The sequence below is a fragment of the Dermacentor variabilis genome, chromosome 11 (assembly GCF_050947875.1).
Source record: "Dermacentor variabilis isolate Ectoservices chromosome 11, ASM5094787v1, whole genome shotgun sequence".
Classification (NCBI taxonomy): domain Eukaryota; kingdom Metazoa; phylum Arthropoda; class Arachnida; order Ixodida; family Ixodidae; genus Dermacentor; species Dermacentor variabilis.
In genome coordinates this window covers 41,691,834-41,836,012 of record NC_134578.1, presented here as the reverse complement: position 1 = coordinate 41,836,012, position 144,179 = coordinate 41,691,834, and the positions used below count along the sequence as shown (strand labels likewise).

General features: G+C 45.7%; 1 protein-coding gene and 1 long non-coding RNA gene across 2 annotated transcripts; one reads left to right on the top strand and one right to left on the bottom strand.

The window, feature by feature from the left end:
- Positions 1-55,842: 55,842 nt before the first annotated feature.
- LOC142563547 (uncharacterized) lies at positions 55,843-99,687 on the top strand. The gene is made up of 8 exons (XM_075674120.1): positions 55,843-55,999; positions 60,532-60,695; positions 64,278-64,340; positions 64,765-64,895; positions 77,755-77,810; positions 82,590-82,698; positions 84,199-84,267; positions 98,573-99,687. The coding sequence occupies exons 1-8, from the start codon at positions 55,930-55,932 to the stop codon at positions 98,598-98,600; spliced, it is 690 nt and encodes a 229-aa protein (XP_075530235.1). The 5' UTR covers positions 55,843-55,929; the 3' UTR covers positions 98,601-99,687.
- Positions 99,688-104,480: 4,793 nt separating this feature from the next.
- LOC142564823 (uncharacterized) lies at positions 104,481-118,423 on the bottom strand. Its single transcript, XR_012824686.1, has 3 exons — positions 118,343-118,423; positions 116,535-116,617; positions 104,481-106,390 (listed from the first exon to the last, which is right to left on the bottom strand). It is a non-coding gene; the product is annotated as an uncharacterized LOC142564823 (long non-coding RNA).
- Between the last annotated feature and the right edge of the window lie 25,756 nt (positions 118,424-144,179).

The following is a 144,179-nucleotide window of genomic DNA, read 5'->3' as shown; positions in this document are numbered from 1 at the left end:
AATCCACGATCTATGGTCTTAAGGAAGACGATGGTAATTAGGTCGCAGTTATGATGTAGGTAATTAAGGCTCTCGAACCCACCACCATGGCTGGGAGTTGCACTCACAACCTTTGTTGTGGGTTCCGATTTGGACTGAATTTACAAAAAGCTCTTGTACATTACAAAGATTTTTCATGCAGCCCTTTCCCCTTCATTCAAATATTTGTGTTTCCATATTCAAAGCAGTTTTATTGTTTGTCTAAAATAGAAAATTTAGTTCACCTAACAGAAGTCTTGCGACGCACCGTAAATAAAGGTTTCCTTTATTTAACGTTGTCAATGGACTCGTTGCCTCATTAAGTGCTGCCGACATCGCCCAATCAGAAGTTGTGCCGTCAATTTCTGGTGAACTAGAAATTGAAGACAATAAAGGTCACAAAAACAGCACTTTGTTGAGGTGGTGAAGATGTTTAATAAACAATTTAATAAATAACAATTTTAATAAAGAAAACAAAAACTGCCCAATGTTGCCAAACTGGTTTCCCCTGCGGAGGCTTTTATGCTCTCTTTTACGGTAGACGGTATTGAAAAAATTAAATGTGGTCACGTGAAGCAAAATAACAGCCTAAAATCACAGACACTGTAACCTGTAATGACAGACACTGTAATGTAACCGCTGTTAAGAAGCAATGCGCAGTGAGGGGCTCGAATTTTGGATAAAGAATACAGACACGCCTTATACAAGGAATCCTTTCATCTGGGTTAGTCACAAAAAAAACGGGGCACTTTGTGAGCAGCTACCGAAAACTTACCCTGCGTCTTCTATTGCTCACATTCCCTACCACAACTTACAGGGCTCAGAACTTTGTGGCATAGTAGTGAATGGAAGGTCCCGCAGGATACTTAAGGAGAAACGGTCAGCAACAAAACCTGTCTATTCTCTTGCGCTGAAACAGAAAAATTTCACCAGACAAAGCTAGTAGGTAGGAGAAATATTACAGAGATACGTTCCTTACCAACAGGCCGCGTAAAAAGTGACAACTCCAATTGCTTTAGAATGACACTACACCGCCGTAACATCCGCCCGAGCACTACCCTATTTATTCTTTAAAAATCATCAATATCTTTTTGCCCTTTACCGATTGCACTTGGTTAACAAAGGATCTGAGAGTGCTTCGCTAAACATGTCCTTGTTATGAGGCACGGAGGGAGACAGTTATACCAGAACAGGTAACCTCAATGATTTTCTTGTATAAGAAGAATCATAAGAGTTAGAGCTGATTGGTAAGACATCATATTTATTGTCGGCGCTATGCTGTTAAAGCGCAATTTTTGAGCACGTGTGTGTCAGGTTCTTATTTTGTGTATCTCACCTTGTAGCGCAGTAAAAAAAATAAAAACAATATTGCATATGCAATTTCAACATCTAATAAACCTGGTTACTTTGTTTTGCGCGCTCAGTATTCAGTCGGCTTTCTTTCATACTGGCCGCTGCACGCCTACATCTTCAATAGGATAGGCTCTCTTCGTTAACAAAGAAAAAGGTTCAGAATCTGTTATCTCAATTTTTTACTTAAGTCTGTTTTCTCTATCAGATAATGTTGGAATCTAAAACCGCCGCTTTGAGTGCAATTTCTGCGAAGGGGTTAACATGAAGAATGTGTAAACTGACAATTCTCATTGACAGCTTGCTGCTTTCGTTTTATTGTTTGGGCCTTGGCGTGAGTGGTTTTCTGAAGCGGTTAACAAGTAAAGAACTGCCCTGGTAGACATCGGTTCATGCTGCGGAAATAAGCCACGGCGAAATTTATGCAGGCCATTGAGGTGCTTCGACGCTGGAATCTTTGCGAGATCCCTTGAGATGAAAGAAACGCTCTCATGATTAGCCTGCTAGATTGCAAGCTCAGCATCACAAAGCCATTTATTTGCTTTCTAGCACTGGCCTGCCTGACTGGTTTCCATGCATGACTAAGCTTATCAAATTCCATGAGAAAATCGGCGGACTTCGATGCTCAGGGCCTGGAAGTCAGCATACAAAGAACGCATGCGACGAGTGTGTTCCCAGCGGTGGGATGCTTCATTGACATGTGCACATTTTATGCTGGGCAACTCCTAACACGACCGTTACGAGATTTGGTGAGTCAGCATACCGACTGCAACCTGCGGCGAATGCAGGGACAAGTAGCGACCTTTTCCGCGTCCACATCATTATTGCTCTGCTTGCGTTCTCGTACCCTTGGCACATTAATAACAATGAATTCATCCCGAATTGCCCAAATTACTGTGGTTCTATAGTAATTACACCCTTAGGTATGCTACCCGTAAGGAAGCGTCGGTGACCATCCAAGAAAGAGCTGGGGCTTACATGAACTACCTGCTAATAGATGTCACAGGACAATCAGAGTCCACGATCATGTTCTCGAGAAACTCCAAAAATGTCTCCCGGTAATTGATCGTTGTAGTGGTGAAGGCCACCTCCTCCAAATGATATCTCCTCACTATAAGCAGTACAGCAAATATTTTATGGAACGAACCATTCCTCGATAGGTCACTTGCAAAGCGAGTGCAGTGGGCAAGTCAGAAAGCTCATGATACCTGGCTTGAAGTACGCAATAAAGGTATTCACAGAGATGGCGACAAGACGGGTGTTTACTCGTGAAGCAATACCTTTTTAGAACTTCGTTGCGGTGCCGCTAAAAATAATTCTTTTTTGAGAGAGAAGACAAGAGAATTCATCTGGACTACTCGTAGGCATTGAATTGGGTGACCCAAAGAATCAAGCGATCGGTACCGGGCAGCTTATCTCGTGAGCGTATAGAAACAAGTTCACGTTATTTAGCAGGTGTATCGGTCGGCCACGTTGAATTTGTTTTGTTTCCACATGGCATATTTTTAAAACTTTTATTCAACTGTCGAAATAGTGTGATGTTACACAGAGTTCACTCAGCCTACTGTCTGGTCTATTCTGGCATGCCTCAAGGTTTGGTCCTCGCACCACGACTATTACTAATCTACAATAGTGTGGCGTTATTTTACTTATCTAATTTGCTTGTCGCTGCTGACGAATGCGTAATATTTCTAGAGATAACTAGTCACACTGACAATTTTTGAATTTTTTCTTCGTGAGACAACCACTAGCAAATTCAGTTTGATGCGTCTAGCAAGACGCGTTATACTCAACAAATTTATAATAAGGATAACACAGTTCTTGGTTCTGTTTCCAAATATAAATAACTCGATGTTTCCATCGTATCTGACCTCAACTGGATTATACATATTTCGCTATTGATATGCAATGATTATAAATCAATAACTACCTGAAAGGCCGATTTACCTGGGCCAAACTGTCAATATGATACACTACAAAACACTGTTTCAATATAAATTCGTATACGTGGCATCAGTTTAGAGTACTAGTGACAATATTTCATTTATTTATTAAAAATGTAAGAAAATATTCCCTACACAAATAATAATCTAAACTTCGATAAGAAACTTATAGGCGGTGAAATCAAATATACAGTTCGAATCTTTAGCATCGCGCCGCGAATTCTTCTGCGTCGCCCCCTCTTTTTCAGAATATATTTTATCATCCTGCCTTGCGGAACGAGCAAATTTCACCAACCATTAGGTATAGCCTCTGCTTCATCTCCACCAAAAAGTTGGCATTTCGTCAAGTAAATATTGCTTTATTACTCTGGGGCCACAGCATTTCGTTCCCGCTGCCTCAGCAAGCATTTTCATCCATTTTTTTTCAAATGGTCCAACTGCATTGACCGATGTTTTTGGCATGCCATGCTAAGCGGATTCTGACGCATCGTGACGCCAATCGAGGATACTGACGTTAATTGGGTTGACTAGCTTTCTCAACTGTGCTCATAAGAAAACAGCTAGATGACATTTACTATGGCAATTTTAGCGCTTGAACTTTCAATAGGCATTTTGTGGTTACACTGGAACGCAGGTTATAAGTTGCGACGTGTAAAGCCATGTGAAATCATGCAAAAGCTAACCTTTCTTTTCCGAATGACAGTTTTAGAAAAATTATAATTTTATACCTAAAACACTCTAAAGAGTCAACACACTATCGCTGGTAACGAATCCAAGAGGAGCTTTTGTTAAACATTAGGTTTGTCATAATTTTGTCGTTATGAAAATGGTTAGTGGATAATCTACCTTACTGCACCTAACATCTACACACACAAATTTAAATACATTATTAAGTTAAGAGAGCCATTACACATTGAAATGTTGCAACGTGAAATAAACTTTGATATTTCTCTCTGCGTGCGTGGAAGCCATGCAGTCACTGACAAGATCTGCGCTGTGGCTCTTACCTAGTTGTAGGAATTACGAGTCACTCAAGAAGCGATGCAATTGAACCTAATAGAAAATATCTTTATACAACTGTGTCAGGTAAGCCTTCTTCACAGTAATGCTACCATTGATTATCAGCATGTCTCATCCAATCGCTCGACTTAATTGTGCTCGAGAATTATGTGTCCCGGTGAAGCATCAAACACTGATGGGGGCATCGCTAAGATGCCACCCCTACGTTTTCCACAACGCTAGGTTGTATCAGTGCCGGTGGCGCTTACAGTGGTAGTTCTACTTCACTAACAGTAGGTACAATAGTCCGTTTGCCGTTGAGAAGAAAAGCCTGATGATTAATCCTATAAAGCATTAGCTCTTCCTATCCTACATTTTCTCGACAGGTACTACTCTGGCAATGCCTATATACCTTGGGAACAGACAAAGCTCTTCGAAGAAGTTGTATAGCCCTGGTTGGTGAATGCATTGTCACGCGACATGCACGATTGGCGTTTTATGTGACCGCCGCTTTTAATTGGTCGTTCTTGCGATTCTGTATGTGTGATGGAATGCGTACGAGTGTATGAAAACAATAGTGTAACGACTACTGCATCACAAAGCCTGTATGACGTTGTTGACGGGACGACGTCGGCATCACGAGAGTCGGCTGAGCAAGCTGGATTGACCACAATAGTATGACTATTACAGCATCACGACAATGCTCTGACAGCGGTTGCAGGAGAGACGCTGTCTGCTGAAGACAATGTGGCGACTGCGCAATAATCACTATTGAATGACAATAGGACGATTACAGTTGAATGGCAAAAAAATGTTGGCGTCGATGCAACGACGGACGCTGTATGAAAACGACTCCCTGACAAACATAAGGTGACATGTCTGAAACGAGGGATATAGCGCAACAACAGCGCGACCACAAGCATATCATTCAAATGGGATGAGACTGGCGTGACGATCACATCATCACCAAAGTGGGAACAGATAGCTAAAATGACGATGATAGAATGATGGCGATGCCTTCCCGAGCACGAGAGCGTGTCTAGAGTTTTAAGCTGGCAGACAATTTGGGTCAGTGTGCCCGCGTAAGAGGTTGGAGACGGACTGATACACATTCGGCCTTTCAGTGTTTCATGCAGCAGAGCCAAGATTCTTGCATGGCGAGATGTCAAAGTTTGAAACACCTGCCTTGACAGGTGGCCTTGCTTGCAGGTGCTTACTTAGAAACTACTCTGCAGGTAAAATTGCACGAATTATAATTAGAAAAATAGCTGAATTTGCGAATGTCAACTAGACCACCGTGCACAAGTGGATGTTACAAACCAGTTCAAGGCATGGCGCCACCATCTCGTGCAATACTCTGGCCGAGTGCTCCTTTTGAACTATCCGCTTCCACCGCCCCTGCACAAACGTCCTCTAGCTCCTCTAGCTCGAAATATCTTGATTTGGCGCACTTTTATAGCGATACCTATGAAACTGACACTCCAGGCGCAGCTTTTGCCGTCATCGTCGCCGACCACGTAAGTGTCGCCGTGATGTTCCGTAAAAAGCCCAAAGGTGATAACGCCGTCGCCGCGCGCCGCATGCTGTATGCGCGAGTGAAGGCGTGCGAGCGGAGCCGACGATAGCGGTTCAATCTCGCGGACGTAGGGGAGGAAAGCGGGGAAGCAGCGCGACGTGCCTCGAGCGCGAATCACTTTGGGGAGATAGGGTAGAGGGGCGACGTGCTCTCGCAGCAACTACTTATGTGCAGCCACGCGCTTTCATGCAGGTCGTATTTCGAAAGCGGTCTGTGTTGGGGGCCGAGTCTAGGTGCGCCCACAGCTCGTACTTTTGTGCCTGCTGTGTTCTCGCCGCTCAGATCGCGTTCAAACGACAGACAGGGTAAAGGTAACTTCGCTCGCTGCTGCTGCCGAACTTCCTCACACCAGCGTTTTGAGAGCGAGTGTCTGTGGACATCGAGTGTGATATCTCAATGTTTACCGGTGCGGACTAACACCAACCTTGTTAACTAAGCGAAATATTTCATGATTATGCGATCGGTAAAACTAGTATCCTAACTTCTTATAGCAGCATAATTATTTGCTATCGCAATCGATGCTTCGCTTTTCGCACGATACTTAGACTTTTTAGAGCCACAACGCATATGCAGCGAATTTTCTATCAATGCTACCCCAATAGCTGATCTCTGTACGCTGTTGAAGTCTTAGTGGATGTTGCCGTCGCCTGCGCAGCAATGCTCGCCGGTAGCAAACGGCAGAGCACCGAAGGTAACCTTTGTGCTCTACCCTGTGATTTGTCGAAGAAATCTGTAGCTTCGACAGTGCTGCGCGGCACTACTCAAAGCAGAGTATAGACGTCAAGCGACTCAAGTAGGCAGAGAAGACTAATCGTTAAATTAACGCCAAGCTTGCATTTGCCTACTCTTCTCTGGCTTCCTGTCCATCGCCTTCATAGCGAGTAATCAGGGCCAGTGTAAGCGAGCAAGTTACAGTAAATTTGAACGACATCGGAAATCACATAATAGCTAACTGGGCCAATTTCGAAGGTAATGTAACACAAACTGCGCTGATTGCGAAACAGTACTATGAAAAGTGTTGACTTGCCATGCCATTCCGTACACCAATGGACGACATTTGGGTCTTCAATAGGATTTATAGTGCCAGCCGATTGCGCAGGCAGTACCATCTTAATAGGAGCGACAATTCTATTCGATTGCGGCAGTTCATATATAGCACGGGTATATAGCTACTCCGGCTGCTTCTAGGGGTTGTGCGTTCGTTCTTCGCCAAGTAGACGTACACCAAGACGGAAAGTGCGACAAAGCTTTACATTACACAGCCCTCGGTGACACGACCCATGATAGCGCAGGTAGTGGAGTGAGCGCGATTTATTGATCACGTGTTCGCCAAAAAACTTGAAGTATTAAAGATCCATCGATACGTTTCACACTTTTCTATGCATATACCTTTGCGTCAAAGCTGGCTTTAACAGTCGCAAAACATCGTTTAAGAAAGCAAGTCATTGCTGCATCCCTGTCACATTCCATGGAGCCATGCGAAAGACAAGTAGAAGTTGTCACACGTGTGTCTTTTTGCAGAACGTTTAACTGGAATGAGGCATAGAAGCTTCGCCTATTGCAAACTTAATCTCGTTAGCCAACAAATAGTTGTGTTTTCATACACTTTCATTTCAATTAATTTATGATATATTGTAATTGAATCAGCAAGTACAAGTGGTTTCCCCTATGTTGTTCTTGGCGTCTTTGTTTCTTGCCTTCTTATGAAACGGTTGATAAAACTCGGACACCTGAGTTCCCTTTCTTCCCGTTGATCACATCCACTAAGTAATCTTTACTACAGGCTCTACTAAGCCGTCAATAGGAGAAGTACACCTTCTTGCAAACACTATGAAAATAAAACACATTTATTCAATTACCTAAAGTGACCTTATTTGACGTCGCTCCTGATTAGATCAGGATATATTCCCTATTTAGGAAAACTTACCTTTAATTTTGCAAATTCCCGGCAATGCATTGTTTGTCTTGGCATTTATATTATTACAGCTGTTTGTTTTGCAAATATCACTATCTGTTCAAAACAATGCACGCTGTTATTTTACCCTCTACGCTGGTGAGTATGATCACGAGGGCTCCGTTCGGCCATGGTTGTTCCATTCTGATGGAAGCGCAATTCACAATAGTATAACTTAAAACGACGTCTTGTTGGGCGAGTTGGTCACAATTTATCTTGGGTACTAGGCGCGAACACACACAGAAACAAGAAAGGAGACGGGACAGAGCGCCACTTACAACTGTTTTAATAGGAAGCACACCACACGCTTATATAGCCGTCTTAGACGCAAGGAACAGAATCAGATCAAGATTCATATGGAAGAGTGCTGGTTAAACATTTCTTTTCACGTTTATATATATTGATGGGTCGCTGACGCACATGCTTCCTTTATTTCCGATAAAGAAAGCCTCAATTACTTCCCGAGCTTTTGCATCTTTACGATTTTCTGGAATCCGCGCCTCTTGAACACCAGCTGCCGACTAGAGGACGTGTTGGAAGAGGTCCCATGCAGCTACGCAGTACTGAGTCCGCTTTATCACAACATCAGTGGCTTTCTTGTTGACTGACGCCTAAATTAAACGGCAGACATCCATTATCCTTCCCTTCAGCTTACCTCACGTCGTCGTCTTGATCGTGCAAACACGATCTTCACATAGCCCCAAAGAAAGAAACCGAGTGGAGAGAGGTCATGAGACCCAGGCGGTCAATTCACAGGCCTGTGCCTCCCAATCTATAGCGCTTGAAAAGTCGCATCCAGGTAGTTTTCTGCGTCGCTGCTGCTGTGGCTGGCGCCCCATCTTACTGATACGACAGGCGTTAAAGAAGTGAATGCGGAACTTCACTAAGAAATTATTCGACCACTATTTCAAGTAATTTGTCCACCTAACGCTGTTCACTCAGAGTGTGGTCGAAAAACATGAGACCAAATATAGCACCGTCGTAAATTCCATACCTCACACTATACGACGACTGGCACTGCTGCCGATCCACCCAGTGTGGATTGGATCCCCTCTAATAGTGTGCATTATACAAATTTACCTGGGTGTTTCTGCAAGAATTGGCTTCTTCTGCTCATGTAATGTTGCTGAAAAGGCCCGGTGACTCAGCGGCTTTTGTGAGGAGCCAATTGGAGAAATGTAGACGATTCTACAGGTCCTTATCTTCGAAGCAGTGGCGCTGGTTAATGTGGTACAGGTGAAAGGCCGAGTAATTTAGAATCCTCCAAACTGACGACTTGGGAATCGGTACCTGGGCGGCCACGTCCCGCACGCTAGCATGAGCGTTTGAGGCCACAAATGCTAGAACATCCTTGCGTAGGTTAGGACTCAAAGATGGAGTCCTACGCCGCTGTTTCTTGAATCGGCTGGTTTGTCTCCGGTGTTTATCATTTCTGATGATATTAAGCGCATTTGGCGCCGACTAGTCGGCGCCAAACCTTTATGAATGATACCCATTTGCAGCCTTCCCCTTGTTGCCATTTGCAGCTCCCAAGGCAAGGATCACGTTTAGCTTCAGCTCATCAGAGATTTTAAGACTAGGACGGCTGGAACAAAACACAATGCGGCTTTAAACCTGTGGAATGACGTTTTCAATTTGCTTTTCCGGTGATATATTCTGTGGCAAATAGAAAGGAACCAACCGTGAACTTTATCTAAGACAACATATATCACAGCTTGCTTCCAACACCAACCCCGACATGTTATTTCGGCAAGGGCGTGGCATATAAGGCACTAGCTCGACCATGATGTTTTTTATTTGCTTCCTTTATTTCGTTCTAACTCAGATGGAGCCTGCTCGGGGGCGCTGCTTTATGATGCAGGTAGTAGCGCAGTCATGCGGTATTTCTTATACTTGGAAGAGTTTATCAGTCGGTAAAAAATAGCACGCAGTTAGTACGTCGCTGAATATACTGTATTAGATGTCATTGGGGGTGCCTACAAACTCCTGGTTGATATTTTTTATAATTAGGACAGAACAGCTTACGTTAAGTAAGTAAGTAACAAATTTTATTTCCCATCATATATGTTAGATGGAAGGGCAGATGGAAAAAAGCTGCTCACAGGCAGCTTGAACAACCCAGAGATAATTGCAATTACCTAATTAAATCTAAGTACTGAAAAAAATACTGATAGCTACTCCATTCTACTGGAAACAATAAGCCCTAGGTTTTCTTCTAGTGACACAAAAGCTCTCTTTTTTTAATCTTGGTCCATGATAGTTGGGACACCCTGTATACATATATGACCTCTGCATGCAAGTAGCGAGGTATCCATCCATAATAAATGTAAATTATTAGGAGCGTCTTTTTATGTGTCACTAGTATGGGTTACTGGAAAGAGGAGCAATACTGAGACACATATCTTTCACGAGCATTTCACATGCCGTTGATAACAGAGTCTGCCAAAGCAGTCTCAGAAGTGGACAGTTCCTTTTTCTTTCTTTTTTTCGGGGGGGGGGGGGGTCAAAAAGCACGCACTGCAATTTGTAGCAAAGTAAACATACAGCAACATATTGAATCTCAAGTCGTTGGCCATCGGTACCCTTAGAAGTCATTGTTACTTGGGCACCTCCTTCTCTTTCAAAAATATAATAAACTTGGTTCTGTGCGTATACATATTATATTCTGTATGTGTCTGGTGATTTCAGTGGAAATGTATTATAATGTTCAAGTGACAAAATACGGATGAGGCCGCCACCGCTGGTACTTATATTACACTTGTCCTCCTATTGACAGGATTTTTAGAAATAAAGCGCAAATATGAATTAAAGGTCGTATACGCCCGCCCCAACATTGATGCAGTAACCTATTAGGCACAAAAAAATTTAAGTGATAATGTAGAGGCAACTCCAAAGAAACCTCAAATGATGTACATGACAAAACTCGGGTAATGACACGTTAGCTCTTGGGATGGGAGGAGGGGGGGTCAGGGTGGAAGTTTTATGGGGGAGGGGGGGCGCAGGGGGCTCGAACCCAGAGTGCCCCCGTATTCGGCGTATTTTCCCTTAGTGCGTTTCATATGCTGAACTTTTGATCCACCAAAGCTTCTTTTAATGTCCTGACAGATATTGATGTCGTGGGGTAAGTTACGCAAACGCACGTACTCCACTGCATATTAAATAGGAATGTGGTATAAGTTTAGTGCAGTAATTTGGCACATAATGTTTAAAATTGATACATAGAGAAAGTGTTGCAGTTGCTTCATTGAAACGGGCTAGTCCTCTAAGTCATGTCATCGTCAGGTAATGCCGCCCAAGGAGGTTAAAGAAAAAGTGCTGGAGTGGAGGGAGCGCCTGTCAAGTGAAGCAGCCGCGTCGCCATCTTACGGGGGGCAAAAGCACGCAAGTCCCCGCAGCTTGTATGTTTCGGTTCCTCGTATCTTGGCGTGCCGGGTGCAATGCGGATCCCAAAATGTTCTAGCGTGTTCGGGTGTTTTTAGAAAAGTTGACGGACAGCCAGTTGACATGTTGGCGTTATCATTCTCATCTAACTACGGTTGCAGATTAGCATCGTCTTGCTCGAGAATAAAGAACAGTCTTTTATTTAAGGCTAATGGGAAGCGGACGCTGTCAAAGTTCCGAGACCCTCCAAGCAATGAAGATGCTAAAGCACCGGCAACACTTGGGGCCCTATAACGTAAATCTATTCCAATATGTTTTTATCCGAATCTTCTCACGTCAAATTTGCGAAAACGCCGACGCAAGTACTGGGCGGTGACCCGCAGGGTTGTTTGAACAGACCAATCAAATCCCCTCGTCTTTCATAGCATAGTCTTAATTGAGGGTATACTTATCAAAAAACAATCTCCATCAACATCATCAAACTCACATTCATCATCCCAGCTAGACATAACGTAGAGCGAAGGCCTCACCCAGCGATCTTGAGTTGCCCATGTCTTGTGCGAACTTATCCCATAAAATTCCGGCAAGTTTCCCAATTCCAGCACGCCACGTAAGTTACAGGAGGCCTCAACTGCGCTTCCTTTTTTCTTTCTTGGGGCATGCACTATGTTACTATACTGGAACAGCGAATATGTATACTACGTAAAAGATGTCCTGCAAAACTTCATTCGTCAACAATAATATAACAATAATATCGGCTACCACACCATTTGCAGTGCAATCAACAAAGCTCGCATTTCTGTCGCTTATAACCTCACGTCTACAATTTTACTTCCGCCATACGTTTTGCGCACGTTGCGCCAGTACATGGCGCTTATGCAGGATTCTTATACCAGATATACTCGTACAAGGCCCACCTTCGGGTAAGACCTGCACCCCTAATCACGAGTGCAAAAATTATCGAAAGGTTTCCTCAGCGTCAGCCGCACAAGCGTGTGCTGTAAAATGTAAAAATTTCCTCAAGCAGCTAAGAGATTGCACTTTTTGTCCTGCCAACGGTAGCATTATTATCATCTCCGTATTCCTCTCGAAAGCTTAGAAAGCTCCCACGTGCGCTTATTAACACAAAGACGAAAGCTCGTCTGTGTACGTAGAGCGAATAAAGTTGAAAACTGACTTTGGAAAGCACCTACACAATAAGAATCGGGGCATGAACGCCGCGTGCGGGGAATCTGTACATCGCGGTGACCTGTGACGCACTCTAGCTGGGCGATTATAATTATTATTATTATTATTATTATTATTATTATTATTATTATTATTATTATTATTATTATTATTATTATTATTATTAAACATAATAGAAGGAAATAGGGAAGGGTCAAGCTGAAAACTGCCACCACTACGCCTGTCTGCTCTTTTGAAAGCAGGGGATAGAAAAGGAAGGGAAGAGGAAAGAAGCTGCAAGGTGAAGGTCTCAAAGACTAAAATAAAGCAACGACAAATAATACAATGGCGAAGTAAGAGTAGAACAGACTCACCGGAGCCCACAAAAAAACACGCAGTTTGCACTAATTACAAAAGAATTTTTCAAAATATACATAAACACAAGAAGGGAAAAAATAAATCCGATGAGACCTGGCAATTAGGCGTTGTGAATTCTAAAGAATTAAAGTCCCATTGAACGCAGCTGAGCGGTCATTCCAGTATTGCGCTGCAAGGAATGTTTGCGCATTGGGAGAGTTGACGACGATGGTGGATTTCCCTGCTCGCCTCTTCGCTCGCTTGGCTGCATTCTTCCCCTCCCTTATTTACTCTGCGGTGTGCTGGCGTGGTCGGCCACGTACCGCCACTGCCGAGGTTGTGGTGGCCGACGATGTAGACCCCTCAGACTATTCCTACCGGTAGCTGCTGCCCGAGGCAGAAAGCGCAAGCCAGCGCCAGGAGCGTGCGAGGCGCGCTCGTGAAGTGGCATCGACAACAATGGAAAGTTGGGTGCCGTTTCCTTGCTACATACGCCGCAGACTTTTTCATTGAATGAGCCATCTGCCGCTTTCGCACCAAAGGGATCCATCCGATGGGTAAGTAGAAAACCAACCCATGGTCTCAGTCATCACGACATTTTACTTAAATTCTCGTTAAATGGGATAGAACACCGAGCAACCGTATGAAAACAAGTTTTCCGCTGAGTCAACGCTCGAAGAATACTACGTTAATTGAACTCTCCGCCACATATCGTTTTCTAGGACTACCCGATTATCTACTTTCCCATCATTTTCCATGACCGGGAAAACCAGCCGTCGGACACGGTTCTTTCATTTTAGGGTCATGTGATCGCGTTTATACAGATGCATGGCAAGAGGCGGGGGTAGGGGGCTTGTGGTACATCACGAATGAATGTTGCAATTCCTAACGGTAGTGAGTTACCTAGAAATACAACATGCGTGTCTCTGTGGAGAGCCAGCGCCATCATTTTTCCACGGTTAGACAATGATGGCTAGAGGTATTAAACAACATGAGCAAGTCTCTATAGATATTTTCCGGAAGCATCTTGCAATTTCTCGAATGTAAGTACATGTTCGCAGAATTAATAGTTTAAACAAGCTCATCTGTCGAGTCTTTTTGCTGCGCTAATATTGCAGAGCAGGCAAGTATGATTTACGCGTCAGGTGACGGAATGCATTGCGCCCACTACGATGCGAGTCGTCGTTATACCAGTGTTCGTACTCGCTTTTTCCGTATCGTTTTCTTCGTCATGATGTCATCGTCGAATAGCCACATCCAAAAATTGATATTCACTGTCACCATCGTATGTGTAACTAACTATGCCACCAACCGCCACTGGGATTCAAAATTGAATTGTGGGGTTTTATGCCCCACAACAACGATATCATTATGAGGCACGTCTTAGTAGGGGATTCCGGATAAATTATGATCACTTGGGGTTGCTTAACGTGCACCTAAATGCCACTAGAATTCAAACAGATGCCTCCGCGGTATGTGAGATCCGCAGGTTGACGCATTAGCCGCTGCTTTATTACACGGAACCGACACTTGACAGTTTGTGCAAAAGTTTTCAGCGTGCAGAATAAACGATGCAGTGGGGACCTTTTCCATGCATATCAAATGCCACAAAGAGCATTACTTTAGTCCACGACGACGATGTAATGTCTCTATAAATGTTGATAATAGCGAGAACACGGTCGTGTCAACGGCGAGATTTTCCTGTCGCGGTTACTGAGTTCAGAGCAGAAAGCAGATTCTTTAAATGTTCTAATTTTTTACCTATTGATTTCTCACAGTGGGAAGCACCGTAAAGCTATTCACACTGGTACGGGGCACTGCGTCTAGAAACAATAGTTTGCGTGCATTTCGCCTTATTCGAAGTAGATTCTCTAGAGTAGATTGCGGAATATAGTATGCGTAATTGAATAGTCTGGGTAACGACTATAAGATGAGGCTACAAGAATATTCTTTTTTAAAAACTGCTTTAAGATCACGCAGGTGCTCTTCTTGCGTACGGCTACTGATCAAGATGTCATCAAGGTTGCAAGTCCCTGATGGGGACCTTTGAGCACATAGTCCATATTGCACCAAAATATTGTTGGTACTGAGGCAATTCCGAGCAGTCGATAATTAACTACAAAAATCTCGTCTGGTAATGTGTCGAGTTTTCGTCAAATTCTAGTCGCTGATATTTTCCACTTACGTCAATCTGAGAATTTCTCTCCTTCATCAAGCACCGAAAACAGTTTATCAACTTCAGGGAATGGGTACGTTTCTATGCCCGCTATGGGATTGATGGCTACTACAATTTTCACAAATTCGGATTCATCCATCCCGTTTAATGATTGGTGGAATTGGAGTCGCGTATTCATAGCTGGCCTGTATGGTACAGCACGAAGCGGGACAGGGGACACAGGAAAAACGAGGACGAGCGCTTATTGTCAACTGAAATGTTATTGCCTGATACATACACGAACACAAATTTCAATTGGCAGCAAGCGCTTTTCCTCGTTCCTTCCTGCGTCCCCTGTCTCGTTTCACTCTGTAACACACAGCCTAAAATGAAAAACCAACTAGCCGAAACCATCACCCTTCTAAGCCACCACTGGCAACTCGGAAAATCAGTCCTAACGCTTCTACCTCGGAAATGGTTTTCCACCACGACTTTTGAAGCAAACGGAATAATACTTGGTTTACAAAGTAGTTGTTTCTTGTAATTTGAAAAAAAAAGTTTTTATCTTTTACCTTGAATGGTATCCCACTGATCCTTGAACTCGTATGGGTAACGATCCAGCAGGTTTTGCAGCACGGAACCCTTCCTGCTGGCCGTTTGCACAAGCTGCCGACTCCTAAGGCTGCAGACTTGCACCCAGCCTAGCTTTACTTGCAGCAGCCAGCTCCGTCCAAGAGGGGGCAGAACATCCTGGCGAAGCACGTACAGAGGCAAACGTTGGCACTGACCATTGTACTGAAATTTGGTGAAAGCCATGCTGCACGGCTTCACAGCTTTGTTCGTGTACTGCCGTCAGCACGCATAGCACGAACGCCCCGCAGCGGGGCCTGTACCGCCTCGGACTGACGCCAACGCCACGAAGTGTTCGGCGCTGTTGCCGATATAATGGTATGTTTCCCGCGATTGACGACAGCTACAGTACAGCTCGATTTTCACTGGTTGACTTGTCTTTCGCTTGCGCCTAACCGGTGGGGAGAATGCGTTCATTTTACAGGTTCGTTCCGTCGCGTTTCGCTCGTGGCTACGGTCTCGCTCGCGCGCACAGAAAACACTTTGCGGTTTGCTTATCTCGGCAAAGTGAAATGGCGCGCGACTGCTCGCGCGCCTTTTAAGTTTGGCCTCGAAGCTGGCGCTTGAAGGAAATGATAAAAAGGAAAAGCATATTAAACTCAGATTTACGGCGCTTGTGATAACTGGACAATGAACGAGTCTGCAAATGCGGTGGCGTTGTTTATGCTCTTCTGAATTTATTAATTCTCGGACAGCGCGCATCGGAGTGTTCTCGCAGGTTAGTGCCTGACTACGTCTTTAGTCCACGCTGCACTGGAGATCTAGTGTCGGGGCGTGTAAACTTCGCTTGTCCTGAGCAAGCAGGACGTGTGAATACAATTTAAGCTAAGCTTTTCACGTCTAGCTATTAGCGAAAAGCGCCAAGTGGCATCTTGTCGGATAAGAAACTGACTGTCAGGGCGAACGTGGTTTGGTTTCACGGAACTTAATGTCCGAAGGCGACTGAGGCTAGGGATGCCGTAATGGAGGGCTCCAGATAATTTCGACCACCTGTGGTTCTTCAACGTGCACTGACATCGTGCAGAACACGGGCCTCTAGCATTTCGCCTCTATCAAAATGCGACCGGCCCAACGGGGATCGAGCGCGCGTCTTTCGGGTCAGCCGGGCGAGGCCCATAATTACTGATCTATGGCGGTGGCACCACTCGTTTAGGTTGGTCTATTTGAAGCTTCAAGCGTAGAAGGAACCGCATAGCAAGCCGCTTTTTAACGCAACAGAAATGCTAGACCCATTACGAGAAACTCCGATGGCGTGTGCGTGTCCTCGCGGATAATATTGCTGTGCGAAAAGATATCCTTTTTTTTCTTATAGTCAGAATGCTAGTAAAAAAGATAAATTTGAAATTTTCAGCTGCATTCCAATATTTCATCGTATAGCTGCCGAATAATTACAGCGCCTAAGAATACCTTCATTATACCCGCACTAACAAGGCTGTCTGATGCTATGAGAAAAATGAGCGTTCAACGAACTTATGCATAATAAACGCCAAGAAATAACACAGAATTTTTATGATTGTTTTTATATTTCAGGCAAAAACAAAAGACAATGAAGAAATTCACGAAGGCATCGAACTAAGGGCCCTCGTGCTATTTGACACGAAAAAAATGTCAGACAAAAGCACCTGCAAGAAGTGCAATTTTCTGTTTTGTATACTCATTCAGGAAGGTAAGAAAATTGCGGCGATGTTGTAGGCTGCATTATTCTGCACTAAAGCTTTCTGACAGAAAAGTAGACAGGGATTTATTTTCGCTAGTGCACGACGTCGCTAGGACCAGGTTCGAGAAAGGAGCGTTCACTCTAAGGACATCGGACCTGTTTCGCAACCGCTCATTGCAGGCCTTTACAAGCGTCGTCCTCAAGGAAATGGTCCAAGTCCAGAAAGCTTACCTCCGCTTTCTAACGTGTGACAGCTTTCGGATTATCAGTCACCTTCTCCTCGCCCGGTGATCAGCTCAGTCAGCCTCCTGATTCGTAGTCGCTACCTCGAGCGAGTTTGCACGAACTGTTGCTACAGTGAAGCCAGCCCAGAATGAAGCGCACTGGCGCAAGGTTTCGTGGAAAAGTCCCACTTAGAGCCAGAGGCTTAGCGGGCACATATTGGCCACCTGCGAACCTGCCATCAACGAAAGGACAGCTGCCGACCACAGGCTGGTAGAATAGCTTCTGTGGGTTAGATCAGACCTGCTAGGCGTAGTTTGTAAACCCTTGGTAATGAAATAGTCACTTTGTCAATGTTCCGAAAAATGGCCCCTACAGCTTTACGTTGTATTATCTCTGGGACGCTAATGTTAGTTTTTATATGGATTCCACACACACTACATGCATTATCTATTTTTTATTATATGAGGTACGTATAAGTAATTTCTCTACTGAGAGGGGGTGCAAGCTTGAATTGTCTTCCGAAATACGAGTTAAATAATAAAGGTGGCTATTGCTGCTAAGGTTCCTTGTTAGTCTTATTCGAAGGTATATATATTCTCTCATTTCGTGAGCGCATTGGAGCTTGGCATATAGCCAAACGGCATTTTAATATTTTGTTGGCGTAAAATTGAAAGCATTATTATTAAAGGTCAATTTTATGCTTCCCGGAGAGCACCCGGAAAATAGTTCTGAAGGTCAACGGTAAGCAATATTTTATCCTCGCAGCAAGAAACCTCATTAAACAACACACAGTCGGCAAAAAAATATTGTAAATTGATGAGGGTGAGAAATTATTTTACCTATATCATAAAATATAAAAAATATACGTCCTAGCACACTGCCATGAGGCTCTACGGAGGTTAATAACAGTTCATTAGAGTAGCAATCATCACCTTAAGCGAATTGCTCGCGATTAGTCCTATAAGCAGCCACCCAATTGAAAATATAAGCGAGAAAGCTAATTGATTCAAGTTTAGTGCAAGCTTTCTTAACTTCCAGAAATATAACGTCAATATAACTTGACTTATAAGACGAAAGACATGCGAGTCATCTGTTATACTGCGTCATATCGTAAACCAGCCAAGCAGAATAGCAATAAATCTTGTGCCGGCTTGAACTTCTGGCGGTGTGTGGTCCGAGGGAAGGATGCGATGTTTTCTGTTGGAGTTGAAGTACACTATAGTGACGTATTGAGTGCTAACAGTTCATATGTACACGTGAACCGTCAAAGCGACCAGTTGGGAAGTGGTTTGAGCAAAGGAGTTTGGCTACACAATGAAGTATTGAAATCAAATGATAGATGTTGATGTCCTGTGTCCGGCACCAGTCGAGGTTCTGGAAGAGATACCTGCTAAACAGTTTAAACCGGCGGTACACCTGAAGTTGTGTGGTACCTTAGTCCATAAGACGGTGCTTGTATAAGAAAAAGCCGAAGCGAACGAGACCAGGAGATATAGAAGGGTATAGAAAGGACTTACTCAAGACAGCCAGTAAGCCAGAATGATCGATAGTGGCCAAAATCGCCACTATCATTATTCTCAGGTAACAAACTATGCGGAAGTCGGCGCTCAACGGTGCGGCGTGTGTTTATGCACGTTCTGCGATGTGCTTCTGATGTAATTTTTAAAGTGTAGATAGACGTTTGCTGTTTTACACCTTTAGAGATGGGACACCACATGTTGACGTCTAGAATTTTCCAGTTAGGGGTGTAACATTATCGCCTTTTATTGTGCCTCGCACTCCACAGCTTCCTCCATATTGTGTGCATATGACTACGGAGAAATAAGTTACATTGCGCAGCCGTGATCAGAGAATAATGAAACTCGCCGAATCCTAGAAAAGCCTATCAGCAGTTACGGTACGCGCTAACCATGTCTCTGTACTAATACGTAAATTCATTCCCTCAGCAACGTGAAAAGTTCATCATTTTTATTCACCCGATTCCTTAAACATCTGCTGTGCTATCTCAGAGAGAAAACCATAACTACGCATGGTTCGCTTCATTAAAACGCTGCGTCGAAAAAACACGTGTATGACTTGTACTGCAGTTGTCACTGTGACGTCATTCTATCATGTATGGGTAACCAATCGCAGGACGTTCCACCATGCTAACGGCATCGCAATTTTTGAATTTTAATGTTCCGCCTATAGACGCGTCCTTATCAAGCAAGGACTGCGCTTCACACTTGAAGATTCAGGGGTATTTGACGATTTGCTCACGATGCATCACCTAGGTGTTATTATTATCGGCCCCTTGCTACAAGTGGGATGTGAAGGCGAAGCGAATTCCCGTGACTTCACTCCCTCTACCACACGTAAGCTGTGCCTAATTATTATTGTTGTGTCCGCATTTACTTCTAAGCACGGAGCGAAAATTTGTGACAGTCACGACTTTGATAAAGGCAGTATGGCTTCATGGTTTGTGTTATGATATCTAAAGGGATTTCTGAACTGCAATGATAGACATGTTATGCTAATAAAGCAGCAAATCAACAGCCACGCCGGTGTCAAAGCAAGCCTAAGTATCTCTCACATACCAGTTTTTCCTCTCTAAAGGCGTCTTATAATGCATAACGCACTCTGCTGAAAGTTTAAGAGCGTGAATGTACTTCTTCTATTGAATAATGTGGTATGATTTGACTGCAAGAATTGTATACAGGGTTTTTTTTTGAGCTGCGCCAAATTTATAAAAGCTGCCTATGGCGGGCAGTACAATTCTACTCCTTGAGGCAAATTACTCCATGTTCCAAAAATTGATACTATGAGAAATATGAATGCCTAATCAAATGTTTACCATAGTCGAATCAAGAAAATTTATTAATTAATTGCCGGCACATATTTGAGCATACACTTGTAACGAGTGAGCTTGCAAGGCATCCTGACAAGGAACGTATTCTGAGGATGACACTGGTTTCGAGATATGCGCCATCAAACTTGTCATATAAATGCAATGTTGTTCCACTTACTTAAAAGAACGCTATTTTCTTCATTCAAGGTCGAAAATAACTGGAATGTCGTTAGGTTTTTTTCGCGGTCTTGCAATTAGATATCTAAAAACAGGTGCTCAGAGAATTCATTCACAGTGGAAACCTTGTGCGATCTCACAAGCTATGAATAACGGTTAAATCGGGGATTGTAAGGACGGGACACAGAAAGAATGCACGGAGGACCATCGCCGACAAAGGCTATAATTCGTAGATTGAAATGTGTGCCGTGAAGCAAATAATTAAAAAATGTGATTCTTGCAGTTACGGTAATTATTCAGTTGAGCACTTCGATTTTTCATAGAAGTAATGGCCGGCCCATCTGGAAGAATGGTTGGAAGTGTACTTTCTGTCACAGTCCATTTTTTTATTTGTTGCAGCTAATAAAAATTGCGACAGAACCCATCTCACGACGAATGTCGACGGCAGTGCGTCAACACTGAATCAATATTGAATCAATTAGTGTATCAGTCGTGCGATCTTTGGCTAATGAAGCTTAATCCCAGTAATTGCAAACTCGTTTCGTTTTTGCACCAGCGTAATTCTCTGCTTTTTTCGTACGTAATCTCTAACTCCACTGTTGAACAAGTCTAATACTGTAAGTACGTTGGCGTCACCTTATCCTGCGATCTTTCCTGTCGCGCACATATCACTCAGGTCATATCATCGGGAAACAAATCTCTCAGTTCTTTAAGGCGTCATTTGCGTCACGCCCCACAGGACATAAAACTTCTCGTGTATAAAGCTTTAATGAGATCTAAACTAGAATATGCGGCGTCCATCTGGAGTCCGCACCAGGTATACTTAACGAATTAGAATCCTTGTGAAATCATGCCACAAACATAATTCATTCTTCATGCTCATATGACATAAACATCATCATCATCATCATCAGCCTGGTTAGGCCCACTGCAGAGCAAAGGCCTCTCCCATAGTTCTCCAACTACCCTGGCCATGTACTAATAGTGGTCATGCTGTCCCTCCAAATTTCTTAATCTCATCCGCCCACCTAACTTTCTGCCGCCCCCTGCTACGCTTCCCTTCGCTTGGAATCCACTCTGTAACCCTCAATGACCATCAGTTATCTTCCCTCCTCATTACATGTCCTGTCATGCCCATTGCTTTTTTTTATTTGAACTAAGATGTCATTAACTCGCGTTTGTTCCCTCACCCAATCTGCTCTTTTCTTATCCCTTAACGTTACACCTATCATTCTTCTTTCCATAGCTTGTTGCGTCGTCGTCAATTTGAGTAGAACCCTTTTCGTAAGCCTCCAGGTTTCTGCCCCATATGTGAGTACTGGTAAAACACAACTGTTATATACTTTTCTCTTGAGCGATAATGGCAACCTGATGTTCATGATCTGAGAATGCCTGCCAAAGGCACCCCAGCCCATTCTTATTCGTGTGATTATTTCAGTCTCATAATCCGGATCCGCAGTCACTACCTGTCCTAAGTAGATGTATTCCCTTACAACTTCCAGTGCCTCGCTGCCTATCGTAAACTGCTGTTCACTCTCGAGACCATTAAACATTACTTTAGTTTTCTGAAGATTAATTTTTAGACCCACCCTTCTGCTTTGCCTCTCCAAGTCAGTGAGCATGCATTGCAGTTGGTCCCCTGAGTTACTACGTAAGCCAGTATCATCAGCGAATCGGAAGTTACTAAGGTATTCTCCATTAACTCTTATCCCCAATTCTTACCAATCAAGGTCTCTGAACATCTCCTGTAAACACGCTCTGAATAGCATTGGAGAGATCGTATCTCTCTACCTGACACCTTTCTTTATTGGGATTTTGTTGCTTTCCTTATGGAAGACTACGGTGGCTGTGGAGCCACTATAGATATCTTTCAGGATTTTTACATACGGCTCGTCTACACCCTGATTTCGTAATGCCTCCATGACTGCTTAGGTTCCGACTGAATCAAACGCTTTCTTGTAATCAATGAAAGCTTTATATAAGTGTTGGTTATATTCCGCGCATTTCTCTATCACCTGATTGATAGTGTGAATATGGTCTATTGTTGAGTAGCCTTTACGGAATCCTGCCTGGTCCTTTGGTTGACGAAAGTCTAAGGTGTTCCTGATTCTATTTGCAATTACCTTAGTAGATTATTTTTAGGCAACGGATAGGAAGCTGATCGGTCTATAATTTTTCAAGTCTTTGGCGTCCCCTTTCTTATGGATTAGGATTATGTTAGCGTTCTTCCAAGGTTCCGGTACGCTCAAAGTCATGAGGCATTGCGTTTACAGGGTGGCGAGGTTTTCTAGAACAATCTGCCCACCATCCTTCAACGAATCTGCTGTTACCTGATCCTCCCCAGCGGCCTTCCCCCTTTGCCTATCTCCCAAGGCTTTCTTTACTTCTTCCAGCATATCATCCATCAAACGTGAAATGGGTCTTGCAAATCTTTCTGTGTCTCGCCGCATCTCCGGCCTCCATTTGCTTCACAAGTTTTTCCACAGCTTCCTCAATCGCTCGTCCAACGTAATCCCAGCGACGCGCATATCCTATTGTTCTACCCTTCCGTATCAAATTGCACACTCATGGGCTCGCACAACCACCATCGCTGCCTTAATTTTTCTTCGTACAGCAGTGGACTGGGATGGCCTTCCCCTAGACATTGCAGCCATCACGTGCCCATCAACGTTTGCAGAAAATATCACAGCGCGCTGTTCCACACAATAAGCGTTATTTTTAGACTTCATTTTTTAGCCTACACCTTAGGCGAGACCCCCTAAAGGGGGGTGTTTAAGGTAATAAAGTGAAGTGTAGTGAAGTTACACCACGTATTTCCACCGTCAAAACGAGTTATGGGAGTGTATACTCCATCAGGACTCCTCTTTGGCGCATCGCTAAGAACACTCGCCGCCATCTAACGCCGGCGCCTGAAGCCTGCGCGTGCCCTCCAGAATGCACGGGACGCCGGTGCGCGCGAACGCTAAAAGACGCGTCATGCGTCAACCGCGCTTCTGTTTCCCACTGCGCCATCTAGTTTCGGTGCCGAGAAGTTCGAAGCGTGCGAGCTAGGGCCTGCAAACGCCCACAATTGTTCCCATGCTTGGCCTCAGACGCATTTGCATATACTCAGCCACCCCAAGTAGGCTAAATGTTCAATGAAGAGCGGCACATACCTTACGCATTCATGCCGCAGCTCGCTAACGCGTTAACGTAAAAATCGTTCATTTAAAAGCGGCACTTACCCATCGCATTTGTGGCGAAACCCGCGAAAGCGTTGGATTCTATACAGATATGTGCCGCACTCTCGTTGACTACGGCTAAAGACAGTAGCTTGCCCTGCATGCGGTTTTACTCAATTCACTTAGATTCCCGAAACTAAGTCGCAACGTACCGCATGCGTGACTAAAACGTCTTCAGACTTGCAGTTTAATACCTGTCAGTTATACATATATATAAAAAAAACATTTCTTTCCCTGCCATTAAGAAATGTTGATGCATGGCTCCAGAAACACATAAAAGTTGATTACACGGATTTTGCTACATACTCATTCCACATTATCATGAAACATTTGCGCTTAGCATAACGAGCGCTTGATCATGGGCTGAGACAGAACAGCGTCAAATATTTTTTAAAGCATTTCACAATAAAAATTCCGGCGTCTATGCTGCGGCGATCCTGTCTCGCGTTTCTTTCTGCACACGCTGCACCATCTAGGGGCACTAGCCTAAATACTACGCGTGTCGAGGTTTCACTTCCACGCAGCGAAAGATAATGATAAAGTATAATTTTTCTCATCGTAGATTGCCACATACCCAGTGTCATATACTTAGTTACCAAAGTCGGCATCAAATAGGTTTATTGAAGAGCAGAGCATATCCACTGCCAAGCATCGAGTGCGGCATCCCCAATGGCCCATATCGGCGTCAAAAAATTTCTTTGAAGAGTGGCACACGGGTACAGACTACCATGTACTGAGGGACCCAAGTTGGTCTGACAGTCGCTTTTGAATCCTATTCCATCAGAACAGTAGCGCAATGCGCTGTTATTTTGACCATGGACTACCAGGTCCACGCTAGGGGGAAAATGTTTAGAAACATCAAAGACGGATAGAAAGCCAACCTCCGAAAAGCACGCGACCCGGCCAAAGAATACTACTCACCTAAACACTGAAATAGCTCCTTGCAGAACGTCAACAATATTGATTGTACTGGAGGCGGTCAGTTCCAGCAACTCCTTCATACGGTGCTGCTGTGCATACATTGCTCTTAGAGTGGCACACCACCAATCAAAGTGACCTTTGTACGCACACAAAATCTTGCTGTATTTCCTTTGTAATGCTTTATTTTAAATGCACCAGCGTGACCACGCTAGCGTTTGCTCATTCTATTTGACATGTTGGATGATCAAGCCGTCTCAAAGAGGTAGTTGGTGTTCACACAAGGAAATCCTGCGTGCGACGATGGCTCTGCAAATGAAGAAAAGTAAAGCCAGTTCCACGTAGAGAAAGCCGTCAAAACGGCGAATCTGGTGGTCATTTTATCTTGTTTGAACTCCCGTTTAGAGCGACTTTCATGAAAGTCTTCTGTCTGGTTGTCATCGTTTTTTCTAGGTTTCAGCTTCCGTTCCGGATCGCGCATACACTTCATTTGCGCGAGGTTGTGACTAAACCACAGTGTATCACGCACCTTCCAGCTGCGGCCGCACTTACGGTAGAGGAATTCTCTCTTGAGCCGTCCATCGGCACCCTACATGGGAGGAATTTCTGCGTCAACGCCTCTGCTCGGCCTCCTACTCTCGAAATTGGAGGTTAGCTAGCCTCCATCGGCGCTTGGCTTGCGCTTTCCGTTCTCCATCCTCGGCAGTAGCGGCTTCCCTCCGCTGGCGCTTTGCTTGCGCTTCTCGTTCTTGAAGGGCAGAATTTCCGCGATGTTGGCGCGGCCGCTCTCGTGCGAGATCCCGCCCGCGCTTGCGCCGAACGGAATCCATGGCGCGAAAGGGCGTGCGCCTGCAAAACACCTGCCCCTATACCCCTTTCCTCCCCCCTGCCCCAGCACGTGCTCAAATTAGTCCGATCCTTTATAGGTGCATGTTCTAAGGCATCCTAATCTCGCTTCGAAAGTAAAGAGCTTGCCTTTTAGTTATCATAAATTCTTTCTTTCAAGATTACGTCTTTTTTCCTCCTAACTAGTTACTCAAGGCAGATTTCTTTTCCATTGCCGCCACCCATGAGATTATCTCATGCTTTCTTACTTTCCGCTTCACGTTCTTTGTTGCTCTGTCGCTCACCATACAGGCTGAATACTTGCTGGTAAGCTTACTCGTTCGTTTCCTCCACTGTGAATCAGTGTTTTTTCTGTACAAATGCCCCAACACTCTCCCAGCGCATTTACTTTCTTCCGTATTTCTCAGTCATCATAATCAAATTTACTGTGAGCTTCCCTCGCTTCAGCACTTGTCCAGCCATGTCACGCTGCACAGCTTCATTTGTAGTCTTCCCGTAAGCTTCTCCTGGCAAAATATATTTGCAGCGCCTAATAAAGCATGGGCTGACAAAGCTACGCACTCTTACTATAGTACAACAAAAGCGCGTCATGTTTTTAGCATGATATATGTCAGCACGCAGCCTACGCATTCCATAACTTCATACGCTTGTTTACGACAACGCAGTCAGGAAAAAAAACTCTGAACGACCACCGAGAATAGCAAATGTACATAAGCTTACCCATGCCTTAGCTCCGTAACCTGTCGACAAATAAAAAACCTCCGTTCGTACGTGTTCCCTTAAAATCAATCCCTAACAAAAAAAAAACACGCAGAGTTCTACAATGACGCTGGCAGCCAGGAAGCTTACCCAAAACATGTGAAACGCCTTGCGAGTGCCTCGCTGCGCAACTCGACGGCAAACTATCATGATGGCGAGTGCGCCGAAACACGAAGAAGAGAAAATAGAAAGGGCGCAAAAAATCCCACGTGATGGCGCTCAACCAACTGCGAGATGAAGGCCTTCTCTCCTGCCTCCTCTTATGCTCCTCGCCGGAGCTGCGGCGGCAAGATAAAAGTATGTCGCTATCTTAAGTTTTATTCGGGGGGCTTACAAGCAATGTCACATGCGCACCGCGTAGCGTCGATATATGCGTTATTTGCATTTGCATGTTATTACACCAGGTGGCAAGCAATGTAGCAGATGCACGGATAGCGGTATGAGGTAGTTAGAGAAGGATTATGGAAGCAAAAAGTCGCAGTTTCGCGCGAAAGGCGAAGAAGCATCGATTGCAATAGCAAATTAGCAGACAGCTAGCTATACGAAGTAACGATAGTAGTGTTATCAGACGTATCAACTTGTAAACATGCGCCTACTAACTAAATTAACGAGCATGGGGTCACACGCACACAAGAAAGCAAGAAAAAATCTCACTCGATGACCGCGGAATCTTGCTGCGAAACGCTGCAGTGAGGAAACGCAGCAGCAGCAGCGAGCGAATTGACCTTCGTGCAGCCACTTGCATTAGCAGAACTAAGTGGCGAAAACACAGTGCAGCGTGGACTCTCACATCGCAGATGGCTTCCAAGTCCGGACCGCCCGGACCGCCCGGAGTAGAATGCACCCCAATTCCACAGACTCCGCGCGAAGCGTTGGACTCGACGGAAGGCGGCGCGCATCCTCTACCCTTCCGTTCGTTGCGCGCTCGGGATTGAGCAGCTATCGCCAGCTCACCGTCGCACGCTTTCACTCGCACAAGCAGCGTATGGCCAGCGGCGACAATTTTATTGTACTAGGGCTCTATATAGAACCAGACGGTGACCCCGACGACACAAATGCGCCTGGACTGTGAACTGCTATCGCAATAAAGGTTTAACTAGATGTATACAAAGACGCTAGAAATCATATAGAATGTGTCCTTCATTAAATCAAGCTGCCTAGATGATTGTCCTACAGCCGCGTTTCAAAGGGTATGCAATAAATCACCATCATTATCATTAGCATCATATTGTGCCACTTGCAATGTGATGCTGGTGGCGTAGCGTCTGTACGAGTGGCCCTTGAATTGCAGCTGCACATTTTTACGCCAGGTAGCATGTCATGTAGCAGTTGCATACATAGCGATACAAGGTTGATATAGAACTCTTGTAAAGACAAGGAATATTATGAAAATGTATAAATAATACTGTAATGAAAAACATGTATGGTACACCTGAGAACATCAAGCAGGCTAGGCCGCTGCTCGCAACCGCTTTGTTTAAAATGCGATGCCAATAAATCATCATACTCATTATCGTAGCGTTCCACTTGTCACTCGATGTGACATCCACGCTGCGTTGCTTCGATACTTGCAAACTTGCATTGCAGTTATATTCCACCTGTTGTCCCGACATGAAACAGTTGCATATAGCAGTTGCATGCTGCATGTAGCTGGACGTGGTTAAATAAAGCATGCTAGGCGACTGTGACCACCCTATTTCGAAGCGGATGACAATAAACCATGAACATCATCATCAACAGCATCGTATCGTGCCACGACTCAAGGAATGTGACATGTGCGCCACGTAGTCCGGATACCTCTGATTACTCTTCGAGTACACGTTATGCAGCCTCCTCGTAAAGTACGAACCGCTGCTGCAACCAGCCACCGTCGGGCTCAGCAGACAACTGTGCAGAGAGCAGCGCAAGCTGCACAAGAAGCCTCAGCTCGCCGTCTACGCCGGGGGGACAGTTCGGATTGTTCTTTTGGAAACGGCGCAAAGAAACCTCACCGCGGAGACCATGTAGTGCGTCGTGCCGCAAATGAAGCTCCAATGGAGCTACTCTCCCAGCTTACGTTGTGACGGTGCCGCATGTGCCGCACAGGCCTGTACCATTTTTTATGAAACGATTTCAACGCTGCAGTTGTATTGACGGGAACACTTCAGGATTGCTTGCACGACCTCTCTTCTAATGGCAACTTCTTATGTGCTGAGCATTGCCTCCCACGTGCAGGCCTCATGCCCTCATGATCAAGTAGTAAATTAAAGATAGGCATTTCATATATGTACTACTGAAGTACTTCAAGATTATCATTACTGAATTCTAACTACAATCATATTCCATCATCTCTCACTAAAGAAAGAACGGTGTGAAGGTGGAAGTTCAGAAACATTGCTTCCTATGTGGTGGGGCTGATCGGAATACGTCAGCGTAGAGCTAATCATATATACGTATACGGCAATGTGCGCCCGATGATTTGTGCATAAGTAATATAGGTCGAAGAGAAAGCGACCGTTTTTCGCCGAGCGTCATCATGTAGAATGGCATGCACAGCAAATGTTTTAAACCGGTTAGCTTACCACTACGAACTAGTCTACAATATATGCTGATGCGGCCGACACGTCCTGCCCATACGGCCTAAAATGAAACTTCCTGCGGAAAATTTGAAGCATCCGTAGGCCACAGAAGAATTTCAACTGTCATGAACATCAAAATGAACACTTTATCTCTTGCAGTCATATAGGTTAGAGGTTGACGTGCCGAGAGAGGAAAATTTCTGACAACACTGCGCGTTTAAAGACTCAAGCAGTTAACCGAAAAAAGAACACTGGAACCCAGGTTCTAGAGAAATACAAACAAATTAGCCTGTGGTATATTACCTGTTGCCATGACTTTTTCTATTCCCTTACTTTTCTGTATAAGAGAAGTTCGCAATAAAATCATTCGTTGTTTACAACGGCAAGATTGGTCGCTTTGAGAGATGTATTAAAGTAAATGCAAATAAAAAGACCAGGTGGGGCCCCAGAGAAAGCTTCACATTAACAAGGAAAATGCACATCGACGGGGCTAATGGACACCACTCGAAGAGCATTATTGGAATTGTCATGATAGATTAGCCAAAAGAAGACTACTTACAAGCATGATAACAAGGCCAGTGCTTACATTGCACAGATCGGCATGTGATTTCGTACAATGGGCAGGCCTGTTCCTGAACGACGAATGCGGTGGGCACAACCAATTCTAAATGAAAGCACACTAGACTACTTTGGTTAAATAGATGTAAAATGCATAAATCATTTCTTTTGCTACAGATAGACTGGATGTTAAACATTTCGGAAACCGAGGGATGACATTTTGCTACAAAAAATAACACACGAAGGCTGATGGGTATGATTCCTCCTTCCCAGTCCACGTGCCCCGTAACGCCTGTCGTTAAATGGGTGCCGCACCTCTTCTTCCAGTCACGTGCGTGACGATGGCTAACACTCCCGAGACAATCTCCAATAGGCGTATGCAAATACCTAAGCAACTATACAGGAGGATGGCCACTGTATGCAGCTGAGTGGTAAAGCATCGTACACCTAATGTCGAAGGTGTATGTTCATCTCTTTTCTCCAGACGGTAGTCTTGTCATCAACTTTTATTTGCACTTTCTTTGCTACTCCTATATTTAGGCTTAAGGAAAAAAGCGGTAAACCATTCCTGTGCCTTCTTTAACTTTATTGTGCTGTCTTTACATGATCTTTCCCGAGAAAGAGAAACTGAATATTGTGCCTGTACTTCCAATCATACAAAGCCGTTGTAGATATTTTTAACCTTTTCCAAGCTCACGAACACTTGCAATACACAATAGCCGATTTTATTCACCGCTGTTGGCAGAATCATGTACTTTCATAAACCTTTCAGAAAAAGAGAGTATGTCAGTGTTGTGAGGTAATATTTCCGAAAAAGATCTGATATGGCAACGCTATCACTCATTTCTTAAGCAGGTGCAAAACTCGCTTGCTTGAAGTTCGCAGTCGGCTGAAGAACGACAAATTATAATGCTGTAACTTTTGGAGAATTCCCATAGAGAAGGCAAAAACATATGCTATAGTTTTATAAAATGAGCGAAAGTTGTCTCTTTTAAACACTTTCTCATGAACAGTTTGAACAATTCGTCCGAGAGTCGTTCACTTATTTGGTATCTGCTGAGTCAACACATTATGTTTTCAAAATTACGTTCGCGGCTTGTTAGGAGATGAATGTTGCATTGAAATTATTATGCTCTTAAGGCGGGACGAAAGTATTTAGGCTTGTTAAAATTGGACACGTTCGCAAGTGAAATTATTTGTGCTATTAATTAAGCTTGCCCGAATTGCGCCGGCGGATAATAATGCTTTCTCCTAATGCAAAGGAGCTTAGACTTCTTAAAATATCTGTGGGTCAATTTTACACCAAGAAATGAAATTCCGAATACATTACCCTCCTAAATTCCATCCTCACTACCAGTGCTTCACTTAAGCAATGGCAAAGGTAATGTATTCTAAAATTAGAATCTGCACCGTTTGTGACAAGCATGCTAATAAAGCAGTCTCAACTCGAGCGAGAAATAACAATTTAATCATACGAAAGGCACAAAGATCAACTTTATCAATACTACTGATAGACCAATACTATTGATTATGCCGTTGTCTGTCCGTAGCACGCTAGCAACAGGGGTATTGCGAGAACTGTGCCACGCAGAAGTATGTATACCGAGATATTTATGGAGCTGGGAAATTTTACACTATCTGAATTCATCCAGCGTCCTTCACCTGATTCACCTTCACCTGATTACAGCACGACTGTAATATTGGAGTGTCTTTTTCGCCAATTCCCCAATGAATCCAGTACGTAGTTATAAAGAACTTTGTTTCGCTGCCTAACTATTATAAGTAAGCCAGTTTTGCTTGACCACATGGCTCCCAGTTTCTGAGACATTCATTAACTTGTGATTTAGAGGGAATTGGTACACACAATATGTAATTTACTTCAAATACCTTCGCTGTGTTAGATGGATTTAATGTCTAGTGGCCAGGTTCCAGTAACTTTTTTGTTTGCGAGTAAAATACACTCGTCAACGGTTTTGATCTGCCACATATACTCACTGGCCAATATAACGTAGATTAGCATAGAATACACATGAATGGCACTGGGTACCATAAAACACGTTACAGGATGTCAAGTTGATAGTCGTCACACTATTATCTAATACATGGCACAAGTTCTGACCTTTAGGCAATTGCGCTGTTTACTTGGAGTCTAGACCTAGATCCCCGAAAGTGTACCTAATAGCGGCCCAGAAGCAAACTCGCAGTACATTTAAAAGATTCAATGGAATGGAAGAATACCGAGCTTGTGTTCATAATCTTGCGCAACAAGCCGGCATATACAAATTTCTGTTTATTTTTTTCAAATACAGAAGCTACAATAAGGCGCTGAAGTATCTATGCATTACGCGCATACTTATATTTTTTTTAATTGCTGGTTCTCCCGTAATCCAGAGTGATTGTCAGCATGGAATGGTAAACGGGCAAAGCAGACTGGTTGGAGATAATACTAGCCACTATCATAAAATGGGTATAGTGCACGTTCGCAACGCAAGAACCCAACATACCGCATCACGTCATACTGCGCACTGGTCCATGTGGACGCTACACTGCTAGAAGAAAACTGGCTGAAAGTGGTACGACAGGCAGCGGAAGACGCCACCGAGAAAGAGCGAGCTGCCCAGCTAGAAGGAGAAAAACGCCGGAAGGAGGCACCACAGAGCGTTGCGCCATCTCTCGGTGTGACGCGAAGACCGCGCCACGGAATTCGCGGACCGCTGGCGTTCACAGGAGCACGAGCAACCCTGTGTCATCGCCAAAATGTGAAAGTGAAGTGTATGGTTCACTGTATCTGCCTTTTAAACGTCGCTATTGAAAATGACAGATAAAACTTCCGCGTACTATGAGTTACAGCTGAAGTGATACCCCGATCAAACATTAGGAAGCACTCGGAGGCAATATTTTTTATAACTTGTTTGGGCAGTAACCAGCGTATATAAAGCGGTCCTGTGCAAAGGCTTGGGGACCAGAGAGCAGATTTCATATGTTTTGAGTGAACGCATGGTTGAGCTCGGTTGAGTGCAACGGCTCTTGCTTTTGGCTCATGGTCACCTGAAGCTCGCTTACAGCTGTGCATAACATGGTGTAGCACTGCCAAGCAAGAGCCACAGCATGGACATACAATAAACAACTCTAGGCTGCACTGCCCTAAAGTTGTCTTCTTTTAGCCCTAAAGTCAGTTTCTTGGTTCATAAAGCGCCAGTAAACGCTGCTTATCCGATACTCTCAAGCACAAGCACTTTATGCTTTGGCCGCGCGAAACACAGACACAGAACCAACAGAACGACTACGACAGCCAGACAAACATTTGTGCCGATCCGATGTTCTTGTGCACAAGCGCTTACAGACATAAAAGCCGACGGAGAGCGAAAAGCGTGCCGCTCGCAGGCGGCTGACTCATTGCTCAGTTTCTTCACCATTAATATTTGAATGATGGAAAATGAGCTAAAAATTGATCATGGACTTTAGCGATGAGCCGTACACAGTTTCGAAGGCAAAGTAAAAGCGGAAACCTGAACACAGCTCTGGCCACTCTGCCAAGTTCCCTCGCGAAGTATATTTGCACTTTACTCGAACTAATCACTGATAAATGGCGCTCTCGACTAAGAAGAAAAAGCGGCTTGGAGAATTTGCGTCAGTCAGTGCCCGGACCGAGATGTCAGGAAGTACGTAAGCGAATAATAAATTTAACGATGTTCCTGATATTTCGTACAACATGAATAATGCCTTTTAAAAAACAGAGCAATTCGCTTTTTCCCATGAGCGCCGGATATCGTGCGTCAAAGTGGTGTGGTAAATTGAGTTTCCTACGTCATTAAAACCAAACAAATGCAAGAGACTGTGGCACAACATAACTTGACGCTATAATTAAGAGTTACCACAAGTCCATAATTACGAATAGATACCAAATGGTACAGTTAGCAATGCCAGTATCTTAAACGACACTCTAAACACTGTGCATTATATGCCCCATAGACAAAAATACAGTAGTACCGACACAACCTATCTTGGCGTAGGTATTGAAAAGACATGTTTTCTGAACAATTCTTTCTGAATATAGAGCTTTAACACGTGTACTGAAATATCGTTTTATGAAGTGCGTGAAAGTTTTGTTTGTAACTCCCTTGCGCTATAAAACCACATATTCATTATAAAGTGTTGTTTGCAACTTGGGGTACTGTCTTTATAAAACATATATATATATATATATATATATATATATATATATATATATATATATATATATATATATATATATATATATATATATATATATATATATATATATATATATATATATATATATATATGTGTGTGTGTGTGTGTGTGTGTGTGTGTGTGTGTGTGTGTGTGTGTGTGTGTGTGTGTGTGTGTGTGTGTGTGTGTGTGTGTGTTGCAAAGGAGATTATAAGTAACTGCATTACGTCCATTTTCACCACTGTCTACGGAAAGCAACCTAGCGTTAAAATTAAGGAGGGAAACTGGACCAAATTATTAGTTGTTTCAGTAGCGGCAGTCCTTGATGTACTTTTGAGCATACATGAAAATGAAATTTCCGGGCAGGGTTACCCACCCAATGCGTTTTTAAAGAGATGTGTGAGTGAATGTCAATATACGTGTGCTTCCTATTTAACCGATCACTATCACTGTGCACCTTCCCAAAATATTCAAATATAGCAAAACTACTACCTATACATAGGTCCAAAAATAAGAGCGAACCTTCAAATTATAGACCAATCTCATTAACTTGTGCAGCTGGTAAACTGTTCAAATACATAATCCTCAAGCACTTAACGAATAACCTTGAAGAATACAAAATTTTATCTCTTTTCAACACAGTTTCCACCAGGGTATGTCTACGATAACCCAATTTATCCAACTGGCCCGTGACTGATCCGTAATCATCAATCATCAACACCAAATTGATCTCAGTCTGCTGGATTTTTCTAAAGCTTTTGATAGGCTGTCGCACAAGAAAGTTATTTCGAAAATTGAAAACTAAATTTTGCGTCCCTTTCTGCTGCCTAGTAGAAGAACTTTCTGGTGCGGGCACGGCTTTTGCGCGGTTTTCATCTAGTGTTGCTTTAGCTTGGGTGGTGAAAAACTTGTGTGTTTAGAATAATTTCGGCTTTCCGCGTCGCAAACAAGTAGCTTATCAACGGTTCTTTGGACGTAAGGGTGAATTGAGCAGGGTTTCAGCCAGCTGAATACGATTATTCTTAAGTAAAGGATGAAGCCGTCCACTGAGATGGCAAATGCAACTTTTACTATGCGGGCTGGTCTCTTAACAAACGGTAAATGCTGTTTAGGATACATGCTGCCGTAGCATGTTATTGGCAAGATCGACACGATGGAGTCATTGGAACCGGCGATGGCAACGACCATACACCCAGCTACGTCAGCGAGCAAATACACACATAGGAGGCGTGATCACGGCAAGACAAAGCAGAGGGCATTTTTCTGCAAGTTTAATCACTACCTAGTAGAAATCACCCGATTTTCCGGCAGGTGATTTTAGTTCTCGGAGGCGTCCTTTTTTTTTTTGAAATACGTTTCCGCACTTCACAGTCGTACAAGAAAGTGCGAAACAATATAGGTAATTTATATCTTTTATCCTTTTACGGACGAAAAGAAACACACATTTTTGCCCTGTGCTGTTTTTATTTTTTCAGCCGTGTTTTACGTAGCACAACAAAGTTCATTTATGAACCTCGTTCTGATTTCTTTCGGCGCTTACCGCGTTTTTAGCGTACTTGAGGTGCTTGGACCGAGGGACTTAGAATTTTTCGCGATCTTAACTAGCGGGTTCTGTTATTTCTATTTAGAAACACTGGAGTGGCCTTGCATGGGGCCAGGCCTTGAGTGGGGGCAGGCCTTGCTCGAGTAAATACAGTATATTGAAGCGCTTTTTTTCAAGAATACTGCTTCCTAATATCCTATGTTTTTTTTTTCAGTAGCCGGAGTATAGAGAATATTGCCAAGATGAAGCGCTAACTGTTCTGTTTGATTTTGACTCGTCTAATTCTTTAAGCTAGCTGGTCTGAAATGTCTTACATCTGCACAAATCTTTAGTTTCGCTTACATCTTTATCGGTCTTCTATTTTATCTTTTCCTTTGATTGTCATTATAGCAGTAAAAAAACTTCGGGCGTTACTACACATAATTTTTTTTCATCATGATCATGCATATTTGTGTCTCCTTCAGAAGGACGTGGTTGTCTTGTGCGTTTCATTTATATCTTGATATCTTTAGCTCATTTGCTTGCCGGCCCTAGTAAGCGCTGCGTTTTGGTTCTCTCTCTCTCTCTTTTTGAGAGTGAGACAATAAACAGCCAGGCTATATGAGCTACGATTTGCAATCTTACATTGTCTCTACTTCTGCTGCCTCACGAATAGCTAAACAGCAGTGTTAAGCTAGAGCTAGATGGAGACGGTTATCTTTTGTCACAATATACAAGGGGGATTTCTCTCTGATATATAACTAAGAATTACAGTTTTTGAACAGTTGATATAACGCATAGGAGACAACCGAAACGAAAGTTCCCGGTTATATTCATGGTGCTGCTCAATATGTCATCAGCAGCATGAATAGCCCCAGCTATTTGCTATGATGTTTGTGCCTCCTGTTAGGATAGCTGAACTTACGACTCAAATTATCATACTGGCCTGCTGCTATGTTTCTTATGACCTAGCCCATATTGCATCGCCAATGTAATGCAAGAACCGCGTGTTAAAGGTTCAGATATTTATTCTGATCATGAACTTGCTAGTACTAACTAGCCACAGGTTGAACAGCTTGTTTCATACTACAGGCGGTCACTGCAAGAGCGGCGGTTTCACAGCTTTCACTAGCAGGATACAAGGTGACTTCCGCACCGATTGAGCAAGACAGAATACATGTGTTAAAATGTACTAATAATCAGTGTAGTCGCATTAGTGACGGAGAATCAGTCGTCCAGTCCTGTTAACGTACGGCACGCTAGGGTATCCCAAAAAGTATACAAGAATCTTGCTTTATATGAAGTAGCCCACCATGTGAGGCGTACAATCATCTCCCATGTCCTCGGAATTTTATATCTATCACTTTGTATTAGCTCCCGCGTTTTCCCCTTTTTTATACCGTGTCCCCAAAGCGGTGCTTTTTATTCAAGCTGCGTTCGGGTGAACAGGTCCCGGCTAGAGGAATGTATGTTTGCCTTTTATTGATACAGCAATGACACATACAGCAACGGCAGCCTCAATTTTCTTGCAAAACTTCACGAGATCTGAATTTCTAAACAGGCACACATGAACAGCATTTGCATTTCAACATTCTGCAAAAAACGACAGAGCTTTAAAGGATAATTATTGCATCAGAACTTGTGCGCAATGTCAGACAAAGAGCGTCAAGCAATGACTCTGGATATTTGTACAGAATTGTGGCAATACTTGCACGGTATTTCTATAAATTAAGCTTTCACTCGGTTCCACTGCTTCCGGGATGCAATTGTTCATTGTTATTTCAGCTATAGTGTGCGTCTGACACGCACGCGACAAACATTATTCTGCGCATCTCGTTGGAAGACCTGGGCGTTTTTTTATGCCTGTTCTCATGCGCCGGAAAGAGAGAGAGATGTGCCAAATACTTTGTTCATCTTAACAATATCGCGTGCTGCCCGCACAATCAAGAACGCCCATGAATGAAGAAAACAGGAACCGGGTATACTGCACGATTTTGTGCAACGCTGATGTCTTGAGTTTGATTGCCCTGCGACCGTCTTAACTAGGGTAGGAGCTAAAAAACGAATAGACTGTGCACACGTAAGCGAATGCGTGAGAGTCGTCAGCAAAATGCGCAAAGGCAGTTGGCATTCCGCTCTTTGCACACGGCTCTGCAACACACGTACGAGTAGATATAACCATCTCCGACGGCATCAGCGACTCTGTGGTGCCGAGTGCCACGGCTGATCGTGAACATCCTAAAAGATCTTTGTGCTGAACATTCTTTCTTCTTTGGTGAACCCTTTTTTCTATAAATGAAATGAGACCGAAGCCTTTTATGAAAACGTTCCCAGGAGTTGTGGGTAGAAAGGAAGCCCATGACACGTTGTGCAGCCTGGGAAAGCAAGAACAGAATGGACACTCAATAAACAACTATAGTCTGCACTGCCATCAAGTTACCTTTCAGCTATTTTAGCTATCATCCACAAAGCACGAGTAAACGGTGCTGATGAGATATTTTCCAGCACTAACTATTCATGATGTGGCCCCGCAAAGCACAGACACAGAACTAATACAAGGGTAAAACACAGTGCATTTGTGTTGACCCAGTGTTGTATTTTTTGCGCACAAGCGCTTACAAATATACCGAACCATGGAGGGCGAAAAGGCGTCACAGTCCTGCGACCGACCGTTTGCGCACTTTCTTCACCATTATTCTTCGAATAATAACAAATGAGCTAAAATTTCGCCCTAGATCTGGTCGATGAGGCCTACAGAGTTTCAAAGGAAAAGCAAAAGCGAAAGCCTGAACTTCGCTTTGGCCCCTCTGGCACGTTCCCTGACGGATTATATTAAACTTTACTTGAAATAGCCATTGGTAAATGGCGGGCTCAACTAAGGGCAAAAGGCGGCTTGAGGCATTTGCGCCAGACAATGTGTTGACATCAGATAGCCAGAAAGTAAGTAAGCGAATACTGCACTCAACGAAGATCCTGATATTTTGCACTGCATAAATATTTCCTTAAATAAAATAAAGAAATTCACTTTCCCGCACGAGCACAAGCTGTCGTCTTTCTTCAACTGCTATTATTTTCTTTCGCGGAAACCGTATCGGTTTGTTTTGTAGCAACTGGTACGATTTGGCCGATGTCTCACATTCCCTTTAATTATTACTTCACTCCAGCTTGTAGGTCTCCCCAGAACTATTACGTCAAAGTCTTTGCCTTCGCTTTGCGTTCTTGATATATTTGACTTCGCCCCGCTATCTGCTAGCCGCCTCGTTAGCTCAGGTGGTATAGCGCCTGCACCGGAATGGTTGTGGTCCCGGGTTCATGTCCCATACCAGGACGAATTTTCCTTCAACTGCGAGGCTTTTCTTTCGGGAAATTTGTATGGTTTTCCTTTGTCGCATTTGCTACGATTGGGCTGATGTCTTCTTTTCCCTGTATTAATACCCACGTCCTCTTCAAAATATTCTTGTGACTGATCACTGCCTGCAGCGGGACGCAATTCAAACAAGAACGTTATAATTATCGGAATATCGAGGGCGATATGTGACTTCATTGTCACGAAACTCATTTATCTGGGCAACATCGCTTACGCGCATGCAAAGTTCTGAGGTAAATCTTCGAGTACGCTGAAGGAATCGGGAAAAGCAACGAATAAGAATGGTTGTGACATCATGGACCACTGTTCGAAGGGACTGATTTTAGATAATATTACCTAAAGAATGCCAAACATATTTTGGTTGTCCCCTCAATACCGCCAGAATTTCACAAAGTATATGCGAAGAGTTTCCAATTGAAGAAACTGCTCATCTTTACTGCCGATTTGTGTTGCAAATATATGAGGTCTTCAAAACATTTACGATCTGACATTATATATTACTTGCGTTTTTCACAAGCGCCAGCCTTACGTATCTTTTTTTATATTCTTTTTTATGCCCAATTCGGTTCAGCTTCATTTACTATAAATTTTAGCTCTCCGTTGTTAGGATGGCCTTAACCTGCACATGACGAATCATTATATCATTCATTATATCATTATATCAAAGCATGACGGATCTGCGCCCCGTCGTTGTATGTACTGCAATCTGTGTAATAAGAAATAGCTCACTGATATCCCTTTCAGCCAGTTTTCGGAGGAAAATTTTGCTTTATTGCGGCTGTGAAGTGTAATGAACAGTTTTCAAAGCAGGACTGCAATTTTAATGCGAATAGCATTCTTGGTATTGTAAGACGTTTCCTTTTCGAGTATCCACATAACCGTATTCGTGGACCGATCATGAGGTAGTGCCACAGGAAAATGCGAACCCACATACAGCTATAGTGCAATATGAAATTGCTGGTCAATCTCCAAGGAAGTACAGCCTAAAATTGTGAATCCAACGTGGTTCATTTTATTTTTCCATGAAAAGAAAAAGATCAGTTGACATTTCTCGCAATTCCTTTTAGCCTCAAACAAATGCTCATCGCATACTTGGATAGTAATTGCAGATAAGTTCTGCGTTAATTTGTTTCGGCGTGTTAAAGGGCCGGGCAAGCAATTTTCTGGAACCCGTTTTTTTTTGTGTGCAATGGATAGCTTACTTGTAAGAGTGTCTATTCATGAAGTGGTACTTTCTACTACAATTTTTCAATGTACAGTGAGGATGTGGTCGTTCACTGGAAGCATGCTGAAAACGGTCAAAGGTCAGCGCGATAGCGATTATACGCCGGCATTAGTGGGAGGCAGGCGACAAGCGCAGCCATATCTGTGCGAAAGTATTTTGTTTATCAAGTCAATGCTCCTGCGATTGATGTTTTCCGAATTGTTAATCTAGTTCCCCGATAATGGCTACGTGTTTTCGTGGTTTTCTGTCCAACTGTTTTGGTATATAACCAGTCAAAACGAAACCAATTGGATCGAAAACGAAACGACGCCATTAGGCGTGGTACGCAGTTTAGAGTATTTCCGTAGCCCCACGTGCGTTCTTGATTTCGCTCGAATAGAATAATGCGCGAATGTTTAGTAATATGCCAACTGCAATTTTCAATTTCAGGCAATAATTATGCTACGCCTAAGAACCGCCGACTTACGCACAGTAATCTCATAGAATTCATCCCAAATACTAAGGTTTCACTTCCAGGTTCACCACCACTTACTGATTTTTGAGACGTTCTTTGCTAGTTTAGAATTATAATTCCTACTTAAATCGTGAACAGCGCGGTGGATTCTAGCATCATAAATTATGGCCATTTCCATCAACGTCTCACAAGCGATTCAAGCCATTCCGGTCAGTTGTCAGTTCCTTTAGCAAATATAAAAACAACTGCAAAAAATTAGGAAAGAAAATTCAACCTACGCACCGTGCAGCGATCAAAACAAGCTGTTTATGCCGAAGGAACAACTTCATACAAAATTTAGTTCGGCGAAATTCAAGGCGTCGTTATTCAGTGTAGGGCCACATTTATGCTTTTGGAGTTGTGGCAGACCGATCTAGCTCTTTTTAGATGCCAGCGTTTCGCCGATTTCGCTCATCACTAAAATAGTGGCACAGAACCCACCAACCAAGAAAGTATTAAAGGTCACTGAAGTCAAACATCGCCTTACATTCCGAACAATGAAGGCAGTTCCCCCCAATTTTTTGTTCAGCTTTTATTACTGTGACCGCATTTAAAAGGCTGAAAGTACGTTTGCCGGGTCTGTTGTTTCAGTTGTGCCATTTTTGTCATGCTGCCTCATGCCTGTCGTCATTCCATGGCAGCAAAAAAAAAAAATGCGCACCATCGCTACTTTATACCCAACTGAAGTCTTTGCTACGATGCTCAATTCTCTGATAGAGCAAATTAAATCCACTGTAAACACATGCGAGTAGCGTTGCTATTTACGGAAGCAATACTATTCAATTCATCTTCTAAGCTTAGAAGTTGAAAACAAGCATTTTGCAAACATAGCATCAATTATCACTTAGCCATCCACATATCTAAACGAAACTATGGAAAAGCGATTTCGCTGGTTACTGAGCAGGCAAACAGAAAAATAGACAACTAATGAAGAGCATGGTATTAGAAACAAGGGTGCTAAAACTTATTCACTGGACGTATCAAGTCTCTATAGCTATTTTGATTTCGAAGTTTATACTAATACATATCTCCGCCACATGGTATACTTAGAGTCCGTTCCTATATCTGCTTGTAGGAAATCCTGCATTATATACCATATGTTTTATTTCTGCATGAAAGGATAAAATTGTTGGTCCTTGAAAGAGCAATGACCACAAGTATCACACGTTGCAGGGGGTTTGCATTAGGGCTCTTGCATTTCCCGCAGTATTCTCTGTCGTGTGCCAACAGGTCAACAAGGGGTAGCCACTACAACCGCTGTTAGCTACAATGGAAAACTCTAGGTATAGCACAATCACGAATAGAGGCGTTTCAAGTTCCTGAAAAAGCTAGTGCGTCTGAGTGTGTCCCGTTACCGTGCGCTACAAATCACTCTTGTTCTGTAACCTGCAACGTGTAAGCACAACTGAAAAAGCACGTAGAACGAAACAGTCACACAGAGACAGCGCTGACACTGTGCATCTGTTTCGCCTTCAATCCTCGTTCAGTCACGCTTACACATTCTAGCATGGATTCTATCAAACTAGCCCGCCAACGTGTTTTAACCATATTCCACTGCCGTCTCCCTCGAGGTCAAGATCTCGAAACCTCGAGGTCCTGATGGCCTCGAGTGTTTGGCGGCAAACGAACGACCGCTGTCATCACAAGCAAAAGGTTGGCACACCGCAGCCCACAGTCTTCATACGAGAGAGAACAGTTGATCGTAGAGCCTCGTATTCACTAAGTTGAGCGACATTTTATCAGCTCCCACATTGGTGGCGTTGTGCCTATCGCGTTTTGCTACTAAACCCGAAAGCGCGGCACCGAATCCCAGCTGCAGCCATGGCGGCCGCATTGCAGTGGCTGCGAAACGCAAAAAAAAACGCATGTGTACTGTGCACTTTTGTGCACGTTAAGGAACCCCAGGTGGTAAAAATTAAATTAAATTATGGGGTTTTTCATGCCAAAACCACTTTCTGATTATGAGGCACGCCGTAGTGGAGGACTCCGGAAATTTAGACCACCGGGGGTTCTTCAACGTGCACCTAAATCTAAGTACACGGGTGTTTTCGCATTTCGCCCTCATTGAAAGGCGGCCGCCATGGCCGGGATTCGATCCCGCGACCTCTTGCTCAGCAGCCCAACACCATAGCCACTGAGCAACCACGGCGGTTAGGTGGTAAAAATTGATCCGTAGTCCCTGACTACGGGGTGCGTCGTAATCAAATCATGCGTTTGGCATGTAAACCTACGGAAACATAAATTTTAGTTTTGGTGACTGACGCAATATAAAATGTTGTTCATATTGATAATTGAGCATTTGTTAATCTATACCATTATTAGGTATCGCACAGGAAAGGCTTATTTTAGGTTTCAAAGCTTGTTCCAGGCCGAATGTGCACATATCTCTTTACCGCGTTCAAAAGCAGCAATAGTGGTTACTCTAAAGTTCAAAGCACTGCTAATAAGGCCGCCGTTCTCAGCCAAGTTAGGTTACCGCATGCGATGTTAGCAACGCTCGAACCATGCTTTTACTAGCTGAGCTTCACAGGAGTTCTGTGTGTCCTTCAAAAACGAATTACTAATAGCCTGTCACTTCTTTTCTAGCTATACGCATGAGCATGTGAGACGTTTGCTGGTTAGCTGTCGAAAAAGTGAGCACGACGCTGGCGCTGAAGTGACTAGCATATATAAAGACACTCGTCGTGTTACAGGAGCACGAGGAAAACTAACGTGTCATAACGAACGCTGAGGTCATTCTTCCCATCTGGACAGCTAAGCGCCGGTATTGTAAGGTCACTGTGGAGTTTCCGTTCATTACAATGAACTATCGCTGGAAGAACTAACATTCGTGGTTAAAGCAGAATGAGCACATCTGCATATGTCAGCTGCATATTCTTACATTGTATGTATTCGGTAGTTGAACTTTCTGCCTGAAGTTGCTCTTTCACATTTGATGACCCGTTCTTTTTTTATTTCACGCGTAAATGTCTCGTAACCTTCCTCCACATTAAGTTATTGATACGTTGCAAGAGGCACTGTCTGCTTATATGTCCTCGCTCGTTCATTAGCTTTCGTAACGAGAGTTCTTGATAGAAATTTCGAATTGAAGAGAAGAAAGAAACCATCGAAGCACAACATGTGACGTTTTGCGCATATTATAACTTGTTATCCCTCTGAACTCAGATATTCTTCTTTTTTTACCCACATGTAGGTGCGGTTGCAAAAGATACCAGCAGTAAAAGCATTTAGGATAGTTGTGCAGAAGCGCCTGGAACAAACGTGTGGTTCCTACAAATCACGGTGTGCATCAAACCAAAACTCGCTCATGAGGGATGCAACGTCAAAAAGCCCGCAGCGCTTGTCACTCAAACTACTTGACAACTGGCTGGCAATATGTATTTCTCTCGGTGTGTAAGGAAGTGAAGTTCGATGACTGGGAGGATCAGTGCAGTGGGGGTCAGGGGGGCCAAGGGATAGCTTTTCAGAAAGGCCACAGGCACTACGGAAAATGGAGCAACCAGCGCTACTTCAGATATGCAAGCAGTGAAAATACTCTTAAAATGAATTCAACAAAGTCATCATAATCAGATATGAAAGGAGAGAACGACTAGCACAATCAGTCGCATAAACATGCCTCCAGCAGAAATGTAGCTAGGTGTTCAGGGGACTCAGTGTCAAGTGGGCAAGAGCCAACAGCCACAGTGACATTTAGCGGGAAGGAGTAAAATGAAGAACGGTATAATGCTGGTTGATTCTAGCATTCTGGGTCCTAAATTTCGTGCATTCTCTACATTTGCACTCAAGATCTGGCCACAGCAACCTCTAGGAAAGGGCTGCGAACGTGAGGGAAGCCGTGGCACCCGCTGCACAGGTAGAGGAGTCCGTGGGTGGCAGCAGGACGTGGAGCATTGGGCGTCGTGGGTGAGAAACAGCCTCCGGCTGTCAAGAAGGGAGGCAGGTGCTCTGCGCAAAGAATCCCTGACGTTGTTCATCATGCCACTCGCGGATGTCAGCATGGGAACTAAAAAGAGTAGGTGTGCATATGTTTAACTGTGTCCAGGAAACTATCGGTATAGCCCTCAACAACTACTTAACCGTTCAGTGACGGATCATCAACAGGCTTATCGCCAGCAGCGTACCAGTCAAACGTCTTCCCCGCAGTCTACGCTACCGCAGAGATCAGCCAGGCTTAGGGGACTAGTACGCTTGGAAGACGGTGTGTGATTTCGACGAAGCTTGCCTGGTCACTCTCGGTGTGCCAGCAACCAACGCCACACGCGTCGAAAGCTTACAAAGCGACGAGGGCTTTTCTACGAGTTGTGAAGTCGACTGACCTCAGTGACCGACTGTCGGCGTGGAGGGATGGAGAACCGTTTCTGTTCGCACTGAGAGTACGTTCTTCCCTTGTTCTATATACAAACATGAGTGTTTTCTGTGTACCTTTATTTTCTATTCAGGTGACTAACAATGCAGGTGACTAACTATCATTTCTTTGTTTTCATTCCTTAAACACCTTTCCATGTTTAGGGCCGTCAATCAGACTTGCGCCTGGTGGAACTCCCCACATTTCTTTCCATCTTTTCCTCATCGCCCTGAAAGTCATGTGACATTTCCTACAAAATACGCCGTTTTAAGAGCGACCAGGGGATCTGTAATTTACCTTCATAACTGGTATTACACGATAATTCTAATACAGCCATCACTGTCAATGCACCAGTGATGACTGCTTATGAAGAACTTGTATATGCGTAGGCTCCAAGTAATTTCATGTTTATTCTTCTTGATTCGAAGGCTAGCCGTATTAAGACTAACTGTTGCTGAGTCGTAATCCATAGCATCAACACTTTGAGAGAGAGAGAGAGAGAGAGAGAGAATTTATAAAGGAAAGGCGGCAACGTCAACCAACCAGAGCCTGGTTGGCTCCCATCTTTCACGGGAGAAGGACTTATGTAGAAAAACCATGATAAATTTTAGAGACTTATGCTCACACAAAGACAGGACGTGGAACGAAGAAGGGACACACAAAATAGGCAAACTTCACATGGCTTTTAATGTGACAGCGACATGTATGTAGGCTTCCACAATCAGGAAATAACAGGAAGGCAGGGAAGCAACTAAAAAAAACTGCGTAGTCATATGTGACGCAGAAACCAAAACTTGTCACTGTCATACCGTTTCACCATCCAGAAACCTCACATCCTTATCACTTAGCTACAGACGGGGCACTCACACAACTGTGATCATGCCGAAGAATTTCTCTGGCCACGACTATTTCGCTGCTTAAGCGATTTATGTGTGAAAATAAAATCGTGCATCTGTTAAAGAAGGGATAGCAACCATTGCATGACTTCAAGTTTTTTTTTTTATTGAAACGAATATTAGGAAAGTTTGGCGCCTTTATGGTGGCACCGGCTACTCCTTGTCACTTCGCAAAGAAAACAAATTAGCGTAAAAAGAAAGAATAGCGACACAAAATATGGCACTCATTAGAACACTGGATGAATAAAAAATATACAGCCCAACAGTACATGAGTCGCAAAGTTCTGTGCATTAGTTCAGTCCACGTACGGATATATAAAGTCAGATATTTTTAACAGCCAAAACACACAACACTAGTAATGCACTGCAAGTACAGAACAGAATTATAAATATTGCGTAGTTACCACGGGCCAAGTATCTTTTCAGAATTAATAGTCCACTGTCTAATACCAACAAATTTGATTGCAGTACCCTTCTTTGTGGATCGTATTTCGTGCACTCGAGGAGAAGAGGATGCACATCTTCGTCTGGATGGCCACAAGAACACTGCGCACTAGAGACACTCTTTATCCTGTACGAGAAGTGTTTCGTAAATGCAGTACGAAGGCGAGGGCGGTGTACCAATGTTTCAAATTTCCTATTGTCTCTTAGATTTTCCGGCATTGATAAGATTATACATGGGTCTATAAAGTATCATCAACATCATCATCATCAGCCTGCTTAAGCCCACTGCAGGGCAAAGGCATCTCCCATATTTCTCCAACTACCCCGGTCATGTACAAATTGTGGCCGTGGCGTCCCTGCAAACATCTTAATCTCGTCTACCCACCTAACTTTCTGCCGCCCCCTGCTACGCTTCCTTTCCCTTGTAATCCAGTCCGTAACCTTTAATGACCATCGGTTATCTTCCCTTCTCATTACATGTCTGGGCAATGCCCGCCCCCCATTTCTTTTTATTGATTTCAACTAAGATATCACTAACTCGCATTTGTTCTCTCAAGCAATCTGCTATTTCTTTATCCTTAACGTTACACCCATCATTCTTCTTTCCATATCTCGTTGGGTCATCCTCAATTTAAGTAGAACCCTTTCGTAAGCCTCCAGGTTACTGCCCCGTAGGTGAGTACTGGTAAGACACAGCTATTATACACTTTTCTCTTAAGGGATAAGGGCAACCTGCTGCTCCTGATCTGAGAATGCCTGCCAAACGCACCCCAGCCCATTCTTATTCTTCTGATTATTTCAGTCTCATGATTCGGATCCGCGGTCATATCTGCACTAAGTGGATGTATTCCCTTACCACTTCCAGTGCCTCGCTACCTATCGCAAACTCCTGTTCGCTTCCGAGACTGTTAAACATTACTTTTGTTTTCTGCAGATTAATTTTTAGACCCACCCTTTTGCTTTGCCTCTCCAGGTCAGTCAGCATGCCGTGCAATTGGTCCCCTGAGTTAGTAAGCAAGGCAATATCATCAGCGAATTCAAGTTAATAAGGTATTCTCCATTACCTCTTATCCCCAATTCTTCCCAATCCAGGTCTCTGAATACCTTCTGTAAACACGCTGTGAATAGCATTGGAGAGATCGTATCTCCCTGCCTGACGCCTTTCTTTATTGAGATTTTATTGCTTTCTTTATGCAGGACTACAGTGGCTGTGGAGCCGCTATAGATATATTTCAGTATTTTTACATAGGGCTCGTCTACACCCTGATTCCATACTGCCTCCATGACTGCTGAGGTTTCGACTGAATCAAACGCTTTCTCGTAATCAACGAAAGCTATATATAAGGGTTGGGTATATTCCGCACATTTCTCTATTACTTGATTGATAGTGTGAGTATTGTATATTGTTGAGTAGCCTTTACGGAATCCTGCCTGGTGCTTTGGTTGACGAAAGTCTAAGGTGCTCCTGATTCTATTTGCAATTACCTTAGTCGATGCTTTTTAGGCAACGGATAGTAAGCTGATCGGTCTATAATTTTTCAAGTCTTTGGCGTCCCCTTTCTTATGGATTAGGAATATATTAGCGTTCTTCCAAGATTCGGGTACGCTCGAGGTCATGAGGCATTGCTTATACAGGGTGGCCAGTTTTTCTAGAACAATCTGCCCGCCATCCTTCAACAAATCTCCTGTTACCAGATCCTCCTCAGCTGCCTTCCCCGTTTGCATAGCTCCCAAAGCTTTCTTTACTTCTTCCAGCGTTACTTGTGGGATTTCAAATTCCTCTGGACTATTCTCTGTTCCATAATCGCCGTGGGTGCCACTGGTACTGTATAAATCTCTATAGAAGTCCTCGGGCACTTGAAGTATCTCATACATATTAGTAATTATGTTGCCGGCTTTGTCTCTTAACGCATACATCGGATTCTTGCCAATTCCTAGTTTCTTCTTCACTGCTTTTAGGCTTCCTCCATTCCTGAGAGCATGTACAATTCTATCCATATTATAGTTCCTTATGTCAGCTGTCTTACGCTTGTTGATTAACTTCGAAAGTTCTGCCAGTTCTATTCTAGCTGTAGGGTTAGAGGCTTAAATACGTTGGCGTTTCTTGATGAGATCTTTCGTCTCCTGCGATAACTTACTGGGATCATGTCTAACCAAGTTACCACCGACTCCTGTAGCACACTCCTTAATGATGCCCATAAGATTGTCATAAAGTATAACTCCGAGTTTTTAGTTTGCTGATCACACCAGGTAGTTTTGCTGAGGCGACAAGAAATATGTCTCAGGAGCAGACGAATTTCACTACGCAATCGCGGATGATTGGTTGTCTCCACGTTATTCTGCGCCCGATTCGCAGCTGCGTCCGCTGCAGTATTACCAGGAATACTGAAGTGCCCAGGTACCCACTGGAATGGAATTACGTGGTTCATTGCGCTTGCTTTTGTAAGTTTTTTGAGTGTCTCATACAATAGCAATGTGTTCCAAGAATTTTTCTTATTGCTCTGTAGTAATGTCAGAGCCGCTTGCGAATCGCTAAAGATAACCCATTTTCGCGAATGTTTTTTTTTATGTTATGAAACGCAAAGCACAAAGGGTTTCAAACAGTTGCGCCAAGGTGGAAGATGTATCTCGGGATAATATAAATGTTTGCTCTAGCGCCAAATGTGGAATGACGAATGCTGAAGTCGATGAATTTTTATGACACGAACCATCTGTATAAACGTGGATGTACTGGGGATATAAGGAGTAAATTCGGAAGAGTGCCGGTTGTTGTGCGGCTACTATGAATATGTCTCTCTTAGGTACAATCCCGTCAACCGATAATTCTATTTTAGGACATGTTAACATCCAGGGAGGGCAACAAACATCCACTTTGCATAATTAAAATCTTGGTAATATTCCTTGATGTTTTCGAACAACATCGTGAATTTTGCTTTTGTTTCTTTCAGTAAGCGTGAGGTTTAATGGATGCTCCTCGTGTTGGGTTAAGATGCGATAAATATGTCGGCATGTTTCAACCATTCTTATGACTGGAAATCGTGGGTGACGACCTTCAGCAATTACTAAAGAACTCGAGGTAGCCTGTGGATCCCCAAAACACACTCGCAACCCTCTTGCCAGTAAACGTTGAAGACGTTCCTCAGAAGTTTGCGTTAAATCATGGAGAATAGGTGCCGAGTAAGCAATTTTTTTTTGTTTTATGAGTGCGTTATGGAACTTCTAGTAGTGAAGAGACTGATCCCTCCCATGTTATGTCAGCGAGTCACTGAAGTAAGTTTATTACTGCATTGGTCTGCTTTTCAAGTGCGCGGATGTGTGAAGACCATGTTAGCTGGCGGTCAAGAATGACTCGAAGAAATTTATGCTCTTTCACAAATATCAAAGTTTGCCCATTACGCGTAAGTTGGAAATTATTCAGCTGTCGTCTAGTGAAAAGAAGTACGGCTGTCTTTGCGTATGAAAGACTCATGCCTCTTTCTTTTAAAAAGATGTCGATACTATCAAGATCCTCTGGCGGCGTTGTTTGAATTTCTTGTATATGAGATCTAGAGGCCCATATGCAGATATCTGCGTACAGAGAGTACTGTAGACCAGACGGGTGGTTTCGTGGCAAGGCTGCCATGATACAGTTGAATAAAAACGAACTGCGCTGCGGAAAGCCCTGCGTGATCCTGTGATAATTACTCTCTCCTTCTACTGTTTCCATAAATATTTTTCTATCTTTCAAGAAATTTGATACCCATCGCAGCGTTCTACCGTGTCGTCCAAGTTCTAACATACCAACAAGGATGTGTATGTGACTTACAGAGTCGAATGCTCTTTGAATGTCTAAAAATACTGTTACTGCCACATTTCCACATCTTCGTTCATATTCGACGCATGCGGCAATGTCTAATACTGAATCCATTGTACACAGATTTTGTCGAAAGCCAGTCATGTAGTTGGAAAACACATTTGTCTGTTCACACCACCATTGCAGTCGACGATCTATGATCTTCTCCATTAGTTTGGAAAAACAGGTTGTGAGACTGACGGGTCGGTAGAAGTCAAGACAAAGGGGAGTCTTTCCTGGTTTTAGTACTGGAATTACCCGGGATAATTTCCATGAATCTGGAAGAGCCTCTCTTATCCAGATAGCATTAAATATCTCCAAAAGAGCCATTGTTCCTACTGGACCTAGGTTCTTTAATATCATATACGTTACACCATCTGGGCCTGCGGTTGTCTTTGTACGGCATGACGAAAGAGCACATTTCAATTCATTTAAATTAACTCACAGTCAAGTTAACGATGTTGTGACATAAAGCACGCACGAACTTTCTATTCTGCTAGTGTTGTCGAACTTGTAAATTGTAGGCAAGTAAACGTAATTCCTGGTCTGGATATCAGTTGACACAATTCGTCAGCAACAGATGTTTCCGGAGTGCTTCGAGCTATGGCAAGCGCTCGGAAAGGATGGCTCTGGGTAACTGGACCACTAAAATATCGGATAACTGACCATACCCTGGGAACTGGAGTAAACGGAGACAACGACGCGCAGTATTCTCGCCATCTTCTCGTAACTAATTGTTCTAAGCGTCTGCGCGAAGTTGACCGAACATTCTATGCCATCTTGTAGTCATCCAGCTTTCCACTGCGGCGGCAAGCCCGTTCTGCGCGTCTTCTAATTGCTCTTAGACATTCATATTCCCCGTTGACTGCAGTGTATTCATTTGGAACAATGATTTGCTTTGTGCAGATCTTGTAAGATTCACACAATATATTTGCAAAACTTTGAAAGTTCGGGTTTTCGCTCAATGAGTTACCTAAATGATGACGAAAACTTTGCCCATTAGTATATTTTGAGTAGCGCCAGCTCCCCTCACTCTGTATGAGGCGATGTTTTACCAGGATCGGAAAATGATCGCTACCATGCGTTTCTATGTCCGTTGACCATACAACGCCATCAAGAAGGTCTTGTGAGCAGAGCGTAACATCTACACAGCTTGATTAAAGAAACCCCCCCAAGAATGTTGGAGAGCTGTCATTTAACAGGATCAGATTACTTTTTTCTGCGGCAGACTGTGTAATGCTTCCACGGGAATTGTTATATTCACTGCCCCAGATGGCGTTATGTGCGTTGCAGCCCCCACAAACCAGCACATGTGACTTGCGATGCCAAACGTATTCACCAAGCTGTCTACTGGTATTTTCCTAGAACAATGTAGATAAAGACCCATCACTGTGACGCTTGTACTTCTAAAAGATATCTTGCATGCTACGAACTCCGGTATATTTATATCGCTCGTCTGTATCAAATGGGACGGCAGGTTCTTTCTCACGCATAACATCGCTCTGCTACTTCCAGCAATGCGCGATGATTTATATATAACATAGTTTGAAAGACGAAAGTCCTCTCGTACGCCTGCCTCCTGCATACAAAAACAGGAAAGTTATGTTGAGCTAGTAGTTCGCGAAAATCAGCTGATTTATTTCGAAGGCTATTAGCATTCCACTGAAATACCAAAGCATTCTTCTAACCATTATTCATTGTAAGCCTGCCGTTTAACTGTTGGTGGTTGTGGAAGCACCAACGATTCCATACAAAGCAATGCTTTTACCTCAGGTAGGTTGTTTGCTTGTGGAATGGCACTGAGAATTACACGCAGAGCTGTGAATAGCATGGACAGGATCATCTGTGCTACGGGTAAAGACGCGTAATCACCAAGCGACGCTGAAGCTCCATGCGTGCTCGAAGCAGGTCGCGGAAGAGTTGACTGAGATGGTCGCTGGGATGACTTGTGTGGTTGAGGCGAATGCTGAGGTAGTCGCTCAGATGTTAAATAAGGTTGCTGTGTCAATGGCTGAGGGCGTTCGCGAGAAGGTCGGCGAATTTCACTCGAAGCCTGCGCAAGATGAGTAGCATTCTCTGAAGGTGGATCATCTCGCGCTCTGACAGGACGTCGTCGACCTGAGTGCTTTAGAGCTGCAGAATAGTTCATATGGACCCCTTGCTCTTTTTCTTTGTTAGGAGTTGGAGGCGCGCATCTTACAGCATCAAGGTTGGGTAGGGGCGCATAACGAGGAGGCAGCCTTCCGTATTTCAACTCATGTCTGCGTAAGCTTAAGGCAGCTCTGCTCTGAGGGCACCCGGAGTAGGAAGCTGTATGGTTTCCGCCACAGTTGGCACACTTTAACTGACACACAGACTTACACTCTGAATGGTTGTGGTCTTCTGACCATATCTTGCTGCGACGTTGACTGTAGCAGTTGTTCGATAAATGCCCAAATCTCTGGCAGTTGTAGCATCTTAGAGAGCAGGGCTATGACATGCTCCTACGGAGTGACTCGTGAAACCTAAATGCACTCGTTGCGGCATTGGTTTGTCTCTTCTGAAATGGAGGATGACGGTTCTCAGAGGGCGTGATTCTACCGCTCCGTCTTCTAGGCAATTGTAGCGCGCCTGACGACGGGCAAATGTCACTCCAAAATCCTTCAGGAAGTCAATCAGTTGTTCTTCCGTATACTCATCTGGCACGGCGTAGCTTGTCAGCATTCTTATAAGATGCCGGAGTGAATGGCTTGACTTCCAAACCAGCCACTTCACTCATCGACAGTAGATGTCTTGCAGATGAGACTGAAATAACGTTGACAGAGAAACTTCCATCTCTATTCACGCGGAATGACTGCACCTTTTCCTTTGCCGCGGAGACAATTTAAGACGCACCGTGCTTTGGATTCATTTGCCAGAAGTTGCGTCCTTCCTGTGAGGGTCTAAAAACAACTGGAATTCCCTCATGTCGCTTCTTTTTATAAGTTACCAAGGACAACGGCGTTTCATCGCAGTCTATGTCTTCATCTTCACTTAGCTCATAGGCAGGTGTTTTGACGTCGTCAGCCCGTGAATTCTTGGCTTCACTTTCGCTTGTCTCAGCCATATTCACAGAAGGTGTGCTGGAAGGTAGGGCAGCGTTGAAAACTAGCCTCGCCGGCTTAATGGCATTGGGCGCGTATTGTGGCACTTCCGAGTGCGGCGCCGATTCTGCGGCAGTCATGCGCCTAGGAACGCGCTGTCGGACATATGGCTCGTGCCGGTGTTCTTTGCTGCCTACCGCCGTGGTAGGTGTAGATGCGCTGCGGAGCGCAGAAAAACCACGCGATATTTTGCGTGTTCTTTAGCATACAGGAATCCCACGGGATGTTTGTTCTCCCTGGACAAAAGTGAAGTCTCAACACAGCACTGATTCTTCGAAGAAAACAGAAAATAATATCTCACCGAAGTAGCAGCGGCCGCTTGGAGGGACTTCTTCATTACAGTGTTCTGCATTGTGGCCTTCAATGCCTTGCTTTTCCTTGTGGTGATGTTCTGCTGGCCTCTCATTTATGCATCGGTTGGTTTGGGCGATACAGAATCATCCATGCGTCTATCCCGAAGGCAAAATCCAGAGCAAGGAAGCTATGGAAACAGATTGACATTAGCAGGCTTGTACAGAGCATGGAGAAAAGTAAAAAAGGCAGCTTCGATATGTTTTTCAAGGATAAGACGCATCAGATGACATGCCCTTTGCGCGTGATAGCGTCTGAAGAAGGTACGTAGCAAAGGTCTGTTACACAAGTTCTGCAAGAAAATTTTAAAGGATTGGAAATAGACAACCCATTTAGGATTAAGGGATGTGATGCTCTTGTGGATGCTCTTCGGGCAAACGACGGAAGGTCGCACTTTCAGTCGACATCAAAGATCTGTATTATTCTTTGCCACACAATGAACTACTTTAGTATGTTGGGCATTGTAGAGAACGTTTTCATGTAGTAGCCTTCCAAAATGCCTCGGGTGTAAGCTCTGGCGACTTTTTTAGAATCATTGACTGTGATTTAAGGTCCACGTTTGTAATCTTTGACAACGGTGTTTACCTGCAAAAACAGGGAATTTCTATCGGTTCCTATATAGCGTCTTTACTTGGTGACTTAATTTTAGCCCAGCGTCACAGGTCCATATCTACTCGCATATTTGGCCTCCATGTTGTAAGAGTGTTTCGCGTCATGGATTATTTTTTAGTGATTTTAGACAGAACTTGTAAGAATATTGACGCACAAATTGGAACTATTTTAACATGTCTCGAAAAGGCGTCTAGAGGCTTTGAGTATAACTCACGAGATGCCTGTGCGCAACATGAAGTTTCTTCATATCAGAATTGCCTTTGAACCAAATCACCCGTGTTGGATGTATTAACCTAGAACAAAAAAGAACCTCTGCTTCCATATTCATCTGTGCACTCAAAACTAGTTAAAAGAAATGCGGCTTCTATGGTTGTCAAAAGCACTTGAAAAGTCATGCCGTCACTTAATGAAGGAAAGTTTTCACTTGCAGATTTTGTGGTTGAAAGAGGCAATTTTCCCAAAACAGTTTCTTGTAGCAGTCGCTCACAGCATGTACCGCAAAAAGAAAAGGCAAGGATTGAAACAGAAGAACGCGTAGCAGCAATAGCAAAGAAAACAGGAGCCCGAAGAAAAAAAATGGTTGTGATTCCATACTTCCATAAAATTTCTCATCACCTAAAGAAGATAGGACTTCACTCTGACGCCAAAGTCGTGTTCTCGGCCCCCCCAAAAGTTAGAATAATGTGCAGTGAAAGCTGCCCAATTAGGAGTGAAATACCAAAATGCATGATAAAGCCTCAAAGCAAGTTCGTTGCGCGCAAAGAAGGGATAGTATATCGGGCTCTCTTGTCGTGCGGGAAGTGTTATATCGGCCACAGCAGCCGATGCATAAATGAGAGGCTAGCAGAACATCACCGCAAGGTAAAGCAAGCCATTGAAGGCCACAATGCAGAGCACTGCAAGTCATGCAATTGTTGCTATCCTATCTTTAACAGATGCACGATTTTAGTTTGTCAATTAACATGGTAAGCTGGGCGAGTTGGTGATTGAACAGGTTCCTAAGGGTGGGCAGCGCAACCCGGACGAAAAACAAGAGGAAGTACACAATACGAGCGCAGAGTGTTGTGTACGAGCGCTCGTATTTTGCACATCCTCTTGTCTTTCGTCCGGGTTGCGCTGCCCACCCATAGGAACATGTTTATTTTCTCACATAAATTGGTTAACCAGGGAGATAGTCAAGGCCAGAGAAATTTTTCGGCTTGATAAGAATTGTGTGATTGCCCCGTCAATAGCATTAAGTGATAAGGGAGTGAGGTTTGGGGATGGCGAAACGGTATTACAGTGGAAAGCTTTCGTTCCTGCGTCACAAGTGGCTATGCAGTTTCTGTTGTTGTTTTTGTTGTTTTCTTGCTTCCCTGTTTTTTTCTGATGGTGGAAGCGTATGTATTTGTCGCAGTCACAATAGAAGCTAGTTGAAGTTTGCGCATGGTATGTGTCCCTTCTTCGTTCAACGTCTTGTCTTTGTGCGCACATAAGTCTCCAAAGAATCACGTACAACCAACTCGCCCAAAACGTAACGATCCTGAACGATAAACGTTCCGACGCATGCATTCACATGGAAATAAATGTTTCGCTTTCAGATCGTTGCATACATAAATTACCGATTCGTACATTTTTTCTGCGCACGTGAGTAACTATGCTCAGGTACCATCCAAGACAATTGGTGCTGTCAATAAATATCCTTACTGCACTGCCTGCGGCACCATGACGTAAAAAGGCACCAGGTGCAAACAGACGCTCTCGACAGCCTAAGCAACCTTTAGGCAGCTATCTGCGTGACTTTGATTTGATTTTACTCAAAAGTCTGAGTGCTTGTTTTTCATTATTAATTTTGGAACCTACAGTGGACAAAGTGACACCTTCAAAAGTTCACCACTTCACGGAATAATTGAAGTCATGAGGAAGAGGGTATTCTCCTGTTTTCGCATTACAATATTCGAGCTTAGCAAGAATTATGCGCAGAAAACGTTTCACATCTTCAAACTACACAATAGGGTCATGCGGCAACACAAATACTAAGATCATAGCTTGTCAGCTCCATGTAAGCGTCAACGTCGTTGAAGTTTCATAGGTCGTCCGCAACGGTTCCGTTTGCGTTTTGCTGTTCGGCTCCATTGCCACAGAAATATCGGCGAGTTGCTCACACTTAGGATCAATGCCCTATGGAGTGATACGTATATATATCGAATTGCTAGCTCCTCTTCTCGTCTTTTATTTTAACTGCACTTGAGCGCTTGTGAACTGCCTGCTATGCTCCCACAGTTCGTCCTTCTTTTGTGCGTTTTCTTTCAACAGCACCACGCTCACAACAGAGCATCAAGTAAGTTTTCATGTCCTTTCTTTTTTTTCTTCTTGAAGCTCTCTTTCGGTACAAGGTAACAACCGGAAACCTTTGCACTTTTGTCTATTAGGAATGGCTTCTGAGCTCTTAGAAGAGCTGCTCAAGCTTATATTCTACTGCAGCATCTTGCGCACGAAAATCTGCTGCTCCTCTTAGATTGCATTTATGTCGCCTGCAGATTTACGATTCGTTGAAATATATTACAAGTGTATATTTATGAGCGACAAAACTGGGGAGCTGAAAGTCTATTTTTGTTACAAACATTCAGCCAAAGGACAATAAAGACAAATGCATGCAGGATATTAAGTGATTTTGATTCGCTTCTGTACTCTATAACTTAGGAACAAATTTACGTAAGACAAAATGTTTTAATTCAAGGAAAACAAAATCTTAGCGAAAGAAAATGATGTTACCACTATGGAGAAAGCAGCGAAACTTGAGCTTGGCACATGCACCACAAGAGATGGAGCTTGAATACAGCTGCTTGTCTCGGAAGAAGTTTATATATTCTTAATCTCAAAAGATGAGTGCAATTCTGGCGTGCAACGCTTGTAATACTGGAACGATTTTCAAGAAATGTCCGATCCAAAGCAGCACGATAAATAGAGCACTCGAGCAGATAAATGTTGCCAGTGATATCCGACGAGCATGTGATCATCGTAGGCATTACATCAGCACACCAATCGTATAAGCAACCATAAAATGCGCCCTAGACGTATCACTGCTATAAGAAACGCAACAAACTTAGAGGTGTTGTTTCAGTGAAGCGGCTTAGAGTATATTATTTAAAATTTGAACAGCATGAGGACACTAACATGAACCCATTGCATGCCTCATTATTAGCTTGTGGTGTTGGCAGCAAGTGCGCTAATATATATATATATATATATATATATATATATATATTGTTTAGGTTGCACGTGTATAAGGGAGAGCGTCTGCGCTTATATTCAGCAGCCTACAATATTTTTCCGGAATTGCATGAGCAATAAAATAAAGACATAATTATATGCGGTCAGCCTTTCAGCACCGTTTGCTGGGTGATGAGAAAGCATGGATAGGCACAATGGACAGGAAGCCCAGCTATCGAACTACGGGGTGATGATTTTTAAGTTTTCCGGAATTTTTCTAAATCACCCCTTTCAGATAATCTAATTCTACTCCTGGAACTACATTACTCAAAGAGGTGAATATTACTGGCAGGAGACATCGAATACATATTCAACTAATTAAAGAATTCCTAAATCACTTCTTAATTACTTTACGGCACACATTGTAATTTGCTAAGTGTAGCCGGCGATTGTTCGAGGAATGAATTTTCATAATGACACCAGCTTGGAAACACGCGTCATCAAATTCCCAGCAAGAATGCACTGCTGTCTCACTTACATTTTTAAGAAAACGCCCTTTTATGCATTGAAGTACAAATATAATTGAAAAGTTCATTTATTTCGTGCCATACTTTGGGAAATAACATTTCAAAATTGGTGTCATTCTGGAGATTCATTTGAAGCAGATACGTCTTGCGAACTCGCAGGCTACAATTCGTAAATTATAATATATGCTGCAAAGTAAATAATGAGGAAGTTACGTAGTGAATTTTTCTTAAATATTTATTATGTGTTTCAATTTATTGACCTAGTAATATCCCCCTCTTTGACTAATCCAGCTTCGCTTCGACTAATGACAGGTGATTTTCGAAAATTCTGGAAAACATACAAATTATTTGAACCGCACAGAATAACTTAAGATTAGTTTTACGATATGTCGATGAACTGAGCATTACTATTCGTAGCCAGCTCATGGTATTCTGAAAACTCAGGTCTTTAAAAGAAAGTTTGGGGATGAGAAATTTTCATGCGTAGGATGTGGAAATGGTGGAGTAACTATTGAACATCTTTCGTTAAAATGGTAACATTTATTCAGAGCTAGCTGAGGACGTAGGCGCAGAAGCTACGTCAAGGTTCTTCGATTTTAAAGATATCAGAATAAATGTGAATGAACCTGCGGGGGAGAATTGCGAAACGCAACTGGGCTGATACAGCCGATACGCAGACCCTACAGCAAACGCGGACTCCCCAAGTCCTTTACGCCCTTTGACGATGCTGCCTGATAGTGACAGCAGCCATGTTTCACGCGCAAGAGTGCATGCCCTATCAATGAAATCGGTGAGACCTCCACTGTATTCAGAAATGAATCATATCTTGAAGCCCATTCTTACCTTCATTTAAGTTACGCCTGCCGTGAACGCGCCAAAGAAAACGCAAAGAGCGTCGTGGGCTCGGTCATGCCAGGCGTCATTTAGATCAAGTCACGCATGGGCTACAACTGGAGGTGCCTTTTCAATATGGCGGTAAAACGGAAGTCTCCGAGCTGGGAGAGGGAAGTGAGCGCCAGAGGAGGAAGGCACCTGGAGGTGGTAGGCGGGAGGGAGGAGGAGGAAGGACTTGGAAGCGCACGGGTTAGCGTTGGGTTGACCTCCTATGACAGTTGCTACGGGCTCCGTGTGCGCTATGGATGTACCAGGTTCTTCTGAGAAGCTGCTGAAGTGCGCATCATAGTATACACTTTTGATCTTTGAGTGGCTGTCGCTTATGAATGCTTTTGTTTGTCGGCCCATCTTTGAAATTCCTATGGGAATCTTGAGCATCGTATGCGTGTTCTTTCTTTTCGTACGTGTGTGCAAATCTAACTGAAAAAGCGTTTTGCCTCCGTTCCTCACATTATTTCTATGCAATAAAGAAATTGCACGATAGCTCGGTGGTTAGCGTCCCAGATTCTCGGGTGCCGATTGTTGTAGTTACTCGGATTCGCATCCCACTTGCGGTGGTTGCGGACGAACTTTCTTTTTTTTTCACCTTATGGCGGATGCGAACATTTGAGTGGTAAGGCAGCTGTGAGTAATGGTACATTCGGCTAGTCGAAATAGAGTGCTAGGAACACATTCGGCTTCATCGCTTACCGCGCTCGGAGGCACCTTCACGTTCGACCTGTCATTGCGACTGACATCAGTTCGGTCACGTGACTCCTACAACCTCAGCTGTTTCCATGGCGTCTGCCTCGGCAATTTGACGGCGCGTGCCTGTCTTCCATCTTAAGAATAGCAGATGCACTGACGTGTTTACATGTCTGGTCTCGAATTACTCTGATGAGAGTTTGCGCGTTCGGCTTAGTAGCGCTATTTCTGGCTCTGAATAAAGGCGGGCTTCGCGTCGTTACAATTCGAGGCAGAGTGCGGTAGGGACCAGCCGCCTATAGCATAAGACAGACGTCGATGACGTCAAAAGTCGTCCTCAGCGTAACGAAATGGTGGGATGGATGGACAAGGCAAACTTAGTTTCGAGGTCCCCAAAGTCGATATATGTACTTTCGTTTGCTGACCTCTCCTCTTATTGTAACACCATGTGAACGCACCTTCGCACGTGTTGGAAGATTGGATACGTGTTTTAACGGAATGCCACATCAAGCATACTTACTCACTGATGATAAACCTCTCGTCATCTTCAGGTGGGCCGTAATGTAATTCCCCGCCCAATTCACGCATTGTTGAAGCACAGGCGCCGCAGCGTTTTGGTGTCAGCAATTTGGTTGTTGTTCGACCTCTGTAATCGAAACAGATCGAAGTGCTGCACCAAAAAGCCCTGTTTTTTCTTCCATCAATATTTCGTGCGGCCTAAATTATTATAAAGATCACAGGCGCATACATGTTCAAATTGAAATACGCTATGCCATAACTACCTTTCTGACATACTGCTTCCGAATAGTTTCAGAGATAAATAGTAGAAAATCCGTGACGTTTATGGCGTTAAGAGCGTTTTCTCATACGCTACCGATTTGAGCCCTTTACTATGGTTTTTGTTTATCGCACATGCTTCTCCGTTGATTCCAGCATATAAGTGGTTATGACACCCGAGTTTGTTGTCAACTTTTCAATTATTTGCTTCAGATAATTGTCAGATTTTAGGCAAAAAAGACATAAGGAATTCAATGGCACTGTAGCGGAAAATGTGAGAGAATTGCGTTAGCATTGCATGGCACATGTGTCAAGCCCCATATCTCTGATTTAAACCACGTTCACCACTCTACGGAGAGGTGTTGGCGAGCTCATTCGACACATGTTCTGCTTCTTTTAGGATCGAAGGGCTACTTACGGTTTCGTATTTAATTTCTCTGTTGTGACTTCCTGTCAAGTTTATATCATGCGCAATCATTATAGTCTGACTTGAGAAGATACTTCTGTATGGCATGAACAGAATGCAGTTGTATCCAACTGATGAAAATAAAGAGAAATTTCTAAATATAGTAAACAAAAGAATAGGAATGTGCACCCACGCTGTTTTCTGCGGTAACACACAACACTCACTCGGGATACACTGTCTATGCCCACAAACTGTCACTACAGCAACATTTGAACGAAGTTACACATGCTACATATAACTACGAATCTTGCGAAACCTAGAAGACGTGTCAACACGAGCGAAATGAACTGAAGTCACATATAAATCTTTCAGCTAACAGGAGACCACAAGAAATCGGGAAAGGCCTCACAGCTAATGTATATGTCCTTTATGACTCATCCATTAAAACACAAGTAAACAGACAACTCTCATCGAATAGCATCCGCCAAAAAGCACAAAGTGATCCCCCGGACATGTTCAAAGAGCTGTTTCAAAAGGTAAGCTCGATGTTTTGTTTATTAGGCCTCATGAAGAAATGTATAAATTCTGAACACTTCTTTAGTCATGAAAAAAAATCCCACCCATAGCGCACACAGTCTGGATGTATACTGGTGGGTTCTAAGCTAAAAAGCAACACAGGTTCTTTGAAACGCGCTTTAAGAGGGCCTCTAGATTATTTGGCACCACCTGAGATTTTTCCATCCGTACCGACATGGCTTCATGCTGCCGGATTTCATTCGGGCTCTACAGGCATGCGGCCACCGCACATCGCCATCTCCTACGCAGCAGCTAAAGATCGCTTGTCTTGCCAAAAACATTCTTCTACGCGTTAATAATGCATATAATACATGTACGTATATGGTAGTCCATGGACTGTAGATGGAATAATGAACATATTCGACAGAAGAAGAAACATGACATGATATGAAGCACTGTTACATGGGTAACTATCCGTAGCACCGTTTAAGTGGAATAGCCGAAGGCCGAAGAGAACAAGTGTGTTGATTTCATCGCATGCAACGAACCGCTGCATGCTTTCCTTGCTCTATGCTTATGCGGCAGGTAATTTTTCTATATTCGTGCAGAAGATAACAGTCACTGGCTTACTATTTTTCTCACCGAAGGTGCATTTTCGTGAAACGTACACTTCTGCGAACCTTTGTAAGGCGACTAGCACGCGCTCGCAAATACGCGCTTCTGTGAAAGTGATGATAGCATCTACTCGTATTTATTTCGATTGAAACAGTCTTTCTTTTTTAAATCAACATTCACTTGACAGGCAGACTTCGTGCTAGGCATTTCTTTTTTGGTCCACGTCGACATTTCGCGTTCAAGTTCATTAATAAAAAATTATCAACAAGCTCAGTTTTCCCTGCTAATTAATACGGTTGTGCAGAGAGAGGAGAAAGAATTTGTTAGCTTACCTCGCTAATCCCAGTGTGCTCCGACAAACCTTGCAAACCATGAGCTGCACCAGTACGGTGTCCAGTTTTGCTTGTCCGAGAAACATTGCGCAGCATTTTTTAAGTGCTCTTAAGGTGTCCAGAGTTCATCGACTGTGCATCCGAAGCACTTTTGTGCCTCAACGCACATTTATCGTAGAATCAATTAAAACAAAAAAACCTTATTCTTTTCACTTCGATACATCGCTGCCTAAAAAAGTACCTTTGCAGTAAGGACCATGTGGCTAACGTTGTGTTAATTTTTTAAAGCTCGACAGTGTGGAGCAAGTAATGTGACGTACGCCGCCCTGAGTACATAATGGCAAAATTAGTTTTCCAAGTTCTAGATGTTTACCGTGCGCCTTCGGTGAAAATTAGATGCTTTAGTGATAAAAACTTTCTAATAATTTAGGCTCACGAAAGAACTATTGAAAACTTATGATTTCTTCCACCTAGAACTAACTTGGCAAAGTGTCATTCTAGTGCTTGCAACTTTCTTGGAAGATCACGTTTAGGAGGCACATGAGCCTGTCAGTGTTGCGAGTCACGCCATCTAAGGTCTACGAAGCAAATAACTGAAACATGAAAAATACAAAGAAATATAATGATAGAAAATACGGCCGCTCCGACGTGAAAGGACACAAGATACAAACAGATTCTAATTTTATGCATTTCTGTCTCGCATGTAATTCGCAATTGGCGACCGACCTGTTTTCTGGCGCAGCCAAATTTTCTTTGTGACTCAAGAACAGGAACAAGAACAGAACAGGAACTTGCCTCTTTCCGTGGTGCCGTTGCATCTTTCTTTGCAGAGACAGTCTTCGTGTGACACTCTGCGTTCCATACAATCGACAGAATGAGCATGAAAACATCAATAAAAACTATTTGCAGCATGCAATCTATTTCAGGGCAAAGTTTTTTTTTATGAATGCACCGAAATTCATGTTATAACGGTGTAATATGAGCGGAAAATTTTGGTCAGGAACCAAAACGTTCTTATTATCATCTCCGATTAACGTAAGCATATCCACGTTTGTCCACTGCAGCACCAACGCGTTCGCCACATATCTCAGCTGGTGCTTTTCGTTGCTGTTTTAGCCCACCTTATGCCAATGTGTTTTCCGTTCCGACCACTCCATGTAATTTATTTTCCCCTCAGGTTACCTTTCACTTCGACAGCAGGGCGTTCATCTGGTAGAGCTTCGAATATTTGCACTATGCATTGCGTGAATAAAATAAAAAATCAAGCTTTCATAAATACGCCATTACATGCTTAACCGAAAAGGAAAGCTCGTAATAAAAATGCTTGCTCAGGGGCTTATCACTTGCAATCAAACTTGCAACTATGACAGATGAAAGCTCTTCTCTGTTTTGTTGAAATGAAGTCACCTTTGTGGAAGCACAGATCTGCTCAGATCTATGGTTTAGATTACCCAGATATGCTGCGCTTCGAGACCTGCAGTCGCATGCCGCTTTGTTTTTTGCACTAGCTTTTCATCTGAATCAAGCAGCTCTCTACCCTTCTTTGTGAAATCATTATCCGGTACATTGTGGTGCATTTAGGGTTTAAAGCATACGTGTTACAACCCGCTCTCGGGACTTGCCATGGAACCCCTTTTTCAATCGCGTTTAGTCTTCTGTTTAGTTAATCATGGCGTATTCTTTTGACATATTCTGAGAGTGCAGTGTCTGTCACGTATCAGCCTGCATATAATTTTAATTTACTTGAGTATTTTGTCTTATTTCGTATTGATGGTAAATTCTCACCTGGTGACCTTTCTTGTACCCGTCGCGGGAAGGTTCCGCGATGTGTTTTGTAATATCTGCGCTTCAGCTACGCCTTACACCTCTGCGTGTGTTTTGTCTATCAGGTTTATAATTTTCGGACGCATAATTTTTTAATATACTACTGCGTGTTCTGTTTTCTTCATCGCCTACCACCTCGTGTCTCTGGACACGGTTAGCCAGGCGTGGACCTTATCGCCGGCGAGCCGACGAAACATTCTTAAAGGCAGATTGGACAGGTTTGCTAATTGCCTCTTCCCCTCCGTTCACGAGAGTGAACTAACATAAGCACCATGTTTTGACAGAATTCTGCAGCTAAGGTTCTCTGTGGTATTGATGCGCTCGCTTATGTGGAGTTAACTCAGCAAATTTCCTTTCAACCAAGCGAACCTTAAGCGACTGTTCGGCTAGTATTAGCTGCAACTAATATATTCCGGCTGAAAATTTCCCATGAAATACTCCTTTGTACGTTGCAAATAATGCTATTAGCAAATAATGCTTCCTGTTGTATTTGTACCCGAATGCTTAGGTGAAGTGCGTAACACTGAAATTGCACTACCCAAGGAAACTTGGCGCATACTCAAGAATATTGGGAGAAGTTTAAACAGAAGACATAAAGGACGAAAGAGTTTAGTTGGAAGACTTCAAGTAAAGAAAGCACTGCTGCATATACTTGTTAATAGTGGCGTGCCGCACAAACAGATTCTAATAAAGTACGAGTATCTGTAGAACTAAAGAAAACACCTGACCATTTGCTGTTTCTTCTTCAGCTATTTTATGGGCATGAGTTAAAACAATCAGCTATATCTACAACGCCTCTTAATTTGCGTGTTTCTTCACTTTTATTTCTAGGTCCAGAATGATTTCCATCAAAAGTTCGTAATGATAAATTTCCAAGTAAACAGTACAGCTCAGGTAAGACTATCGAATTCAAAAAGAAAATACCTATAATTGTACACCCGCAGTAACTGGTATACCGAAAGAAAGAGCGTAGACAATATACTGCATGGGCTGTCAGTCGCAGTTAAACCTGTTAAATACAATTTTTCAGTGTGGCATAGAGAAAACGCTGAATGCATGCTTAACACAAACATAAGCATTGTTGTGCATGCTGATACGAAACTGAACATCCATGGCAACACAAGCACAGCGCGGAAGGAACGGACACACAACGATGGGTCCACGTTCTCCGCCGTCTGGTTCCCAAGAATTAATTGGCCCAATCCTCTACACATGAACTTCCATGCTGAATAGTAGCTCGCTGAAAATATAATTATAAAGCAGTTTTGCTTTCAGAGTTCAATCAATGTCTAATTTTCAAACACATTATCCTTCACAGAATGACAGCATCGGAGTTTTATTCCACCGTATGCAAAGATCACTGGATGCTTCTGCGACGCTGGAGAAGCTCATAAAAGCAATGCACACCCAAGCAACACAGCTTGGCGGTATTGTGTACTACTTCACAATGTGAGTACAAATATATGACTTGCCAAGCAGTGCTATTGAAAAACAAATCCTCTGCGTTTTACTGATTCATCAGTCTTTAAATTCATACGGTAATTAAATTCATACCGCCTCGGTTACCATGACGAGGACGGACCATGCCGTACCGTCTGTGGCTAGGCGTTTCCTTTAGGAACTCATGTGCTTTCCTCATTGGAATGGCCAACAGCACCACATGACATGCGAGAGCAATCGCACGCTCACACATATCTGGGTCTGACAGCGATACAGGGCTCAGAGACAAGTGACGTGCTGAGTACCCTACCAGTTGGACAGAAAAAGTGGATAATCCTCCACTATCAGCACTAGAAGCTTTAGGTCAGTGCTCCAAAAGAACATCCGCGCTGAAGGCCTACTCGCGTTATTAAGGTTCCTGGGGTCTACGGGGCTTCACGATAGACTTTAAGAACGCCGCCCCCTACCGTTCTGTAGTGTACGCGCTTTGTTCGTTCCCGTCTCTCTTTCTCTCTATCTCCCCCTTCCATGTTCTTTCTCTTTTTATCCCCTTTAACCCATCTTCCCGTGCACAGTAGCCAACCGGATCTGCCTCTGGTTAATCGCCCTGTCTTTCTATGCATCCTGTTCTCTCTCTATCTCTCTCTGTACTCTTTAAATTCAATTATAAACATAAGCTTCCCTTTTGCATTTACTGTAAGCTATATATCTGCCGTCAACATTCGGTAACTTGAAGCAAACTTTAAAAAATCATATCCAATACCTGAAATAAATGAGACCAACGACATATCATTCGTAGTCGTCTTCAATTTCTGTGGCCATTTCTTGCTATGCAATTAGTGAGTTGATTACTTATGCCCAATTCCGCGTAATGTCGTGCCGGCTTTATTCAGAACCCTTAAAAAGTTCTACGTGAAATAAAGCGCCAGGAAACTACTTCAGTGGATGTTGCGGAGTACACTCTGCTACTTTGAAAATACTACCTGTCCTAAGACCAATAAAAATTATACAAATAAACCTAAGCGACCAGGTCAATGATCGCCCTTTCAAAAAAAACGTCTAGATAATCCAAGACGACTACAAATGATTTCTCAGTAATCTCATATGATTCAGGTGTACACTTTTCGTAAATTTTCGCTGAGGTGATGTAAAACACGCGGCATAAGTAATGTACACGCGTTACACTAGATTCAGCAGACCATGTTATTACTAATAATATTGACGTGTACACTATGCGCATTTCAGTGTGTTGTACGGTTACACTTTGATTGAGCTTTATTTTGCGCGCTGTGGAATGTTCGCTGAAAAGAGTTGAGGACGACGAAGAAAACGTTCTGCTCGATCGGAGCCGTTCTGTTGGGCCGGTTGTGTCTTGTCATGTTATTATTGTGACAGTATCAACCTATTCATGTCATTGTTGGGCTAAGACCCCGCTCAGGCAGCAAAATGTAGCCTTGTCTCCGCTCAGCCGACTACACCTCACGCCACGAAATTTCCTAACCCATTGTGCGATATTGTAAAATCTATTTATTCTGATCCTGTCCTGTCTCCGCCATTACCCTCCACGATTGGTGAGCATTTTTCGTGCCAAATCCACTTCGCCTGTCTTTCACACTACGTTAAAAAACCACAAAAACTCTTAATCTCAAAGTAACCTCTACAGACTGGGTCATACATGCAAGGTTATGTAGCATAAAATAAAAAGGTTTATTTAAATTCTATGGTTTTGTTGCCAATAAGCCTCCACCAAAGTTGAAGATGTTTCGGGAGGCACCCAGTTCGTCGGTCTGTCACACGACTTCACAACGTCGGTAAAAGTTCACAAGGTAAAAGCGGCACATACGCACTAGACACGCCAAACAGAAGGAAAGTTACTTTAGAATAGCGAGTACTGCCCCATTCTGGAAGGAAGCAAAGATGGCTGCCAACTAGTCGCCCTGGCGTTGATGAGAACGAATTTTGCCAGGAGACGCGCTTAGTCTTTAAAATGTTCAATTTCTCCAACATATTCGCCCAGTGGACTAGTATCTGCTGTGGTTGCTTGGCGTAGTAGCCTAGAAACTCGTGAGAAACGTTCGCGCCATAGCGGTGATTTGTGGGGTGATTGACGTTGTGTCTGGTGCTCTGGTAGTGATGAAGCTATTCACCTTGCTCTTCATTTATTAACTGCGCGAGAGCGTGCATGCAGGCGTGCAAATTGACATGCAGATTTCACACATTACAAACACGCAAAGCAGGCCATCAGAACATCCAAGTGCACACTGGCTCTGCAATAGCATAGTTGGCGAGATAACGTGACTACTCCAAAGCATTATTCATTGGTAAAGTAACACACTTCTACAATGTACACCGCGATATGGGTTTGCAATATGGTAAAGCTTAAGGTCAACAAGATACTGGGGGCGGGGGCTTATGAAGTAGCCATCTGTCGGAAGCCGCACTCCTCATAGGTTTGGCTTACGGCGCTCAATAACAACACCACACGGCAGCCCTCCTCGACATTTCTGTACGAACACTCAAAACGAGGGAAGTTTTTAACTGTCCAAATAATAACCTTGGGCAAACTGAAAGCACAGAATTGTTTACACACGCTATTTCTTTACCGAATAGGTGCAGTGGAACGCCACTGCATGCGGTCGTCGCGATGAAGACTCCCGAACCGGCTTCTCGCGTGAAAGGTAGGCAAACTATGAGAGCAAACTATGTGATGTATGTTCTTATAGTAGGCTGTCTCTATAACCTAGAGGGAGCATAACAGAATGAAGCCTCAATGCAGCGGTCGCACGAGTCGCACGGTCGCTAAACGGCACCCTCAGCACGGCCAGGACGTGGCAGATACTCCGAGGCCTACTGGACCCCAGCAAGAGCAAGCGAGAGAGCAGCAACTCGATCCAGAGGCTGATCCACCTATTCCAAGGCACCGACGAGCAGCTGCTCGAGGAGGTCCGCAAGAAATGCTACGGAACGGGAGAGCCGGAGGGATACCGCGGTGAGTACCGAGGCGAAGACAACCCGGACATGGACCGACCCATCTCGAGGGAGGAGGTCGTCGAGGTCATCAGATCGGCCACCAAGAACACGGCGGCGGGAGCGGACAGAGTCCGGAACTCCCTCATACGCAACCTGAGCGACGGAGCGATAGACCAGCTCGTCAAGTACCTAAACACGCTGTGGCAAGAAGGGAAAGTTCCGGCGGAGTGGAAGCACGCCATCGTCGTAATGATCCCCAAGCCCGGAAAGAAAATCCAGATTGAGAACCTGAGGCCCATCTCGCTGACGTCGTGCCTAGGAAAACTCTACGAGAAAATCGTCACCAAGCGCATCCAGCGGCACCTAGAAAACGGAAGATACTATCCAAACTCGATGTTTGGGTTCAGGGTCAACCTGTCGACGCAAGACGTTCTGCTGCAGCTCGAGAAGGAAGTCCTGACTACAATGCCGAGAAAGGGCGAAAACGTCGTCATGGCCCTCGACGTCAAAGGGGCCTTTGACAACGTCAGCCACGAGGCCATCATGGAGGGCCTCAACAATACAAACTGCGGCAGGAAGACCCACGACTACGTCAGGGACTTCCTCTCGGGCAGAACGGCGACGGTCGGCCTGGGCGAGCTGAGGAGCGGTATCTTTGCAACGCCTAGCAGAGGTACGCCCCAAGGCTCGGTAATCTCGCCCGTACTGTTTAACGTGGCGATGCTGGGCCTAGCGAAGAGACTCGAAAAGGTCCAGGGAATCCGGCACGCGATGTATGCGGACGACATCACGGTCTGGACCACCTGCGGAACCTTGGAGGAAAAGCGAGCGGCGCTGCAAGATGCGGCCAAGTGCGTCGAAGACTACGTGAAGGAGAGGGGCCTCAGGTGCTCCACCGAAAAGTCCGAACTGCTAAGAGTCGGCAGACATCCCACCAAGGCGAAACTGGAGGTCAGCCTCGAAGGACAACTCATCCCCAAACGCAACATGATACGCGTCCTCGGCATGTGGCTGCAAGGCAGCAGAAAGTGCAACCACACCATCGGCCTCCTCAAGAAGTCGACCGAGAACGTGAGCAGAATGATAAGCAGGGTCTCCCAGAAGAGGCACGGCATGAGAGAAGAAGACACTCTCAAGCTCGTCAACAGCCTGATCGTCAGCAGAGTCATGTACTCGCTACCCTACCAAGTGAGGACTAAAACGACCAACGAAGAGATTGAAGTCGTCCTGAGGAAAGCCTACAAGACGGGGCTGCACCTGCCGAGAAACACCTCCAACGAAAAGCTGATGCAACTAGGGGTGAGCAACACCTTCGTCGAAATGGCGGAAGCACAGCGGAAAGCGCAAATGAGAAGACTAACGGGGACCTACACGGGGCGAAACCTGATCGGTAGGCTGGGCTTCGAAATAGGAGACGTCGACCGGTACGAGGACGTACCGGCGGCAATTAGGAAAACCTTTAATGTAAAGCCTATACCGAAGAACATGGATCCCAGGCTCCACGAAGGCAGAAGGAAAGCTAGGGCCGAATACATAGAAAAGACAGTGGCTAGAGAAGAGAACACACTCTTCACGGACGCGAGCATAAGTTTAATAGGAAGCGAGGCAAAGGCCATCGCGGTAGTAATGAACAAGGAGGAAAAGCTTGTCTCGTGCGTCTCGGCCGAGATACGGAGCGTAGCTGAAGCCGAGGAAATCGCCGTGGCGCTGGCGGCGATGCAAGGATATAGGGAGAATAAATCGCTAAATATTCTCACAGACTCGAAAGAGACTTGTCGCAACTACATGAGGGGCAGAATATGCAAAACTGCCCTTAGGATCCTCAGAGGGGGTAACCCCTCGGAGGAGGCGAAAATCAAACACAATCTGATCTGGATACTTGGACACGAGGGCATAAGGGGTAACGAGGCGGCGGATGGTCTAGCTCGAGCTAATAGATTCCGGGCTGGGCAGCAGCAGGAGTACCGCGCTAGTTACGCCGGGATCCTCAGTGACAGTTATTCGGAATTACTGCAACACTACAGGGGGACTAGATTCAAGTGCCCACCGCCCCATAAAGCGCTGACGAAGGAGGAAGCAACGGGCTGGCGTAGGCTCCAGACAAACACCTTCCCCAACCTTTTCATATTCAACAAGATGTTCCCAACGCAGTATAGGGACACCTGCCCCTGGTGCGGGGCTACACCCACACTCTATCACATAACTTGGGAGTGCGAACGAAACGACGCATTCCGCGATCATAAACCCCCGAGTGCGGAGCATTGGGAGAGCCGGCTCGTCAGCTGCGAACTCGCCGTCCAAAGAAGGATGGTGGAGCACGCTAGGGACGCGGCCAAACTCAGTGGAGCCCTGGACTGAGGGACCACCCGTGCTGAAGAGGCTTCCCTTCGACGAGAAGACAGCGTGAAGAAGAGAAGACCTCGATCCGCGAGAATTCCATTTTATAATTCAATAAATCTTTTTCTCTCTCTCTTTCGCTTTCGCTGCGTGCGCGTTTTCGCACCGTGCCGTGAGCTTTAGGGCGCAGAATATGAGCATTTGGCAGTACACAAGGAACCATTGTTGCGTGGACGCTATCCGAGCAGTTCAAAAATAATTTCGTTATAGAGACATTGACGACTACGGTGATTTTGATATGCCGTCGCGACGGTTCAATCTTTCATTTTCTTCTAAATACTTGGACGTTTCAATAATATTTCCAAGTTGCGTCGCACTGTTTGTTTATCGGTCTTCTATGCGAGCGATTTCCCGCTGCTTCTTTTTTGTAATCCAGTACGTGTATTAATTCATAACACAAACATACCCATAAGCCACGTTTCTTAATGTGCTTCTTACCGCTTCCTTTCCATACAGTGAACTTGCCAGTATCTATCATCAATAAGTTCATAGGCTAAACCTTCGTGACATTAGCGGGGCAGCGGGCGCGAGTGAGCGTCTCAGTGCGCGTTTTCTGCTACTCACCAAACATCGCAGACCCGGCACCGTAGCAGAAATCTTCCCCGCGTCTGTGCCTGCTACATACCCCAGTTGAAGCGAATGGCTGTTTGCCGGTTCGAAGCTTCGCGTGCGCAGCTTCACGCAGCCTCTTGTACTGCGGCTACGTGCGAATAAGGCTGACACCGGGCTCCGTTGGGTACGTCCGGCACTGCGGCACCGAGCAGTAGCCTACCATGCTACACGCCTCCAAAGGCAGCCAGTACCTATTATAGTGCTTTCATATGTTGTCAAATAGACACCCAAGGCGGGAAAGCCTCACCACTTAATCAAAACCGCAGCGCAAGTGGGACTTTAAGCTTTCGTTTTCAGCTCGCCTTGGCGCTTCCGAAGCAGCTGACGCGGCCCCTGTGTCCACGTGATCCCTCATGCCACGTCACGCCGACGGTGGCGCCAGCTTTTCCTTTGATGGAGCTCCCCCCCCCCCTCCGCTATAGGTATTACAACAGTTCTAGTTGAATAGATGGTTAATTGCTGTATATGGAGCGCTTAACGCAACTTCATTCGTCTGATCTAAACACGGAAAGGAATGCGCTAAAATGCCGCGCAATAACATCTTTGAAGAGCGAGTAATCATTGCCAAATAATGTTCTAATGCTTGGGTTAAACTCTAATAGTTGAAGTACCGCAAGAAGGTAGAAGTACTGCTGCTTCGTTTCACATTCTTTTTCATTTTTGCATGGCTATTGACAACTCCAAAATCCGTCACTTGTGCAGGCAGCATGGTTCAAATACACAAATATGGATACCATCTACAGGCTCACGGTGACTCTTTCGCTTGGTGCTCTCCTCATGTTTTTCTTTCGTGGCGTAGAATTGATTTGTTCCGTCGAAACCGAAAACGTCCTTGCTGCCGATGGCATTATTCTGATCGGTCTCGAGGATTTCAACGACGAAACGGCAGAAATAGTTGTAATGTGCGTACGAACGTTCGGCCTGCCTAGTGAGTCGCATCAGATTTACTTGAAGATAAAGAGTCTTTCAAGTGAGCCGGAGGCTAAAGAAAAGTGTTTGCTCCAAACAACCATGCCCGAAAGGTGCGAGCAATTGTTCGTGGCGTCGCTTCACTGCTACAGGTATGACACTGGACTGCTTTCGGCACTCACACAAGTAACTCCGCACTGACTCTTCTTGCAGTACATCACATAACATGCCGCAATATATATTGGCAGCAACGCCTGTCGTTCTTTCAGGGGCTAAACACACATCTTGTGCATTGATCGAAGCAGGCTTAAAGCTTTAAAGTTAAACATTCCCCTACCTGCACCATCTACACAGAATACATCCCTCGAGTTTGATTGACGAGTGCTTGTTGCGCGCAGACGCAGCCACACTAAAACACATCACATGCTAATGGCCCAAAAGGCATCCGCACATAAACAGTCCATAATACACAAACATCATCTAATGAGAAATAGGCGGTGTGACGCACGGCTCACTGACGAGGGCTCAGAGAGCCAATTGACTCTTCTGGACCAAGCCCAGTCAGCCGCTCTTGCCAGTTGGGCCCTGTAATAGGGACCTGAACCATAGTGCCTTCTTTTATTTATTTTCAATAAAGTTTTTACTTAATCACTCCCTCTTACCTGGTCAGTCTGTCTTAGTATAAAAACAAACGAGAGTACTGTATGTGAGTCGGGATGCACCTTTTTCTGTAGTTAGCTGATCCATGTGATAAGGTCGCATGCGTGCAATGACCGGCTCTTGTACGTGCTCACAGTAGGCAGTGTTCGAAGTAGGTCCCACGCTTGGGAACATAGCAGACAACCCCAAACCTCGGTGAAACGTGAGAAGTGGATAACAGCCGACCGGGGAAACTTGGCGTTTAGTCCAAGAGGTTTCCAAAATTTATAAAGGGGTCTACTTTTTACAAATTCATTTGCATTAGCGTAAATGCATGACTTAGAAACGAAGCAACGGAATCGATTACGACACAAACGGAATCGACGCATGTGTAGCTACGGCTTTTAAGATCTGAGAATTTTCCTTACCTTGGAAATGTATTAGAGCCGGTTTTGCGTTGGAAGATGATAAAACAATTTTAATTTCAGTAGCATGCCATTGGCAGTTTCTTTGCTGTTTCTCACTAAAATGGAGTTGTCATATGACCTTTCTAGGAAACATATTTATGCGGGAACCATTCAAGGGTACCTCAGTAAGCGCATAGCTTTGTCATCCCAATCAGTGACCTGGAATCGTCCGTCGATTACTAAAGCGACAACCGTACTAGCATGTACATGTATTTGAGGTACATGCATAAACTTATTATGCAAGGTATCTGGAAAAGTAAAGCCAAGGCTTTTGTGCACATACGACTGATGCTAAGTTATTTATTCTTAATTTATCTATAGCGACAGAAAGTAACAGAACTAACGTATTTACTCTACCCACGGTACCGTTAGCTATATTTAAATTGTGTTTTCACAAACATTTATATTATTCATTATTCTGCGGCCCACTGATCTTCAATCCGGCCCTCAGGCGATAAATTTTGCAGACCCATGACCTAAGCTAAATGTCAGAAACAATTTCCTTGGCGATTTTCTCTCTATTCCTAAACAAATGAGTACCAAGCGCTGTTTAGTTCATGCCGAAAACACCGCGGGAGCATTCGCGTATCATTGTGCCTTATTTCGGTTACGTTGTCGACATTCAGATAGCTCGATAGCTTACTGTTGCGCATGAGGTAGAGATGGCGGCTTAACAAGGAACGACAATATGCCACCACGTACGAATACGTTCATAGCCTGCGCTGCAACGCGCACCTGCTGAAAGTCAACGTCGTCATCCTCCGAGCCTTCAGTGTCCGATTCTGTCCTGTCGTCAGACAGTAACAACCCCACTTTAGTCCCCGTGAAACACATAATAAATTATGTGATTTTTTTCTGAGATTTTTCTTAGTTTGTTTTTCCCGCAGCTCTGTTTTCTCTCAGTTATCTTTCAGGTTTCTCTCCCCTCGTATTCTTCTTTGACTACAGGCTGAACACAGCGCGCCCACTTCTCAACACTTACCTAACTTAAACAACTCGTACAAAGGATTCAGCGTGAGCTGCGTCGATGTTCCTTTTAAGCTACCTATTTTAATGGCGGCTGAAAATGTTACCCAGTGAATATAGGGTAAAGTGCAGCTCAAGACAAATATCAAAAGTCGGAAGGTACCTGAGCACTTCTTATGAGTTGTGACTGCGAAAGCGTAAAAGGCAAGGCAAGATTATATCCCAGTAACTTGCGCAAAATCTATGAAGCTATCAATGCATTCCGTAGCCCCTTTTAGAGAAGCATATCTCGCGAGTTCTACCAGACTTTGAATTTATTCTATGAAGACATGATTTCATTGCTATTTGGCTTTATTTATTCGTGTCAACTTTTCAAAAAGCTAGAAACAAACAGGTGAATTTGCCAAATCTTTTTGTGCTTGGGCCGATAACCAACTCTGAAGATGTGGTAGTATCATATATTACATGCCGTGTTTTAAAAATCTCTTGGCCTAAAAAGAAACCACACACTGTCATGCATGTCATTGTACATAGTCGCGCATTATCGTATTGTGCATAGTTGCATAGCGCTACCCCGCTCAGTCACTGCACGTGCAGTGACTGAGCGACTCTGTTTCGGACATCAGATGCATGCGGTTGTTAGAGAGACTTGTTCCAATGGCTGCGTCCGCACTTGGAAATAGTTCGATCTTTTTTTTTTCTTACCACAATCGTGCGAAACTGTTCTTCATAAGGGCTCAGTATTGCTTTTCGTTGTTTGTATTTATTTATTTTTTTGCAGCCCGTCACGGCAGCCTCACGTGCATGCTCGCGCGAGCAAACACCGCTCGTGCGCAACGAAGCACAGACGGAACGCCCAGCTAAGCGTTGACTAAATACGCAGGGTGCCAAATTGTCGTGACCGAACTTCTTGCGTATTTTCTGTAACGTTGCGCCTGATCTCTGAAACGGAGTATAGCAACACGAAGACAGTACTTTAGTATTACCTTGAAACGTTACGAGCCCCGTGTCGCGGGAAATCCTGCGTCGGTATGGGCGTCGGCGGCGGTGTCTGTATTTATTTATTTATTTATCTGTTTATTTATTTATTACATGCTGCAGACCAATCTGGTCCAAGCAGGACGGGTAATACAACTTACAATATACCTGTATCCCAAAAGAAAACAAGAAAAACAAAAGTAGCAAAAGAATACATGACAGCATTTCGCAAAACAACACAAAAATACATTATCATACAGTAATGCAGTGCGTCATAAGGTTCCGTTAGACCATTCCCGTGGGACACAGGACGCGGAAAAAAGGAATACTTAATGAGAAAAATCCTCCCGAACCACGCATTCCTATACAGGCAGGCTCTCTGCGTGGCGCACAGGTGTTACTGCACTAATTTAATTTCTCAATGTAAAATGCGTCAGAAACTTCGTGAAGCACGACTTACACAACCTACAGACGTGATAGCGTCGGATTGTAATTCGTATGCACGAGAAAACAAAGATATATTACTCGGAAACTCAAACCTCTTTCCAGTTGACGTTTCAGGTCTGTCTTAATAGGAGCAGCACGCCCCACTTCGTTCCTTGCAAAACCATCCAGATGGCGCTCGCCTCCACGCATAAGGGAGGATAAAAAAGAAGAACCAGACAGCTCGCCTTTGTACATAGCATTCGCCGCCAGCGTTTCCAGGAAAACATTAGGGTCAAATAAACTGCAGTTGTCGGGAAGCGTGAGAGGCAGTCAGCTATTTTTGAGTACTGTCGCGTTAAGCTGGAACCGCATGGCGCGTTTTTCGCGAGCGAAAAACGCGACAGGCGGCAAACGCCCGCGTTGCCGCCGATGCGCGAGCACCCGTACGAAAAAAAGGAGCGGCGCTTTCGCGCCGCGTTTTCCGGGTTGCCAGACAACATAACTCTCAACGACGTAGTAGTTCTGCGGAAACCCGCAAGGTGGAGAGAAGTAATGAATAAAGGGAAAATGGGCAATGTAGCAATTGCTACGAACGGGTGGATGTCTCATTTTCCCTTTATTCAACTCTCAACGACATGTATTGTCTCTGTTTCCGCATATATAATATGCCCTTAAACTTACACAACACTACAATAAAAATAATCTGAGTGTAATTAGACAGCGACATTTCTTTCCAAAGTGTATTTATCAAGCTTAATCAAGCAGCAATATTGTGTGCGAAACTGCGACTATGTACCTTCCGCATGCTGTGAAGCCGCTGCTTGTTTACAACTTCACATATAAAACGGAGGGTCGGCCGCTTACTACCGAGCAGAAGAGGCGATTGCTACTATTAAGGGGGATGCTGATACTGAAGCAAGAAAAAATGCGGGTCAGGAGGTACATGTGGGTGCGGCCTGCCTGGTTGAGAAGAGAGCGAGCACCATACACTGGTAATATTATTAGCAAATTGTCTTGCCAGTATTAGCGATGAGACGCGACGCTTCTCCACTTTAGTTATTAGGGCCTCGTTGAAGGTTGCTTTGTTCATTTTACGTGAACACGATGCGCGAGCGAAATCACGATAGCACACGTTTTCCTTGACGCGCGCGCCAGTTCTGCTAAGAAAAAAAAAATTCCGCCAAGGAGGTTCCGTCGAGATGCGCAGAGAGCAGGGCCATCTGGTGGCAAAAAAAGAACTAAAATGCCACGTGACCAAATGCCACGTGACTTAGCTGAACTCTGATTGGTGGACGCGCCGCGCGACGCGTTTTTTACTACTCCGAGCAGCAGCACGCGGCGGCGCGATTTCGTGACGGATCATGCTGGGCACGCGTCAAAAGGACGCGCGCGTCCCACCATCCGCGCGTCAATCGCGCTGAAATCGCGCCATGCGGTTCCGCCTTCAGACTCTGAACGGCAAAGCTTAGAGGGACACTTAAGAGAAAAATGATTTTATTGCATCAGAAAATTACATTTCTACGACACTAAAAACACCATTCTCACCACAATAAGACGCTTGGTAAGCCAGAAAAAGCACAAGAACGAAAGACGGGTGGCAACGACTCCTTGAAGTTCCCGCACCTGGTCGCTGTGATGTCATGGATTTTGATGTAATCTTCTAGGGCCAGGGCCTACTTACTTATACAGTTGTACAGATTCACTACATTGTCTTCTAAAGGAATCAGATATTAAACACAGCAGGTCTCGGTAACTTTTATTCAGCCAATGCGGCTCAAATGCAAAAGATACCTTGAAGTCCCTGACGTCACACTGACGTACCGGCGTCGGGGTTTCGGCGCGAAATTCAAATACTGATACTTCGATCTTCATTTTCTCATCTAATAATCAAACTATTATTTTGAAATGACTGCGTGCGGGGTTCCCAAAGAATGTTTTATTAGTCTAAACTGATTTATTGTTTCGCTTTAGTGTCCCTTTAACCGTCCTCCGAATTTTTGCTGCTTTTCTTCATTGCTTAAATCACGCCTGACGGCTCATCTCTGGCTAAGTGAAAAAACATTTCTGGGGCTGTGTGCGCTGTTTACCATCGAATATGACTGCATATTTAGTTGCTTGCCGTCTTTACTCAAATATTTGCAAAACAAATTATGTAGACGCTCCAATTCTTCTTCCGTACCACTTCATATGAAGAAACATTCTGGCGAGATTGGTTTAGCGCAGTGCTTACAAAAGAATTACGTATTTTGTAGTTTCTCGGATGGCGAGCTATTATGCAAATCAATGCAAAGTGTTCGCGAATTCAAAAAGCCTTTAAATTGCTTCACATTCGCGTGTTTTTCTACATTCCAGTTTTCAAGTAGCGATATGTTCTGCTACAGAAGTACCGGTACCATTTTTATTTCCCCATGTGAAAAAAAATTGCCATGAAATTATTTGTTTAGTATATTGCGCATGTAATTAATGTAGTGAACTAGTCAAACCATGTTCTTTTCTTCTTGCAGGAAACAGCTGTTAGAAGAAAGCAACAGGGGTGACAGGATACCCATCACTGTACAATGTGCGTAGGTCATCATCATTATTATGCATGCAAACGCGTACGCAAGTTGCGTACTTGCAACCGTAAATTTAGAATAAGGCTCAAGAAATGCATGCGGTAAAGTTTTATTTATTGTTATTGCAATATATGGACACTTGAAGTGAATTTTCTTCATGATTGCCGCCGTCTCGATTGCCGTGGGGCTCCACATACATGAAGTATATGTATGCTATATGCTCATTCGTGCTGCATATGAGAGTTATGTTAAATCGCTACACTATTCAAGAGCATTGAATCATTAAATCAGCTCAAATCAGGTCTTCCGTTCTCCACTAAACAATTCCTCCGATTTTTGAGAATGGCAGCGCACAAATTAATGTCACGTAACATGACATTCCCAGCGCATGTTTTCTATCTGAAATCTTCACAGACTAATAAGTACTAAAAGTGAAAAACAATATCAGTGCTCAAAGGTTGAAAGTCATGTAATTCTACTGGCACAGATGTTTGCGGGCAATGCAATGGAGCCTGTGTGTGTCATTGCTGGTCCTACACGGCGTGCTGAAGCGTTTCAGGGTGTCATAAATATTTAGCGAACCCGCGTATGTCACGTCCGCGTCAATTGAGCTCGCGTATAGCTCGAACACCGTCTGAGACGTTCAAGCGCAAAACTAAACCTTGCTGTCGCAGTCGGTGCTTCAAGCTTGAGCTAAACCGCATTTCTTTTTCATTGAACTACAGCCTTTTTTATTGCGCAGCAGTTCTGGTACACCTCATGAGACGACAAGAGAGGAAAACCAAAATAAATGAGAAGACAGAATAAATATTACAGTACAAAGTTGGTAGATTTCCTTATACATATGATATCAGAGCATAACGTTAGTTACAAGTTGAGTTACTGAAGTTGCTGGAATAATAAAAATAATTAAAATATCACTGACAAGACCGGTGAAAAAATTCAAAATAAAACAGAAACAATAGAAAAAGATAGTACAGTACAAAACTTATGCGTTTCTTTATAGATACCACATCAGGTAGTAAGTTTAGTTACAAGTTGAGTTACTGAAGTGGATGGAATAATTAGAATAATTAGAAATTTCTCAAGCGGCCCAAACAATATTATAATGAATCAGAAAAAAAAACAGAAAACAAATAGTCCAGTAAAAAATTTATGGGCACTTTGCTGAGCTGAACTGCGATAGGCAAACGCCTATCTATGAGTGTCTTCTCTGTTACTGTTGTCTGAATTGTTCTGCGAACGGACGCCGCCGTGGCCGCGAGCAAGGGATGCAATCACAGCCATATGGCTGCAAGGATTGTCGCCGATGTGTGAGCACCCACATGTGCATGTCCGCGCTCTTCCATGCGCCCACTCGCACAGCGCTACTGGCATGGCACCTCCTCTCGTTGCTCCCCTCGCCGGTGATCATCGCTTTCCTGCGTCCACCACGGACAGTGCCCGGACAGTCATGAGCCTATAAAGGCTTACGCCTTAAAATTTATGGGTTTCATTATATATGCGATATAAGAGCATAAGTTTAGTTACACATTGAGTTGATCAAACCTCTGGAATAAGAAGAAATATTTAGAAATCAATGATACGACCGGGGACAGAATTAAAGATGAATCAGAAAAAGTAGAAAAAAAATTGTGCAGAAAAAAATTCATGGGTTTCGTTATAAATATGATATCGGAGCACAAGTTTGGCTACATTCTGAGCTGCTGAAGTGTCTGGAATAATTAAAATTAATTAGAAATCACTCATTACCGCAAACCAAGGCAGAGAATCGTAGACTTTAGAGACGTGCCACGTGAGCACGACATTGGCAAAATTTTGGAAAACCGGAAGTGGAAATCGGAAGTAATGACGTCACTAATGACGTCGCACTTGAGAAGGTGGCATGCTATATAACCAGCCAATTAATGTAAAACAGTTGGCCCGGAGTTCGCCTCGTGCGTTCCGCTTGCCTAAAAGTTAAACTAAAGAAGACCAACGCCGAACTGCGAATGCCACTAAGAGGCACTTAAGGGAGAGATTAAGGACGCCTACCGTTTTTCTGTTTGTTTTTTTTAGTTTCTACAGCACAGACAATAGTTATTCGTCCTTCACTGTCACTTTCGCACATTATCTTATAACCTCAACAGAATGTAGGCTAGATCCAAGTTTTCGTGCGAATAGCTTTCTTTGGCTCTTTCGATCGTTTACGTGGTCAGTGGTTTTTGATCGGACGTAGGACGGTCACCGCCGTCACAAAGACGCTGATGCGAACGACGCATGCTCTCACGCAACCGAGTTGTAGGGTACGTTTGCGGCCGAAGGCCAGCTGTTAAAGCTCTTTGAAGTGCACTTGCTTTCACCTATAATATCACTATACAGATGTGCTCGTTAACGGCGTTGTTCTCTACGGAATTACGTCGTAAAACAACAAATGCCACTGAAATACTTTGACTGCAACAGTGCACGCCTAAAGCTCATCGTACGTTTATTATAGCGAACAGCTTTCTAAAAACATTCGATTATTGGCTTACATTACCACTCATCATCGATGGCTTCAGCACAATGCTTTTTTTCCTGTAAAACAGGCAAGATAAACAAAGCGCGCAAGTATGTAGTGTTAGACAGACGAAGGTTCTTGTTTCTATCGGACGCGTAAATAGCAGTAAACATTCGCTTGCTGATTATATCAGAAAGCATCACGCGCGCACACGAGCACTTGAACAGATATCGCTAAATGACCGCGAGCACTCGCCGTCTCAATGCCGCCATGATGAAGAATATGGGCTCCGCAAAAGCAAACGCTTCGCGCTGTCGTTAGCGTCACCGCGTCTCCGAAACGGGTCACGCTATCTCCAACATTAGGCGCGCGAAAACACAGCGCGCACAAATCCAGCAGCCATCTCGGCTCGCCCTAAGATTGCACCACGCCTTACACCGTGGGTTGCAGCCATCGATGATTACCACCACGGTGCAAGGCGAGAGCCATGTATACGTTCAGACCCGTTGAGAGCCATGCGCCGCAAGACTTGTACACGCCACAGAAAAATGTAACCGAGTACAATTACCATTATGTCTTCAAAAATGTCGTTTGGTACACTGACCAGCTGCTGGCCCAGGAAAGTAATTGAGCAATAGGCAGTTTTATCAGAGCGTTGCTTACGCAGCGCTACACTCACACTTCACGCACTGATGGCTGCAAGAACTGCGTTGATTCCGCTTATTTAGCAAGCGCGAGCTATCGCCTCCACCAGCTTAACACACGCTTCAAATACTCAGACCCGTGCCCCGTTCAACCCCCACCACACATTCACAGCGCGTTAGAAATAAAACCCCTTCCAAAGAGTACGCCTCCTATCTATTGTGTTCGCTTTCTCTCTAGTTCTCCGAACTTTCTTTCAGTTAGGCCACGCAATAAATATTGAGTATGTGACACTGGGCCCATTTTCCCCAAATCCTGTTTTTTTTCTGTCCTCACATCAACATCAGACATCGCCTTCGTCTTCGGGACATCACTACGTCAACGTCTCACAGTGTTATCCACCTTATTTGGAGTTAGCATTCTGGCGTGGCTCCGGAACGGTGTAAGACACACGTTGCGTGATATTAACGTTGTGAATTCTGTGCTGCATAAACATACACATTGCCTGGCATTGCTAGCCTTCGGATGAAAATAAACGCAATTTTACGCACAGAATTTTGTTGTATAACAATTAATTTACAACGTCGGTGAAGCTTCGGCACATATAGATTCTCACATGTGCGAATGTATCTGCACAGTTTTCTTTTTCCTTTAGTTTTGCTTGCCTTTTTTCACACCGTTTTCTACTTCTCTTTCACATCGTTCATTATCAAATGTGTAAGCCTTTCTATGCTTTCCGAACGAGGAAAAGCGTCCATATGTCCCTCCCTCAATCCGTCATGTAAGACGATCGCCTTCAAGATACGGCCCGCAACAGCCAACGAATTCGTTTTTCGTGCTGCCTCTCTCTTCAACGGGAACTAAGCGGCGAGAACACAGAGCACACGAAGCTATCAGCAGTCGGCACTCTCTGTCCCCATCGCAGATCGCTTTGAAGATACGGCCCCCGCGGCTGCGCCATACGCAATCGCCACCGGAGTACGGTTGATCACGTTTCATAATGGTTCGACGTACATGAATAAGGTGCAAAAAGAGATAACGACTTATAATAATCGGAACGTGATCAGAGCACCTGGTGCCGCTACCTGCAGTAGTTTGCTTCCGTTATCAAATCATTTGTGCCCCCGTCCGCAGCATTTCGTGTCGCCGAAGCGCTTTCGTGTACACAGGTTGCATCAGGTTTCATAACATTGATTATGACACCGTGCTGCGTGGAGATGAGGAAGTGGCACAATGCTTACGCATACTTAGACACAGACGAAATGGGGCAGCGACAGTGCGCACCGTCTTCGGGATCGGTCCACCTTCTCTAGCACTTTCTTTATTGTAGATAACATTTAAAAAAAGACTGTGCGACATTGCACCGCCTTCAGAATCGGTCCAGGTACTAACGTCACGGGTCGTAAAAAAACAGGTTGTAGTGTTTCTTCGTAAGAAAAACCAACATCAGCGTCTTTCCTGGCTTCTTGTATGTTTCCTGTGTGCATCTTTTTTTGGCTGTTTTTTTTCTTAACACAATTGCTTGCTTTGCAAAAAACACGTTCCTTCTTGTGATAATCCTTTGAAGAACCTTTGGTAGTTAGATGCCTGGAAAATGCTTCGGTTAACATGGATTTCCGAAATCCGTGGAATTGGCTGAATTTTTATTTTTGTTTTCTTACAGACAAAGCTACTTCAAAGACATTCTGCACTTTTTCTCCGAGTGCCGCCGTCGTCAGACAAAACCTTACATCGGAAGACATTACCAGCACTCTGGCAGCAACGTCAAGTGTGTAAGCATCAGAATTTACACGCTATATTGATTTCAAAGAAAAAAATTATAGCAATATTATAGCAGAAAGGAAAGAAAATCAAATAATAATTCTTTAGTGCGCAACTTATTATTTATGGACACTATTATTCGTGATCAAGTGGGCAGCCGTAACACTTGTTGCACAATTATGAAACAAATGTTTTAAGGTTGCGAAAAATTCATATTCTAAGAATATATGTATGTTCTCAATTTGCAACATGCACGTATGCGTATGCCTAAATTTGTTCAAGCTTGGTCGAAACAGTTTATAGAAAATATTGTGCTACTGCTATTTCCAAATAATAATGAAATAAACATCGTGTGCGGTTCAGCAGGAAACAATCCATCTTGCCCACGCGGATGAGCATTCCGAAGAAAACGTTTATTTCTTCCTTGGTAGTGTTCAGTTCAACTCTGGTCACCTGGAGCACGTAGATATATGCGCATGTTGTTAAGTCCCCCAACGCATCGTCCGAACAATACCGCTGAAATACTGCAACGGTCCAGCTAGAGTAGATCCACCACGTGGCTCGCAGGAGCAATTCGTGTTCTTCGGGTTGAAAACACTTGTAGTCCATTTCCCGGCTTGTTCATCGGGGGCGGCTCCTTATTTTCGTCCTAACTGTGGTCTTTAGCAATGCATGCTGCATCGGACAATTATCCGAGCTCACCCATCGCTGTTATCACCGTAAAAGGCAAACAAATTTAGCAGCCATAGCAAGTGCAACTTACAACTCACCGATCAAGCGGGGGAATGACTTGGCGATTAGTCGTCGGATACTTCCGCCTCCGATACATCTCCATTCAAAATGAACTCAAGCACAGGGTCAATTGAAACAGTCAGAAGTTTCCAGCATTGTTGCCACGCGCTTAAGTGCCTGCATTGAGAGAAATTACGTCGACTTTATTAATATACAGATGCGGGTATTCGCGAAAACAAAAAGGATTACAAACCAATTGTGTGCGCCTGTATTTTAACTCTTAATGAACAAATCGGTGGCAATGACATCGCATGCTATCTTATTTTTCGTTATAAGAGAGTTAATACGTGAGTCGACTTCCTTGGCGCGCCGTAGAACGCGCAAGCGTTTATCTTATTTTTCTATTTAGCGAAGCACTTCCTGCTGCATACAATAGATGGCAGCTAAAGATCAATCGGTCTGGAAGTACGAAGTCGGTGGAGGAGGTTGAAAAACGTGGTGTCATCGCAAGCGCTTTAACAAAAAACTTTGTTAATTGCCCTGACCACAAATAACGAAGTCTTGTCGCAAAGCAGTCGCACATTTTAACACGTTCATGAGGACTTACAGAAACTAGAACACACAAAAAAGCTGTTAACCGATATGAACACATTAAATTGCTTACGAAAACTACAGCAGTTTGCTGAGAATTTTTTTGTGCAATAGCAACACTCAACACATTCCATGCACAAGTTGTCGTACTGTAATTCTAAGTCATGAATGCTTTTCTTCGCCACTAGGTTGGGCTGCCCCTTCACGCTAGGAAGTATTCATCCGGTTCACTTGCAGAACTTGCAGAAGCAATTCCGGTAAGTAACTCGTCCTCCCCGTGTTGCGCAATATATATATATATATATATATATATATATATTGCTACGGAACAGCCGCCACAGTGTGGCTGCACTGAGGAGAAGGAAGACGACGTGGCCACCGCTTGATATAGCGTCGCCATCATTGCCACCGCTTGTCTGCGTGTAAATATATTGTAGACTCGTACGTCAGCTACACGTAACATTAATTTGGTGGAGGTGGACGTTCCCCGTACCCGTCATGGAGCTTCGCAGCGGTCGCAACGGCGACAGTGCAACTTCGGCTCCTGCTGGCGGCACTTCCTCTACGCAACCGTCTCCGCCTGCAGCCCCGACCTACGTCGCCATTTCCCCACCTCGGGATCCTGGTGTTTTTAACGGAGTCGGCAGTCCTGATGTTGACGACTGGCTCCGCTTATACGAACGTGTCAGCACCAGTCACAGGTGGGATTCGACTATTATGCTCGCGAACGTTGTTTTCTACCTCGACGGAGCTCCACTTGCATGGTTCCAGACTCACGAAGAGGAGATCTCGAGCTGGGATCTCTTCAAAGAGAAGCTCCGCGACCTTTTTGGCAATCCCTTCGGTCGTCAAGTCACTGCCAAGAAAGCCCTAGCCACACGTGTACAGACGTCGACCGAGTCCTACGTGTCCTACATTCTCGACGTCTTGGCCCTTTGTGCCAAGGCTGACCCGACCATGTCTGAGGACGATAAGGTAAATCACGTCCTCAAAGGGATTGCTGACGACGCCTTCAATTTACTGGTGTTTACCAACGTCACCAGCATCGATACGATCCTCAAGGAGTGCCGCCGTCTTGAGCATGCTAAAAGCCGCCGGTTATCCCAGCACATCACGCGACTTCCCAACACAGCTGCTACGTCATCCTGTGACGACCTCTTCCACCAGCCGTCGCGATGTGACAACTTGACCCGCATTATTCGTCGTGAGGTCGAAGCGGCGCAACCGGCGGCCCCTTCCTTTCCGTCACCTGATCATTCTCCGGTGACAATCTCCTTGATCCAGGCCATCGTCCGTCAAGAGTTATCCAACGTCGGCCTGCACTCCATTCGTTCCGCATGCTCGGAACCTCTCTCTCCACGCACGGCCCCACCCTAATTACCACCCTCGCCCCTCTAGTGCGTCCTTTTCCTTCGCCCCTTCTATGCCCACCCCATCATCTGACCCTGCGACGCCTTTGACACGTCCCCGCTACTCCCGCTCGCCTTCTCCCTCCCGTCGTCAATCTCGCTCGCCCCCGTCTCGCCGTGCTTCTTCTCCGACCTACTCGCCGCTCCCCCGACCGGAAAACTAGACAGCGCAGCTTCTGGAGGTGAAGCTGCAAAGACGACATTGGCTCAAAATCCTCGCTTCACCTTACCGACGAACCAGAATCTTTTGGACGTTCTCGTCGACAATGTTCCTGTGTGCGCGTTGATTGACACCGGGGCGCATGTGTCCATTATGAGTGCTGCTCTTCGCCGTCGGCTCAAGAAAGTTCTGACGCCTGCCCCGAACCGATTTGTACAAGTCGCCGACGGAGGGACTGTCGCTATTGTTGGCATGTGCTCTGCCCGACTCACCATTGCTGAGAGACACACCGTCGTTCTCTTCACCGTCATCGAGCATTGCCCTCACGAACTCATTCTCGGTCTGGATTTTCTTGCCCATCATTCTGCCCTCATTGACTGTTCGGCCGGCTCACTTCGCCTTGACTTGCCTCTTCTTGCCGACCCTGTGGACCCGCCTCCCGGCCATCTGAGCTGCATCGATTTTATTCGCCTACCACCTCACTCTATGACACACGTTGACTTGTTGTCCTCACCAGCTGTACCTGACGGCAATTACGTGGCCGCACCACTTCCGGCCGTTATGCTTACACATGGTGTTATCGTGCCGCACACTGTGCTGAAAATTACTGGTAACCGCACCTGCCTTCCACTCGTCAATTTCGCGCTAACCGCGCAAGTTCTGCCTCAGGGGATCTCCTTGGCTATAATTCGCGCTTTGCAGGATGATGAGGTTGAGCCATTCACAGTGGAAGATCGTTACAGCTCAGCCCATACCGTGACGTCATCGCACAGTACTGACGTCGACATGAAGAAGATGGTCTCCTCTGACCTTACACCTGCTCAAGCTGCAGCCCTTTGCCGCGTTCTTGAAGGCTATCGCGACATTTTTGACTTTGACAATCGACCCTTAGGTCAAACGTCCGTCGTGACCCATCGCATAAACACTGGCGATGCGAACCCTATTCACCGTCGTCCATATCGTGTTTCTGCGTCAGAACGAGCTGTTATCCAACAGGAAGTCAAAAAGATGCTTGCAAAGGACATTATCGAGCCTTCCTGTAGTCCCTGGGCTTCTCCCGTCGTACTAGTCAAAAAGAAGGATGGAACGTGGCGTTTTTGTGTCGATTATCGCCACCTGAACAAAATCACAAAAAAGGACGTGTACCCTTTGCCACGTATTGATGACGCTCTAGACTGCCTGTACGGTGCCACTTATTTTTCTTCTATCGACTTACGGTCCGGATACTGGCAGATATCCGTCGACGCCATGGACAGAGAGAAGACTGCATTTGTTACCCCTGACGGCCTTTATCAGTTCAAGGTGATGCCTTTCGGTCTCTGTAACGCGCCCGCCACCTTCGAACGAATGATGGACTCTTTGCTTCAGGGGTTCAAGTGGTCCACCTGTTTGTGCTATCTGGACGACGTCATCGTTTACTCACCCACATTTGACACGCATCTAGACCGCCTTTCAGCGATTCTTGACGTGTTCCGCCGCGCCGGTCTCCAGTTGAACTCGTCAAAATGTCACTTCGCTCGCCGCCAAATCACCGTCCTTGGACACCAGCGTGGACATGATCGCGTTATAGCCTATGCCAGCCGACTTCTATCACCCGCCGAGCGCAATTATTCAATCACAGAGCGCGAGTGCCTCGCTCTTGTGTGGGCTGTTGCCAAGTTTCGCCCCTACTTGTACGGACGCCCCTTCTGTGTCATCACTGATCACCACGCGCTCTGCTGGCTATCCTCGCTCAAGGACCCCACGGGACGACTCGCTCGCTGGGCGTTACGCCTGCAAGAATATACCTTCTCCGTGGTATACAAGACGGGACGCTTGCACCAGGATGCCGATTGTTTGTCCCGCTACCCCGTCGACGACCCGGCTGATGCGGACACCATCACTTGCGTTTTCTCTGTGTCCAAGTTGCTCGAAATCGGCAATGAGCAACGCCGCGATCCTTCCTTACGAGCCCTCATCGACCATCTGGAGTCAACGCCTGGCGACGCTTCTCTCCGGATGTTTCTCCTTAAGGAAGGGACACTATACCGCCGCAATCTCGATCCACACGGCCGTGACCTTCTGCTCGTAATTCCATCCCACTTGCGGTCGACTGTCCTCCAACAACTTCACGACGCTCCCGTGGCTGGACACTTGGGCGTCTCGCGCACATACGACCGTGTACGCCGTCGCTTCTTTTGGCCGGGTCTCGCTCGCTCCGTGCGGCGCTACGTTGCCGCTTGTGAGCCCTGTCAGCGCCGGAAGAAGCCCTCCACACCTCCAGCTGGATGTCTTCAGCCGATCGACATCCCACCGGAACCCTTTTTCCGTGTTGGTCTAGACCTTCTTGGACCGTTCCCTCTCTCGGGCTCCGGCAATAAATGGGTCGCCGTCGCTACTGATTATGCTACGCGGTACGCAATCACCAGAGCCCTCCCGACAAGTTGTGCTACTGACGTTGCTGACTTTCTGCTCTATGACATCATTTTAGTGCACGGTGCCCCGCGCCAATTACTCACTGACCGTGGCCGCAGCTTTCTGTCGGCAGTCGTCGAGGACATTCTCCACTCCTGCTCGACTAAGCACAAGTTCAGCACGTCCTACCACCCACAGACCAACGGCCTCACGGAGCGCCTCAACCGGACCATCACCGACATGCTATCCAAGTACGTCGCGACCGACCACCACGACTGGGATCTTCACTTACCATATGTGACGTTCGCGTATAATTCATCGCGTCACGACACCGCCGGCTATTCGCCATTCTATCTCCTATATGGCCGAGAACCCGCGTTGCCCTTGGACACATTGTTGCCCTCGGCCACACGTTCAACCACTGAATACGCCCGCGACGCGATCGCACACGCCGACCACGCGCGCCAGCTCGCCCGCACCCGTCTCGAGGCCTCGCAGGAGCATCAGAGACGCCTCTATGATTGCCACCATCGCGACGTACAATTTACTCCGGGTTCTCTGGTGCTTCTCTGCACCCCCATTCGACGTGTGGGCCTTTCCGAAAAGCTGCTGTCCCGCTACACTGGCCCATACCGTGTGGTGCGACAAGTGACCGATGTCACGTATGAAGTCGTCCCCGCCGACCTGTCAGCGTCATCGTCGGCTGCAAGTGACATCGTTCACGTGGCGAGACTAAAGCCATATCACACACCTTTCGCCGCGGATGTGTAGATTCAGCACCGGGACGGTGCTTCTACTGCCGGGGGTGATGCTACGGAACAGCCGCCACAGTGTGGCTGCACTGAGGAGAAGGAAGACGACGTGGCCACCGCTTGATATAGCGTCGCCATCATTGCCACCGCTTGTCTGCGTGTAAATATATTGTAGACTCGTACGTCAGCTACACGTAACAATATATATATATATGGCCGCATAGAGCAATTATGAAGCTTTCCACATACCAGTTAGGAGCACTCTCGTGAAGTACCCTTTCAAGCGCCTCATTGCTAAAGCCCCTAGGCATTACTCATCGCATCGCCATTAGAAGAGCGACAGCAACGCCTCGCGCATGGCGCGACAGCGCGTGTCTCCCGTGCGCGCGCACACGGCAGCACCCGAGTCTCCCGTCCAATGAGAAGCCACGGCGTGGCCTTTGGGGCGTGTGAAAAGTGTGTTCGGCGTGGAGACGCGCTTGACTGTGGAATAGACTCCTGTTAACTCCTCTTTTAAATTGTGCGAATGCTTAACATTGAGTTTCCGCGCACAAGTTCGTCCACAATAAACCAGTTTGTTTACTGTGCTTCATAAAAGAGTGCTAGAATGGATATATATATATATATATATATATATATATATATATATATATATATATATATATATATATATATATATATATATATATATATATTGCCACGTGTACTTTTCCTTATCGGGCGACACGTTTCACCGCCTAACAAATGTTATCGCACAGCCCAGGACGCACCTGCATGTATCGCAAGTTTATGGACTGTGATCGATGGTTCCATCCGCTGTCTGTGACCGAACCTTGTCTAATCTGATTGCATGTGTGCGCGACGCGAATAATGTAGAACTTTGTGGAAGGCACGCGGGTCCTAGCGATTACTCTGGAACATTCGACGACTGATGTTTAAAAGCCGCCGCGCTTGACCAACAGCGTTGGCTTGACTCACTCATCAGATTTTCGACGATCACCGAGTGTATTCGCCGCTATCAGTCTTTGAGCGTAGCTTGCTTTTGAGGGCACAAGACAATATCACTAGCAGAAAGGCTGGTGATGTCTGACGCTGGCCTACAACAAACGCTTCTGAGGAGTATTAAATATTCTTTGTGCCAGCGATTCCAGAAGTATTCTTGTATCTCTTGAAGCTGTATCCATGCTTTAAGCTGATCAGTATGCGTTCGAAATATTTTGGTAGCAGTTTGCAGGTAGGCAAGTGCAGCCAGGCGTTTGGCGCGGAAGAAATGGCAACAGGTGTCGAGACTTCTGGTTTATCTGCAGTATAATATGAATACGTCAGTGGTTCACTGTTTTTAATCGTTTCAGTTAAGACCATGCTGATGGAATGACATTTTAGAAGTGACCTTTAAAGAGCTTTCCATAAGCTGTCTTTCACTGATCACCCAACAAGTTTCCGAGACCAACTCCGCGAAGGAGTCACAGATAGTAGAGAATCTCTACGTAATGCGATGCGCTCATACGTAATCACAAACCTCGCTTCCCCGAAGAGTAGTACAAAACGCGATGAATAGTACTCAACGCCATGGGACCCGCTAAAGTGTTATTTATGGCTAAGTCCCCTTTGGGCATTCCACAACCAACCAAACAAACGCCGCACGAAGTGAACGAAAAGCACGCTTGTCAGAAAAAACACAGTGGGCAAACCACACAGCGCAGCAAACACAGGGAAGTCTCTGAGAAACTCTCGGCCGTTGAGCGCAAGACCAGCTACAGGTGAATAGCACGAATTACAGCGCCCGTGAACGACGCGATGTAGGCTTTCTGCAAGGGCGAACTTTTCAAGTTTTCTGGTCAAGTAAAATTCACGCGTAGAATACCACATGGTTTGCCCACATTCGCTTAGCCTGCCGGTAGCGCAGCCATTGGAGCCGTCGCAGGTTAGGCGGTTAAGTGCGCGCACCACGTACACCACGTGATCGCTCGTTTCGCACGCTGCTGTGCCTACGTTATTCAGAAGCGCTCCCGGACCGCTGCCATGGTCATTGTGACTGACACGTGAAGCAGCCTCCGGTGCAAGCACCTTGTGATAAGCTCACTGGAGCGGTGATACTCGCGAAGCAGGATAGTGTGCTTGATGCATTTGCGTTTCACGACATTCTGGAGTCTGGAGCATAACTTTCATTTTGCCCCGCACGAAGGGGTTGCAAATCTCTGATGTTAGAGGCCTTGTGGAGGGCTCCTCCTCCTTGCCAGGCTGATAATTTAAGGCAGAATCCCTCCTTTCGAGTGACGAAAAATTGTTAATCATTATTGTTGTTTATCTTTTTTGACGCCAAACGATGTGGCTGGGTATGTGCCACTGGGTATGCCTCTAGTGATGAAAAAGTTCTCAGCGCTCTCACGCACCTGCGCACCTCACATCTCGGGGGTCACGCGTGGTTTCACGTTGGCGCCGCTAGATGGCAGAGGAGAGGAGTACCGCTTAAAGCCCCTCAATCTCCCAAAGTAGCACCAACCAGTTCCCTCCTCCTCCGCTCGGCCTCGACAGTGGCGCCGCCGGTGGTGGGCCTGCCGTAGCAGACGACGGCTAACACGCTACGGGAGGAAATCCGCAAAAATGTTCGTTCGAGCCCTGCGGAGCAGTTTTTTCAATCGAGATCGTTCTTTGTCAGTCGATAACTGGCCTTGAGAATCTCGCGTTGGAATTGCGGAAGGAATAGAGAAAAGGACCATTATTCAAGGCGTATTTAAGGCGTAAAGCGCGCGACGTTGAGAGTTCGTGTTGCTGAAACACGACGCAAGCACGTGGTGTACTCAAATACGTGCGTAATTACCAAAGTTTCAGGTGTTGACAGCGTGAAAGTATGTGTACGTGGTTTCGTAGGTTCATTTGCGTACCTGCAGGATACTTTTGTTCGGCCGGCGCGTGGGAGATTCCGGCTTTGTGCGGTCAGCAATGCCTGGCAACAGGGGGTTTTTTTGTCATTGCGGGGTGCTTTGGTAATCGTGATGATTATTGTTTTTTTACAAGTACTGCTCCAGGAGGGCGCATGTAATGGCTAAAAGAGGCCTCCGAACAGCACGACGTGACATTACAATAAAGCAGACGTCGCAGGGAGTGTTCGCACACAAAATTGGCTGTCCGCGATATTACACCCTCTTGGCATGCGCAGGCTTCGGCGAGCCCCATTCAGCCCTGGTTCTAGCTTTGGTGTTCCCGTTGCCGCTTTAGTGCCCTGGAGGCGCCGTCAATAATATGAAATAATGACAAGTTGTTACAACTAGTAAATAAAATTTATTGAAGAAATACAATCGCGCCGAGGCGCCAACTTCTAAAGCAGCGCTAGCGCGCGAGTATTATGAAACGCCAACGAGGAATTTATCGAGCCGCGTACGACTCTACGATCAAAGTGCACGTTAAACATCCCCAGGCGAGCTAGATAATGTTATCCGCAGCCATCCACTACGACCTCCATTTTAGCTTTAGTCGCTTCGGAACGCTAAAAACGTTAATCACCACAAACCAAATCAATACATGTGGGCGTACATTCGAAGCTAAAAGACTGCATCGTAATTCATAGTGAGCCTTGCAAAAGCGTCGAGAATATGATAACTTCTAGTGGAGCTCAAAACGCACCCTGAATAAAGTCGGTTTTATGTCGAAGGCCAGCTCCAGATGCGTGGATTTCACCACGAGACGAAATTAAATGAAACAAAGAGAGCACATTCGAGAAAGAAAAAGTCAACCAACGCGCTAAAAACCGCGCAGAGCAGGAACCCACACTTTTTCGAAGCGGAATGCGTGAACTAGGCTCAAAAGAAGAGGTTGTGAGTAGCCGTGACCTTTACTTCACAAAGCCGTGCGTTCTTTGCCACTTCCACAAAGTCAGGCCGCCCGATCCTGCGAATCCACACTTCTTTTTGCGTTGTATCGCCGGACGGCAAAGCAAAAGCTTTTTGCACTCGCTGTGTCTGTTGCGGCAACCGAAGGCGCAGCAGCCCGGCATCACACTTAAGTTCTCGGATTTACAAATTCTATTACGCTAACGCACTCCGTCAGTCCGCCTGTCGTACTTTCGTCGCGCAGGCCCAACAATGGAGGTCGGCGCCCGCTGGAAAGAAAAAATACAAAAAAGCGCGGCGCCTGCTTCCCCGTGACACAGATTGGCCAATGGGGGAGCGGAGGAGGCTGGGGCGACAGGGGGCGTGGAGGAGGACGCACTAAGCTGCAAGGTTTTTAGATCTCGATCTAAAAACGCTGCTAGGGTGATCGGGGTGGCGGAAAGATCTAAGAATGACGCTCCTTTTGAGAAATTGAGGGGTTTTAGTCCCGCTTAAAACCCGTTGATAATTTCAAAGTAGCGACACTGTCCTCCTCACGGCGCTTTCCTCCTCGATTCTCCACGCCCGCCGGCTGCGCACGGCGCGCTTTTCCTCCTGGGCTTCCGCGGACGGGCCGCAGGATTCTATGGAGGCGTGTTATTTTGGGCCAGTTACGTGCCCCAGTGGGGTTGAAAATTTTGAGAAATGCCAATAACAGCATCGATAACGCTGGAGGCAACGTTCATGAGGATGTTGGTTTTTCTTAAGCCGTATGGGGGGGTATACTGATGTAAAGGGAGCTTTGAGGCGACTTCTATACTTCAGACAATTTTTCTGCCACATGATCAGAGGCTTTACTTCGTGCGTCTGATCCAGTATTGCTTGTGACACATCTCTTTGTCTGTGGCTTATTAGGCGAAAGCCTCAGACCTCTGTTTCAAGGTCCCGCTGTGAGCTACAGCAAATATCACGTGAACAAAGGAAAGCGGGATGCCAACCAAAGTATGTGCAGCTGCGTATAAGAGATGATTAATGATTAGCAAAGTAATGATAGATTAGTGATTGGATTAAGATGAATTCACGTGTATTAAGGAGGATTAAGGTGGATTACAGTCGATGAAGGTGCATTCGGGTGAATGAAGGTGTAATAAGGTGCAAAAAGGAGGACTAAGTTGGAGTAAGGTCGTGCGTTGAGGTGCATTAAGGACGATTATAGTGAATTATGGTGGATTAAAGTGCATGAAGAAGGATAAGGGTGGAGTAAGAAGGATGAAGGTGCATTATGGAGGATTATGGTGGGCTAGGGTGAATTCAAGTGAATGAAGGATTAGGGTGGATTAAGGAGGATTAGGGCTGACTAAGTAGATGAATGTGGATTCCGGTGCATTAAGGTGGACTAAGCACGATTATAGGAGATTAGGGTGGATTCAAGTGAATGAGGAATCATTAGGATTGATTAAGGAGGATCAAAGTGCATTAAGGAGCATTAGAGTAGATTAAGGTCGATGAAGGTGGATTAGGGTGCATTAAGGAGGACTTTCGTGGATTATGGTGGATTAAAGTGAATGGAGGATTAAGGTCGATGAATGTGAATTCGGTGGGTCGATGTGCATCAGGAGGATTATGGTAGACTAATTGGTCTTAACACTCAATGAACCCTAATTCACCTTAGTCCAGCCTAATCCACCTTAATACTCCTTCATCCACCTTAATCCAGCTTAATACTCCCAATCCATCTTAATACAACCTAATCAATTCACATCGCCCCTAATGCACCTTAGCCTACCATATACGGTCTTAATCCTCCTTTATCAACCCTAATCCATCAAAATCTGCCTTAATCCTCCTTCATCCACCTTAATCCTTATTCATGCACCTTAATCTAACTTAATCCTGCTGAATAGTCCCAGTCTGCCTTAATACGCCCTAATCCACCTCTATCAAACCTAATCGAGCTCCATGGTCCCTAATCCACCTTAATCTAACCTAATCAATCCCAATTGGTCCTAATCCTCCTTTATCAACCCTAATTCACCTTAACCCACATTAATCGACCTTAATCTTCATTCATCCACCCTAATCCTCCCTAATCATCGTTCATGCGCCCTAATCCAACATAATCGGTCTTAATACCCTTTCATCAACCCTTCACCTTATTCCACCATGATCCGCCTTAACCCTCCTCAACCCACCTTAATATTTATTCATGGATCTTAATCTTTCTTAATGCACTCTAATCCACCTTAATCTTCTTTATTACACTCTAATCAACCTTAACCCTCCCTAATCCACCTTATGTCAATGACTAATGCTTCATTAACTTGGGTAATCATTCTCTTATACAGGGGTGGACACGCTTTGGGTCACCTCTGGCCTTCCTCGGGTCACGTGATACTTCCAGTTTACAACGCGATCTTAAGGCTTTCGCCTTAAAACTTAAAAAAACTCAATGTTGACTAGCTAACGCTCATCACCTGCAATACCACGGGTATACTTGACACTAATTTTTTCAGCGCGCAAAGCAGATTGTATAACGCTGCACTTCCGGCTGAATAACAACAGTTTGCGACGTGCGAGGTGATGGAGCCGCCCCGGAATATTAAGCATACTGAGGACAACCGCAAAAAAAAACGCTGGTGAGCAGGCCGGAAGAATGAAAAAAAAATGCAGCATTACGGGATGCTTTGCTATGAGCTATAAGAAAGACGCCTCAGCTCACAAACAAGGCTGTTCTTTGTGGGAACAGAGTTCTTTCGGCCAATTTCATGCAGCCACTGCTTCCTGCACAAGCCGTCACGCTTTCCTTGTGGTATCATAAAAACGGCATAACCATCTTCAGGCTTCTTGCTGCAGTTATATGCACAACAGCCCGGCATAGCGCTAGCACACAGAGCAGGAAACACAGCGTACAACGTTCGCTATGCCAAGCAAAAGCGCCGAGCCGGCCATGCTCAGGAGGAAAATGGCGCGAACGAAAAAGAAAAACACGAGCAAAACTCAACATCCGCGCGTTTCCACGGGCAACGGCAGGGAGACCAATCGTCGTGCATAAAAACGGGGGCAAAACTGGTTGCCGCGGGGGAACGCGCAAGGGGCGAGGAGGAGGCGAGGAAGTCGCGCGGCGGCGCCAGAGTTCAAAGAGTCATCATCATCATCAGCCTAGTTACGCCCACTGCAGGGCAAAGGCCTCTCCCATACTTCTCCAACTACCCCGGTCATGTACTAATTGTGGCCATGTTGTCCCTGCAAACGTCTTAATGTCATCCGCCCACCTAACTTTCTGCCGCCCCCTGCTACGCATCCCTTCCCTTGGAATCCAGTCCGTAACCCTTAGTGACCATCGGTTATCTTCCCTCCTCATTACATGTCCGGCCCATGCCCATTTCTTTTTCTTGATTTCAACTAAGATGTTTACCCGCGTTTGTTGCCTCACCCAATCTGCTCTTTTCTTATCCCTTAACGTCACACCCATCATTCTTCTTTCCATAGCTCGTTGCGTCGTCCTCAATTTCAGCAGAACCCCTTTCGTAAGCCTCCAGGTTTCTGCCCCATATGTGAGTACTGGTAACACACAGCTGTTATACACTTTCCTTTTGAGGGATAGTGGCAACCTGCTGTTCATGATTTGAGAATGCCTGCCAAACGCACCCCAGCCCATTCTTATTCTTCTGGTTATTTCAGTTTCATGATCCGGATCCGTGGTCACTACTTGCCCTAAGTAGATGTATTCCCTTACCACTTCCAGTGCTTCGCTACCTATCGTAAACTGCTGTTCTCTTCCGAGACTGTTAAAGAATACTTTAGTTTCCTGCAGATTAATTTTCAGACCCACCCTTCTGCTTTGCCTCTCCAGGTCAGTGAGCATGCATTGCAATTGGTCTCCTGAGTTACTAAGCAAGGCAATATCATCAGCGAATCGCAAGTTGCTAAGGTATTCTCCATCAACTTTTACCCCAATTCTTCCCACTCCAGGCCTCTGAATACCTCCTGTAAACATGCTGTGAATAGCATTGGAGATATCGTATCTCCCTGTCTGACGCCTTTCTTTATAGGGATTTTGTTGCTTTCTTTGTGGAGGACTACAGTGGCTGTGGAGGTCCCGCTGCTGTGCACGCCTCATCAATAACGCGCTTTGGCGGTAGCGATACGTTGTGCTGCTACATTTCTACAATGTTAATCGTGTTACAATCGAGACCCATCATGAGATGCGTTCTGTCGAAATTTTTCCCTGTGACGTTTAGAAATGGATCTGCAGATACGGAAAAATTCGCTATGCATACATTTAACAAAGAGTGGATAAGCTCATATAGCCCCTCCTTCGTTTTTCTATGTTGCAGCCCCATTTGGCACGTTCCTGCGCCTCGCTTGGGTTGCTCTAGGCCCGCGCTGGGGAGAATCAAAAATCCGTTATTGCTTGTTTTCTATTCTCGACGGTCTTAGACCTATGGGTCTAGCCCACGGCACGTCCAATGGGCTATGGGGCTTCGTGTGGATCCCCATACGAGCATCTCTGAGTCCGCATGACATGCGCGCAGCTTGCAGGCCTCGTCATATTTTTTTCTGAGCTTCAAGTTCATTCGCGCATCCGCGTTATCGCTTGCGCGCCTAGCATCATTCGTCAACACAGCGCGCGGTGCGCCTAGAGGCCAGTCAACGCAATCAGCGTAGCTGGTGAGAACTATGTTCTGAAAACGGTAGGCGAGCGGGCTTTTTGGGATACGATAGGCGGTTTGATAATTTTAATCAGTTAGTGCAGACCGCATCAAATACTATGGATACGCCCAGAGAATTGTCGACGGTCAGTTGGGGTACCTTAGAGCGGCAAATTAGTTCACGTTAGTTCACGCAGCAGCCAGCTTGTTTCAACTGATATCGCAGTGTCACTTCCACTGTCGTTGCACATTCTCAATTTAGCACTGCGAATGTAAATGATCGACAACACGCCACAGAGATCACACACCGAAAGGCAATATGTTGTGTCTGCTCTTTCGAAGCCCTCCTATGGGGTGGACGGTGAGAAGGGACGACCAACATGCCTATTGAATAAAGCATTTCTTCAACTGAACACAGGAAGGATCGCTACTTCTATTTAATCAAAGTGATTTTTCTCTCTGCACCAACGATCGGCTCAGCTATCGTTCCTTCCAATCATAAGCGTGTCACACAAATCTAATGTTTCTGCTGCGTACATAAGACGTCAACAAATATTTTTTTTAATACGTAAGGTGCTGAATATAAAGAAAGCAACAAAATTTCCGGCCCTTGTCCAGTTTTGAGCTTTACAGTGTGCAAGATATTTGAATGATCAATCTGGACACCTTCTTTAAAAGCTGGTCTTCGCTTACTTGATTTGAAATCAGGAAAGTCACTTTTGAGGCATTTCGTCTGGTCTATAGGCAAGAGAACTAATCTCATATGACATAAACTGCCGAGACCACAACACGACATAATGTGCATGATCCCTTTAAATATTGCCAACTTTATTCTGCACCTTCGAAGACCATGTCGAGTCCTAGTGTTATGTTTTCAGATGAAAGAGCAAAAAAAATGTTAAGTAACGTTTTATTTGTTCAATATATCTTTCATTACAGTGGAAAATATGCCGATATCATGGTTCTCAAAAAATACAATGTTACCTGTCCTGGCTACATTTATTATATATGACTTTCGATAACAAAGCTTTATTAATCAATTCACTTCGCGGTTAAGCTTTGAGACAGACGCACTGTCTACATTCGTTCACAAGGTTCACCAGTTCACCTTTCATGACTAGGGTAATTTCGATGTTGTGAACAGATAGTTAAAATTAAAGGAGAGCCATACATTCTTGTGATAAATACAAATAATGTGCTGCTCAAATTTGTACTCGCTCCTTCATGCAGAAGCGAGCATCACATCCCTATGTAGAGGACTGTCCGACGGATTTCTATTCCTTATAATGTGCTGCTCAAGCTTGTACTGTCTCCTGAATGGAGAAGTGAATATTGTATGTGAGCAGACGACTGTTATAGGGCTTTCTATTTCTCTTTCTATTTCAGAAAATGCACAGAAAAGTCCAAGAATTAAGCTTAGAGTTCTCCACGGGAATTGTGAAACGCAAATTCTATACTGAAGAATGCGAAGAAGCCTTTTTGTATAAATATCCTCAAACTACGCTCTGAGTTAACGAGTCTGATAAATAAGCTAATCTGCTCCAATATCGCTAGTTGACCTTCACATATTTATATGATTCAGACACTGATGTTCTACGAAGTGCGTGATACAAATGACCACAGTCTCCTATTACTTAGGATGGCCGCAAATTTTCTGCAATGCTTCCCGCACTGCGCAAAAACCACCAAGGCTAAGAAACAATACCACATCAGCGACAACGACGGGGGCACACTCACGCACAGTGCCGCGGCGACGGCAGTTTTCGACGTGGGGAGTGACGTCCCTAGCCTTTCGTACGTAAAATAACCAGCCTATCAACTGATTTCAATGTTGTTGTAGCACCGCTATGGACGACGGCGCGCTACGAAAATTACCCTTACTCTGATTACTGTCAATACTCTAAAATAGTATTAGTACCACTAGTCTAAAGCCATAATGCGTTACCTACCCCTCTCAGCAGTTGTAGTAGTGCCTTTCAACAGCTTCCCTGTACATCCACTTTCACACGGCCGGAATGGCGAGTAATTTTTTTTTTACATTTGGCGTCACACATCGTCAGTAATTATGCTGCAGAGAGTTCCATATATTTGCTAGCAATATTACATGGCTTAAATAAGCAGAGCGTACCGCTCCTGGTTACAGTAAAACGAGAGTATCTTTTTTTGAGGCCCAAATAGGCGTGTGAGAGATTCAATAAAGAGCGGCACGTGCCCTGTGTAACACACTCAGTCAACCAAGTTGGCTCGACGGTTGGTCTCAAACCCGGTTCCCTCAGCACAGCAACCTGGCCATTAGACCACGGACTGTCCAGTGGCCTAATTATGTTGGCGTGAAGGAGGCGTGGCAAAGAATGGACACACCGCAAACTGGTTGAAGTTGTCAAGGAATGCTAATCGCAATAAAAAAAACGCTTTTTCTTTTTAAGTTTGCCCGCCGCTTTGCACATTGCCTTTAAATGAAGCTAGTTAGCTTGATTTCCGCCATCAGCTGGCTGCACAGGCAAACACAGGTCCCAGACTCTTTTTTTCAGAAATTAAATACTGTAAACAAACTCCCGTGGAGACCATGTGCCGATCTCTCTATCAGGTGCGTGGTGATGCCTCTACGTGATTATTCCTTATAAGTGCTCTCAACAAACTGCAATGCATCATCACAGTTGGACATGAGCATTACAAAAAACTGCTAAATATCTTGAGCTTCAACTGGCTGAGCATGCCACTTCAAGCGGCCACGCAATCGACTGGTGGAAGGCAAGTGTCCTTGCCAGGGAAAAAGGGCTATCTCGACGCCATTATCTTGAGTCCCTCATGATTCAGACTACGCCACACACTCTGAACAGGAGCGACGGCAATCTGCCGTCAGTGTATGCGCGCTGCCTGCGTCACGTGTTCAAGACTATTTAAGCGAGCTGCTCGAGCACCTTTGTTTACCTGTGAACAAGGCTCCCGTGCGGAAGCCGAAACGTCTTCTTTTCTTTTAAATCTTTATTCGGTCGGCGAAGTGCCCCGGGTTTTTGTTTACTTTTTAACCAAATATCTTCAGCTAATCAACTCGATTACAGACTTCGAAAGCACGTTAAAGCCCAGAGCAAGCATATATGTACTTGTCTGCAAAAGAAATTTGTTTGCTATATATATGTGCAGCATATGTCCTGCAGGTCTCTTTTTTATGCTGCAAAAATTTGCCTTAGTTTTACGCATTCATAATCGCCCACACTGGTCTGTATTCAAATCCGGCATGATGCTCTATCGTGAGCCTTTTTTAGCATCTAGGCACAGAATCGCTGAGCTAAACACATCCGAAAGCTATATATCTTATTTTCTGAAAGTGAATAGCACACGTATGCTTACTGACCGGTCTTTTTGATAAGTCTTTATTGTATGAGCATTGCACGTTTCCCTTAATTCTTTTGGCTACGGTAGATAACTCTTGCTCTCTTTTTTGATAGGAGGGGGGAAGGAAGTTAGTTATCGTGAAGGTAGTACAGTTGTACTGAAATATATCACTAGACAATTTACAGCGTTCTGAGGTACGTGCGAATATTATAATGATTAGAATATTGCTGCCGTACTGTACTCACAGCATTTCAAGCTCGGCGAAAGCATTTTAGACAGCATACGTTTCATGCCCTCTGTACACACAACGTATCAAAGAGAGTTCACGGCAGAAACAGTAAAGAAATGCCAAGTTGGGAAAAAAAACGTGGTCAGCAATAAATCAAGGGTAGTGTTACCTTCGAGTAGAACACAAACCTTCACCGAGACCATGCGATTCGCTTAACCAATTATCAATTGTCTTAAAGCTACTAAAGGGTGAAACTGATACACAGAAGGTTCAACAATCAATTGGCAAAAGCACCCCAGTAATCAAACTCGAACGCATTTTTATTGGGAATTATATGTTTGATAAGACGAAAACACTGCATATACTAAAGAAAACTTGCTCCCACAGGTACAAGTTTTCTTCACGAGTGCTCTAATGCTCAAGCAATCATTTTTTGCAAAGGTACTTCTTAAAGACAATCCGCCTTAAAAACTTCTGATATTGCCGAAGGAGGCCACAGGCCAGGTGCTCATTAAGCTAAGGTTCACTCCGTGGAATACATTCCATGTTCCCATCTCATAAAACTAAGTGGAGTTCGCTAGGCCTCTGAATTATTTTTTCAACTAAACGAATTTCATGAAATGTGTTGTCACGTACGTTCAGTTCCGCACTGCACATCTTCATCACATCTCTAATCCAAGTAACTTTAAACGGTTGTAAAACGTGATTGGTATAAAGAATCCAGACAAGCGATACGGAACTACGAAGCACCATTTCAGAGGTCATATGCATTACGACAAATGTAGCTACCCATACATTTTGCGAGTAGATCAGAAAGGCGTACGAGATTGTTCAGAACCAATAATGCACACGCCTGAAGCTTTTAGCAGTTTTCTTGCCTATAAAATATGTATGATTTCTATATTTCTATATTTATATGATGAGCGATGTACTTCCCTCTATATGACCCCCTGCCCTCCGCGATGAAAAAAAAAAACATGAGACGTCTCCAGCTAAACTCCAGAAAATAAATGAATGGCAAGGCAGTTTTGACGTGAAAAGTCTTGATGATCGGTGAGAAGAACCGCTTGCTAAAACCGCATTTAATGAAAACATGGTATAGTATTATTGCTTATATGTTTCCAATCGTGCCACCCGCGCGCCTAACATTGGTATCCTTGTAGATGGTAAAAAAGAATTGCGGCCGAAGCCAGCTCACGATGATTGCCGATGGTGATGCGTTAGCAATATACCGACACAGCGTATCGCCACCGCCGAATTGAGTTATGTACGTGGCACGTACGGAAGCGGAACTTCTCTTTCGCGCTTACCTGAAAACACTCGGTGCCTTCTAGCACTGCCACCACGAAGCCTGCACGTGGCCACCGAAATGCAAGGCAGGGAAACACTCAGAAACCCGTAATGCGGTAACATGGTTCTTCTGGATGGATGGATGGATGGATGGATGGATGGATGGATGGATGGATGGACGGATCATCCCCTTTAGAGCCGGGCGGTGGGTTGCGCCACCAAGCTATTGCCATTATACTACCTAATGTCCTACCTAGGTAAAAAAAAACGAAAAAAAAAACGCACGATGAATTCCCATAACCAGACTTTCTGACACCCTATTGTGAACTTTGCTTTTGTACTTGTCCGTCTTTTACGTTTACCTACTTTTCTTAGACCAATCTTCCAATCGCATCTTGCTAATCTCTATTGCGGACGTGTACTTTCCCACTGCCCTCGCTGAACTCAAGGGCTTCAAGGAGTCTAGTGGTGCCTAAATCGACGGCTGGGCAGATATCTTAACATTCTAATACAACATGCTCCTTCGTCTCCCTAGCTTGACCGCAGCAAGCACATGCTTCTTTTTCCTTCTTATACCTCGCTTTATAAGTGCGTGTTCTAAGCCATCCTGATCTCGCTTCGAAAAGTAATGAGCTTCCCGTTGACTCATTATAGATTCTTTCGTTCCGGACTTCTTTCCGGAGCCCCGAAATGAAGCACCTAAAAATAGAGGAAGAAATTCGAGTGAACGTAGCAATACGCGTAGCTTTTTCTCGTTGGTAAAGCCAATTCAACACGTGACCCAGCCGACGCACTCGGCCCAGTGTGCCGCGTTCCCTGTAGGTTTCAATCCACACGCACGTATTACTTGCCAACCACTCTGCACATTTTCTACCTGTATGTTCGCTCAAGTTCCGTTACAAATTCATCCTATCCGTCGCAACGTGCGAATGCAGCAGCCGCATGGCGGTGGAAGAAATTACAGCTAACCGCGATGCAAATACGTCTTGGGCCGACCCACTCTGCTTCACTTGCGTTGCGCGATGATCGCTCCTAGTTCCTTCCTTCATCAATGATATTGTAGCGACGCTACTATCGGCAGTGGCTTCGGAGGACATAGAAGACGAAGACATCCTCGCGCGGCACACGAGCTAGTTGGCGACCGACAGGTTTCACGCACCCTTGCACTACCCGATCTAGTCCCCGAAAGTTGCCAGGCTAGCTCTGGGCCGTCCGGATGGCCGAAGACGCCGCCAGAAAGCAAGGACTGGCCGCCGTCTGAGGAAGGGGGGGGATTGCGAGTTAGTCTCTCGACCCCCGCCGCCCCTTAAACCCATAAGGGACATAATAAAGTTTTATCTCTCTCTCAAGAACAACAAGTTGATTAGTTCTTTTTCCGTCAGTGAAATGGCGCAACCCACAGTGGTAGACCGGCCATGAATCGGGCGGTGCAAGATTCGAGACTTTTCTGGGGGGAAATTCATACGTCGGGCTCCTTAGCCGCTGACTCTTCTCTAATAATTCTGGCCACGGTTGCCGTTTAGTGGCGACCTCATCTATATAAACGAAGCCAGTCCCAAGAAGTGACATTCAGGACAGGTAAGAACAGTCGTATCCCCGCTTCTTCACCACCGGTGCGCACCACCTCCACAAACGAAGACGACTCCAACCACAAGTCAGCGACCGAAGCAATTTTCTCTCGACAGGACATTGCTAGGGCGAATTTTCGAATGAGACTTCAACCGATACCACAGGGAAAAGCGCAGGGTCTAACTGCATATTCTGGCGCCAGCTACTGCGTCGCTGCTCCACAATTTGGGCGGATTTGCTATTTCTACGCGCTAGCGTACATGTCCCGTCTGCGAAATCCGCGACATGTTTGGCGCCATGAGGGAAGCGAGCGCCGGAGGAGGAAGGCGCCTGGGGATAAAGTGCAGTTGATATACTTTCCAAAGTTAACTACAGCGTTTATAGAATACACGCGTATTAGACTGCAATGTTGACCCTCAGCTCCCTTCAAAATTTTAGTTTATCAAATGATTCACTAAGATTACACGATGATCGAACAGGGTTCCAACCGGACTGATATACCTGCCGTTGCCGCCTCTTTAGCTGGAAATATATTTGTCGTTCCGTTGTAAATTGCACAGATGCTAAAAATTTCAGGTCCTTTTCAGACCATCGACGCTTGATGTTTTGGTTAGTACCTGCGCAGTTCTATTTTACAGCGGTAAACTTGCAACAAATACCATGCAATGAAATTCGGTTCTTCCGTAATGAGAGGCTTTCTTCAGCTTCTCATTCGATGGCGCATTTTCAGCGATGGGAGCCTGTAACAATACTACTGTAGAAGTGTAAATGCACCGTAGTTTTCCACCATCTCCCGTGGTTCCCCCAAAAAAATTGTTATTCGAAACAGCGATGAGATATCTCGCTTGAGCCATAAGTTGAAACTTAAACAACAATTGCACACTCCGTTTTTTTATTTCTCCGTTAGCAGTTCATTACGTGAAACATTTTTTTGTCTGTGTACCAGTGTGAAACGAAAAAAATTATATTACATGGCTTAACAAGCAAAAAATCATTTGCAAGTCGAAAATCATTAGAAGGTTGATACCCTCAAAAAAGGAGATCAACCTGACAGCACTAATTAGGTTTGTCCATTTGTGCTTTCACCGCAGCGATAAAAGCCCGTGATTGATCCTGAGCCTTCTTTTCGGAAGCAACAAAATTCGCCATTCTGCTTCTGACGTCCCTCATGTCGGCACGCAATGCGTCCACTTCGTCGCTCTGTGCTCTTAATGTATCAATCATTCCTTCGAATATAATATCCGCCAGTTCATGTGGATAGTCCAACCACGTCTCTTGCTCCCGTGGCGGTTGACGCATCCTTGAAGCGTCCCTCCATGTCAGTGGCTGAAATCCTAGGAGCGGCTGGCAGCCTGTGCCGTAAGGATTTCCTAAATGTAGGCCACCAGTCTGTAAAACTCCTTCCGAAGACCCTGTGTTCTGAAGTGATCTTGGACAATAATTCAGAAGAGATTCCTCTGGCCTTGGACCCCCCACGCAAAAGCTTACAAAGGAGCCCACATATGTTGGGCATCTTGGACAAAAGTTAGGATGCTCCTGATAATGGTAATGCCAAGGACGCAAGTCGGGACGGTGCACGAAATGTCTTTCGTGGCTTTCTGCGGGCAACATGTAGCTCTGGCGGCCTCTCTGTGCTCGAACCATGGGTGGGTGTTCAATATCTCTGGAAACCTGACCTCGGTGTCCCACGGATGCGGCAGCACTACCGTGGGGTTGCTGCATTTTGTAATGTTCCTCAGAGACCGACGCTGGGTTTACCAATTTGTATTCTTGCGGGCGCGGTTCACGACGAAATCCGGGTGCGTAATCTTCCTTGCGAGGGTCCTCGAGGTGGTATCCTACCAGCGGCAGTTGCGGTATGATACGTTCAGACTGCGAGGTCGAGCTTACTGCAACAATGGCCGGAGGATCAGCCAACGCAGCCATTCCAGGTGCATGCGGTCCACTGGACGTTGTGCTGCCGCGCACCCCATCGCTTTCGCGACGTACGGGCTCGGAGGAAGGTAGATGGCGCGGATGCGCGTCGCGGCGATCCTCCAGCGTCGACCTCTTAGACTCCGGCATTCGACGTGATGACTGTCGCTGCGCTCTTCTGTACAAGGTGCTTGACCGCGACTGGCCGCTGGTGACGCCGAAAGACAAGGCGGAGTACCGCCTTCGCACCAAGTGGCGAAGCGAAGCCGTCCTCAGGTTGCGCCGGCGACGCTCGCAGTCTTCACGGGACCAGTGCTCGTAAACGTGCCGACGCCTTCGAGGACTTTCGCTGCGCTTTTGGCGCCTCTCACTTGAGGCTCTCGCGTTGTACTTCCTGCTGTAAGAAGTAGTCATCTGACGCTCCGACCCGTAGGAACTTCGGCGCGCGTGTTCCGCTCCGCGGTATTCTGCCGCTCGGCGCTCACGTGTCGTTTCCTCTGCCCTGAAGAAACGGTCCTCAGATTCCATTTCACGGGCTTCACCGTGATACGTCGCGCTTTCCTCGACTGAGCGCAAGGCAACGTCATGGAGCTCGGAGCCACTCGTTCCTGTGCCAGAACAGTTTCCTGATGCACGGCTGTCAACTTCACTTCCGAACGCGACGCGGCCGTCCTCGCGGCTGCTCCTTACACTAATAAGTGTGTCAATGCGTCGAGAATCTTGTACATTTGATTGCGTCATCGGACTATCCGGGCTTGCGATGGTTCCTAAGGATTCTGAAGAAGACCGCTTTTCCATGGCGAACTTGGTTCACAGGACCAGCAAAGCTCGTGTATCTCAGGCTCCAAATGACGTCAGCTGAACACCTAGAAAAGAAAAACAGATGAAAGGAAAAGCGCAGTCAGTGTGATTTGCTTTTAAGACGTGTTTTTACATCAGACGTGTTCTTTTTGGTTGAAATAATATGCGCAGACTGACTCTGAAAGCATAACAAAGGACATTCTGGCTCAGATTCATGCAGGAGCGTTTCTCGTTTCTCCGACACTACATATCTTACCGCAGAGTAAGCAGGCGCTCGTGTGCCACCTGCTTGGAACAATGACACTGCCGACAGCATTGCGCCAAACATCTTTACAGCCATTGTGGAAGTGCCGCAAGAAATCGACGTCTCGTATGGGACTGTCTCTCCTTGGCTGCCCAGCAAAAGATCGCTCTCAATGGGATTCCTGAGGGTACCGCGTAAATACTTTGGACGCCTAGGTGCTTCCGAGCATGGGAGGCGGACCACCTTTCACTCATCTGGCGCAGTTTGCGGACTATATCCTTGCAGATGGCGATGCCGGTCGTCTGCTGCAGCTTACAGGTAGAGACAAGAGTGGTGACAACAACGACTGCGGCGAGCGATATAGAGGGCTGCTTGCATCCCCGTCGGATAGAGTCAGTCGGTCGGTGGAAAGCATGGCAGCACAGCTAATTGGATAGCCGCCCAGATACCTTTAATTTGATCTTCAAGCCTGCCAGCGGCGACGGGAACACACGGCACAAGTAATAGGTTCACTGGATTTGCTTTTTCACGAACGCGGCAGACGGTGATTGACTCGCTTAGGCTTCAAACAGAATATCAGATTTCAATTATCAGACTGCACTAAACCGACCGCACAAGCATCTACGAGCGTACATGTTGTGCGCTCCTAGCAGCTTGAATGCACGCTTGTGCAAACTATGTCCAGATCACAGTGCGCGAGATTCTTCCTATATTCCTCTAAGTGGGCGAACACAATTTCGTGAGGAAGAAGCCGTGGAGTAATCAAAAAGCTCCGAAGGAGGCATGAACTTGGCAGGTAATCAACATTTTCATGCTATCCTCCGGCGCCATTCTTGCGTCGCCCATGGCGTCATCAGTACACTGAATCAAGCGAGGATCGATACGCACACGGTTTCCAGAATTTCACAAGACTGAAAGACCCTTAGTGTCTTGAGGCACCGGCCGTCGCAGTCCGGATCCGTGTGGAAGGCGACGCCGAAAATCCCACCTGCGAAGCCGAGGCAACCGCGCAAGGACGGCCACTAGAAAAAACCGCCTTCCCACCACGCGGCACGGTCGCGTGCAATCGCACTGCTCCTGCTCTTCTTTATTTTTTATGACTGCGTTTTAAGATCGTCTCGTGTCACTTACTTTAAAGCATCCGTGAAACAAGAAAAAAAAAGATTTTGTTTCTTCGCAAGGTGGAAGAACCTCATGCAAAACACTGCAATACTTTAACCTCTTCTTCTTCTCTAAGTTAGAAATATAGGGGCCTTCGTCGACTTAATGCCCGCGATGGCCGTCACATGTAGTTTTAAATAATAAATACAACAAAATACAGTCACCGCTGCAGCAGAAAATATCATGAAAAAAGGAAAATGCAACGACACAAAAAACTTAGCTACGACCACTTATTGCTGAAGCAGGGTACACTAAAGATGCTTTATGCTTTATGCATGGTGAAACAGAGCGAAAGGCAAAGACGAAGGATAGCAAACGTCGGGTTAGATCGGTCAATCTCAACTAAAATTTATTGGAAATAAATTATATATATATATTAACACGCACAGAACACAAGGATAAAGCACTTATTCTCGTGTCGATTGGTTCCCTTCAAGATGCTCTTGCCCCCCCATATTACTCGTCTGGTTCTCTCGTTTATACCGTCTTCCCTTGACCAGTAAGAAGCCATCTCCTTTTTCTCAAAGCTGGCCTTTCCGGTCACCTAGAGTATGCTCAGGTGCGGTGCTTTCTCAGGCCATTGTAGCAGAGCTTGAACTGTACAATGCAATTACGAAACAAATCGACGGACATCACCAAGGAACAACTGTCACTTCACGTCCGTGAACTGCTCACTACCAATGCGTGTTCGAGGAAGGGCTTACTAGACGCTTACCTGGAAGGATTGATGTAGGTAAAAACACAATTATTTATTTTTTATATCCTATAAAGGCGATGGCAAAAGCGTGATTAACTTTTGTTAGTGGTTTTTGCTAAAATTCTGCGTTGCAATTTAATTTGCTGGATCATTGGGCATTAATTTCGCACCAAGCATTTCCAGGGCCCATCAAATTACTACTATATGTGCTAATGCTTCAATATCACTGGGGTACTTACGCCTAAACCTACGTACTTCACCCTCTAACATCCGTAAGCTAGCTTATCAGACGTTTGTTCGCCCCCAGCTCGAATTTGCCTGTCCAATCTGGTCACCCCATCATAACAGCATAATCAGCTTATTAGAATCAATTCAAAATAGGGCCACCAGGTTTATCTCGCGTAACTACACCTACAATTCAAGCATCTCACAAATAAAATTTGACATTTAACTTCTGCCACTAAGCACTCGACGTGATTTTACCCTCATATTATTATTTCACAAGTACGTTCATGGGGATAGGAAATCTTTACTGCTTGAAGTCGCACCTTTCACATCTCGCAGAATATATAATCACCTCAGCTTCACACGCATCTACGGGAACACACATGCATTCAACTGATCCGCACTTCCTCGTGTCATCGTCTCCGAACCTAATTTCGATAAATTCCGCCAGCTCATCCGTTCATATTCCACCGCATAACTTCAATAAAGCGCATATTGTTTTTTCTTCTTTCTCCAGTTATGTGCTCTCTTGTTTATGAGCTCATCATTTCACTTATTATTCTTGTATTTTTTAGTACTGTTTAGTATTTCTACTGGAGTGGCTACATTTTCTTTTATTGTTTATTGAAGGAACTGTGTCCTTTGTCTCTTTCTAATATGTACATTAAGGACCCTGTTATCTTGTACAATGTTTTAATGCTTGTAAAAGATGTGTATACGTTTTTCCACTGTCTATTAATAATGTATGTCTAATATGTTTTGTTATATGCCCTATATACTAATTCAATCCTACTGTAACGCCCCCCTTACCCAGTGCCTCATACGAGGCCTGTAAGGACATATTTAAATAAATAAATAAAAATATCTTGGTGCTTTTTGGCCATGCGTCCGGACAACCTTCGGCGTTTTCACGAGGCAATGTACATGGCTTTGGTGCAAGCAGAAGTAATGAACCCTCCATCAAATACAAATTTGTGTGTCGTCTTGAACATTTTGTCTTCAATGTTACCGTTGCGTTAAGCTCAGTGTTCAAACCCGAATGCCAGTCTTATAGCATTCTTAGTCTTAGCACTTCCTTGCGGTGACGCGGCACTCTCAAGCGTACGAGGCAGTCATCTTGTGGAGGAACACGTGATCTCATTCCTGCAAGGAAACCTACGCCGCCACTTGCGCTAACTCGCCGCCTATATTCGACAGTGTTCGCGTTCGTCTCAGTAACCCTGTGATCGCATTCCGAATGTCATATTTGACCACGCCCCCCCCCCCCCCCCATAGCGTTTTTATCCTCTTCTCTATGCTGCATTTGGTGAGTCGGCGTTTCATACGTGGCTCATGAGTTCGGTATCTGCTTCGCGAAGCTCTAGCCATTTCAGGCAACAGCATTGACGTTTCTTGCTAAGAATGGCTCGGTCTATTCACTCCCTTTCTCTTTTGCTATCCAAGAAACACATTAGAAATTCCCATTAGAAGGTTGATCCGATTCTTTCTCCGCTTTGGAATATCCGTGACGCCGTCAGCGCGCTTGTGCTGACAATTTCCCTAGCGCAGCTCTGTTCTGACCGTGCTTGGACCGCCGTGCATGAAGCTTTCCCCTAGCTATCGGTTCCTACTTCGCATTCATATTTCCCTTCACTGTTAGCATACGGATCGACGTGCACAGTCGAGCCAGGCACGTAAATAACAGCCGAAATCTCCACAAGCATTTTCTCTATCCACTCCGATTGCATGCCATCGTACCTCTTAAGAAAGTTCCCCAGGTCGCTCACCAGTTTTCTCTGGAAGAAGTCCGTAGCTGCAGCCATTTTCGCGTGCTATGTCATCTCATCACTGCCATCAAATAGCACAATATAGAGCTGTTCATTCATGCCAAGTGGCGGTCAAAAACCTAACAAGACCAGAAAATGAAAACAAGGCGAAAAATCTGCAATAAGTTGTACAAGTTACGTATGTAAGGGATTTACAACAGGCCTGCGTTCTGCGCTTTCAAAATCATGCGACCACGGTAAGAAAATCGGCTTTCAGGAGCTGTTATGAAGACTATCTACCCGAGTTACTGTATTGTTACCGCATGTGACAAATGCGTGAGGCGGCTGAAACAGAAGGCAGAAACATTGCGAGAACGTCGAAATGAAAAAAGCCCTTACATACTAAGTTGTCACGCAACTTCAGTATTTCAAACAGGTACCGCTATGTTGAAGTATTTTCTCCGCCGGTTGAGCTGTTTCAAAGTATGCAGTCTTGTAGAATGAAGATAAAGGTTCGTGATCAGCGGGTGTGGCGCTAAGCATGCGCAGTTATTTCATGCAAAGCGATTGCCAGCTCCCGTTATCTGGAAAAATACATGTCGCTAAGAGTGGTAGATTTACTAACGTAAGGTTAAAGAACACAGATATTTCTTGATTCGTTCCTCCCAGTTCCACATAAGCGAGCATAGCAAGAAACGTGGTAGCGCCTGTTTTTTCTCTAACACTATCACCCACAATACTAATCAAGTGAACGGAAAATTAGGCGAGGTTGCTGTTCATTCACCGCAACGGGCCCTCTGAACGACGAAGAAAAAGAAAGAACCACACAGGACGAGCGCTGACCCTTAGTCCTGTGTGGTTCTTTCTTTGTCCTAGTCGTTCGCACTGCCACTTACCATGAATTCTAATTATCCTAAATCGAAACTGTTGAAGCGTTACGCATTTTCCTCCTTCAAGATGACTGTGTCAGCCAATCATCTATCACATTAGCTATTTGAAGAAACAGAATATGTTCGGTATCCTTGCGCACTTCTGACAACATGCGACTTCAGCGGCACGCGAATATCTTTTACGTTTCATATAATTGTACGTCCAAGCACTCAACATTATTAGAACACGTTTTTGCGAGATGTTCAAGTAAGAACTGCATTTCACTTGCTGCTATACCAGAGAATTAACCCATGGGACATACGAAATGACTGCAGCCAAGTGTGCTCGGCTCTCCAAAAACAATGCCAATCCGAAGCCACCATGTCGCGGCATTCCCACGAATACAAACAATACAACGTCGCAGTGCCAGTTTTTCCCTCTTAGTTATGCTGTGGGAAACATTGGTGGTTGCCATGCGGTCACCGTATCAACGCGCAGGCGCGGGCCGCGCATGGAACGTTACCATCTCGACGGACTCGCACCGCGTTCAGCTGCAAAAAGTGCGAAGCCAAGCAGCATCCACCGTCATCCTCTCTGCCGGAGATGCGGCAGCGTTCTGGCTTCAGTTGCTGGAATGGGTGCTTTGCGCATGCGCAATAGCGTTTTCTTTCTGAGCTGCTGTGTGCACAGACCCTCGTATCTTACCATGACGTTTACGCTGTTTTGAGCGAAACGGACGGCAGACGTCGTTAAATGTACGCAATTTTTTTATTTCATTGGACGCTGGCAAACGCTCATTAGTTTATCTTCAGTCTCGTCTCGTACACTATCAAGGCGCGACGCCTACAATGGCACTGGCGGTGCTTTTCATAAAGCCAGCTTTCTCAGTCACATTTGACGCAATGCTTAAGAGCTGTACTACGTTCGCTACATAGCAGCCAATGCTGCGGCGGCTAGAGACTTCTTGCAGTGGCTTCATTAGCACTTGGATATAGTTCGATGTTTCTTGACCACAATTGTGCGCAACTGTTTTGTATATAAGCTCAGTATTGAATGAAAGAAGCTTTAATCCTTAGAAATAATCACGCTGTGGTATACGGCTGCTAATGCGCTGTATTACGTTACTTTTATTTTTGTTCTTCTAGTTTTTTTTTATTTGAAACACGTCGCGAGGAGCCTCATGTGAATGCTCGCGCGAGCAAACGCCGTTGGCGCGCAGTGAAGCATGGACGGAACGCGCGAAGTGATGACCCAACTTCCTGAATAGCTTCCACAGCGTTGACTGCTATGTATGGAACGTAGTACTCCTGCGCAGCCTTGGCTAGCCCCTTGCTATCGTCTTTATTTATTTAAATAATGAACAATCAATTACTGCTACTCTGCAAGTCAACGCCATAAACTGGGAGCCAGTCCACTGGCTGGTACCTGCTTCGCGAAGGCCAATTGCTTTACCTGAAACACGAGCAACTCAAAGAGCAACGCGGGAGAAAGCACACGAAGCAGGTCAAAACAGTGCACGCTTACTGCGGCGACCTGCTTTAAGGTGCACATAGGTTTGCGATATCCGCGTATACAGTGTTTTCAACGCTTTAAACGGAATACTCCGACGTGCGGATCTCACTCAGATGGCGCTATGAAGAGTGCTCGCTGAAGCTGTCACTGTCCCACCTAGGTATGCAGAAAGGTCAGTGCTACCGATTCGTCGTCACCAATTAAAAGCCACCACCTGCAAAGCAAGGTCGTTGTACATCAGCCAGAGAGAAAAATACGCACGCGCTCTACATTCGCGTGTTCCGCCTTTCACAGAAGAAGACCGCACTCTACGTACCACGTCACGTGGCACTGCTTTAGCAGTCGCGTTGCGGTGGTTCTTTGACGAACGCTAGATTCGCGCAACAAGCGACCAGCGGGCCCCGCCGACGGCTTGCTTACCCAGACGCAATGCGTTTGTGTCGCAACGACAGCAATCATCTCGTCAGGCAAAACAAATAACCGCGGCTTTCAGTCAAAGCTCGACGCCGGCAGGGAGCACGTGAGCCAACAGATCACAAGTCTGCACATTTCAGTCGCGATGCGCGTGCGATCGCCACGAAATCGACAAGCCAGTATCACCGTTTTTATCAAACGCTCTACAAATACAGCGGCAATAAGTTCGCGGAGCACAATATCGCTGAAACACCTGCGTTCTTGCGCGTCGTGGAGCAGCCACGGATGAAACGCGCGGTTGTCGACGCAGCAAAGCTGGCGACTTGCTTTCGCGATCCAAACGCGTACCGACACAGCAAAAGCATAATAGCTGCTTATTTCACTTGCAACACCGTGTTAGGGAGCCGCTGTTAGAAAATTCGAGCGCTTTAGTTGCCGCATGCATACAAGGCGTTCCAACAAGCGCGCGAAAAATAACCAACTTACCCACGCCACAGCCTCGTGTACTACATATACAACGCCCGTCTACTCACGCGCAATCCTGACGAAAATTTTGGGGGCGCCACTTAAGCAAAGAATGATAACAGTGTATAGGTAGCAGTTAGGGTGACGACAACCTTGCTCTCATGAAATTTCATGGAAAAAGCGAGAAAAGCATGGAGAAAACAAAAACTGCCGAGAAGCGTCCTACGAAGGTTGTCCTTGCTCTAGCAAATGTTATGAGTTAGGTTTTGGGAAGCTAGCGTCCCCACAGCGGAATCTTGATTACAGTGCTTGTGCGTGCTACTGGGCTAAGAAAACATCTAGCGACGCTCAAGAGAAGTACACATAATTGGGAAATATGTTCTATTGCAATGCTGCTTTAAGTTACAAAGACCAAAAGATGCACTGCGTCAATACATCATCATCAACAAAGTATACCTACGAAACGCGACACATGTAACATGATGGGCATCATGGCTTCCGAGGGTAAAGGGGGGCACGCCGCACGCACTGCCGTTTCTCGAAACACCTGGTACTGCAAGTCCGTTTGGTATTTCAAATATGGCGGTCATGACGTCTTTCAGTCACATGCAATAGCTTTCGGGGCATAGCCTTCGAGATCGGACTGCCTGAATCAAAGCAAGCCGTCGTCGAGGGGTGCGACATCACCCGTTCAACCACGGAGCGCACTACCCGCGCTAGCGCATCATCACTACAGCACTGTGACGTCTATTTACGAGCCCCATCGACAGCGCTACCTTGAATTGGCATCGCAAAATAAAAGGAGGACTTCAAGGTACGTGTTATTCAAGTTTGCTGTTAAAGGTTCCTAACTGTTGCAAAGGTGCAGCCGGTGTAGGCGGACTCATCAATTAGCCGTCTCTGCCAGTCCGTAACAGCCCGAGCCGGTGCTTTCAGCGAATAAGCGTTGCGTAAGCAGCTTCTCGGTCTGCCTAGGCCGGTTCTATAAGCCAATGAGGCTTCACAGCACTGCGCGATGTTGATCAGGCGAAGTACACACATTTTAGGTATTTGAGGACATACCATTTCGACACTTATAGTCAGACTAGCTTCACAAAAAAAGTTAGTGACTTCACTTCATGAACGCCGGTGACGAGCAAGCGTATATGTGTTATAGTGCACACGACGCTATCGGCCCCGGTGCACCTGGACATCTGCACTGTCCGCATGTCAGATCATGTTCCAGGCGGGGCTCGCGCGGCCGCGCCATAAGCAGCAGCAGTAGTAGTAGCCCGAATATGACCGCCCGTTGTAAACATTCGCTTACCATCTAAATTACCTAACATGATGTCAGCGCGCACAGGCAAACATGAACACTTCACACTCGATGAACGCGCACACTGTCAAAACGCTGGCATGAGGAATCGCGGCGGCAGCAGCGAGCGGTGACCTTCGTGCTGTCTATCGTTTCAACGCAAACTGAGCGGTGAGAACAAAGCGAATTCAAAGCTACGAGCCGTCACCCCCCCCCCCTAGACTGCGCCCCCAAACCAGATCGCTTTCAAGATAAAGCCCGCGCGACCGCCCACCCTGAAGCACAACGTTCCCCTCCCTCCCCTCCTCCGGTCACATGCGCGACAGAATACGGCGCGCTTCCTTCCCTTGCGCACCCGAGATTCAGCCGGCATCTTTGGCTCACCGATGCACGCTTTCACCCGCGTACACAACGTACAACACGCGAGGAGGATGTTATCCCGAGACGAACTCGATACGTATGCATCGCGAAGGAAACCAGTAGCAACTGCCAAAGGAGGTGAACGATCAACTCAACGCGCGGCGCGCCTCCCCCTACGCGCCGCTTCTCCTCGTTTCCCCATCCCCACTTCGCTCAACGTTACCTACACATACATTCCTGGTTTTCCACTAGTGCAAAACCAGGAAATGGAGAGGGTACAGCAGCTGGTTTTCCGCTCATGTCTGGCGCATGAGCGGTAAATCAGCTGCTATGCCCTCTCCATTTTCTCCTCTCCACTAGTGTCGGTCGCGAGCGCCACAGTATCGCTGGCAGAACCACTGGGCACTATTTTGCGTGGCTTCTGAAATCTTTCTCAAGCGTGCGCATCGATCTCGAAGGCCATTAACCTTCATCATAGCTCAGCGTATGTTTGCAGGCATTACAGGCGACAACTATTCTTGTGCCAGACAACGAACATTTAAAAGGCACAACCAAAGGATGGTTTTACTCCGCTACCGACCTCGTAAACACCGTACGCTGAGTCACCAGCCATCGAGCAACCTTCGCAACAGCCCACCACCCGTGATGATAGTGTCGGTCACGAACGCTACCTCGCGACGCTTGTTCACAACTGAAGGCAGGCCCGTTCCGCGGGAAGCGTGGGCCATTCCGCAGGCATCTAGTAAAGGAGGGAACGCCTCAAGCTAGCGTTACTTTGCCGCGCGCTGTAAAGCTTCAGCCAACGTTGCTTCAGCTCGCTGGGCGCGTTCCTTCGTGCTTCCCCCGGCGCTCGATTTTCTTCACCTGCAGACGCCTTCCTCGTTCGATTGCATTGCGGCTTCAGACAGACCACGCGGATTTGTAGAGATGGCCAATTACGCTTGCGCGTAAAAGGAAATGTGGGTTAAAGTAGTGCTAACTCTACAGTTATGGTAAAGTGGCGCGATGTTCCGCACGACACGTCAAGCGTCGTGCGTCTGGGTGATCCCATCAAAGACTGCAAACTGAATACATGGCATTTGTCTTTAGCAAGAACATGTAAAGCTGGCTACTGATTTTGAAATAATCGTTTCGTTCATCTCGAGCATGTGCTACTAGAGAATCAACCGACCCACGTTAGCAACTCTCAGCCCTTTCTTTCGCAAATATATAAAAGACTTACCTGTGATCGCGCTAGAAGAACTGTCCTCTTCTCGAGACCGCAGGGAATGCGGCCGAGCTTTGCGGTAACCATCCGGCGACGAACTTTGCAGGTAAGAGCGAAACGAAACACAGCTTCAACTCCGGCCTTGTTGGGCAACGCCTGCTCGCCGATTGACTGGCCACGTGCTCACACCAGTGTCACGTCATTTTATCACGTCACAACTATAGCGTGGCGGGTAACTTGAGATAATGATTATCTCTGCTCCCAGTAAATGAATGATATCTATTTGTATACACTCTTAAGCAAACTTACACCCTTTGGGTCGTATGTTGCCATACAACGATCATCGTCATCTGTCTTCTCCGCATTTCCTTTCTTTAACACCGCGAGCCCGGTACTTACAAGTCACGAACGGTATGCGCGTTAACAGAGTCACAGAGAATTCTCGACAGGAAAGTAGCGTGGGCACAGCGTTTTCAAGCAATGCAGGCAAGACAGATCACGATTATAGTTGTGTGGAAAGATACGACCGAAAAGGTGTAATTTTGTTTAAGAGTGTACTTATGTGATTAGAGAAATTCGCCCGTCTTTTAATTGGCTCACCCGGTTGAATTCCTTCTTTTTGTAATATTTCAAGGTTCAATTTCCTTCTCAGCCAACACTGGTCAATTCAAATGCAGTGTTGTTTATTCTTTTTCATCAACCAGTGCGCAGAGATCTCGAAGTCATCCTTGTTTAAATAGGATTTTCAAAGCATTTGTAGTGCTCTGACGTTTGGCATGATCATAAAAATCAGCGCAGAGAAAAGCTACGCCCAAAAGAATTGGCTGGTAGTTTTCACAACACTTCGTTGGCCAACTAGTAAAGCAATCCTCATAGTACAAAATAGAGAGAGATATCGAGAAACACAGTTGGGAGATTGACCCAACGGACGTCCGATCGGCTACCCTGCACGGAAAAGAGGGTAACATACCGGGTATAGAGACTGAAAACACATACTCCGAAAATTAGAAGTAATAAATATACACTACAGACTTCTACATACCGCACAATAAGGACAGGCCCATGCGTTTCAAGAAAAACAAAACTACGACTCGCTTCGCGATACTGCTAAACTTGTGCGGGTGGAGCCGTTGACCGCAGTGCAACTAAATATAATGCCACGCAGCTACGTACGTTGACGCTATACATTCGGTTCCGTGAAAAGGACGAAACGCAATGACAATTCACGCAGCAAGGTCTTGAAGCGTAGAGGCGAAGCTAGGAAGCGCCGAGCTACCATTCTCTGCAGCTGTCACTCCCGCAATTGGTACGCTCACGAAGCCAGGTCGTTGAACAGGCACCTAACGCGCCTTGAACACAACGACGCGAAACTGCCGTCCACAAACTGAATCTGTCAAGGTCGCTAGTTTAAGCAGCGTGCGACAATATCAGCCGCAGTGCAACACTTAGCCGACTCGCGGCGATTTACTTCTGATACTCTAATTGCAACGCTTAGTTACGCTTTTGTGCTGTTGACAGGCAAAAGCCATTTCACTATAATTTAGGAAGCATTTTCGCTATTTAAGAGTTCGTGTTAGTTACTGTTGATAGAGCTGGTCCTTCGCACGGCTTTTCTGTCTTCTTTTTTCGCGTTACGAGAAAATCCACACACGACAACCCTATCATGGACGCTAGATACATTTGTCGCGCCAAGAAAAACAGTCGCTCAGCAACTTACAAAAGTGACCTGTGTACTGTGGTGAACGCAACGAACGCCTGCAAATGCGTGCAGAGCGGCAGAACTGCATCAACGCGACAGCTAACACCACGACGCTTACGCTCACCTGATATTGAGACTACCACGGTGCGTGTGCCCGTCCTGAATTACTAGCCGGAATGGCCGTTTGTTTCCCGGATGATTCTCGCTATCGCTTTCCGAGTTCTACGCGAGCCACCACCTTCGGCCGCCAAGTAAGCTGAGCTGACTCGGCCCTAAGCAGCAGCTACGTGACGTCAGCGCGGGTTCACCGCGGTGTTACCGATATCTGAGTACTGCTGAGAAAACGATAGCGTAAATCATAAGGACAACGCTCACGGCAGTGAGCCTTTAGTCCGATAAGCCCAAGAGCCGCGACGCTAGGTGTCCCAATGGCGCAGTTCGGCGCGCGCTCGCAGGGGTTCGTTTACTCTGCTCCCGACAGTGAGAGCAGGCCCGCTGTACTTTGCTCGCGACAGCACAGCGGAAAAATACGAACGTGAGCCATTTCACACCAACATCGAGACCAGTGGACCTGTGAATAGAGGGTGGCATTCTTTCCTTTTTTTTTTTTTTCTGGCCTGTGCACATTCTTGATACAAACGCTAAGAGCGTTGAAAAGATGGCGATATTGCAAACGCGTTCCTGACGAAGGCGAGCACCTATGTCGAGATATTCATCATAGAATTTAAACACTCATCCAGGCAATATCAAGACAGAGCGCGCCTCGCGGCTATACGTCACGTGATGCCGGGTATGACAAAGTTACAGCAAGTCGCAGCAGATGGTTACCAGGTATAACGGGCCGTATCGGTACCTGCCACGTCTATCGTTCGTCAGCGTTCAGTCGTTCAGTTTCAAGCTTCGTCACGCGTTACTTAACGCAGCGTTTTCCTTTATATCGACATGTGTACTTATTTAACCATTTCTCGGGAACTGCATTCCACCCACTAAAGGTTATCGCTCAGCGCAAGAAGCGCCTGCAAGAATGGAAATTACTGGAATGTAATCGATGGTTTTATCTGTTGTCTGTTGTCACTGAAGCTTGCGTACTGTGTGTGCGCAACGAGAATTGTGTCGTACTTTCTCGTAGACACGCGATGACCCATGAGCTTAGATGACTCATTTATGAAAGCCGACGCGCTTGACCGCCAGATTTTCAATGATCGCCAACTGTGTTCGCCGCTATCGTTGTGCTTTGAGTGCAGCCTGTTTCTCTGGGCACATATTGCCTAGATTGAGCGTTCAAATAACTGCACTGCAAGATGGAGGACGTTGAGCAATATCTGCGGCCAAAATAATCTGGGAATTAGGTGTGTTCTACACGATGGTGAGCCACTTGGAGCTATATATAAGCATTAAGAACATCGGAGCCATCAATTACTAAGAAATAACTCGAGGTATTGCCTGAAGACGACGTCGATATTTGTCGCCCAGTGGCGCCTGCTGGCCATGATCAAAGTGATATGATCGTCTGATTTGTGCGCAAGACAAAGAATGTTGCGGTAGTAAGCAAGTCTAAGAAAGTCAGGACTGATAGCAAGGCTTTGGGCAGTCAGACGTCATCTGAAACATCAGACACTGAGCATTTTTCGAAACACTGGAAGCATCTACTGGGGGCAGCCATGAAAAGAAAACGCGGGGGAAATTTGTTTGGGCGTCAGGAGGTAATATCTTTCCTCGTAGTAAATACAGGCGTGTTATCACAGGACGCGTCGTCACGGCCGGCTAACTGTAGCACTCGCAAATTACTTTGCTTGCGAAATGGTAATCTCCAAAAGCAACTGGACTGATAGCACAAAATGCGACTTGGTTTCATGTAGGTTTCACAAATGCACACTTTCCACAACGAGTTGCTGGAATGCTGACCGTAGATGTAAGGAATTGTTCGACGTTTTTCTGTACCCTTCCCTCTTCCAGTGATGGTCATGAAGCGAAGGTAAAAGTGCAGTGACATCAAACAAACGCACATACCCTAAAATAATAAAACAAATTGAAAACACGCTTTACATAAAAGAGATCCTAGGTAGGCGTACCACCTGTTCACCTGTAAGGTTCAAAAATCTTACGATGCAGCTATGCCGGAATCCGTCGAATAGATGAAGCGTTAAAAAAAGGATGGTGGTGGTGGTGGTGGTGGTGAAAAAAGGAAGACATTGGATAACCAATCACTTATTCAAGAAAATAGAAGGAACACCATGCACGATGCCTTCGTAAAAACACGTGACCTTAATGTTGTTCGAGCTTGAAAAGTACGGAAATGAGCTTCACAGTGAATAAGGTACGCGAAATTTAGCTGTTATTACTATTTATTTTTTACATAAATAAGGACCCCATGAGAATTTGGAACAAGGTCAGAAATATCTCCGGTCAAATAAAACAAAAACGCTATCCTAGTATACTGGTCAACTCTAGTGGCCTTGGTGCCCAGAAGTGATAGTCACTGCAGTGAATGATTATTTCATCAGAACTTGTTATTTTGTTGTGTACGTGACAAGGAATCCTTAATTAGCGTCTAAGGGCCACGGTGTGCCCAACTCCATATCACAGCGTGCTATTTCATGGTGTAAAACTGAAGAAATTGTAAATGACTCTATAAACAGTCCTGCGGCTGGACACGATTGAGTCAAACATACGTGAATAAAATACATAGCCGATTTATTATCACCCGTGCTCTCACAAACTATTAATTTAACTTTCTCTACTGGCATTTTACCCGATCAATTGAAAATCGCTAAGCGTACGCCAAATTCTTAATGGCTGTAATAAGCAAGAGATTGCTAATTGTCACCCTATATCAGTACTACCTGTTTTATAGGAAGTGTTTCACAACTGAATTAGTAATAGGTTACAAGTGTTTCTCAGCAAATGCAGTGTTATTAGTGTGGCCTAGTTTCGCGTTAAAAAAATCAGCCGAGCTTGCACTACTTCATATAAAAAATTAGATAATAGAAACTTTTCAGAAAAAGAAGGTGTACAAACTCGTTCCCTTTGTCGATTTACGTAAAGCGTTCGATACGGTGTGTCATATTGTTATTCTAGCCAAACTGAATAAGTACGACTTCTTGGGCGTTTCATATTAATTATTACAAAATTACTTAGCAGGCCCTTACAAACACGCAGTTATAAATCAAGAAGCATCGTTATTGCGCTCGGGTAAGAGAGGTGTGCCACAAGGATCCATACTCGGGCCATTTTTTCACACTATTTATAATTTATGTAAATAACCTGCACCGCATTCCGGATTCTACCAAATTGATTATGAACGCTGACCGCAATAATATCATTTTCTTGGTGATTATTTCTCAGGCCTTGAAAAGAGTGTCAATACATAGTATATCAGCTTTCGTGTTGGCTTAAGATTAATAAGTTAACAATTTACGCGATCGCAACTATACAAGTCTTATTTGCACCTATAAGTAAGTCGTGGAATTTCATGTTGCACGTTTGCATGCATAAACTTGCAGGTATAAATTAAGTTCGTTATTGCCATTGTGGCTTAAGAAAGCGTTATACTATACACTTATCTGTTTGCGGTTCAGTCATTGTGCGTTTTTAAGCGGTGGTACATCTGTAAATTACACTACATCAGTCACATTACGAACGAAAGTTACTACGAATATTTGACAAATATGTTGATCTGCAACATCTCAGCACGCGTCCGCTATTCTTGAAACATTTCATATTTAGAGCTAAAGAAATTTATTATCACAACCTGGTTTTGAAAATCTCCCGAAATGATGAGCTATTCTCCTCATGCAGTTATTCTCGATGTATTCAATACTCCCTCCGCTCCCAGAGTACAAGAATCCCAAAACTTACGAATACCTATGGACGGCAGCCTACTGAATACCAAATACCAAGTCTCCTAAATGAAATATGAAATTTTCTAGACTTTGATAACATAGATTCCTAAAATCGCTGTAACCAAATTTCTATTGAAAAATGTATGGAATTCTTTTCAGTACTCTTTGTTGTTGATCAGAACTTGCATATGAGTCAGTATACTTTTCTGTTTCTTGCCCCATGTCCATCAATGTGCTACTGCTAGTTTTCTTTTTCGCATATATTTTTTTTCTTGCAGCTTGTGATTCTATATCTTTCTAGACTAGTTTTCTGTCATTCTTGTGTTATTGTTCAGATGTCTTGCTCCTATCAAGGCAACGTGATTCCATTATCTCGTCTTAAGTTTCGCATGAGAAGTGTTGCTTTCCTATTTGTATTAGGCCTGGGTGCCGAAGTGTTTTCGAAGCAAAAGCCTCGTCAAACTGCGATTACGGTATATGTACCGAAAGAAATAAAAACATCAACAAAGAAAAAAATGGTGACTGTCTCAAATTAGGCGCAATTTTCTAGATTTAAAAATTAAAGGTGAATTTAAATATCACTGCTTCCAAGTTTCACGTTTAAATGACTACAATCAAATCTGTAATAAATAACGTAATTACCAAATTTTTATAATTACCATTTTGAACCTGACAATAACCGAGGCAAAGTATGGCCACCATCCACAGGAACTCCTTTGCTAAAAGTGCAGCGTTCGCCATGCCATTGGTTTTTTTTTTGTAAAGAATATTGTACAGTTTAAAAAAAGACCATGTATAAAGCAGTGGATGCTGGTTTCATGAGTTCGGTTCATTCCTAAGGGATTGTGCTTATGCGGCGTATCGCAAAGGAGGGGGTGAGGGAAATAGCCCTGTTTTTAATAATGTTTCTATGACATATACCACACAACAGACTGATATGGCAGACATTCGCAAGTCAGACCAACAGTTTAGCAACACCTTTCCAAAGCAATGCATAAAATTAATTTATTATGCCACTATCAACTTATGCGTTTGAAAACAGGACAACAGAGAAGCTTAATAGAAGCTAATGATCCCGCACTAACAGTTCCAACAAAAGAAATAAGCAGATTCAACGCACTGTAGGATTCCATACCTTAGCCGAATGACGTTTAAGACGACAGGCGCGCGCATTCGTACGTGTCTGAAATCAGAACGTTTCACAATTGAATCACCTAAGTCTTCAGAGGCTGTCGTAGCGTAGCCTTTGCGTTGTCATAGATACGCGTCATCGGCGTCATTCCGGCATTGACATACAGTGGTGTTCGCTATTCCAGTGTTTTCGTCATGCCATCGTAGCCACCCTAACCACTGTCATCACCGCCGCCAAGGTCAGCAGTGATCGTTCTCGACGTGGTCATTGTGATCACATCGTTCTCATCTGATCACGCTAGTTATGCCATCGCCTTCAGCACGCCTTCGCCGTCGCCTTGCCGTCATCAATCGTCATCTCCTCGTAGTTGTCATAGCACCGTTGTCGTCGATGTCAGTTAGGGTATTCATTGTCATCCTATCACAATAACGCCGTCACATCCGTCATGACGCTGTTATTGTCGTCATCACCCTTCATCGCCGTCATGTAATATTCTCGTTGAAGTCATCCCGGTCAGACTTATGTGGAAACCCCGGCGCAGGGGGCAGTAACTAGGGGCGGAAAAAAAATTAGGAGGTGAGACAACCAGCAAGCAGGCTATCTGAGTAGAATCAAAAACAGTAAGAAATTGCCATGCAGCCTAAGGCTACACGATCAGTCAAGGACCGAAATGTGTTTAGTTGTTTCATCTAAAAAACGCGTAGTCATATGAACATACGACTGTTGAGGAGACAGCATCCTTGTCAACTAAAATTATTGAGAGAAGAGAGGGAGCCTTTTATCAGGGGAAGTAGCAAGAGGGATGTGCTGCAGACATGGGTAAGTAGCCCCTATTACTACACGCATCTCCTCAACAATTTAGGGGCCAGTCTCGCCTCTCCATTGTGAACAGATAGACGCGCGTTACTTAACACTTATCCAACTCATGCATGTTGAGTCAATGCCCTGAATAATATAAATTTCCATGGCGACATTGCACAGGTCTGCAAATAGGTTCCCACAAACAATGTCGTTCACGTCAAAGCTTCGTGGTGGCAGAAGCGCACATATCTTTCTGCAGTCTAAATGTAAGTGGTTAAAATGTATCAGTCGGGAACGACTTGTTTGTAGTGTGTCTATGTAAAGTGTGTGGGTGCCTGCAGCGGACGCTAATACGCTGATGACGGTGCGTGGTTTTCAAGCACATTACAGAAAAACGCAGGCAGATGGACCGGTACCTTGTGCACGTTCCCTGGGATAAGAGGTAGTAATTGGAGGAGTTCTCCGAAAACATACAAGGAAAAGAATACACTTGTGGAATTTGGAAAAGGCCAATCAAAAGGAGGGCGAGAGGATAAATGTGAAATATGACGCAGTATATCTCAACAAAGCGAAATATATGGTAAATCACTAGGGTAAATTTTACGGCCCCACTGAGAGGTATCAAAAGGCGACGCCTATTTTTCATGTTTTATTATACACCGCAGAGGCATCAAAAATTAAACTCCTGAGTTTTCTAGCCTTCTCGATACAAGTGAACCTTCGGTTGTGCTTGGAACTGAGTCATTGTTCAGCAGTGACATTGGATACTCCGAAGTGTTCCCAGAAAACTGTTTGTTATCGAAAAGACCGCGGTAGCCACGGTGGAGGCGTCTTCATATTAGACAATAAAACATCTGCTCCCGTGAGGTTGATGTGAAAGGCTGCCGAAGTGAATCCGTCTGGGCACAGCTGAGGCTGAAAAATGGTGAGGCGATAACATTATGTTCGTTTTATCGCCTTCCTTGCAGCACTGCTTGAAGCACTCCAAGATCTTTCGAACGCTATGGAAACAGTTGAGGGTGATCGTTTCCGGGAGGTGACTTCAACTTGCCCGGACTCGATTGGTCACGCCAAAGCACTACATCTGCTGGAAGAGAGAAGTCATTTAGTGAAATGCCGAGCATATGCTCGTCCCTCGCGTCCCCTCAATGTGTAGCAGAGCCAACTCGCAGAAGCAACATACTGGATCTACTATTCACTCATACGCCTTCGGCTGCCACGTCTACTCTAATAATGCCAGGAATAAGAATTCGCAGTTCTGTCTCATGCGAAAGAAATATAAATTGCACAAAAGTACGAAACACTGGTCTCAGGCTAATGTATAATTATTTAAAAGTTTGCGCAATAACATCTCTCAATCACTCAATTCTTGTGACGTGTTTGAGACGCTGGCTGAACCAAATGCTCGGTATGAATTGTGAAGCCTACTTAAAGCGGAGCGATTTGAGCTGCGCGAATATGCGTGCCTTCGTGGACAATGAGTACAGTGCGCAGCAAAAGTAAGCCGTGGTGTACGAAAGAAGTGAGCAAAGTTAGAATGCGCACGCAACGAGCTTCGGCTGTATATAAAACGGACCCATCCCACATAAGGAACGTTGCGTTCGTACGAGAATCGGCGGAAATAAAGGCAGTGGTTACGCGGGCCAGAGATGCTTTTTCATGCTAAAGCGTCAAATGACTCGTTGAGCGAAAAAGCCTGCGTCCGGCGTCTGTAGCACCGAAAGGGCACCTAAATTCGCATTGGCTGCGACGCCACGTCGCGAGCGCGAGTACCTGCTGCCGCTGTGGCGCGCCAGGTGTTCCATGGCTCCAAATCACCCTCACTCTCGTAGGCCTGTCTTATCCACGCGTTCCTCGTCCGCGCAAACTCTGGCCTGCGTTCTAACAGCGCCCCGGTAGAGCCAAATCAAAACACGCCGTGCGTCTCGACGCACTCGCGCCGAGGTTAGCGTGACTTCAGGTTTAGGTCCTGTGTTCGGACAACACCATACCTAGAAAGCACAGCGCCTGTTCACTGCGATACATGATGTCATACTACGTGGCACGAAATTTCCATTGGCAAGGCTGACATGACGAAGGCGGTGACGTCAAAACCACCACGGCTTACTCGGGAGCATCCCTATTAGGTTCCATGGTAGTCGGGCCAGGTACCATGGATCGGAGTCAACGAGCCTTGTGCTATCTAGGTGGAGTTGGTTTGGCCTGTTGTTCTTATTATTTACGAATGATATCAGTAACGATCTCTCATCTTCTGATCGGTTATTTGCAGACGACTGCATTTTATAGAGTAATGTGAAATCCAAGTGACCGCGTATTTTTGCAAGATGACCCAGACGAAGTACTTCATTAGTGCGACACTTGGAAGATGCTCATTCATAAATTTTGAGAAGACAAAGGGTGTAATTTACACTAAAAAATACTCATCAGTTTAATTGTAATATAAATGACGACTAAATTACTCCGCTAAACGAATTTAAATACCTACGCGTATTTTTATCAATAGATTGATCATGGAACTACACTATACGTTAAGTCACAGCCAAAGCCTGTAAAGTTTCAAGTTTTTCTGCGGAGAAACGCAAGACAATCCACAATGGAAACTAAGCAGCTACTGTAACACATTAATGTCCTGTCCACCCTTAAGTACGCTTGTACAGAAAGGTTGAGAATCTAGCCTAAAGGTTTGTCCGTAACAATTAGAGGCGGACTTGTAGCAGGACCCTTGGATGAGATACGCTCGAAAAGCGGGGGAATATTTTGAGGCTAAAATGTTTCACAATATATAGTTTTTTTTTCCAGTACCAGCATAGAGGTATTTCTGCTTCATTACGTCTCTCCACGAATCGATTACACAAACAAGGTTAGAGAAGGCAAGTGCTGAGCAGAGACGTTTAGAAATTCTTTTTTTTTACAGCGAAGCTGCTTATGGGGGGGGGGAGGCTAGGTTCTGGCGGATATAGTCTCCGTTGACATAGCGCAGCAACTTTTCATAGGTGGGCCAATCCTGAAGATCGTGCAATGCAGGGCCTATCCGCGGCGGAGGTGAAGCAGGCGTTAAGCACTCCCGTACATTGACCGGTCCCGATGATAGTGCAATACCTGGCCTACTCGCGGCGTAGTTGAAGCAGGCGTTAAGCATTCGCCATACGTGGGCCGATCCCGAAGATAGTGCAATGCCGGACCGACCCGCGGCGGAGGTGCAGTTCACCATTGAGGGGCCCTCATTCACAGCTTGGCTGGTCATCCTTCACATAGTGCAGGCGCGCTGACTTTTTTTCACGCACAATTTCAGATGGAAATCGTTTAACAGACCACGTTGCCACCATTAATTTCAACACTGGCTTCTACTAGCTCTAGCTTTTTTTTTTCCATTTTCATAATCAAGTATTTTATGATGGTTATTTCATACTATGTTAGGTTGTTTTTCATGCTCGTCAGATAGCTATACATATTTAATTATTTAAAATTGTGCAGCGTGTAACCCCTCCCCTCTAAATGGCATGCTGGCGCTGAGATAATGCGTTTAAATAAAACTGAAAATTAATACAGGATTGGTCCAGGGAAAGCGTGTGCCAGTGATATTAAAGAAGAGTCCAAGGCATAGCACAGGTTACATATTTTTGGAACCAGGGAAATAATTCATGGAGATTTAACCAGAGTCGTCATAATAATAATCATCATCAGCCGCAGCAGCAGCACATGTTTACGTGCACAGCACTTTCAAGGAACTCTCCCTCTGATCTCCAATAAGCCCTGTTTTGCGCTAGCTGATTTGAACTTGCAGCTGCGAATTTCCTAATTTAATCACCCCACCTAATTTTCTGCGGGCCTCTGCTCTGCGTGCCTTTCCTTTGCACCCAATTGCAACCCTAATGGTCTACTGATTATCTGCGCTACGAATTCCATGACCTGCACAGCTTTTTTTTTTTCTTTTAATGTCAACTACAATATCAGCTATACCATTTGGCTCTATTCTTTTTTCTTAACGTTACGCCTAGGATGTTTCGTTCCATCACCACTTTTAGCGGTCCTTAACTTGTTCTCAAGCTTCTTTGTTCATTTCTAAGTTTCTGCCTCATATTTTAGCACTGGTAGAATGAAATGATTTTACACTTTTCTGTTCAACGACGGGGGTAAGCACCCAGTCGGCACTTGGTGATGCCCGCAACATGCACGCATTGCCAAATCATACAAGATAGAATATCATACAAGAGCATCATACAAAAATACTGGAGGGAACTGTAGCACCAGTGTGTAAGTGAGCTGCAAACGTGGCAGTTTGGCCGGCATGGGAATTATGGTTAACATAGTTAACTTGCGATTTTGCCTAAGCTTTATTCATATGGCTTCAAACGGGCTTGCGATTTCGCATATCATTCTGTGCCGGCGAAATATTGCGTTATAACTGCGGCAAGTCAGAAGTAATTCCGCATGTCTTTATTGCCTTCTTTGCTTCGAAATATAAGATTTATTCCTTATTTAGGCCGATAAAGACATATCAATCGCGGTAAATAAAACCATAGGAACGTGTCACTCTACAAGTACAAAGATCACACAAAGTCCATTGTCATGTCAGCTAAACGATCACAGCGGCAAAACTCCGCGTATTTAAAATCCATAGCCAGGACATGTGTACTACACTGGGGCGAATAGCGAAACACACTAGAAATCCCGTACAAGATTTCCTCGACATATGTATATGACGTGAGCAGTAGGTGGCGGATGTAGAACAACATGGTCGCCCAAACACAGCCTTCAATCTCTGTCTTCCAGTTTTCTGCACAGACCATCCGTCCACCATTACATGCATAGCGTTCGGGAAGCTTCATCTGTGGCAGCAAAAAAGTTTAGGTACTGTATGAATTTTTGAAGAAATTTGTTGCTACTAGCTATTCACTTTTATTGGATATATTTCATTCCAATATCGCTTCTCTCTTTCCTAGTTGCGAGATTCACGCCCTTGTTGAAACGACGGAGGACTTCAAGATCGACGATATGGACTTTCCAGTTGACTTCATTGAAAAGTGTACTAGAAATCGTCACGCCCCGCTCTGCAATCCAAATCAGGGTACACAAGAGGCGTATTATAAACAGGCTTTAATAGGAAGTGACACTCGCGCAAATTCTACGCTTTCAGCTCATGAATACCCCATCCGCCCCCCCTCCCCCCATACACACATTCATCTTTATTGGCACCTTAATAGTAGCGTGTATGTTACGGCATTCAGCAGAGTATAAAAATGACCGTGGTGGACACCACGCAAGCCACCTCAATACCATCTTAACGCGCTTACAAAAACAGCCTCATTCTAATGAAATTACCAGAATTGTACCTCGAGTCAAATATATATATTTCCTGTACTACTTCTCACCCATATACGCTCTGTGTTCATAGATAAATTCAAGCAAACTCTGGTTAGACAAATCTGCACTACGGGTGTATTCAGTCACCCTGCGCTTCAGTCGTTTCATCTCAGCCATCATATTTTCCAATTCAACGTTCTTTCGCCTCACAGTGTCAACCATGGCCGTGTTTATGTCATCCGCTAGCGCATGCGGATACTCCAAAGGCACATCCGGAACATGTTCTGTGTGACGTCTCAAAATCACTGAAATTTGAGAGCTGAAAGCCGATAAGCTGCCTCTGCTGCTCCGTCTTATTCTGTCTGTCAAGTCTTTCATTGCAATGTTTCCTTGAGAAACGGGTCCTATCGTGTTCTGAACTACATCGACCACAAGTTCACTTCGATAGCGCAGACGTCTCTCAGCCAGTTGTTCTGTGGCATGCCCAAAGGAATTCTCCCTTGAAGCAGCCCGCTCGGAACCTAACGCCACCGCGGTGCCTTCTTCGCACGCACCTCCCGAAGGCACATCGACACTCATTGAATTCCCTTGCGGGACACTCGGCTTGCAAGGGGCTCCTGTATTAGAAGAGCCGGAGTTTCCGTCGATAGCGCATTTGTAGCGACGCCGCGCAGGAGGTGGCAGGATTTCACGTCCTGCTTGCTCCGCATGCAGCGTGCCGGTCGGGCCTCGGCGTGGCCCCATAGCAAGTGGTTCTTTGCTGGTGCTAGAAATCTGGTCAGATGGAGTGGTAGATGTGGCAGCACTACGTTTGCACCTTAGAATCGAGGCGCGTTCTTCAAATCTAGCGGCGGCGGTGTTGTCCTCTCTCGATTCGCAAGCTTCAGGAGCACGCCGCTGACGACGGGGGCCAGGCGCGTAATCCTCCTTCCGAGGGTCTTCAAAGTGTGTTGCCACGAGCATTCCAGTGCCGGTAACTTCAGAGTGATAGGCCGGTTGCAATGGAATCGTTACCGTTTTTCCCGAGAAGGTCTCCTCTTGAACTATGTCCGGTGACTTGGGCACAGTGTAGTCATACTCCCAGAGGCTCGGGGTTGGCGTCGGGGGTTCTGGCGCACTTCGACGTTGACGTTGTGCCTTGTTTACTGAGGTGCTCGGGCTCGCGTGACTGGCGAAGACGTCATCTGGGAAGCTGCAGTGTCGTGTACGTTCCATGCACTCCAACGGCGAAGGCTTCACGCTTCGCGAAGGACGCCTTCTTTCATACTGCAATAGGCTTGGTGTTGACGCCAATGACCCCAGTGCACTTCGACGTCGAACTTTTCCGGCGCTGAATGAGGTGCTCGGGTTCGAGTTACCAGCGGTGGCGTCATTTGGGCAGAGAAAGTGCCGCGTGTTTTCCATGTGCCTCAACCCCCGTTGCGTCAGGTTTCGCTGAGCTGGTTTTTGCTTTTGGTGAGTCGTATCCTCAACTACAACGCCATGCATACTCTGGATGTCGATAAACTTGCTATGTCCGTCTTGTTCACCCATCGCATCGCTCCCGCAACTGCCCGAACTGTTCCGTTGGCGTTTGACTGGTGGTGTGCCTTGACGTCCACGCCCCGAGTTTTGATATTGTGCTGCTTCTAGCTTGTGTAACCTGTCCTCTTCACTGACGGAGTGATGGTGATACCCTTCAGTAACTCTGGCTTTTCGCCGGCGTTGCGCTTTAGTCCTCACGAGTGGTTGTGTCACAATGCTGTCAGGCGGGTAATCAGTACTTTCGGCCTCAGCTGTATAAGTTTCCGGCTGGGGTTTTGCTTCGTCTTGAGTAGAATTACGATGGCCGGTCTCGGGGTTGGAGTCATTACGAGCGTATTCCAATATTTGAGGCTCTTCTCTTGGCCTTGAGGAGAGGATTCTCTCCGACATCCTTTCCGAAGGTTTTTGCGACGGTGACATTTCCGGTACAGCTTCTCAGGCAATCAGCAAGGTTCGTTTATTTCGCCGTAGACGTGACCACAGCTTCCGATCTGTAATATCCAAGATGCAAAGGCAAAGGCAAGCTCACTCAAAATGCTTCCCGAGCTATTACATTCCGATTAGGAAATTTTTCTGTTGAAGAAACATCAACAGCAGAAGCACTAGAATCTCTTAAGTCGATTGGAAAAATAAAGCGTCTATAGCGAACTGGTATTTAATGAGGACAGTCATTTGGGCAAGTTGTTCTGAATTCACGGCTTGAATACAGCGCTAAGCATCGAAGTGAGGAAAAATAGGCGTGTGGTTGACCAGTGGAATTCGGTGCACAGTAACCGTCCATGCTTTCCTATAACCGTATTCATATCCTCCTGTACTTGGGTGGTTTGTGTTGCATCGGCGACATGCATTGCTACTCGTTCCTCTGTTAGTCTTCATTTAGTACTGTTCATACTCTGTGATAACCAAAATGGCTTGCAGTTCCTGAAGCATTGTCATAACTTATTAAAAAGCTAACGCGTGCTTGAGAGCAAGGGAACAAATGCGAACGCCGTGATGGAATAATGCACAGTGTACGTTCCCCGACAGTGAATACAACGAGCGAAAATGAACCCGAGGGCTACAAAGTGATGAGAAACCACTCGCTTGACTCATTTTTGCGTTCCTGCCCTGCCAATAGAAGAGAACAAGAGGAACCCTTTGGTCCTAAAATGAATATACACATTTATATTCAGCGAAAATTGTGATGTCTAAGCTGGCTATACTAAAACCAGCTTCCGACTATTGTCAGACAGATTAGAAACAATTGTACCAGTCGGAGCTGCCATGTTTTTGAGGCGCCACACGCAGCACCGCAGATCGCATACCATCTGGCTCCGGTTTTCATCTTGGGCAGTGCTATTGTACGAACATAGTGTAGTCTTACACTTCCTTAGCGCCAGCCTCGTGCACATTTGGCTTACTGTTTAGCATTACCGCATTTTGCGCGCGCACGTCTAAGTGCCCGTGTGCATATACCAGACATGCATGCGCTCAAAGGTCGTGCAATGCAAGTAGTTTTAATCACACTTTATCTATAGAGTCATCGAGCCGCAGTCTGCAGTAAAGGTCCTGTATCTTACAAAAGTAGCTGTAACTGCTGGCAGTGCCTTTTCGTTTGTGCCAAAAGAAGAATGTTTAAATAGCATGTGCCTGACGCACCGCATCATGTTAAGCACACGTGTGACATTCGACAGATAATACGCCTGTTCGGCGTCTTCTTCAAAGCCGTTCGCCCCTAGCGTTTCCCTTTCCCTGTGTGCAAACAAGCGCAAGAGAACCGAAGTGTCCAGCAATTAAGAAAGGGTGAGTCGCCGCGGGCCAATCTATGCATCTCTGCAGTTGTGGAGGCTATGTAGACGCTAGCGGATTGGCTGTGAACGAAAAACTATAGCGTGGCATGCTAGCTGGCACATGGCCGGCTAGCTGCTGCTGGCCAACACTGGAGGGCGCGCTGAAGTTTTCGTCCAATCGCGTAACTATATATAGGCGGCAAAATCGAAGCTTTTCGCTACTTTTCGAAGGTCCGGGGCTTTATTTAGGCTGTTCACTGCGCCAACACCGCCAAAAAGTAGCAGCTGAATTAGCTGCATAGCCAGAAGTGTGCGTGCGGCATGGCCACATGCCGCGTTATCGCTGCTTCAGCGTGTACATTGGGCTCTAGTCTGCACATTCCGCCATTTTCTACGAGGCTTCACGTAGGCGCGACGCGTACAAAATTTCGCTGATGGCCCCGTTTTGCTATCGTTACGTGACGCAGACTTGATGTTTTTCCTAATAAACTAAAATCAAGGCGTTCTTGATAAACGTTCTTGATCAAGAAAAACAGTTTCCCTCCTCAGTAAAAATATAGCAGCAATCTCAAAGCGTACGATTGTTCCATTAAAACGCTTCTCTCATTCGTCGTCTGCTTCATTAGCTAGGATGCGTGTCCCTGGGAATCAGAATGAATGATCCTATATTTCACCCGCCGTGGTTGCTCAGTGGCTATGGTGTTGGGCTGCTGAGCACGAGGTCGCGGGATCGAATCCCGGCCACGGCGGCTGCATTTCGATGGGGGCGAAATGCGAAAACACCCGTGTGCTTAGATTTAGGTGCACGTTAAAGAACCCCAGGTGGTCAAAAATTTCCGGAGTCCTCCACTACGGCGTGCCTCATAATCAGAAAGTGGTTTTGGCACGTAAAACCCCAAATATTATTATATCCTATATTGGCGCCAACGTCCTTCTACCTCGAGACAACATACGTTACCTACGATCTGTGATGAACGCACGTTCTAGGCCGCGTTATCACTGCCTCGTGAAACGCAAGTGACTTAGCCCGACTCGACTGGTGGAGAAACGGCCGAATATCACCGATAGCGATGCGCGTGCCAGAGGTATCCGGCTGTCCCTCGCAAGCGCCGGCACTGCCATCTGCACTCACTTCACTGCATACCCGCACCGCGTGAAGAATCTTCAAGGCACGGCCTAGTTTACATTGCAGTTTAGAGATTAAAAAGCTGCCGTTATCATAATCTCTCATGTGAAAAGTCATTAATCTTGAGTACTATGGGAACAAAGCAGTGAAAAGCGCAAAGAGACACAGGAGTGTTGTAGAGTACAACGAATATTATCAAAAATAAACACCTCGTTCAAAAAATGATGGCCCAAAACACATATACCAGCACAACCTGAGAGCGGTACAAATACTATGAGCACGCATTATGAACAAAAGATTTCCATTGCCCGAAAAAACGGGGGAAATGCGGTGATACGAATGCTTCTCGAACGCCATTGGATATATGGAACCTCATTAGCTTAATTCGCGTGGCTCGTTTCACTACAAAATACAGCGAAGAATATCCGCAATAGCGACCCAAGGCAACGTCAAGTTGACGTCTACGAACTAGCTCTTTCTGTGGCGCTCCGTATGGGATATTACTTCGGCCAATTAGAAAGTTCACATGGCGGGCGTCATGGACCACTACCACACATTCAAGAAATTGCAGGCGCATTGCACAGGCTTCTGCACTGTACCGCTCAAGTTCTTTTTAAGGCGCTGAACTCGCAGTATGGCTGACAAAGACAAGAAAAAAAGTCCTAGTAGATAAAATCCGCAACTCCCCGGCACGCTTCGTCGTCCTGATGAAAGCGCAAAATTGCATTTTGCAAAGCTTGCGTGTCCGGGCAAAAATTTCAAGGCACGTCAGCTCTCGAGAGCCAATCAGAGAGTCAACACGGCAGATAATGGCGGCCGTGCAGCGGCCAAGCGTGTGAAGAATAGAGCCCATAATCTCTCGAACAATGGTTACCAGGATTTCGCTTTCGCTTTTAGTGTGGCGTGTATAGGCCGGCACCACAATACGGCCGCGAGTCGCCATGACGCATTCATGCTCCTGGCGCTTGTGGCCAGCGGATATCGAATCCAGCAGTTACCGCAGAATTTTCCACGAGAAATAGCGGAAGCGATGAAGTAACCAACTGAAGTAGTTAATACGAAAAATGTGAGCAATGCCAACACGAGACCCTCGCAGAAACAACCGTCGGGACTCTGGAGCGTTTTAGACGGCGAAGTTCGCCACGTTATAAATACGCAGTACCCCCTTTTTTGTGCAAGATTGACGCACCGTCTGTTGTTGTTGCCCACGTTCAAGCTAAACAAAAGACTTACCGGAAAGGGCTCCTGCTCGTAGCAACACATTGAACCGAATGGCTTCTTCGCATAAGAATATTGTTAGCCGAAGCAAGAAAGCTAATTCGCAGCTCATAATTCGGCGCAAGCTACAAACCGTCCACGTGATGATGCAGCGATGCTACCCCGCTGCATCACAAGCCACCACGACGGATCATCGTGGGCAGCAAGTTGATACGGTTAACGCGTATTTCGAGAATATGCGCTTAGGTGCCCTTTTGTGCTATGTCACGCCACAAGCTTGATTATGGACCACCTGATATCGCCTCACAAAAATAACGCGTAAACGTATTTTTTTTCTTTTTATAACGCCATGCCTGCTTGCGAAACAGCGTGGTAACGCTGCTGACCAATAGAGCCTTTTCCGGCACGTGAACAGTGCTCACGAAGCTTGCATTTAGCGCGATCTCCAACTCCATTTCACGTTGTTACGTTTCGCCTACGACGCGCGGTAAAGCCGGCGCGGATGCAACGGACGCCGGGGCTTCGTTCAAAGCGGCAGACATTTTGGCCCGTTCGGCGCCGCCGCTACGCCTCCCCGCCAAGCGCGTCCAGGCCTGTTCTAATGCCACGTGTCTTCGTGTGCGTGTGTGTGTGTATGTGCATGTTGGTGCCCACGCTTGTCGAAGCGCGGCAGCCGGGGAGAGGAGCTCCCAACAACTGTGAAGCGAGGGGGTCTGACCGGCGCCGACACGACGTATGAGCCACCTTCTCTTCCCATTGTGCCCCAGCGGTGCCGGCACGACGGCTGCGCCACCTTATCATCCCATTGTGCCCGAGCGGCACAGTCACGTGCTCGTCTATAGAGGGGTTCCTTCTTGCCCTCAACTGCGAGAGTATAAAAGCAGCTGCCCCCGGACGCCAAAGAGGCTCCGATTTCTTCTGTTGAGTAACGTGCACTCCCGTCTCTCTACTTCGGTCGACCTGACCGCCAACTCTTTGCGATGTTAGAATAAACAAGTTGTTTTGTTGTTACCAGTCGACTCATGCTTTGCCGGGACCTTCGGATGCTTCCAGTTGTACCCCAGGCCGCCAGGCCAACGCTACCCTTGGGGCTTGCGACCCAGGTGCAACAACGGGCGTCAGCGCCGAGTTCCCAACAACTCGTGCCAGCGGCGCGATTACAACAACTGTCTGCCAGCGGTGAGATCGCGACAACGGAGGCCAGCAGCGAAGAGATGCAGTTGACTGTATGCTGAGCAGCTCAACGACGATCCGGAAGCAGTGCAACGAGCCCTGTGTGATGACTGGTTGCCTGCAGCGGAACGACTGCGCTGAATTCTTGGCTGCGAGGTTTGGTGAGTGCGGGACTTTCTTCTTCTGAGCTTTGCCAGGCTTTTGTTAGTGTCAGAAACAGAGCTGGTAATTGTGGTTGTCGTTGCTGCCGGGTTAGTTTGCGGCAAGACAATAATAGGCAGTAGAGAAAGCAGCATTCAGAGCAGCCATGGATTTGAAGTCGTTGCGCAAACCGAAATTGCTGGAGCTTGCAAGAGAGTTGGGTCTGGATGTCTCAGACAAACTCAGAAAACCAGAACTGCTAAAGACTATTCTTGAGTTAGAGGCTGAGGATGACGAGCTGTCGGAATGCCTTGAGACTATTGAGGAGAGGTCAAAAAGACAGGAGCGCGAAATTAAAGAACAGAAAGAGAAAGATGAGCGTGTACGAAAAGAACAGAAAGAAAAAGAAGAGCGTGAACGTAAAGAACAGAAAGAGCGAGAGCAACAAGAGCGCGACCGTCAACACGCTTTGGAAATGAAGCGTCTCGAGATAGAGATCGAACGCGCTCGTAATGGAAGTCAGGCACACGGTGCAGGAGAACGCGTATTGTTCAAAATGACTGACCTGATGCGGCCGTTTAAGCTTGGAGAGGACATTGGTTTGTTCCTGGTTAACTTTGAGCGAACGTGCGAGAAGCAGGGGTTCTCTCGGGAAACGTGGCCACAGCGCTTGCTCACTTTGTTACCCGGCGAGGCGGCCGACGTAGTCGCTCGCTTGAATAGAGAGGAGGCAGAGGATTTCGACACAGTGAAATCGAGTCTGCTAAAGAAGTACAGGCTGTCAGCGGAGGCGTTCCGTCGGAAGTTTCGGGAAAATGAGAAAGGCAGAAGTGAGTCATACACAGAGTTTACATACAGGCTTATGTCAAACATGCAGGAGTGGCTCAAAGAAGAGAAAGCGTTTGGTGACCACGAGAAAGTTCTGCAGCGTTTCGGGCTAGAACAGTTTTATAGTCGGTTACCTGAGAACGTGCGGTACTGGGTCTTGGATAGGCCAGACGTTTGTACGGTGGCTAAAGCCGCTGAGCTAGCCGAGGAGTTTGTGACGCGTCGGGCTCGCGGAGCTAAGGACGGTCAAAAGGGTGAATTTGGCTCGAAGTTTGAGAGGCCGAAGTTCACACCCATGGGAGCAAAGGGGAACACACGTAGTGCGGATGCGAGTGAAAGCAGTGCGACCGAACCTAAGGAGACGGCGGCAGCCGAAGCCGAACGCAGAAAGCGGTTCGAGACGAGGCAGGCGCGCGTTTGTTATACGTGCCAGAAGCCGGGTCACTTTTCGGCGCAGTGTCCGGAAACAAAACCAAAAGTTGTGTTTTTGTCAATATGCAGCACTGACGAGAACATGAAGCTTCTCGAGCCTTACATGCGAGACCTCCTCGTGAACGGGAAAGAGTGCCGAGTGCTTCGCGATTCCGCAGCTACGATGGATGTAGTTCACCCCTCCTACGTAGAACCCGATATGTTCACGGGCGAGTGCGCATGGATCAAGCAAGCCGTGGAAGCTCATAGTGTGTGTCTGCCCGTAGCAAAAGTGCTTATTGAAGGACCTTTCGGAGCACTTGAGACGGAGGCCGCAGTGTCATCTATGCTGCCCCCCCCCCAGTACCCGTACCTATTTTCGAACAGGTCCGATCACCTCCTGCGCGAGAAGGGGCTTTTGTTTGGTGAGGCTAGCGTTCAGGTCTTAACCAGATCGAAGGTTCGGGAGCTCGCTGCAAAGGCGGTAGTTGCGGGGCCGACGTTATCGAACAATGAGAAAGGGTCAGAGGCGCAGCAAGCTGATATTCAGAGCACGCCCGAACTGAATAAAATTGAGTCTGTAACGTTAAAGGCACCAGATACTGGAGAGGAAATTCCCGATGCGGGAAAGTTAGAAGAGCTATCTGCAGATTTGCTCATCGCGCCTACGTCAGACGGACTTAATAGGTTGCTAAAAGTCAGCCAGTCGGCTTTGATAGCCGAGCAAAAGAAGGATGGCAGCCTAGAAAACATACGCTGCATTGTCAAGGAAGGTATCGCCAGGAAAAATGCGCGTTTTGTGGAAAGAGGTGGAGTCCTGTACCGGAAGTATCTAGACCGCAGATAGTGGAGTTCGATCAGCTGATCGTGCCTCAATGCTATCGTCAGGATCTGTTGCGCTTGTCGCACGGGGGTTCGTGGTCCGGACACCTAGGAGTTAAGAAAACTAAGGACCGTCTCTTGCAAGAGTACTATTGGCCAGGGTGTTTTCGGGATGCGGACCATTTCGTGATGACATGTGACACCTGTCAGCGGGTGGGCAAACCAGGGGACAAATCAAGGGCGCCGTTGAGATTGGTACCTATCATTACGGAGCCTTTTAGACGGCTCGTTATTGATACAGTGGGACCTCTGCCGGTAACAGCCACGGGGTACAGACACATTTTGACTGTGATCTGCCCAGCGACAAAGTTCCCTGAAGCAGTGCCGCTTAAAGAACTCAGCTCAGTTGAGATAGTCAATGCACTACTGTCCATATTTGCGCGAGTTGGTTTTCCTGCGGAAATCCAATCAGATCAGGGCACAGTGTTTACTAGCGCTTTGACGACAACTTTTCTCGAAAGGTGTGGGGTAAAGCTGTTACACAGCTCAGTGTACCACCCACAGTCGAATTCCGTTGAGAAGCTCCACTCCGTCATGAAGCGCGTGTTGAGAGCATTGTGTTTTGAACATGAAACTGACTGGGAGCTGTGTCTGCCTGGGGTGATGTTTGCATTACGGACCGCGCCGCATGCGGCTACGGGGTTTTCGCCAGCTGAGCTGGTGTACGGTCGCTCGCTGCGATCTCCGCTTCGCATGCTTCGAGAATCGTGGGAAGGCAGGGGCGACGACCCAGTCGTGGTGGAGTACGTGCTTAAGCTCCTCGAACGCTTAAGAAGGGCACAGGAGTTGTCAGGTGAAGCAATGGCAAAGGCCCAGCAGAGGGCCAAGGTTTATTATGATCGGACAGCCAGGGCCCGTCGTTTTGAGGTGGGCGATGAGGTCATGATATTGCGCACATCGCTAAACAACAAACTAGACGTGCAGTGGGAGGGCCCAGCACGAATTGTTCAGAAACTGTCGGACGTTAACTACGTGGTGAGTCTGCCAGGAAAGCACAGCAAGTTTACCACTGTAATCTGCTCAAACCTTATAGACAAAGGGAAGCAGTGGTGTGCATGATGGTCAACGTTCCTGAAGAGCTTCCGGTCGAGCTTCCGGGACTAGGCTCAGTGACGAACAGGGAAGACACCGATCAAGTCATTAGTGACTTAATCAGTAAAGCATCGCTGTCGCCTGAGCAGAAAACCGAACTACACCAGCTCTTACAAGAGTTTCAAGGTCTGTTCTCTGAGAGGACTGGTAGGACTTCTGTCCTTACTCATGACATAGAACTTACCTCCCCAGAGCCAGTACGATCCAAGGCGTACCGGGTGTCACCCCGCCAGAGCGATATTATGGAGGCTGAGGTAAAGAAAATGCTACAGCTCGGTGTTATTGAGGCAGGTGAGAGTGATTATACCTCCCCTTTGATTTTAGTTGAGGTACCGGGCAAGGAACCTCGTCCTTGCGTCGACTACCGCAGGCTTAATTCCATCACTAAGGATCAAATTTATCCGATCCCTAACATCGAGGAGCGCCTTGAGAAAGTTAGTAGCGCTCAGTTTATTTCCACCCTAGATCTTGTCAGGGGTTATTGGCAGGTTCCACTTACAGAAGAGGCTAGTAGGTATGCGGCGTTCATTTCACCAATGGGAACATTCCGTCCTAAAGTGTTGAGTTTTGGTTTGAAGAACGCGCCATACTGCTTTTCAAGCCTCATGGATAAAGTGTTGCGGGGACAGCAAGAATTCGCTTTACCGTATTTAGACGACGTAGCGATATTCTCCGCATCCTGGTCTGAGCATATGACACACTTGCGGGCAGTGCTAACCCGCCTGCGCGAAGCGGTCTTGACAGTCAAGGCTCTCAAGTGCCAGTTAGCACAGGCCGAGGTTGTCTACCTCGGTCACGTGATTGGTCAGGGTCGTCGCCGCCCCTCTGAAATAAAGGTGGCCGCTGTGCGAGACTTCCCGCAACCGCGCACGAAGACCGATATTCGGTCGTTCTTAGGTGTCGCCGGCTACTATCAGAGGTACATCCCCAGGTACTCTGATATCGCGGCTCCCCTGACGGATGCTCTAAGAAAAACAGAGCCCCAAACAGTCGTATGGGACGAGACAAAGGAAAGAGCTTTTAGCGCCCTAAAGAGTGCCCTAACAAGCCAGCCTGTGCTACGATCGCCAGACTATACAAAAGGGTTCGTTCTTCAGTGCGATGCTAGTGAGCGAGGCATGGGCGTTGTACTGTGCCAACGAGAAAATGGAGAAGTAGAACACCCCGTCCTGTATGCTAGTCGTAAGCTGACCAGTCGTGAGCAGGCGTACAGTGCCACCGAGAAAGAGTGTGCGTGTCTCGTGTGGGCCGTTCAGAAATTGTCATGCTATCTAGCCGGCTCGAGGTTTATCATTGAGACGGATCACTGCCCTCTCCAATGGCTGCAGACCATCTCTCCCAAAAATGGCCGCCTCCTGCGCTGGAGCCTCGCTTTGCAACAATATTCCTTTGAGGTGCGTTACAAAAAGGGGAGTCTCAACGGTAACGCCGATGGCTTAAGTCGAAGCCCCTAACGTACGAATCAGCCTCAAAATTGTTTGTTACTGATGTTTTTCTTCCTGAGGCAGGATTTTTAACATATTGCTTTTGTTTAGTGTTTCAAAGTGATGATGTGCTTTCTAGTGCAATTTTCCAATTTGTGGACGCGTTCTGAGTGCTGCTAGACTACTGTAAGGAACTAGGCAGTGGTATAAAAGGGGAAAGAGCCTGGCAGGGCTTAGTGAGGGTTGTGCCGTGCTTGCTGACTGAGCGGTTGAGTTTCAGCGTAGTTCTAACGCTTGCCGGGAACGAGAACAAAAATGTGAACTCTCCCGAAGTCACTTTGCAGTGTCCTGTGCGAACCTGAACGAGAGAACGAGGCCTTCTCTGTGCGCTGCGCTCAAGAAACGTCGAGGGACGCCCGACTTCGGTTATAAGCATCATCGAGCGACATCCCTCCGGACAGCGGATGCAGTCCCCTGACCATCGGGATCTCCTTCCCCCGGCGGGGCGGTCTGTTACGTTTCGCCTACGACGCGCGGTAAAGCCGGCGCGGATGCAACGGACGCCGGGGCTTCGTTCAAAGCGGCAGACATTTTGGCCCGTTCGGCGCCGCCGCTACGCCTCCCCGCCAAGCGCGTCCAGGCCTGTTCTAATGCCACGTGTCTTCATGTGCGTGTGTGTGTGTGTGTATGTGCATGTTGGTGCCCACGCTTGTCGAAGCGCGGCAGCCGGGGAGAGGAGCTCCCAACAACTGTGAAGCGAGGGGGTCTGACCGGCGCCGACACGACGTATGAGCCACCTTCTCTTCCCATTGTGCCCCAGCGGCGCCAGCACGACGGCTGCGCCACCTTATCATCCCATTGTGCCCGAGCGGCACAGTCACGTGCTCGTCTATAGAGGGGTTCCTTCTAGCCCTCAACTCCGAGAGTATAAAAGCAGCTGCCCCCGGACGCCAAAGAGGCTCCGATTTCTTCTGTTGAGTAACGTGCACTCCCGTCTCTCTACATCGGTCGACCTGACCGCCAACTCTTTGCGATGTTAGAATAAACAAGTTGTTTTGTTGTTACCAGTCGACTCATGCTTTGCCGGGACCTTCGGATGCTTCCAGTTGTACCCCAGGCCGCCAGGCCAACGCTACCCTTGGGGCTTGCGACCCAGGTGCAACAACGGGCGTCAGCGCCGAGTTCCCAACAACTCGTGCCAGCGGCGCGATTACAATAACGTGGAGATAAAGGTGTGCCGGAAGGCGATGCACGCATTTCGACTGGTAGAATTCGAACACACGTGGCGTAAGCGTCGCTATTCCTGTATTGTCGTTATTACCGCCGATGCATTCCGGAAATTTTCGATATCTCTGTGCAAGAAAACAAACGTGCATTGCTCGAAGTTCTAAACGCGTACGATTTGAGACAACGAGATGCAGCGTGCGTGCTGCCGGTACAACGGTCCTCGGCTCCATATTACTTAAAGAAAATAGACGACGATGGGGGGGGGGGGGGGGGGCAATGGCACCCTTCAATGCAGTTTGCGTGCGTCCTATACGCGTCATCGACAAGTGAAACTCCGGGCGGCTTGCACTGAAGCTTTTCAGAGTTGACGGCCGCGCCTGAACACCCGCAGCGTAACGAGTGGCGGAAGCAAAGAGAGAGAGACTGCATTGGACAATAGTGATTCCGTATTTTCTTTAGTGCCTCTTTAAAGAAACATACTGGTTGCAGTTTTAATAACTTTCAATTCAGTAAGTTGGCCCCACCCAGCAGATCTCTGTAGATCGTTTGCCGGTGCGCTTTCGTTCACATTTTTCCATCCCTCGAATGCAGGGGAGTAGGCTAGAGGGCACAAGCTTGGGCGAACCTCTCTGCCTTTCTCTAAACAAAGTCGACTCCTTCTTTGACAAATTCGCACTGTATTTTCTTCATGCTTTTCAATCATTTGTTTCCGACTCATTTTCTTATTGTTGCTGATTCCCCTTAGTTATCTCTTGTATGAGATTGCTGCTTTGAATCACTGCAACATTTGATCAATCGGGCAAGTTTACTTGCGGTTGTAATTCTAAATTATTCACCCGATTACTGGCCACAGCACCGTGTTGCTGTCTGTTGACATCGGTAGCCGAAAAACCCATGGCTCATAAACAATTGATAATTTTTCACTGACCTGCCGACGCTTCTCGTCCTTCAAGGAGAGTGTGTTGGAAAGTACACTGCGCCAGATTAGCCTGCGCTTGCATGCTCCTGTGCAGCTAACTTTTGGAAGACGAATGCACATCTGCGCGTACCGTAAAGTATGCGATGTCTTAGAAAACTTAATTCGTAATTCTGGCCAACCAGACTTTTAAGGTTATTGTTCATTACTTTTTCTCTTTCCTGTCTCACTTTCGCAGATTTGGCTTTCTTCGTCTTGATTAAAGCACAAGATTTATATCGTTCGCGTGCGCTTGTTAAGTCACACTTCTTAATTGCTCCTCTTTATTCATGTGTCTGTTCCAAATGTGTGGTTATTTTTTATTACGTCATAATAAGTTGATGCTCACGCCTTTAAGCAGCGCCGGCTACTCCGCTTCACATAGAACGCATATGTGTTAAAAATATAACTCCGAGCTGGTACTGAACGAAGAAAGGCAACAACAGCAAAAAGGATACCAGTGACCTAAATGCACCGAATGTCATTTCACAACAGAGATTACATAAAACGCACTACAATCTTGTCTCATTAAGGACAGTTCCGAACACAATGCCCATAAAACAGACAATAACCTAACATCACCTAACATCTTGACGCATTTTGCCTGCGCCACTCGATCCTTTGACAATTTACTTAATGGGCATTCGCCGTGGCTTGAGCTCGTCGTCATAATCACCCTCATTATCAAGACGAAGGCGAAGAACGTTTTGTTCCCCGTATCTTTCTCTAATTTCTAAATCAGATTTCTTTAACCCACGATCTGCTATGCAAATTTAGTTTGTTTTAGTCCTAATAAACATGCTTGAAGCCACCTGCTTCTTGGCCAATCCCCAGTAGAGGGTATGATCCGGTATTCGAACATACTACATCGTGGGTACGTGCCAAAATTTGAAAGAAGAAGAAGAAGACTCTGCATACCTAAATTAAACTTCTATCGTCACAGGGCAGGTCTGGTGCCCTCCCCTCTGTGCCCAGTATGTGGAGAAGATGAAACAATAGATCATTTTTTCATATTCTGCCGCCGTTTCACTTCTTTAAGAAAAAATCTAGAATCAAGATTTACACAGCTTGGTTTGAGCTTTTCAATTATAAATATCCTTTCTCTAGGAGCC

Coding starts and splice junctions, on each gene's coding strand:
- LOC142563547 (XM_075674120.1), top strand. CDS start 55,930: ATGCTCCCACAGTTCGTCCTTCTTTTGTGCGTTTTCTTTCAACAGCAC. Junction 64,341..64,764: donor AAGTAAACAGTACAGCTCAG/GTAAGACTATCG, acceptor TATCCTTCACAG/AATGACAGCATCGGAGTTTT. Junction 84,268..98,572: donor AACTTGCAGAAGCAATTCCG/GTAAGTAACTCG, acceptor TTTCTATTTCAG/AAAATGCACAGAAAAGTCCA.